This window comes from the organism of the source record quoted next, unplaced genomic scaffold (assembly GCF_019419815.1).
Source record: "Pyrus x bretschneideri cultivar Hongxiangsu unplaced genomic scaffold, Pyrus_bretschneideri_v1 Contig49, whole genome shotgun sequence".
Lineage (NCBI taxonomy): Eukaryota > Viridiplantae > Streptophyta > Magnoliopsida > Rosales > Rosaceae > Pyrus > Pyrus x bretschneideri.
In genome coordinates this window covers 1,424,025-1,563,702 of record NW_025999786.1, presented here as the reverse complement: position 1 = coordinate 1,563,702, position 139,678 = coordinate 1,424,025, and the positions used below count along the sequence as shown (strand labels likewise).

Here is a 139,678-nt window from a genome sequence, read left to right as displayed (position 1 = left end):
GTCCTCGATCGAGCAAGGGCTCGTGTTAGTCTAGAACTTATGTGCTAAGTTAGGACTTTTGTCAATAGGCTTACTTGACTATAAAACTACACACATATTTACTTGTAATTGCTATTGTCACTCAATCATCTAATAGGATAGACTTAGAAATATAGTAGTGGCAATTCAAGGTGGATTTCATAAGAGAAATGAAATAGCTTGGTACAAATTCAAGGTATGATCACATGCACTACATTTCATGCATTTGCACTTGGGATTTTCATATATACTCCACTTGGGATTTTCATATGTCAAGAAACCCTAATTAGATGTAACTATAGTTTAACCCCAACAAGTGGTTGCAGGGAAAGGTGTGTCAAACCCTAAATAAAAATTACCATTTTGGCAGGTAAGTGAGCACTAATACCGCAAATTCATCCTATGAATGAGAGATTTTTCAGTGTATCCGGAATATGGGGCGTAATATCTTATGTCATTGTACAATTGGAGGACACTTAAAAAAATTACTTCCAATGATATAAAAACATGTAGTGTTAGTTTTCTGGGCACACTAAAACATCTCTCCCTATGCATCATGGTACTTACACACATGGGATGGCCTTTCATACATATTCCCTTTATTTTCCTCGCACCACGCACCATGCAAACCGCTTACTCTGTCTTTATCAATGATTGCAAATAGTTCAACCCCCACATGGCATTTTGAGTATGATCATTGTTCTAAAAATTGTGTTAGTCAGATAATGGGTAGGGATCTAGAGCTTGGGGACTAGGAGAGAGCTTAAGCAGGGGCCTAAACGGTTCTTTACTTAATTAAATTTATTATATAACATATAAAATAAGTGTTTGTTTGTACTTAAAAAAATACAATAATTGTATTGAGAAACATAAATTTAAAAATAGAATAATACATAAATTAAGTACTCCAATTTATTGAAACATAATGAATGTTTATCCAAGTATCCAAAGTATCCAACAAAAGTCTCACAATTTATTGAAAAATAAATGTAAAATGGAAATCATCTATTTTTTGTTGAGAGATAGAGTCGCGACCCTAAGTTATTTTCTAAAAAAAATAAAAGAAGTCACAAAAATGCCAAGCCCGTCTAGGTGTGCTTTTTTTATTTTTAAAGGTGTAGGGATTAATTGTCGCAGTGGCCAACTGTCTAGCGCCTAGGTAGGGCCTAGGCGGCCACCTTTTAGATCATTGTCCGAGTATGAAGATGTTAATGTATTCAAGGCGACTATCGAGCTGCCATTGATAAATCGAGTTATGGAGCAATATACAGGAAACATTAATATGAATTACTTGTAAAAGAGAAGGCCAAGGAACTCAATTGAGTTCGAGATTTAGAAGTCATCAAGTTTGTAGACATACATCACGCTAGCAGCACGTTGGGTTTCCGATCATATTATTGAGATTAATTTAATTTGAATAATTAAATACGTAGTGGATAATAACAAATAATATACAATACACTATCCAAATGGTTGGTTGTAATTGTTACAGAAACAAAGTAAGAACTTGTAGAGATTGACTTACTTGAAATCTCTAGCTACGTGCATGCCTCATGATTGGATCATCCCTTTGCTTGCAATCTTCATCTTCCTGGTTGATCACATGAAACTCCCGTTGAGCCTCTAAGAGCATCCACACTGATAAATCTAGCAACAGTGATAAAGTGATTGATTTAAATGTGCTAGCAATATCTCTCACTTTGATCAACATAGAAAGGGCGGCACTAAGGTGTTTTGGCTTCGGGTTTTTCTCTTTTTTTTTTTAGGGACAAAACTAAACAACTTTTGCATTGTCTTTATGAGAGAAACACAAGGATTATTTATAGACTCATTGCTACACCTCCCAGGCGACATGGGCTTTGTTTCATGCGCTTAGCTCAATCACTTACCCACTTTGGGTTTGTGACTTAAATCCCTTTTAATTAAATAAAGTCAATGCCTATTTAATTAAAACATGTCCAGAAAGTCCAAATAATTAATCCAGTATAATTAAAAATTAATTATATCAAATCATCATCCATATAACATTACTAGAACTTATCATATGTGTGCGACCTCTTAGTAACAAAAGCCGGCAGTGAAATTAATTAATGAATTAACCTAAGTGACACCTAGCAGTATATCATGGCTACATGGATTAGTACAAGTATATGTGAACTAATTATGATACTCTTTTGTACCTTTATAGTAGTTACAATGCAATTAGATTCTTCTATCATCCATATCCCGATCACAATTTATGTAATATGGAATTATGTCAAATCATATACAATTATCTATGATCACCATGATACATCTCATGTTAAAGCAGTTGTTACAAACATAGCTTAATTAACAGTTACTCTGGACAGAGATTTACGAGATGGATCTTCAAATGGCTTCGAGGGATATATCCTTCTATTGAACAATTATACCAAAATGTGATAGATTCCTTATTGCACATTCATGTACCTCCATACTTATACATGTGAACCCGAATATCACACTATTGGCTTTGCAGTCTCATTGAGGGCTTTGAGGTGAAATCAAAGTTATCTACAAGTATAAGATAGCTATGATGCCTCAGGACTAAGAACTATTTGCATACTACAACCAGAAACCTTGTAATGTTTGATGCGTTAAAACTTCTTGGACAATCATTGTTCAGTGAACTTGTTCAACAAACAAGCACTTGTATATCCATCATGTATCCAACATGCGTAGCATGAAACCGTGCTAACCTTACTGCGATATACACCAGCCTATCTGGTTGATCACTGTCCAGTTGACTTTCCAAACAATAGCATTATTTTTCCATGTGATTGGATGTGGTTGTGGTTGAAATTTTATATTGTGTTTCTACTAGATTTGTAATCATGGAATTATATTTTGGGGTGATGATGTTTTTCCATGTGATCGGCTATTTCTTCGTTGTTTTCCATCGCAAAATTCTGTGAAATTGCCGGATCCACCATCTTGCAATAACGTAAAGGCTTATCAAATTGGGGAATTTTTTTGTATACCCACATCTGCATGTATTCCTTAATAAATTAATGCTCAATCACATTAATAAAGCCAATTTTACCAACGAAAGCAGCACATATTACTTGAAAACCGTACGAAAATCCTTTACAACCCCATCTAGACCACAACCCTCTTCGTTCCCCTAACTTCTTCTTTTTCTTCCTCCTCATCTCCCTCACCATCTCCCTTAACTGTACCTCTACCTCTTCATAAAGCATCAAACGAAAGGTTGCCATGAAATTGTTCGAAGAAGATGGAATCCCATGCAAAGCTGTTTAACCTATCTTTTTCTTTCACGAGGTAGAGGTAGTTTAGATTCACAGCAACGCTTCTTTTTGCCCCTATCAATACAGCAAAATAATATACCAAACCTAGCTTAAAGGCATTTTTCTTGTTCTTGCAATTCTTAAATGCCATTTCAAGCTCCCCATATTGGTGACTTTCTTGGTGGCAGATGTGGCTTTACCTTCCCCCTTTTCCTTCCTCCCCTTGCTACTTTCAGCTACCAAGCCTAATTTATTGGGAAAATACTCCCTTAGCAGACTAATCCTTTGTGGTTCAAGCTCTATGTCATGGGGTTCGTCACATCGAAGCCTGGTAATGAGGTAGAAGTCCTGCTTTGTGAACCGGGTCAATTTATAGCCTATTAAATAAGTCAGCCCCTCTAGGTCTTTAACCCCTTGATTTGCCACTCTATGGAATGACAACTCATGGACCAATTGCCTAATGATGACCAATTCATCCACACTCTGCAGGTGGCCAAAGTGTCCTAAAATCACAAAGTTGTGCCTCATTAAACTTCTCCCTAAACAATCCTAACACATAGGGGGCCTAGGATAGGTTGTTAACCCTTCCTTATACGCTTCTTCTTCTTGGGTTGCTAGTTGAACATCCTGGGTTGTTATATCCTGTACATATAACAATACACAAACAACAATCAACAACACATAACCTTACAACAACCTATCACGAAATTTCATAGTTATACATCTACTGTGAACAGAGTATCATTACTTAAGCAATTTCATATCCCACCACAAAATTAACAATAACAACAAATAACCTTACAACAACCTATCATCAAAGTTTCATAGTTATAAATTTTATTGTGAATAATGCTCATTACTTGAGAAATTTCAAGTCCCACCCATAAAATTAACAATCATTCAGATGAAAAAATCAATCTCTACCACCATAAAATTAGCAATAATTCAGATACAAAATCAATCCCTACCCAAAACTACAACTTTACAAAAACAACAGATAACGACCCAGCCTGTACAAAACCGATCAACATAGCTTCATAACTTCACAACGCACGCAAATTTCTCAGAAATTTCACATATATCCACAAAATTCAGCTAATTACATCAACAAACATGCATAATTAACCTTACACCTAACTTAAATTTATACTAACTAACAGAAATAACAAAATTAAATTCTAGGGTTCCATTTTCAAAACTCACCGAATTTGAAATTCATTGGGGAATCAAATATGACGTTGGTTATCGTTGAAGCACTTTGAACCCAACTCAAATAAAGCGAAAAGAACGTCTTATTTGTGGAACCGACAACACAGTCTCCAACCAAATTCCCCTAATTTTCTTCACTGTTGTCTGGAATTTCTATAAGGCCTAAGAACACAAGCACATAGTATAATTGGGTTTGGAACAAGAAGCAAATTTTCGAACAAAAATGATGTTTTCAATGACAAGGATGTTTGAGCAAATACAGGTGAGGGAGAGTTTTGGAGGAGGACAAGACTAATTAAAGCTGGCAAGTGTTGATGTTGGGGGAGTTTAAATCCCAAGAAATTTTTAAACTCATACCGGATACCATTTTCATTAAATAACGAGTCCCGATTTTACCCTAAACTCATTATGATAGATTCGTTTTCAGGGGTCAAATTTTCATCTAACGGCCTACAATCCTCCCGCATGCAAGGTCTGCACCTTAGAAATCGCGATCAAAGCAATTCCCAAATAAATAAGAAAGTGGAAATTGGCCGGCCCATTTTATAGTTTTTGGGTCGACTTGGACTTTATTTCATCTCCTCTCGTCTCGTCTTGTCTCTCTTCTCTCTGCAACGTTGGACTCATCAGACTAATAACAGCGACACTCTCAGCTTTGGATCTGAGAAGAAGAATTCAGAAAGAGGAGAGAAAGAGAGAGAGAGAGAGACTCGATCATTATTTATTCTTCCAGAAATTAAAAGAAGAAAGAAAAGAAGAAGGTAGAAGGTAGAAGAAGAAAGGAGCAGTGTGAGAGAGTGAGAAATGGAGCAGGTTCGGTCGGCAGTGGAGGAGCACCTGGATCAAATGGCAGATCTCGTCCAGAAAATATCCGCAGAGTTACGTTCTGGTCTTGCACCTGCTGTAAACACTTTCTTGGGCTTTTTCCACGCCATCGACTGGAAGGTACCTCCATTATCTCTCTCTCTCTCTCTCTCTCTCTCTCTCTCTCTCTCTCGCTGTTTGGTTTCCCAGAAAGTAACCAAATTTGAAAAGAAAATCTAATTTAATTTAATGGGTGATTGGCAGGAACCTTGGTTGATGGGTTTAATGGGGATGCATCTTGTGTTTCTGATAGTAGCCATTACCTCCAGGAGGAATCTCAACTTCCAAATGTTTCTGTTCCTTTCGGCATGTAAGTTCGTTTTATATTGCTTTCATATGAAATTTATATGATAGTTAGTGTTCTGTGTTGTTTGCGAGATCGCGTAATGTGTGATTGCGCCTTCAGTCAATCCGTGAAGGATTGTTCTACCCTTACAACAATATATAGAGTAGTTGTTTGATAATACATGTAATGAGTTATGGCTGAAATGCTTTCATTTAAGTTAGATTTATGCCTTGTCTTTAGTCCTTTTGTGGCTTGAGCAAAATCGCTTTTTTTTTCGCTTGTGGCTAGATCGTTGATGAAACATATAATGTGTGCTTTTGCTTTTGCATACTTTTAACATTAGAATGAGTTGATTCCAGAAGCAATTTTACTGCGAAATTTAAAAGCATAATTGAGAATGGTAATTGGGGCTGACCCCGACAAGATCTGAGCAGCTTGTTTATTGTCTTGGTTCAAAAGGGGGAAAATGCTTGTAATGAAACCTGGGGTTCTACTCTGGTTCTACTAAGTAAATTGGTTTGTTTATATGGTTCTAATGAAACCTTGTGATATGGTAGCAGAGATCCTCTTTTATTCGATTGGATTTTCAGCAAAAGAATTTGGATTTATGTGCTGCTAGATGCAGCCCAATTCATTTTCATCAAATGATTCTGATTGCCTCCAAGGAGATTGGTGAACTTGTGCTTTGATAGTTCGATGGAGACTTTCAAACATGGTTTGAGGATCTGGTTTGATGAGGGAACATAAAACCGAGGAACAAACTCGATCAAGCTATAACTTTTTTTCTTAGTTGTTAGGCAAGATTAGCCGACCCCACTTAGTGGGAAAAGGCTTTGTTGTTGTTGTTGTTGTTGTTGTTAGGCAAGATGCCCAAGCTTTATATCAAACTATAATCACTTTGTGCTTTTTTCACTTCCAAAATATAACCATTTATTTAATCACTTTGTGCTTTTTTATTTGAAGCTTTAAATATAAATAGATTTTTTGTATTTCGTATGCTGTGTGATTTCTCCAGAATGTGTATGAATCTCTTCTGTTTCGATTTCTGGTTATTTAGGATATCCATTGAAATATCTGATACCAGTCTCAAAGAAAGAACTGCAAAAAATACTACTATTTTGGTGGCCTTGTTTCTCTTTAGGGTTTGGATCATTTGTTCATTCTTTATCAGAAGATTGATGTTTTCAAAACATTATGCATGAATCGTACAACTAGTGTATCATGCTCCTCATACCTTTTGTAGAAGCTTGTTAATGGAGAATTGTAGTAATTTCCAGTTTTTGAGATTAGTTGGAAACTTTGCCAACTCAGCCACCAACCGGTACTTCTCACAAGGGGTTATAGAATTTTTATTTATGGCATCAGTGTTAAGTACTGATGTTCTTTTGTGTTGCTGTGAGTATGAAGGGGGTTTGCTTTCAGAACAAGGGTGGAACTGAGCATGTCAACTTACATTTGTTCCTTTTGCCTATCTAGATACTTATATGCGGAAATTGTTTTGCAGTGGCTGGAGTTTATCTTGCAGAGAGGCTGAATAGTTTCCTGCATGCGAACTGGAAGAGCTTTGCCAGTCAGGATTATTTTGATGAGGGTGGAGTTTTTCTCTCAACACTCTGGTCTGGGCCGCTTCTCGTCATTGCAATCATAATTTTGGTTAGTACGTGCGATTGATATTCAACTATTATCGTATCTTGTCTGATTCCGTATTTTCAATTCTTTGCTTTAACTTGAATCTAATTTCTTTCACAGGTAAACACACTCTTTTCCTTATGTCGCCTGATTGTTAAGTGGAAAAGAGCTGAGCTAAGACATCGTGCAAGGCTTTCTCAAAGCAAGCAGGATTGAGCTTCTCTCGTGCCGGATTGCCAGCCAAATGAATATGGGGTTTGCCCTTCTTGGCTTTTTATTTCAAAACTTTTTGTGTCTAGGTGATGCCATTGTTCCAAGTTAGATGTGAGTTGGGATAAGTTTTTCCCGTCCGAGTCATGAATTACTTAAAGGACTAACTAAAGCATTGTGCTCAAGGTTCCCATATCAGAATCTTTTTTATTGTAACATCAAATTTTGACCTATTTTTTCGTACGATAATTGATCTCAGTCCGCGTATGATAGTTTTGGCTGTTAATTTCTTGTGGATGGAATCCGGTACTATAAGTTAACGGCAATTCTTTGCTGTTGTTCGTAATGCCTATGGTTTCAAACTCTCGTTTGCTAAACTTGCGTCGCTTGCACCGCACTTATAATCTGTCTCGCTGAGGCCCCGTTTTTGTTCATCTGAGTTGTGAATGATCGGATTTTCTTGTTCATTCCGATGAGCCATTTAATGTTCTAGTTTCTACACACTCAAATGAACAAAGACAATGACTTGATTAGTCTGTCAAAGACAATCTAGTAACCTCCCCCCTGCACCCACTCACAGCATCCTCCAACTTAAAATTCCAAACCAGATGAGTTAAATGATGATGTACAAACCAAAAGAAGGTTCAAGGTCAAACCGAATACAAACCAATCAGATCGAACCAAAACCTAACTAAACTAGTTATTTTATTAGGTTCAATTGCAATTTTATGTATGAAAGTATGTCTGCCTTTGCATTTTTTGAAATTTTTAATGAAGCAAACCTTTATTTATTTATTTTTTTAAAAGGGAGAACACTGGTGGGAAGTCATGGTTATCCACCTCTTTTGGGGTCTGGGAAGATTCAAAGAGGCATTTCAGTCTCCCCTTAACTACAAGTCTGGTTTTTACACCAGCAGCGAGAAAACTCACAAAAGCAAACCTTTATTTATATGTTGAACATTTCTTTTCTTAAAATCTTCAGAATTTATAATTTAGTTTTAAAATCCGAAAATTTAGTCGGCCTTAAATAGCCGTTATATAATTGAAAAATCACAACGGTAGCCTTTTTGAAATAAAATCCCCCCACAACCTCCCACATATTTTCTCAAGGAATCACAACAATTCGTCTTCTCTCTCTCTCTCTCTCTCTCTCTCTCTAAAACCCAGTTTGCCCTACGCAAAATTCAAATCTTGAGCAAAGAACAGTCATGGCGAACGAGAAAGTGAACAGGAAACTGAACGGAGAAGAAAATGAAGAAGAAGAAGAGGAGCCGAAAATCCCCGTCTTCACAGTCCTCAAGAACGGAGCCATTCTCAAGAACATCTTTATCGTCAACAAATCCCCGCCGCCGCCGCACTCCAAACCCATCTCCGTAGTCCACCGGAAAACCCATGAAGAAATCTTGATCGTCGGCCGACACCCAGACTGCAACATCGTCTTGACTCACCCCAGCATCAGCAGATTCCACCTCCAAATCCTCTCCGACCCCTTTTCCCAAAAGCTCTCTCTCACCGATTTGTCTTCAGGTAACTATTTATTTGGCATTTCATTCAATTTTCTTTAATTAAATGAGAAAATCCCAAAATATATGGCTTGTTGGGTTAATTGGGGTTTTCGTTGCAGTACATGGGACTTGGGTTTCGGACAAGAAGATCGAGCCGGGAGTTCGAGTGGAGCTGAGCGAAGGGGACAGGCTCCAGCTTGGTGGTTCCAGCAGGGTCTACAGCCTGCACTGGATTCCTATGAGTCGGGCCTATGATTCTGAAACCCCCTTCCTGCCATTCATAGAGCACGAAGATGATGAAAGTGCAGAACAAGAAGTGGACCTGGTAAGAAATTATGTAGCTTGTTTATTTTGGACATGAATTTGAGGAATGCCTAAAAGATTGTTTGTTGAATTGTTCTTGATTATGTTCTTAATTTCATGCATCTTTGAATTATTACGAATTGAATTGAATGGTTAGTGTGGAATGCCCAAAAGAAAAGATTGTTTCTTGAATGGTTTTTCATTCTTTTGTTTGTTCAATCTGTTTCGTATTTTATCCGAATTCAGTTGAATTGAATTGAATAGGGATTTTCCAGTTGCCAATGACCTTTATTCAAATTTTCTTTTGCGTTTTCTATTTGGGTTCGTGCAGTGGGAGAATTCTTTGTCAGCTGAAAACAAAAAACCTGAATCTCCAGATTCAAATTCAGTGGGTATAGAATCGATGTTCTCCGATGAAATTGTGGGAGTAATTGGGAAGATGGAGGTCCCATCAGCACCTCCGCTGCCGGAAAATGCCATTTACTCAATCTCTGATCAAAGTGAAGAAGGTGGTGAGAACTTATCAAAAGGTAGCGGTGAAGAGAATGAAGTGTCAAGCTTCTGGGCATTTGGAACGGAATCGGTGAACCTGTTTATGAATATGGAAGAATCTAATCCTAGTCAAAAGGAAAACCAGCACCCACAGCCTCACTGTGTCACAGAAGAGGTTTCTGAAAGAGAGAACCCGGAGAATTCCTTTTTTACTGCAGAGGAAGGAGAAGCTTATCATGGAAAGAATGATCTTTCTATTCTTTCGACTTTGCCTCTTGTGAATGGAGAAATCCTCGAGGAGACTAAAATTCAGCTAGTTGAGAGAGAAAATCGGACGCCGGAATCAAAACCAAACTTGCCAGTCAACCTGAATGCTGAACATTCTACTGGTGAAAAGGAAGATGAGGCATATCCTGCTACTCAAGTACCTGAGGAATTTGAGAGCCAAAGCCCTTCGAGAAAATATCAGGGACAGATTGATAGTATATGTCTTTCCTCTGGACCTCGGGTGATGGAGAACTCATCCTTGCGGACTGGGGAAGTCCTTGACGAGGACAAAGATGAACAAATTCCAGAAGAAATCCTGACCCGAGGACCAAAACCGAACTTGCTGATAAGCCAAAAGTTCGAACATTTTGATGAAAGGGAAAAGGAAGCTTATGCTGCTGCTTCTGTACATGAGAAACTTGAGAACCAAAGCCCATTGGGAAAAGATAATGGACAGACTGATATTTCATGTCTTTTTTCTGGACCTCTTGTGATGGAGAACTTATCATTGCCAATCGGGGAAGTCCTCGGGGAGACCAAAGATCAGAAAGTTGTAGAAGAAAGCCTGACCCCAGAACCAAGATCCAACTTGCCCTTTAACCTGAATTTTGAACATTCTGATGAAAAAGAATGTCTAGTGGATGTGAGTTGTGGAGAATCAGAAAACAAAAGCGTGGCACCAGAAGATCATGAAAAGAGGGATACAAGCATTTCTTCTGCACCTCTTGTGACAGAATGTGGAAACTCATCTATGTCAGAGAAAATAGATGACAAAGAGAGCCAGACCCCACAATCTCTCTTTACTGCAGAAGGACAGCCTGAATCGGAATTCTGTGAAAGCCCTCCACTGAGATCAGAGAATAAATCAAGCACAAGGATGGGAAGCGTTTGGACAAGAAGAGGCAAACCTGCTAGTGCTGTAAAGCTTCAAACAGATACGAGCAGAGGAAAATCTACAGAGGCTGGTTATGATGATGATATTGAAGAGGACGAGGAGATCTTTACTCCAGACAAGGAAAATTTCACCCCAAATACTATTCGACTGAGGTCTTTGAAAAAGAAGGGTACGATAAAAGTTAAGCCTTCCAAATCAAGCACATCATCCTCATCGAAACTAAATCTAGTCTCCAATATCCATCAACAAGAGCTGATTGAATCCCCAGGAAAAGAGAACCAGATAATGAAGGAACTCCAGGAAACAAAATTAGCAGGAAATACGTCTGGAAATCAAGCAAGGGTGGGGAAAAAGTTGACAGTAACAAAATTAAGAAGAGAAAGGATTCCCTTTCAATCACTAAAAAGCTCCGGAGGCAAGAACATATCAGAAGACTCAGTCCCTAACACAGCAACAAAAAGCAGCATATCTTTCAGTTCTACTAAAAATAAGGAGGTTGCCAATGCACACTCTGTAAGTTGGTCAATACTCGGTTAAATTTTTCATAAATTTATTCCCACAGCTCTAACTTTCTTCCATGAATTTATTTTCATGGCTCTAACTAGCTTTATCGAGCATAGACATGTAACTCAAAGTTAATTTTCAGAATAAATCTGTTGGAGAAGGAAAGAGGAGCTGGACTATGGTTGCAGATGCTACTACTCTTCTCGACAAGGAATCAAGGAAGTCATTGCAGTTTCTACAAGGTCTTAATGGCACACAGTTAATCATTCCAAGAATGGGTAATGAAATTTGAATACGTGCATCAGTTTTCATGCCTGGTCATTCCATTTGCTAAGTAACATTGTTGCTGATGATTGTGAATGCACTCGCTTATTGTAAACAGTCATACAGGAACTGGATTGCTTGAAGCAACGTGGCAGCCTTTTCAGAAAGAAAACAGAGGCTGAATCGGTTCTGGAATGGATCGAAGAATGTATGGTTAAAACAAATTGGTGGATCCATGTCCAGAGCTCAAGGGAAGATGGAAGACTGATTGCTCCAACCCCTCCTGTTTCTCCGCTGTCTCTATTTAGTGAGAAGAGTTGGTGCTTTCCTTCTGGGACAACGGGCTCATTGACTTTTTCAAGGTGTGGGAGCACGATGGACCTTGTATCACCATCCCCTGAAGACCATATCCTAGATTGTGCTCTTCTACATAGAAGGATGAAGAGGAACGATGGACAACTTATCCTTCTCAGTAATGATGTTACCCTGAAGATCAAAGCCATGGCAGAGGTAATGATGCTACAACTATTACTTTAACAATTTTTTCCTTCCACCCTTGACGCATCCTTGCGCATAATGCAGGCGTTTTTTTTTAAACATGATTTTGGTTTTGTTTCAGGGTTTTCTTTGTGAGACAGCTCAAGAATTTCATGTGAGTCTGGTGAACCCACTTTCTGAGAGGTTTATGTGGCCAGACAGTTCTCCCTGTGGGCGTACATGGTCTTACTCCGGCAATGTAGCTTTGAGAGAAAAGTACAATAGCTGCGGCCCTCGGAAGAAGTTATCAAATGGTGAAGGTGCAAAGGGCTTGAAGCTCATTCTGCACCACAATTCTCATTACGGGCAGATCCGTTAGATGAACTGAAAAACAGCGTTCATTTCCGTTCTCAACTCAAGTTGTAATGGTGTTGTTTGTCGAGCAAAATGATGCCGAAGAAGTCGACTTATTTGTGCTTTATCAAGCACTTCAACTTCTTTTCAACTGATTTTATCAAGAACTCGAGGAATCAAATTGTCCCCATGTGTTGGTTTTTCTGAAAGTAATGTGCTATTGACTAAAGAAGGAACGAACTTGTATACATAAAGGATAAGGGTCGCCTCATCAAAACCCTACCGGGGATGTAAGGGATTAGATCAAGAACTTGAGGAATCGAAATCTGTTGTTATGCATCATTACATCATTCAAATAAAACGATGCTTTTAAGGAGCTCTGATTCTAATTCTTTACGAAATATACGCGTAATATGTTGAAGCCTTGAAAGAAAGTTCTAGATTTTTTTTTTATTTTTTATTTTTTGGTACATCGATATTTTTACGCTAAAGGTAGGGGGAGGTCGGCTAAGCCACACAATGAGCAGCGTAATTTGGTATCGTATTCGCCGTCCACGAGATTGGAACCTAAAACCTATCATTTCTGAGTGAAGAGGAATACCACTAGATCAATCGTAGTAAAGTGGCGAAAGTTCTTGTTTGTCGAGAGCAAGATACTTAAGACAAATTCAAATTATGTATGCATTATTATTCAGGATACATGGGATCACCTAAAACTTACAACAAGCTCCAAACTGGCAAAGAAAATCATTTATTTAAGCTCAAGAAATCATAAATATATGGGATCATCTAAACCTTACAATTCTTATAGGAAATCATACACTGGGGGGCGAGTAATCATTACTGTCGAGGAAGATTGTTGAAATTCGACTCACCTCCTCCAGTTTTGTGAGTGTAATTACATGACCCTGGCATAAGAAAAGAGAATGAACTCTCTGAATCCTCAAACGGGAGTCGAGGGAACTCTTGAAACCCATCAAAATTACAGGTTTCAAAATTCAATGGAGAGAAGTAACTGGTCGGATCATCAATACTTTCTTTCACGTCCATGAGATTTTGAGCTGCACCACCTCCGCCAGGAGCAGTGGAGCTAACACTGAAGTTTATGCTTCCAACTCTGTTTGATGCTTCATTGCCTTCCCCATGCTCTGCTGGCCCTAGAGTTCCTTTTGTTTCATCGAGGGGTATGGCAGGAGTGTGGCCTTGAAAAAGGGTAATGTGCCCAAAAAGCTTGTCTTTCCTCGAGAAGGTAGTGCCACAAGAACAAAGCCACTTGTCCATACCACAATGCTTCTCATGAGTTTTCAGATCTGCAATAACGGAGAACTTCTTGATATTGCATCTGCTGCAAGTGTAACTTTTGTCACAGTGGGTTCTCTTGTAGTGATTCTTGACGCACAAAATAGTCTTCAAAGGCTGAAACTTTTTGTGATCCTTGTTCCGCTTGCAGCCAGCATAAGGGCATGAATACCTTTTGATAAGCGTTGGTTCAGAGCTGGATTCTTTGTTGGGTTTAGCAAGTGCTGCTGCGGTTTTGTACTCGTCTCCATGACCTCTCATGTGCATCCTTAAATTTGCATCCCGCTTGAATCCCTTTCCGCAAATTGCACAGAAGTGAGTGTGAGGTGCAAGGATTTCTTCTTTCTCTAACTGTAAAATTTCATAGCTACCAGGCGGAAGGTTCTCACCTTCATCAGCATCCTCCTCATCTTTGGTTTCATGTTCTTCAACATGCTCAGTCCCATAATTACTTATTAGATCAGTCTGGTTGGCCTGATCAGCTAATTTTCTTGCGCTATTAATTTGCATCTTAACACCCGCATCATTTCCTGCTGCAGAAGGAATAAATGACCCATCAAGCTGCCCAAACTGTCCATTAGAAGGTAATGTGGTGGAAAGCGTATGCTTCACAGATGGTAGAAGACTACCTGCTGTAGAGATCAACTGAGCAATTATTGAAGTAAGATCCGCAGTTATGAGCTGCTGTTGCTGAGCCACAAGTTCATCTGGTCGTCCTAGAACTTGACCTCTCCGGCCAACAATCACATGCACTAAATCCTGAAGCTGATGGATCTTTTGTTCCAGGAATGTGAGATTGCTCAACGTCGTTCTAGCATCCCAGTCTTGGATTTTATTAGGCTGCTGCACCTCATGCATCTTACCACCTTCTCGATCTGGAATTTTTGACTCATTCTTGGAATTGCAAGTATGTGACATTTGCAAATCAGAAGGCTGGTGGAACTTCTGGAAGGACGGTTCCATCCTCATTTCATAATCTAAAACAGAGGGACTTTCCCACTCGCGTTGATGCAGCCGCGATTTGAAATTGCTAAAAGATGGATGATCTGAGGAAATCGTATTTGTCACATCATTCCCAGTGGAAGGATTCTCCCAGGTGTCCCATTGCCTTTCTTTAGGATCCATTTCTCAACTTATATGCTCACCTGATGTATCAAAATCCAACACCAATCCAACTTAATATACGAGACAAGAGAATCGTCATTGTAAATCAAAGCAACCGCAAACAGAAATGAATCATCCAATTAAGATACAGCTGCACGACAAGCAACCGAAAATCTGAACAAATTGAACACCCAGTTTCCCCTCTGATGCTACTTTTAAGAAAACTATCATCTTCCTCACCAAATTATTCATGAAATGATTCAAAAAATAAAATAACTTTCAGCATAAACTGTAAATATCCTCATAGGGTAACAATTCTAAGAGTTAAATCATTAATCCCTACCTATTTCCCATCCAGAATTCAACTTAGTTTTCCAAAAACAATTTATATCGATCGATTAGGAGCTTTATGTGCATATTAAATAACTTTAAAGACACACTTATTGCTAATTAACAATTAAGAAACCAAAATCTCAATTCAAGATAGTTCAAGCCGAATTATTTTCACTAAACCCAAGTAAGAAACCCAAAATCCCATCAAACATCATTCATAATTCCCAAAAGCAGCACAATCCATTTCATTTAAACAAAACAGATTACATAAGATCCTACCACATACAAAAAATAAAATCAAAAAATCAAAAATCAAAAATCAAATATATATATATATATATGAGAACCCTAGAAAGGGAGGTAAGAAAATCACCAGATTGTCGAGTGCTTGTACTTATATGCTCTTTTGCCTCCTCTCCTTCTTCTCCACTCAGTTGGCTGTCAAATTTATATACTCGTTTGACACAGAAGTTGAGCTCAGCTGCATCTATATATATATATATACATATACATATCCATTTAGATATATATCAGCAATCTCTGTGTGTGTTTGTTTTTTTCCAAATATCAGCAATCTCTGCTTTACAATTTACAGTCTAACACAGTGGGGCCAAGAGCTAGTAGTCAACCCCATCAATCAGACCGTTCATGGGCCGCGATCAGATCTTTGATTAGTTTTGTACGGTCGAGATTTCTCACCGAAAGAGACGAAGTCTGGAGTCTGATTGGAGATGCGATGGGCCCCAGAACTAGGAACGACTCTTTCCGTGTGTAATTAATTCTTTAGAATTTGTGGGCACGCAATTTCAATTCGACTTGGTTTGGTTTAGTGTGCGTTATTTGACTCGTATCATTAAAAAATTAAAAATAATAAATCCTCATCGAACTTATTATTTACAAAAAATACATTTGAAATTATTATTAAATCGTAATTCTGGGCAAGAAAATTACATTTGTTCAAATGTTAAGAGTTATGGTTTATTTAGCGTTGGAGCATTTTAAATGGGAAACGCAAAATGTTTTGAAATGAAAAGTTTACATGGTGGTTGAAAAACAGAATGTAAATTATCCATCTTTACTAGAAGATGTAAATAAAGATGTCTATTTACATTATTTTTTACGATTTTATGAGATGATCCGTTAGATTCCTAATCTACATATTTCTCAGAATAACTCATATTTATGTTTTCTAAAAAAGCTAATATGAGGCTGTTACATCTCAAATCTGCATTGCATCTTAAACATAGACCGTGTTATAAAATAAGAAAAGGAGGAATAAAATATGCGATTAGAAAGGGTGAAGTGGTGGAGGTTTACTACGAAGTAAAGTAACGGAGGAGGAATGTGCGCCAACGTTTCTTCTCGGAAGGGGAAGGTGCCTTGGTTACTTCTAGGAACATGGTCAGCATGTACAGCTCTCCAATCCCATGAGATATGACCTGACTCGGACATGTATTGCCTGTCCAGATGACTACTCCAATTTACCATTTGTTAAACGGTTTGATTTGATTCGGTTTTAATGCCACTCCATGGACCTCATCTAAACGCATTATCTTGCCTTAATGGTGTTTTTTTTTTATGAGAGATTTTGTAGTGCCAGAGTTAATAAAGTGCACTACATGAGTATTATAAAGTCACTAAATAAAGTAGAGAAATGCCGACACTTAGTACTATAATATAGTGATATTTCTTTTCACTTGTAAGTAAGATGTCTTAGATTCGATTCTCGGGTAAAGATGAATTTAATCCACATTATTGTGGCTGACCTATTGTGAGGCTTGACCCACACCCACATCCCCTTAGTATAGATAATATCGTTTGTTAAAAAAAAAGTAGAGTAATGCTAAGGAGACTCTCAAAAGTGGGACTCTCTATAAACTCTCTGTCACCTCATGTTTTTGGCACAATGTTTTGTAATGTTAGCACGAGAATTAACATTAAACTGTAAGGTAGTAGATAATCTATTGAGGGTCCTACTTTTGAGAGAGTTTCTTTAGTATTTCTCAATAAAGTATTTTTCAAATAACTTATTTCTTCATTACAAATTCATGCATTGCATCTAGTCGCCTTAAATCTCTTTATCTAATTGTTATTGATGTAGAGACATTGAGAGGAGAGATTTAGACTAAGTGACACAATGTGACAGTCATAATTAGGCATCAAACTCTTTATTCGTATGAGACAATGGTAATACTCTCACTTAAAAATAAAAACAAATACTACTAGACCGCTCTATGAATGACTCAGTATCCAATGATTTATAGTGCATTTTTTACAATTTACTCATCCAAACATGATGTGGATGGGGCATACCCCAGCTACCCACCAAAACTAGTACAAAGTCCAGACCGTACCGTGCCCACTTTAAACGGGCCAGAGTTGGGCTTGATTCGGCCTGACCCGACCCATTTTACCGAAATTTCAATTCGGGCGGCATTTGCATTGTCGAATTTGATCGAATGTGCATTTCGACGCCGTTATCTTTTATCTGTGGGAGGAGGTAGAGGCCGCCGGAGCTATGCTGGCAGTTGCAGTGCCGGTCAGATTGAGATTTGGCGCGCATTTGCTTGGGATACACAAACCCCTGACGCTAATACCAACTTCTTCTTCCTCAACACGCTGCTTCTTCCTCTTTCCCTCTCCTCCTACTCGAAACGTTTCGCTGAGTCAGACTCCTCGTGACCTCTTCCGCCGAAACGCTTCCCAAATCCCTGCCCCTGCGGCCAGTGATTCCGTTTCCGTTTCTTTCCCGAAAGACTCTCCTCTCTTTGGTAAGTGCAGTGTTTCAAAATTTGTACTACACTTACATCCCATGATAATTCATGTGCTGCATTTATTTTCCAAGTCTGAATTACCTCAACTGTTTAGTTGCTGAGAAAATTTGAGGGGAATAACTAGACTATTATGCTATGCTATGATTTGTTTACTTGGGCTGAGAGAAAATCTGGGTTAAATTTTGTATTTTCTCAGGAACCAAACAGATAACTAGTGTGTCAACTGTGGTTGTGGAGTTGGGGTAAAATTGATAATTAAGACATTAAAGTGAAACCGAATTGGAATCAACTACTTATTAGAATGTGGACCATGATTCAGGATTGGAGGATCTACTAGTGAGCTTCATCTTGGGGAAGAAGAGGGCCACAGAAGTTTCCCACTTGTAAGAAATCAATCACTAGTTTCCCTAAATATGTCTGCATTTCGGGCATGTTTTTGTTTACTTATACCTACATTTGCATTGTTATGTTTGAGCGTACCATTAACCCACTTCTGGTTTTCAAGGCAAGCATCTCGAGCCTTTTGGTTTTGTATTGTGCACAATGACTGCACATTAATTGGTTTAACAAACATCTAAATTCGCGAGCTTTGAGTTTTATATGTAATTTTGTGCGGTATGTCTCATGAAATACATTATCATTCTTAGTTTTTCCTTTATTTTGTTATAGTATTGTTTAAACTCTGAATATCTTCTAGTTTCTTTTCTTAACAGGGTATGGAAAAATGTTGTCCAAAAAGGTGATACGGTCATTGATGCCACTTGTGGCAATGGTCATGATACCTTAGCGATGCTCAAGATGGTCACTGATGAATCGGGAAAGGGTTCTGTTTATGGACTTGACATTCAAGAAGCTGCTTTACAGAAAACTTCTTCTCTGCTGGAAGATTCGGTCACTCCAAATGAGGTACCTTTGACAAATTGTCTTCTTTCTGAGGAAGGAGAAAGTTTATGCATTTGTAATTCATGATTCCAAATTTTGTCTTCTGAGGAAATAAAAAGTTGGGAGTAGTTGTGTGAGACTTGAGAGGTCACTGTATCAACAAAACTTCATGCGAAGTAATAAAAGAATTGGGCAGCTCATTTTGGACCCGGTGGGGGAAGGAAATCGGTGGTCTTGATTCCAAAACGAGTGTGGATAAAAAAATTGTGTTCAGTCCATGAGTAATTTATTGTCTAATCATCACTGGTTGAACCTCCATTGCATATCATGTAGGACTAATTTTACAGGAAATATAGGCTTTGCCTTGATCTCCCGTTTATTCTTAGTTGCAGAGTCCATTGGAGTGGAGTCAGACCAGTATCTGATGTACTCATGTTTTCACCACTGTCTTTATGATTAGTTCTTCTAAATGCACCATATTTGACTGTTGAATAATAAAGAAAATGATTGTGATTGCTCATTAGATTTAAAAAAGAGGTTTTAACGGCACTTTATTACGGAGAATTCTGGCTTTCATTGTATTTCTATGTTTGTGCTTCTGTGTTATGCTTGACTTGTATACTCAAAGCCTTATCAACATACACAAGTTTGCCTTGATCGAGTTATTTATTAGTGTGATTGAAACCAACTATAATGATGTTTATCATGCTTTCATTCTGGACTGGTGGTTGGGACTGGACTGAACTATCTTGTGGTTTTACTTTTAGTTCTTTTTTTTTTTTTTTTTTTTTTTTTTTTCTGTGGTTAATATTGTGGACATATGAAAATTCTTCTTAGTTTCAATTATATGTAGAAGGGACTTGTTAAGCTGTTCTCCAAATGCCACAGTAAAATGCATGAAGTTCTACCAAGGAATACATCTGTTAGGTACTCACTTTAACTCAAGATTCTTGATGATCTCATCCCATTCTTTTGTGTATTGAGTCAGAGTGATAACGTGAAACCCTAATGGAATTTAATTTTATGCCAGTACCTTTGACCTCTATGTCTCTTTTACATCAGTTCTTCATTAACGAATGCAAAGAAAATCAGTTAAGAAAACAAGAATACATTCAGAAAGCTTACATGCCTGGTATTATGCAATTGCATTAGTCCAGCTTCGAAAAATAGTGTATTGTGGAGGTGTATAATGATTGTTTGTTAGCTAGTTGACAGTTTTGTGGTTATTAGTGTCTAAGCTTGGTCACTCTGTTTGCACCGTTCTTTAAATTCAATAAAAGCATTTTTTTTCCATTTTTTATGTAGGGAATTGTTATTGGCACTCCAAATTTCTCATTCTGCACTCCATTCATATTTAGAAACAAAAACACACTTGTGAGGAGTGTAGAATGAGATTTTTGGAGTGCCAATAACACTTCCCTTTATATATATAAAAAAAAGGGAATTGTTATTAGCACTCCAAAAATCTCATTCTACACTCCAAACTTTCTATATTTGGAAAGAAAAATACACTTATGAGGAGTGTAGCATGAGAATTTTGGAGTGCCAATAACACTTCCCAAAAATATATATATATATATATATATATATATATATGTATATAACAGAAGAAGAGAAAATTAAATAAGTGTTTTGGACAGCTGAAAACACACAATCTTTATTCATATAGACGGCAATATTGTTGACCACATTACTGCAATAGGAAGAACTTGCTTCCTGAGAACTTTTATTAAATGGGTGTTGCCAGGCTTGTCGCTTTCAACCTAGGCTATCTTCCATGGGGTGACAAAACACTCACCACGCAGTCAGACACAACATTAAAAGCATTGGAAGCTGCAAAAGGTATCCTGATGGACGGAGGGCTTATCAGCTTAGTGGTTTATGTGGGGCATCCTGGTGGATGGTAACACTTCTGCTCTAATATTTTCTTTTTCTTCACTTTGTATGCTAGTTTGTGCTTCCTGGGTTTTATTTCACCCATTGTGCAGTTTAAGCAAAACCATATTACAATTACAACTGACTGAGTAATTTTCTTCTTAAATACGGGAATAAACATATGAGATTGGATTGTTAGGAACAGCTTTGGTGAATACTGGTAACTCTTAGATGGAGTATTAGAATGAAAAAATCCATAGGGAAATATAAGATTAATTAAGTTCCTCCAAGCTCCATCTGAAATATATGGTTATTTATTAACAAAACAAAAAAAAAAGTTCTTTGGCAGCAGAATACTATGTAATGATATGGAAACAAAGTTTTAAACGATTGATATTAGTTGTCCCTTAATGATTTTAATTAAGTGGAAGCATGACTTGGAATTTATTGTGGAATGAAGAGTGAAAATTGGAAGCTTGATAGAGAATACAGGTTGAGTTGCGGAAAAAGTGAGGTTTGAGTTTGGGAAACAGATTTTTATACTAATGAGCCTCATCTCTTTAGACTGTCTTGATATCATGATTTTCCCATTGCTGGAATGTGTGCCAATCTGTCCTCCTTCCCTCTTAGTTGGGATTTTTGTGTGTCAGAGAAACCTTAATGAGTAGGAATGGAGAGGTCCAGTCTTTACTGACAGACCTTGAAACTGGGTGATTGGTTCCAAGTAGAGCTGAGCACATAAGAGAGTATGGACGTCAGAGGCTTCTCGAATATTTGCCTGCTTATCTTTTTCAGATCTGTTGAATAATTGTACCCTTGCTACTGTCACACCTTCCTTTGTAATATGGGAAGCTAAAGAACCTTCTAAGTTGCTAGTTTGGCTAATTGCTCTTGAGAAGATTAATATTTGTGAAATGGTTCAAAGAAGACGGGGGCTTCTACAAATATGGATCACTTATTGCTTCATTTCCCTGTGCGATATCCTTTGTGGTCGCGATTACTCAAGGTGACAGGCTTATGGTGGTCCATTCCAGTGTCATGTAATGCTTTGTTGTGTGAGAATTTAGTTTCTTTAGGGGTACGAAAGAAGGGTTTTATGGGCAGAACTGAATAGGAGGGTTTTTGGCAATGGGGTGTGCGATCCACACTCTTTTTTACTTCTCCCACACCCTTTTTTAATTTTTGTCCTTTGATCTTATTCAACTGATCCAATCGGACGGCCGAAAATTAGAAGAGTGTGTGAGAAGTAAAAAGAGGTGTGTGGATAGCACACCCCTTGATAATTTGGCTTATGAGGAGTTGGATTGTTTGTGGGATTCAGATTTTAGGCTTCTCTGTGGGCATCTGCTGCTTCAGATTTCAGAGAGTTGTTTGTTTTTTTTTCCTGTTATTTATGCTACTGAGGAGTATGTTATTTTTAGGATTGTTTATGATTTTGTTCGTATCTTGTTTAGCTTAATACTGGCAGTTGTGTTCTTCTCATCGACTCTCATGTTTTAGACTTCATGTTTTCCTTTTGGAAATTCAGGGAAGAACTGAAGACTGTCCAAGATTTCATCTCCAAATTACCGGTTGAGACGTGGATCTGCTCCGAGTTTCAGACAGTAAACCGATCATGGTCTCCAGTTCTTGTTTTCATATTCAAGAGATGTTGAATCGGCCAGTTGCTCCAATGTTCATGTCTTATTCAAAGGATAAAATCTTGTAGCACGAAAATCTCTGTTACTGCCAAGATAACAGCAAGAAATTCCTATACATATATCCTTTGTTAACGGTCAAGGTCATGCTTCTCGTGCTCAGTTATTGTCCGCGTAGACGCTTCTCTTCGCAGCATTGAAACCTGTTGCGAGTTCAAATTCTTTGTCCTCTTTGATTAAAAATAGAAAGAAAGAAAAATTTGTTTATTTTTGGGAAACAAAATAATTCTTCCCGTACAAACTACACGTAGTAGCTTGGGGCCCAATCTCCACACAAAAGACATTGTCCAGTTACCTAAATAACTTGTAACACCAAGTATCAAAGGAATAAGACCCTTCTAGACACAGGTAAGAAGAAATTCGACATCATAAGCATTCAAATGCACCCGTTGGGTGGAATTGGTACATTGGCGTATTTCGCTGAGATTTGCAGTCCCAAAACTTTCAGCACTCACTCATGCACTATAACCATCTTACCACATTGCAATCTACCGCTGCGAAGTTTCTCTTAGCCACCGTAGAACAAAATCTGAGATCCCAGAAACAGGAGGAGAAAAGCATATCAGAAGCAACAAAAATGGGAGAGGGAGGGAGGAAGAAGACAGGTAGTGAGAGCTTACGATAAATTCCGCAATCAGAAGCATAAAAGTATATCAGTCTGCACTCAGTTGTTCTTTGATTTCAGGACTTTTATATGGTAGCACATCCCAGTACATTAAATTTTGGTAAGCTCTCGGGTTAAAATAATATAGTTCTTCATACCACCCACTGTACAAATTTTAATGGAAAATAGTTCAGGGGGAAAAAATTATTTACATGATCATTCTGTATGTGCTAATCCTAGAACACTGGTCTATAAAAGTGAATTAATTCTTTATAAAAGCTTTCAGATGATATCAGTAATCTTAAGCTCAAAGGATTAAGATTTCAGAAGAAATACTTTGGCGATGAAAATTTTGGGGCCCATTTAATAACCATTTCAAGTTTAGTCTTTTATGTTTAATTTTTGGTAAGATACAGGAGAAGGAGAGATGAATTGAGGAGGAAGGATGGTGAGAGAGAAGTAGAAGAAATGTATATGGAATGGTACACAAAAGGAAACCAAAAACCAAAAACTAAAAACAAATTTAAGTTGTTTTCACCCCTCCTCCCACCCGTTCCAAGTGGTAATCCAAAAAGCGACATCATCTCTTATATTTTCCTTCATTTTTTTCTCCCTCCTCCCACCCTTTCAGAGTGGTAATCCAAAAAAACACATCAGCTCTTATATTTCTTAAACCTCTCTCTACTAAAATCCCAACATCTCACTCACACAACTAGAATTACCGTACTCTAAACATTAGATAGAGGGATTTGTAATCACTAGATGTAATGCACTTCGAGGGCTTTGTAAATGACTACTTGAAATAAGTCATTTGAGAATCCTTTGTTTAGTGGTATGTAGAACTCTATCAAGAAGACGTGTGACGAATATAAGTAATGAAGTAAACAATCTGAGTGCCAGGTGCATTGGAAAAATGAATAAGATTGTATCATGGTAATGCATATACGAGAAAAATCCAATATCCTGATGTAAAGAACGGATTATATTGAATAAAGGACATGTGTGTGTTAGACAATGACACTGTAAAAGTGAAATGTGTTGCTCATACATTAGTTATTTTTTCTCTCTATATGATATTTTATTGATAGAATGAACTGTTATGGTAGACTGCACTTTATAGTATTTCAAAATTTCAGAAATGTCATAGTTATGTAACGGACATGTAGAATGAAATGTATAAAATTTTAAACTTTGAGAAATGTACAGGCAAGACAAATCAGTAAATTAAAGACCTCATCCTCAACAAGTACCGCCCCACCTCTCCATACCCTCAATGGGAAACAAGGAACGGATCATGAACTTGTTCCTGTCATATGGAAAGGTACAAGCAATTACCTATCAGCTTAGCCATTTGAAACAGATGCTCTTTGACAAATGAAATTCCCGGTTTCTTCCAAGAATTTATAGAAGTTGGACAGAGTTGCTGAATCATTGCTTCTGTCTCGCGTAACCAACCACACCTCTCTAAGTTTAACATCAACATCCCTGCAGAAAAGTTTGACTGAGGAATATCAAGAACTATGGACTACTATAGAGCAAGGTAATAAGAAAACTCTGAATAACAAAATTATCCCTGGAATTTACTGATAAAAGAAAATTAGCACCGCAAGCATATTAATTACCTCCTAAGGGAAAGAATCTCGTGGTTCCTCCTTAGGTAATCAGCATGGTTTGTTAGAGCATCTTGAGCATACTGTCTGCCCACAGTTCTGACTGCAGCTGTGTTTAGTAGATTTTCCAATGAACCATGCTTTTTCAAGAGCTTTAGGGCAGTCTTCTGACCAAATCCAGGAGCTAGATGTTGGATTCCAGGAACACCATCAGTGTGATCACCCACAATGCACCCTCGGCATTAAGTTAACAGAATTACAAAACATGTTCTGGAAGTGAATGAATATTATATTAAGAGGGGTTTATCACACAGGAATGCGGCCTATTAAAACCACTCTGGGAGCTTAGAAGAAATGTAAACAAACTGACAAATTAAGAAGAAATGATCAGTCTCTGAAAGAACTCCAATTTAGTTTTTTGCTGCCTAAAAACTGTTAACTGTATGGCAGATAACTCTTATTTAAACCCATTATGTGTGTGTTGGAATTTGATCAAATGCTTTACAAAACATTGCAGCACAGTTACTGTCCAAATTCTCATCCGTGAATAATTATCTAAATATGTCAGTGTTCACTCTATGACATCCTAGCTAAATTAATGAGTATTTTTAATTAAGCCCTAAAAACTATAGACTACATGAATCAATAAGTCTTATGTAACAGTGAACAGTCACAGATATAGCATTATGAAGAAAACTGTCTAGGATAAGATACATCAACATCATAACTGGCTCTGGAAACAAAACTAGAAAACATTTATCATAAAAAAATATGTCAAATTAGAGTCATATTGCCAGCACTAACATAATTAATTGAAATAAGAAACCATCACATTACAATTATACTTACTAAGGCTCAAATCACAGCATGGATCACAGTTATACTGAGCTAAGAGTGTAAAACGACCAGCGTTCTAACTCGTCCAGGGGCATAACAAGCTGGACATCTTCCGAAAGCAATTCCTTGAAATCTTTATCAGGAGAGGCAATCACCACCCGATATCCTGTTTGAATAACTTGCCCCACAAGTGTAGCTATAACATCATCAGCTTCATGACCTTCTACTTGAATGACCTGCACCACTTTATGTTCAAAATAACGCAAAAGCAGAAAACCAAAATTTTGAATTTTATCATCTACACGCCTTTATGAGAGATTTCATGTTTTAAGCTTCAATTCCACTAGCTTCAGGCATGGCTTAAAGAATCCAATATATTAGGAAGTATCCAGACTAATAAAAAATTATGTATAAATTCAAAACTTATAAGGATACAATTTTTAAATAGAGAGCAAACTGGTTATTGAATTTTTATTTCAAACAAGTAGATCCTTGCCTGTTCATAAATACAGGTAATCATGTTTATATTGGAATGATAAATTTCGAATACCAAAGCAGCAGCAGTAAAATAGGAAAGAAACAGATCTCCCATACTATCAAACGCTCATTGCTATTTTGACATATTATAGCTGTTTTATTGTTTCTACTCCTTCCCAGGTCTTTTAGAAAATAAAAATAAGAAACAAAAGGTAGAGGGGTTCAACCTGGAGAGTCTATCAAATAGATGTCGGTCTTTGGTGCACAGGATATAAAAGCATATCTAATGCATGAAAAGTAGCCTTGAAAAAAAGGTTATTTAGCCTCAAATGACACTTCTAATGGGACAATCTAGCCTAGGCTAAAATAGCCCAGGTCTCTTCAAGGGGCTAGTTTATCCCCGGCTCTTGCCCAAGGCTCTTGAAGGGTCAACTTACGAAGAAATTGGTAGCCAATGAAAACTAGCCACCTAACACCTTTTTGCCCCTAACCTAAAAATTTTGAGAGTGCCCTTGGCCCTTTCCACTAAACTTTCTCTAATTGACCAAATATGATAGGATAGGATAGGATTAGATCCTGTATCTTGTATTATGTGTAGCATCAGATACAAGCTCCAAGTAGGAATGGGTTTGACAAAAGATAAATAACAGTTTATTTACCAAAAAAAAAAAAATTATTATTTAGACTTCATTGAAAATATGATTATGATAAAGGAAAGAATGGATGTTGCAAGAATATAATAAGTTGGTAGTTGTGGTAAGTGGTGGCAAGTGGCAACAGAAGCAACAATGATCACATAACCATAGTGGTGATAGTGGGGAAAACACCATCAGTGTAGGTGGTGTGCTAATTCCTTGGTCGTGCTAATGTCTTGGCGGCAGCAATAAATAACAAGGTGATAACTGTAGTGTGTTGACAATGAAAATGATGATAACAACGGTTGGTAGTATTGCCAATGACAGTGCTAGTAACAATGTAGTTCGTATGGTCCATTTCTTTCTTTACTCCGTTCGAATTTTTGTGTTGCTTCATTATAAACATCATGTTAATGTTTGTGTACTCGGTAGTTGCCTCTCAATGTTCTATTAACAAATTATTACTTATTAAAAAATTAATTTTGATTAATGCTTCTAGCTCTAAAATCAGATTCATATTTGCTCTAAAGATAATATTACAACCTCATGTGATGATACCAAAATAGAGGCTAACTCACAGGCACATTGCATTTTCGAAGGACATTGGTGATGACCCCATGTGACCTTCCAACATGCCCCCTTGAAAACTGTCTTGTGAATTTCCACCTATATGCTTTATAAGTTGGTAATAACTGTCTGCGGTGCTCACTTCCTCCTTCCCCATCAACAACCTGCGAGTGCAGAATTTAGAAAAAGTAGATATATTTACCGCTACCAAGATTAACCATCATGATACAACATTAGTTAATTGTAATTTCAAAGTCAAGATGATCAAATTCCGAGAATCATGGAAGAATAATTAGCTTTGTAGGGAGTCTACAAGGTCCAATGACTTATCACACATCCCTTCATAAAAATACATAGCTTTGTGCATAACGGATATTATGTTTCTGCTTGGGCTATCGAGTTAAACAATGGCGGGCCACTAACCACGTAGAAATCATAAACTGCTTCTTAACCCTTCAATAGGGTAATCAAACTTCCCTATAAGCATCACAAAAAATGCTCAGGTGTGGAGCTACATAGTGGCTCCTGTCAAATATATTTTGCCAAGCTAGCTATCTATCTTTCCCTAACCAATTTAATTTGTGGAACCTTTGAGCTAAGATTAAACATTATGTCAAGAGAAAGAGGAAAAACCCAGTGAAGCATTTCATCGAACACATGGTGCCAAAATGGGTAAAGTGGACTTACAGCAATAACAGGGTCGGATAGGCTAACTTGATTGAGAAATAAGGAGACCCAATGAGCAAAAGCGTGTAAGCTGGGACTGCTTCCTGCATAACAGAGAGGATTGACGTCTAAAAAGAAGACCCTTTTCTTGCTTGCCTTGTTTGGCAACACTATTTGTCCATCATCAACCGGTAGTTTATACCCACAAGTACTAGTGGAAGAAGAGGAAGAAGAAGACGAAGAAGAAGAAGCTGCAACTCCACGAATCTTGCATGCTTTTGTATTTGTTGACACTATATTACGACGAATTGGAAGATGTGGGCTTACAGAAAGAAGGGGTCTGATATGAACGCGGGTGGGAACTGCAACTTCTACCATTTCCAATAAATTTGATGTTGCAGCTCGTCTTTAGAAGCCGGATATTACTCCAGATACAACAAATTAAACTAAATTATGTTATAAACCACCACGTCGTATTTCATACGGCACACTGTGGATTCTATTCATCCGAGTTATTGTGTTTGTTTGACTGTAGTCACGAGCAGGTGAAATCCTCTATAGTCTTTTCAGGTTCGAAAGAGGTGAATAATGTGGTTTGTCACCAATTGTTCTCCTAAAAAAAATAAAAATAAAGGTGAGAGTGAACGGAAATGCACTCATCAAACATATAAGATAGTCTTACAAAGTGAGAGGAAGAATGGATTCAAATTCTGTTGTGTTCCCCCTTTACATTTCCCCATATTGTTTGTTTAATTAAACTTCGAGCTGCTGAGTCTGTTTGACTATGGTCACGGTCAGGGTGAAATTCCTTATAGTTTCTTCAGGCCTGGAAATGATGAATAACCGTAGTTTATCACCAGTTGTCCCCTTTTAAAGAAAAGAAATTGAAAATTTGGATCTTGAATGGTGGTAAGACTATATGAAACAAGTTCTTATGCTAGGTTTTCTTATTGATGGTTGAGGTCCATCATGGTGGAGTTGGTGGTAGTAAGATGGTTTCACAATTTTCTCCAATGGTGGTTAGGGGTGGGCACGGTGCGGTTCCACCCCTAAATTAGAACCGAAACCGAAATATATTAACGGTTCGATTCGGTGCGGTTCCACTTAAATTTATTACTAGAACATTACGGTTCGGTCTACACCGGTTCCGATTCGGTTCTTGCCGGTTTACGGTTCCTAATAATAAATTATTTGAACACCAAATCATTATGCATTCAAATACATCTTCTAAAACTAATTACATAAAGTTGCATACAACCATCTTTTTTAATGCAAATGTCTTTGGTAGTGGCACCAAGTCAACAAAAAGAGACAACTAAAATACATATGCACTGGTCAATCAGTCAACAAACAAAAAAATGATGAAGCAAATTGCAGGTTTTCAGACTTCAGAGAGCAAGCAAGAAGCAGCAGCTCCTGTACACAATTTTTCAACCTATTATACCATGACATGTGTGTGTATATATAATTTATTTATTTATTATTAATAAAACGGTTCGGTTCGGTTCGGCCGGTTCTTGGTCATTCAAAACCGGAACCTGAATCGGTTTGAACGGTTCGGTTCGGTTTTTCACTCAAAGTTGACTTTTCCGATCAACACGGTTTTTTTTGGTTTTTTTTCTTACGGTTCGATGCGGTTTTGCGGTTTGGCGGTTTTTATGCCCACCCCTAATGGTGGTAGATAAATTAGTGAAGGAGAGATTATCGTGGTTTGCGGTTGGCCGTGGTGCTGATCCGGCCTTGGTGGTGAGGGAGAGGCTTGATGGTGGTTAGTTGGGTTCATGGATTTGATCGTTACCGATCACTCACTTACTAGCATTTAATAATTTAACTCATTAACATTATCATTTGTTATATTCGTTTTCATATTTTAGTATTTTTTGGAACTAAACTTAACCTGATTCTTTTAGCTCGATTCTGTTTAGCAGGAGACTGATTTTGTTGACTATAGATGACCTATAGTTTTTGGGTAGAGATGAACTTAGTTATCATAAATAATTGAGAAAATTTAAACGAAATAACCAAATTGATGTACGGAACTAAATTTCAAAATGACATTGTCCATTTTGAATTTGAAGTTCAAAAATTAGGATTTTGATGAATTTCGAGGCCCAGTGATGTAAAAACATTAACGTTTATAGAAGGGAAGCAAACCAAAAGCACATCACCACCATCGACACTGGTAAAGTAGTTGGAAGTTGGAACGACCGCCATCGTTTCGATGCACTCGAGAAACACACACACCCAAATGCGATGAAGATATCAACTCGAAATCGAAATAAACCCACAAAACAAAACCTACCGATCGAATCCACAGACCCTCTGGATTCTCATCCTTCCTTCCTTCCTTCTTCTACACAAACCCCCTCATTCTCTCTCTCTCACTGACCGCCCACTCCAATGGCTCACCTTCTCAACACCTCCTTCATCCCCACCTCCCAAACACTCCGCCGTAACCCCACCTCCTCTGCGCCGGCACTTATTTCCGGGCGCCGGGGCAGGGCCCAAGTCCAGGCCAAGATCCGGGAGATCTTCATGCCGGCTCTCAGCTCCACCATGACTGAGGGCAAGATCGTCTCCTGGGTCAAGTCCGAGGGCGACAAGCTCTCCAAGGGCGAAAGCGTCGTCGTTGTTGAGTCTGATAAGGCTGACATGGACGTCGAGACTTTCTACGACGGTTACTTGGCTTCGATTATGGTCGAGGAGGGCGGCGTCGCAGCCGTCGGTTCGGCTATTGCTCTATTGGCCGAAACCGAGGACGAGATAGCCGAGGCCAAGGCCAAGGCCAGTTCTTCATCAGCAGCTCCAGCGGCACCAGCACCGGCCGCAGCTGCTCCGGAGCCACAACCAGCGAAAATTCCGGATAATGTGGGTCCTGCGGTGGTCCCTAAGGTGGCGGCAACCGTGGCTTCAACCCACCCGGCGTCAGAGGGAGGGAAGAGAATCGTGGCATCGCCATATGCAAAGAAGCTTGCTAAGGACTTGAAGGTGGACTTGGGGTCAGTGGTGGGAAGTGGACCACTGGGGAGGATTGTGGCTAAGGATGTTGAAGCTTTTGCTGCTCAGCCTACGGTGGCGGTGGCGGCTGAACCGAGTGTTGGAAAGTCAGCTGCTGCTGTGGCGGCGGAGGCAGGAATTGAGTTGGGATCGGTGGTGCCTTTTACAACAATGCAGGGGGCTGTGAGTAGGAACATGCTTGAGAGTCTCTCTGTGCCCACTTTCAGAGTAGGATACACTATCACCACTGACGCGCTGGATGCCCTGTACAAAAAGGTAACTTCAAATTTTCGAGAAACATGCTTTCGGTATCATTTCACATTTTGCAAGAACAACGCTGAATTCTTATTTATTATCAAATTCAAATTCATTATTCATTTATGCGCAGCACCGAAAAGTTGTTTTTTAGGTAATTTCAATTCAATAATTTGGGTTGCGTAACATGAGAATCCATAGTTTGTGTCATCAAAATTGAGTCTCTAACTTGATAATTTGACATTGTCCTAAAATCATAATACGATTTCTTTTTCCATTTAAATGAAGAGTATTGTAGTCTATAGTATGCGCTTGCTTCGTTAATAAGGTAGCATTTTATTCCCCATGTGAATGTGGCTTACTGGTCGAGAATTCTGAATCTGGACAGTAGATTCATTAAGTCAATTTTACCATGTTATTTTGTTGTAACGAGTAGATGTTATGATTTATTTTTTCTAGATCAAGTCGAAGGGAGTTACCATGACAGCATTGCTTGCAAAGGCTACTGCACTTGCATTGGTCAAACATCCTGTTGTGAACTCTGGCTGTAGAGATGGTAAGAGCTTTACATACAACAGCAGCATTAACATAGCGGTTGCTGTGGCAATCGATGGTGGATTGATTACACCAGTGCTTCAGGATGCGGACAAGGTTTGTGCCTGTTCGTTTTCCGTGCTTTATAGTAGTGGTTTCTTTTGTTTTGGGAAGGTGGTTGGTGGTTCTAAGGCTCGAAGTTTTGTGGTTCAGGTTGACATATATACATTGTCAAGAAAGTGGAAGGAGTTAGTTGATAAGGCCAGGGCCAAGCAGCTACAACCTCATGAGTATAATACAGGTACTATTATTACTTGCCTAAATGCTTAGTAACTACACAACATGTTGAGCAGAGAAGGCATGAGAGAGTTTGGTATATTTTCTATTACATTGTCATGCAGAATGAAATGTGATAATAAACAACCTTTGCATGTGAAGTTTTTAAAACTTGTATAAAATGCTTCAAAATTCATGATTATTTTTATCAAATTTAGTAACTACTTTTTCTATCAATAGGAAAAAAAGTATGTTACTAAATTTGAACGAAATAATCATGTTGATCCAAATGTAATTAACAATTTTTTCGATCCATAAGAAAAAAGTATGATCATTTTGAGAAAAACAAGGATTTAAGTGCACTGACATTCACTTTGAACTTTTAATTATTTAGCTAAAGTATGACATGGAATAGTTCAATTTATGCTTTATTGTTGTATGAAATTAAACACCAAAGCTGAATAATTAGAATGAGAACAATGTGATCATTGTTCATGCAGTCAGTGTCTGTTTGCCTCAAGCATCAATGCCTAAATAATTTGGTTGCCTATGCTCAGATTCTCATGTTCTCCAAAACATGTACATAATTAAGTTGTCTGTTAGGTTCATTTTGTTTCAAATTAGTACTTGGATTTGAAAGCGTTATCTGGGCCAATATTTCAAAAGGCGGCTAAGGCTTCTCTTCTATAACTGTGGAAAAGGCTGTGCCTAAATTCTTTTTTGTAATTGTAAATTGAGCGACCTTCCCTCTTCTGCCTTCTGTTAAACTTGGTTTTTATTGACACCAATAACAAAAGATTACAACTTTCTGTACTGTGTGTAAAGTGCTTTACGAACAGCAAATGCTGGTTTGCTAAGTCTATTTGTTTCAATGCTTCAACTCAATCTCGGCTCTTTGAGGTCACAACTTTGGCCGTGCCATTAGAATTTTGTGCCTCGTTGTCTTTCCTTTTTACTCAGATCACCAATACAGTCAGAGTGCAAATTAGAGGAACAGCGTCTAGAAATTTTTTAATGATGCAGTTTACAATGCCTGTTCTCTGTCACCTTTTGATTGTGGCGTGTTAGGAGGGTCTGGCCCTTATTGTTTAGCCTGCCTTATTATTAGACTCACAGAACCTTACTGTGGTTGAGTACCTCAGTAGTATCTGTCTCTATTGATATGCAATTCAGGGTTTAGGCCATTGTTATGTCTGATTTAAATGACGACTCTTTACTGTTTTTGTAGGTACTTTCACTGTTTCTAATCTTGGGATGTTTGGTGTTGATCGGTTTGATGCTATTCTGCCACCCGGAACTGTAAGTGTTTATTTGTCATGCTTTATTTTCTGTTAGAGAGTGAAGATGAATGTTCTATGCTGGTGGTTATTAATATTTGTGCGTTTCTGATTTCAATTTCGATAGGGAGCAATTATGGCTGTTGGATCATCTCAGCCTACTGTTGTGGCTACTAAGGATGGCCGGATTGGTAGGAAGAACCAAATGCAGGTAAGAAATTCGAAGGCTATACTTAGTCGTATGATACATAGAATGCAACTACAAATTCTAATTCTTGGAACATAAAATTCTTTACAGGTAAATGTTACTGCTGACCATCGCATAATTTATGGTGCTGATCTTGCTTCATTCTTGCAAACCTTGGCCAAGATTATTGAGGACCCCAAAGATCTTACCTTCTAGTCTCTGGATACCTTGTCCCCAATTGATTCCTGCTTGGCTTTCGGAATGTCTGGGATTTTCCTCATTTTATCTCGTCAGGCATGCTTCTACTGTTGCTTAACATTTAGGTTGACGGGAATTATATGAAGAATAGGAAAATAATTTTGAATATAAATGCATAATGAGTTTTAGTTCTAGTTCGTCAAAGGTTCTGTCATAAAATCTTGCTGGCCGTTGTTTTTTTTTTATTTAGGGTTGGCTATTGCAAGAAACTCGTTGTTGAGGTTGTAGCATACGGGTTGAATGAAATCAAATTTGTAACTTTAAGCGTGTTCATGATACAGAAGTATTGCAACTGAAATCCATTTCGAAAATGTTTTAGGAATTCATACGTAACATGTCTATTTTCAATAAATATTGCACTTGGCGCTCTGTCGGAAGCAGTAGTACAAGCTTTGGCTATCTTGTGTAAGTGGTAAAGCTCAAATATAATCTAGTTCAGTATGTATACTTTCTACATTTTACATTACTTCTTATAGTTGCCCTATCTTCTATGGCAAGATACGCTTTAACTACACAAACATATTCTAGTCGTAGGAACTGACCAAAACTTGGGGTTTCATCCCATCTTATGCGTGGAACTGGTTTTTTACATCGAGTTTGAATCATGCCGTGTTACTTTATCTTGCATTGAGGAGCATCCTAAGCACACTCTTCATTCTTGGCCTTGCTTCGGGTGATACACTAACACAAGCGAGAGCAATTTTCAGGACTGCAAGCATCTGGCTTCGGACGGCAATTGATGTTCTGCTGATACTATAATCAAGAATGTGATCCCTGTTATCTTGCTGCGCTGAGTTACTCAAGACCCACTTGGCCAACTCAATGCCCTCGCTAACTGCTTGCTTTCCCGTCAGCAACTCCAGCAGAATGACCCCGAAGCTATAGATATTGCCGGCCATTGTTACCCTCATAGTGTATGCATACTCTGCCACAAAACAGAGACAAGATTTAGACATAAGTGCTTTAAATCCAGCAAGTTACTGAAGAAATCACAGAATTGCTTACCTGGAGGAATGTAGCCAACAGAACCAGCAATAGTAGAAAGGTTACCGGTGCTCTTTGACGGATCAGTCACCTTCAAGAGCTCAACTTCTCCAATCAAAGGCTCCTTGAGGGACTTGAGCAAAATGCTTCGGTTTGACAGGTCAAGAAGGAGTATTGGACTTGGAGTGCACCCATGAAGAAAAGAAAGACCCTGCGCTACTCCGACTGCAATACCATATCTGCTCCCCCAATCCATGTCATCACCCGAGATACCATGAAGAGCATCAAAAAGGGTTCCTTTTGGAGCAAATTCATAGAACAGATAAGCACTGTCAATAGTCAAGACATAGGCCAGCGGATTCATGACATTGGAATTGCTTAGTTTCCCAAAGACCTCTAAATCTTTGGCGAACCTCTCGTGGCTGCCCAGTTGGAATATCTTGTCACTCAAGTTGAGCTTCTTGACAAAGTAGATTGCTCCAGATGGCATGATGGCTTTGTAGTAAGTTGAAAACCTAGTCTTCAGCACAATGTTTGATCGGTCAGAAACTACTTCCATCGCTCTAGTGAAAACGATGTTTGATCTATGAATACCATTTGCAGTTAAGAGATTTCCCTGGAGGACCTCAGGCACAGCAAGTTCTTCCCCTGTTTGAACTCGTTCATCATTAACCCTGTCATTCTGTCTCAATAGTGATAAGGCAACAGTGGTGACTGCTCCAAAAGCAACCACCGCTGCTACAACTGCAAGAACAATTGTCACTGCATATGAATTTTTCTTCTCCGTTTGGGTTGGAGTGCTTCTTGTTGTTCTGTTAGTCAAACCCTTGTTCCCACTTGTGTCGACCATGACCCAAGAAGCGAAATCCGGAATTTCTCCAGAGAGCTCATTGTTAGATAGTAACAACTGTGTCAAGGCTCCCATTCCAGTAAAAAAATCAGGTATCTTTCCTGAGAATTTGTTATTTGAGAGATCCACAATTTCTAATCCACTGAGCATCGAAAGAGTTTCCGGAATAGGTCCTTGAAAAAGATTGCTGCTGAGATTCAAAGCAATCTGTAAATTCGCCGGCATTCTTGGAATGTCACCACTTAATTGATTTTCTCCAAGTTGGAGTTCCATCAGAGAATTCATGGAGGCAATACCGACGGGAATGGAACCGCTGAGCTTGTTGCCTTGTAAGTTCATGTTAATAAGACTCCGCATGTGTGAAACTGAAGGTGGTATTGAGCCGTTGAGAGAATTCCAGCTGATATTCAGAACGGACAACTTGGGTAGTTGTGTAATTTGAATTGGAATTCCACCACTCAAATTGTTCGATTCAAGTCTCAAGACCTCAAGACTGCCAAGGTTACCCAAATCTGCTGGTAAAGCCCCGGACAGGTGATTGTGAGCCAAATTCAGCAGCGCCAAATTCCGGCAATCACCCAATTCAGGAGAAATTAATCCAGTCAAGTTATTGTTTTCCAGCTCCAAGTAGGTCAACTTTTGATGTGTTGCACTTGCTGTAGAAGGTATCTTCCCATCAAGCGAATTGTTTCCTAGTCTCAACCTGACCAAGCTCGGAGATTGAATTTCCGGTATCTGTCCCTCCAATCTATTATTCGACAAATCCAGAGTATGCAGATTCAACGAGGACAAGAGGTCCGATGGAATCGACCCACTCAAGCTATTATAACTGAGGTCCAAGTTTTTCAGATGCTTTGCAATGCCATCAGGTATTGAACCATTGAAATTGTTAGAATTTGCTGCAAATCTCCAGAGGCTGGTGATATTGGAAATGCTTTGTGGGATTCTGCCGGATAATCTATTAGCCGAAAGAATCAAAACCTCCAACTTGGCGAGCTCTCTGATTCCATCAGGAACACTCCCGGAAAGCCGATTTCCGCTAAGATCAATCAGAGTCAAATTCTGGTATCCCACAAGTTCAGCAGGGATAGGACCATCAAACGTATTCATAGAAAGCTCAAGCTCCTCCAAAACCTTGAACTTTCCGAGACGTGTCGGAACAAACCCAATAAAATGGTTGAAGCTGAGGTTCAAGCTTCTGAGCCTGACCAACCCGTCCAACTCGGAGTCAATGCTTCCATCCAAGTTATTCGCAGCAAAGTCCAAAGCCTCCAACCCCGAAAACCCGGCAAAATCGGGAAGACGAGCCTTCAAATTGTTCCAACTAAAATTGAGCAGCTTTAACCCGCCTAGCTTTCCACAATCCGAGATAAACGGAGGTGGGATTGTGGTCAGAAGGTTGCGGGACACATCGAGAATCTGCAGAGACTGAATCCGGCAAACGAGTGGCAGAAAGTCCGAGGAAGATAGAGAATAGCCGGCCAGTGAAATCTGGATGACGGATGAATTGGTCGGGGGATTGCAACGAACTCCCGTCCACAAACATGGGTTTGGTTCTTTGTTGACGTCCCATGAAACAACTCTAGTAGGAGTGTTGAGGTTGTTGGAGAGATTGATCATGGCGGTTTTCTGGTTTGAGGAGAGTTGAGAGAAGACCATAGGAAGAGGAAGGTAGCAGAACAAGGACAAGAAGAAATGGAAGTTGAAATACAGGACAAGCGAGGTGGTTTGGCGGCCATACCTGCTCATTTTTGGGCTACAAGGGTTATTGTGTTTGCACTTGTGTTTGGTCTTTTATAATTTATAAATATGAAGGGAGAGTTTTATAAATAGTTTATGTGGTTTTCAGGTGGGAGGAGGGGGTCAGAGAGAGAGAGAGAGTTGCTGAGAGATGTCTGGTTGTGTTTGTGTTTGGGTTTGGGTTATTGGCGTTTTTGAGGAGTGGAAATGTTGTGGGAACGGGAAGAAGAGAAAGTGTTCGGCGTGTTGGTTGGGAAGTGGAGTTGACTGGACTCTTGACTAATGGCGTTCTTGCAAAGGCACTTTTTTTTTTTTTCTTTTTTTTTTCTTTTTTTAATAAAAAAATATTATCTACACTAAGAAGGAGGGGTAGGCTTAGTCTCATAATGGACTATCAATAATGTGATTCAAATTCGCTTTTGGCAAAAATTGAACCTAAAACCTCACTTACATGTGAAGAGTAATACCACTAGACCGTAGTATTAAGTAGCCTTGCAGAGACACTTTTAGACTTCAAGGTAAATAAATGAGTGGTATGTTCTCTAGCGTGAAACTCCAAGTCGTCGGTAGACTTAGTAAATTACGGATTAACAACAAAGGTGGTTGCTGTTAAATAAACAAGTGATCTCTTTACGAGTGATTTTTGAGTAGGGGTTCTTGTTATGGGTACCAATGTTGTTAGTAAATTACGGAATAATTATAGTATGTGAAAAACACGTAAGTTTATATTGAGCAACTTTGCTACAATAATATTTAGACAATTCAACATCCGGTATGTCAAATTTAATTATTATTTATTACATTATATACTTTTCATAATTTGTTGTCAAATTTGACAGCAACCACTTTTGCTGTCAAATTTGACAGCATCATGGCGCATAGAAATTGACATTTTGGTTGGAAAACATTAATGTTGTCTTTTTTTTTCTTTGTCATTGCTGATGTGGACATTTTGACTCATTTGGAGATACTCTTAGAAATTGTGCAAACTAAACTTTGAGATGTACGAAAAACGAGTACATCTGTAGGTGTTTAGTCCTCAATTTTACCAACCATTACACTCTAAGACACATAAAAGGAGAAACTCCCGTTGGCATTTTGGGGGACGCGAATGCAAGAGTCCTTTTTGTATGTTTCGCGAGTGTACACGTGACGTGACAAGAAAGTGGAGACTTAAGAATTTCTCAGTTCATAAAACCCTACAAAAGTTTCTACCATGTGGACTGTGGAGTCATGCTTGACCTAGAAAAACAAAGGTTGTTCAAAAACGCGTAAATGAAGACAAACAGAACAAGTTAGAAATACAGATGAGTATATGGGAAGGTGAGAATAAGATTCCACTAAAAATCGTTTGTTTGCGGAGAATGTGATGAGGTTTTGATTCGATTGGTTTTGAGAGTCGTCGCCACTATATTATCAGTGCTTATGCCGTGAATCTTCCGCCGGCCCTTTTTCTGGGATTTTATGCTTTGAACCGGGACTGCATTGACCAAGACCAATCATTGCGGTTGATATTTTTGTTCCCTTTTTTTTTTTTTTTTTTTTTTTTCTATTTACTTGGATTTACTTGGTACACCTTTGACTTTCTATTCGAAACCTTTGATTCCCAAGTCTTCTTATGTGAACAAGAAATATTTGTAGCTAAAGTTGCACTCGAGGTTTCGAGTTCAATTCTCTATTTTTTATAAATAATTTGGGCTAGTGGTCTTTAAACTATTATCGAACCGTAATTTTGGCTCTTGAACTCTATTTTTTATAAATAATTTGGGCTAGTCGTCTTTAAACTATTATCGAAATATTGTTTCAATAAATTTTGGAAATACGCCTTCTCTCTCTCTCCCCCCTTGTTTCTCTCTCTAGAAGCCCAGATCTAGAGCCTCTTCTCCGGCTTCAACTTTCAGTCACCGCCCCTTGCTCTTGCTCGGGGTAGGTGGCAACCTGCTACTTCCTCCTCTTTTCAGTCTCATCCTTGCAAATATATATATTTTACCCTATTCTTAGTATAATTTGGTATTTGTTTTGGTAGAATTTTGATACTTTACTTTATATTTTCAACATTGAACATTCGACTTCCTCTGGAGCAAAATGTGACCAAATGGACGAATTTTGGAATAATTCAAATTGGAGGACGTTTGTGTGTTCCTTAGCTTGTTCGTAGCAAAATTTCAACGATTTCTACCAAATGGTTATTTTCTGGCAATTAAATAAAGAAGCAGTGCACGGTGCTGGAAAGTGACCTTTTTTTTGCTTAGTTGTGATTTTTGGAGTCCAAGATGACCTCTGATAGGTTCATGGCCTTCTGAAGAAGTGTTTAGAATAGTCCAAGCTTTAAATCCAGCTATTTTGGGCCGGTTTTGGAGTAGATATGGGTCCAAAACGTGGCTGTTCAGTTTTGGGCTGATTATCATAGTCCATTTAGGATTATGTTTCCTAATTTATTTGGTTTCCTAGTTTTATTCTAAATCATTTTCTAGGAAGGATTGGATTTTGAGTATTTATCAAATATAGTCAAATATTAGCCCTTAATTTCAAAAAATGTCAGTTTTTATAAAAACTTGCAAATGTATCCAAAATCTCACTTACATTGACACAAATACCCTACAACTTTAAAACCAAATAAACTAAAAAACCAAAACCCTATTAGATGAAGAATTTCGGATGTCAAAACCTAAAAAATGGTGGAGAAATAGTGAAGGCATCGATTGCTCGTGGAAACTTATGCAACCCTAAACGACGATGAGTGTAGATGGTTATTTTTTGTATTTTTCCTCGTCTACATTTTTTTTTTCTTTTTTTAAATTTCCTTCCATGTTTCAGTCGGTATTTTTATTTTTCGGTCTTTCGTTTCGCTAATTTTTGGGAAAGCTGGAGAAATAGATGTGTATCTGTCTACAGTATTACATTGTGTTCTTTCATCTACTGCTTGATATGCCAATTTTTCTTTGTTTGTGTTTTTATTCTTCTTATCTTGGTTTGGGAATTGTCAATAAATTGTATTAATAATATGGGCAGTATTAAATCAAATATTTTGCTTATGTAGCTTATAATTGCTTCTGTAGTTTTTAATCAAATTGCCTTTGTAGTTATGCAACAGTTGTAGTAGTTCTGACTGAACCAGTATCCGCTTCTCCTACAAATCATTATTTGCAAATTGCTTTGTAGTTTTTTTGCGGATTTTTATTGTTGTTCACTTCTTGTTTTGTTCTAGTAATATATATATCACAACTTATAGTATAAAGAATCTTTTAATCAACAAATGATTATTCGCATAAATTAAGTGTATTTCTGTCTATATTAAGTGGGATTTTGAATAAAAATCAAAGTTTTTATAAAAATAGACATTTTTAAATTTAAGAGCTAATTTTTGGCTATTATTGACAAAGTCCCTTGGATTTTCTAGGTAGTATAAATAAGCCATTGTGGCCGGCCCTATCTTCTTATTCTTTATGCAATATTGGAGAGAGGAATTTGGCAAAAGCTCAGAGATTTTCTGCTGTGAACTCACACTAGAACTTCTCAGTGGATCACCCATCCTAGGATTGCTCTCACGCAAACTCGCTTAACTTTGGAGTTCTGATGAACTTCAAAGTCAGTGATCTCCCAAAAGGCCTTATGCTATATGGAGGTGGGCATGTACATATAAGGTATAGAGGATCCTCTCCCCTGGTCGATGTGGGATCTAACAATCCAGCCCTCTTAGGGACTCGACGTCCTCGTCGGCACACTTCTGGTCAGAGATTGGCTCTGATACCAAATTGTCACATCCTGATCTGAGCTCCACCACATCCGGGGCTCAACTCCGCCGTAGTACGATATTATCCGCTTTGGGCCCCGACCACGCCCTCACGGTTTTGTTTCTGAGAACTCACACAAAAACTTCCTAGCGGGTCACTCATCCTGGGATTGCTTTCGCGAGAACTCGCTTAACTTTGGAGTTCCAATGAACTCTAAAGCCAGTGAGCTCCCAAAAGGCCTTGTGCTATATGGAGGTGGGCATGTACATATAAGGTATAGAGGATCCTCTTCCCTAGGCAATGTGGGATCTAACATTTTCAGACTTTATTCTACAGGGTGTTTTCACTCTTTTTCTAGTTTAATAAAACTCCTTTGATTTTAATTATGACTATACATAACTAACTTTCTTTTGCTAGGGGGAGGCCATGAGCCTTAGCATGAATATATAGTTTTTATTTAATTGCTTATGATATTATGCATTGGATGCAATTTATGTTGGAATAATGTCACCCTGTAATGCTTCTTGTGGTTAATAATTGTAAGTTCACTTAGGGCGAATGTTACGTCTTAAGGGTTGCATAGTTTTTCAAAAGGTTTTCACAAAACATAATGAGTCATGCAAGTTTATATTTAATCTAAATGTCATAGATGGATTGCATGTTTGATATGTTCTATCTTGAACGCCACAAGTAAAATATATATTAGGAGAACCTAATCTTCAAAGTTGCATAGGTAATTCATAAAGTCATTAGTAAATCTACATAAGATTGTTAAGGGAACGGTGGAACCCTAGTGTTTTTCCAAATTTATTTCTCAAAACCTTTTCTTTTTAATTTGATTTCTTCTGAATTGGTTACTAGTTGTTTTTCTCAAATTATTTTTATTAAATTCGTTTTTATTATATTTAAATTCAAAAGCAACCCTTCCCATTCTTTGTTTCAAATAATTAACTAATATTTTGGATTTGAATAAATTGTTTTAAATAATCCCTATGGGAACAACCTTGCATGAGCATTTTTACTGCAACTACCTTGTTCTCTTGCAAGTACCAAGTGTAATTTTAACCCTCTTTGCACAAGTACTAAAAATCCTATCAAGAAATTGGCGTCGTTGCCAGGAATCGAACTTGGGTCATGCGCATGACAGGCGGGAATACTCCGCGTGACATGGTGAAGGTTAATTCCACGGTAGAGTATTTTCTATTTATCGTTACTAAGACACTAATTCATGAGTTATATTTTGAAAACTTTCACATTCCCATCCACATAGTTTGTGGGGAGTGAGATTGAAACACTTAATTTTAGTCTGAGTTAATTTTTAATTTTTGTTCTTCATAAAGTAAAGTTTAGTTCTTATCATAAATAAAGTAATAATTGTTCCACCCAAGGCTTTGCTTAGTAACCGGGCTAGTCATGCCTAATCAGCAGTGATTCTCGCGTAAAATGGTAATGTTTTGGCATGGGGTAGAGTGGTTAGTTGGTTTCGTAGCCTTTTCAGCTCGAATTAGTAAGTCCTTAGGGGTGTTCTACACCTAGTGCCCTAAAACCCTTGTGTTATTAAGTTTGGCATCTGATTTGAACAAAATGTGAAACAATAAGTCCTTCATACTAAAACTGTAAGTGAGAGGTCATAGGTTCGAATCTCGAGGATGGCGAATTCGATACCAAAGGCCTTGGTATTAGTTGAAGTGGGGTTAGGATATTTAAACTCTCATTTCTCAAAGATATGGTCTATGTGGGAGATTTCAACACCATTATGTGGCTTAGCCGAACTCATTCCTCCTCTTAGTATAAAATATATCGTTGTACTAAAAAAACATTGTTAGGCTTTGCGTCAACCAAAGGACATGGGACCACAATTACGCTATGGAGAGCCAAGCATGTTCAAATAATAATAATAATAATAATAAATATTTTTAGAAATAAAACATTAATATTTAAAAATTTAAAATGGATGTAGAACAAATGGCTGAGTGGATTGAAGACGTAGTGGAGTGAAAGAAGACAAAAAGACAAAGCGGAAATTTATAAATTTGGCATCCGAGCTCTTTTTTGGGCGCATAATACCTTTCTAAAAAGAGCGAGATGTTCAGATTCAAACATAAGGCTTTGTCATGATATATTTTGCCATCCAAGAGACTTCCAAAGCACATTTTAAATTTTGTAATACGAATCGGGCTCTTCAAATTTCGTCTGATTTATTTCATGGTTGATTTTAAGTCTATTTAAGCCTTTTGGCTCCCAATTTAATGCATCATTCAGGAATTATTCAAATAAACATTTTCATTTTCTTTTAAAATCTGGTGGATTCCAGAACATTGTTCTTCAAGGGCTTACATTGGTATCCTTTCTACGCTCGTGTTGCGTCAATACATAATTGAAAACTAAAAAAGAAAAAAACCCAAGCAACTTTTAACAATGAAGTAGAGAAGAATTTAGCAGAGCAATAATCTTGAATTCTTATGCCATAGAAAGGCTTTGAGATTCAAAGGTATTGAGAGATAACAGTAGGAGCCGTTGAGGGAGATAAAAGTTGATAGTTTGTTGCGAGTTTGATTGTTGTAGTTTCGTGTGTATTCTTCTTTCTCCAAAACCCTTTTATTTATACCAATTGACTCAACCTTAAAATCTTCCTAGGATCTTACTTCCTCTGCTTGCAATCCAAGAACATAAGGTTTTACATTCAATTCCAATTTTTAGCCACAAGAATTCCTTTCTTCACGCAGAATAACTGCATCGCCTTTCGCCACAATCGAGCTTAGAGCAAGGCAAGGTTCATCTGCACATCATTTTAGTTAAATCTCAACTACTTACTCGTGATAAAATGTGCATGAGAGAATTTCCAATCAAGCTAATTAGGTTTTTTGAGCTTCGCCAATTAAATAATGGTTAAACATTTAATGTCCAAACCCATTACTTAATTTTGAATTTAACATTAATATTTTGGCCCAAATAAAAAATAGGCCCAACAAAAATATTGTAATTGATGGAAAAATCTAACACAAGGCATCAACTAATAATTTTGTGAAAGTAGTCATTTACTATAGTAGTAGAAATGTGTCTAGCCCTTACATGATGGTGTGTGTTCAAATTCTGTCGATGACTAATCTAACATCTAATCTAACAAATTTTATCGTTTAACCAAAAAAAAAAAAAATCAACGAATAATTTTGTACCGTCCTAAAAAGGACGTAACAGAAAAGAAAAAAAAACTAGTGCTAAACAATTGGTTTACTTGTCATTGACACTATACTTGGCCGATGTGCTACTGCATGGCATCTCAAAATCACTATTACTTACATCATCAAGTGGCTCTTTCTCAAGTTTGACGATCTCATGACGATATAGTTTTAGAAAGACAAATTTCTAAGCGGATGCAATTACTAATGTGATCATTTTATTGACGGGCTCTATTTATAGGGATAGAACTATACCGTCGTCTGCTAGGAATACTCTTATATTTGACCCATTAAGCCCTTACATGATGGTGTGTGTTCAAATTCTGTCGATGACTAATCTAACAAATTTTATCGTTTAACCAAAAAAAAAAAAAAAAATCAACTAATAATTTTGTACCGTCCTAAAAAGGACGTAACAGAAAAGAAAAAAAAAACTAGTGCTAAACAATTGGTTTACTTGTCATTGACACTATACTTGGCCGATGTGCTACTGCATGGCATCTCAAAATCACTATTACTTACATCATCAAGTGGCTTTTTCTCAAGTTTGACGATCTCATGACGATATAGTTTTAGAAAGACAAATTTCTAAGCGGATGCAATTACTAATGTGGCCATTTTATTGACGGGCTCTATTTATAGGGATAGAACTATACCGTCGTCTGCTAGGAATACTCTTATATTTGACCCATCACGATTTGGTTGTAACGGAGATTTTAAACATTTTTTTTTCTTCTAAACAAACGATATTATCTACACTAAAATTTTAATTCATTAAACCTTTGTTATTTTATCCATTGTAAAAAACAATTGGTTCACTTGGTTGCTAGGCAGGACATAAGTGGCAAAGCAAATCCTTTTCACAGCTTCAAAGTCAACAGCTTTGTTGTTTTGATTTGAAAGGGGAGGTGTTTCCTCCTTCCAATCCGCCGATAGATGAGATGTCCCTATTGCTCCTTTCTGATTCAACAAGTCTTGCAAGAAACTATATTTTCCAACACAATTTGGAACGTATATTGCTAATTAATAATTCAGCAATCATAAAGGTTTTATTTTTGTCGTACCGCCCTTAGCCCCAGATTGGATTACCCATTTTTGTTTCTTAGCACATATCATCTTTAAATTCGACTAGTATTTCGATTCACGATCCCCTTCTTCACTTATAAATAAGAGATTTTAACTTTAATTCTCGTAAATCGTGAGTTTGAATCAAATTATTATAACTGACCAATTATATGTTTTAATATCACTAATCTTCCACCCCTTAACGTAAATAACCCGACAAAAGCCTTTCTCGTGTTTAAGCCACGTGTTTTGGGTTCACTTGAGATAAAAATATATAAATCTGCCTTGAAAATGTAACTACGTGGTGGGCCCTGACACCCTTAACCTATATTTCTTCAAATAAAAATGAAATGGTGACCCGCAGGAAGCAGTTGAACTAAAACTTTTTGAGAACAACCAGCTGCAACATTGTCAACCACCACCAAACCTCCTCCAGGCCAACGGACTAATCCTGTGCGAGTATCTCATCATTTTAATTAACGTTGTGCGACCAACTATTTGATTCCCAGTAGATCAACCACTTCATGGACACAGACGAATTCAGCTTCCCCACACACAATTTCCCTTTAACTCCTATCGACTCACCCCCGTTGTGGTGCTTATCTCCTGCGGCAGAAGAAGATCGTAATCATGGAGAAGACATCACGGATGCTGTAAATTGTAGTTATCAAAGAAGAAAGAGCGTTTCACATATCGAGCGTGGCGGCCGGAAAATGAGAGAGAAGGAAGAAGAGGAGACTAAGACGATGGACATGCTTTGGGAAGATTTCAACGAAGAACTACCAATGTCAAGAACTGCAGCAAGATCAGACTACTCTGGTAGGTTTTCACAAGAGATATTAAAACAATTGGGCTGCGTTCAATCTTTCAAGTTTTCGAAAACCAACAGTACTACTACGACTGCTGTCGGCGTTGCGGGGATTATGAAGGTCATAAAAAGGTTGTTCTTCCTCCACAACCCTAATCACAAACTCAAGAAACCTGCATGGCCATGATCAAATTGCCTACCTCTCCCCTTTCTTGTGTTCTTGGTTTTTTTTCTTTTTCTTTTTTTTTAATGGGGTTATCATATACTAGTGCTGAGTGTAAATAATTTGATCATATATAGTTTGATTAATAAAAAGAAGGTACAGAGGGCACGTCTCATGACCAAGTCATGTCTATGTATGAATGTATTTCAGTTTCTCTATCCATTTGACTATTTGTTAAAGCATCTTATGATTTCAGTTTTTTTTTTAAATATAATAGAGAGCTCTTTGTTGCACAATAAAGAAAAGTAAGAATAAAATTGACTTCTTGAAGCTAATAAAGAAGCCAAGAAGCCCAATCTTCACAGAGACATTCTCCTCTCTATCAGAATCTCAATGCTCAAATTAACAATGGGTTTTCAGTTCAGAAAAGAGTGTATATTCTAGGGGTGGGCAAACGGATGTAGGAACCGCAGGTCAGGGCGAGTATGGGTCAGTTCCAATTTTTTAAGAGGAAAAACAGGGTGGGGCGATGCCATTTTAGGGTCGGGCCAAGTCCATATATAGAAAAACGAGGCCCCGGACTGGCCCGTTAGTAAATGTAATGGACATACGAGATTTGAAGAGTAATATACATCCAATCTTATCCGTTAGTTTTTACCCTAGGTCTCAATCAAACCCGAGTCTCTCTGGTTCCAGACTCCACTCTTTATTGCATCCCTTCCCTTGCTCCCCCACTCTCCGTCAATCATCTTCTTACCACCAAGGACGGATCCACATAGGGACCAGGGAGGTCCCAGGACCCGTCGACAATTCTAAATCATTGCTATAAATTTTCCGAGGACCCCTCGTACTCAATCATGAGGTCTGTGTAGGTTGCAGTGGCTGTCTTCTTCTTGGAGAAGATGACCGCGCAAGGGGAAGAAAGAAATAGGGACCCTTCCTGCCTCTCTCCTCCTTGCTTCTGCCATGGTCTCATTCATCGGTGCCACCCACTTCTCCTCCAACCTTTCTGTGTTGTCTGGTGAGGGCAGTACATAAGCCCAAACTTTCCCAAATTATTTCAACCATCTTAGTAATTTTTCTTATGGGTGAAGTTTCCTTCATAAGGTTAGTAAGATGGATATGATCTGTCATGGGTTGGTGAAATTTGGTGGTGGAGCTACCATGGCTTCGGGAGAATGGGGAGGGAGGCGGTTAGTGGAGGTATGACAGCTTTGTTCTTAGTGAGAGAGAAGGTGGATGTTTGGAAACTAGTAAAAGAGAAAAATGGTGTGTTTGGTTAGAAAGATAGTGGGAGTTTAGGGAGAGTTTTATTTGACCGGTGTTTTAATTTGCTATCCACACACCCCTTTTTACTTCATACACACCCTCTTAATTTGCGGCCGTCGGATCGACTGAATTAAAAAAGATCAAATGACAGAAATAAATAAAAGGTGTGTGAGACGCAAAAAGGGGTGTGTGAATAGCACACCCCTTTAAATTTAGTGGTTCATATTAGATAATCAATAACTTAGGTACTCCCTAGTAACTTATGAAACCTCGTAATTGACGCTTGAATTATGATTTTATAATTTGTAATATTGTTTTGCATATGATTTTTAAATGAAATATATTATATTTAAATTTTCAATGTTATTTTTGTCTATAAATTTTTTGACCTTTATAATTGGAACCCTCCGAGTTTAAAATCCTGGATCCGCCACTGCTTACCACCCAAAACATAACCACTGTAGCGAGTCTCCTCCCAGTCTCCCTCCCTCCCGAATCCCACAGTACCGACACTCATCTCATCTTTCCCACTCCTCTTTATCTCCCTTGACGATATCACCAAAAGCCCAGAAGACAAATCCATCGTCAACCCATCGCCGCCGCAGCGACGACCACCACCCCATCACTAGCATCGAGATCTCTAGTTTAGGCGTTATCTCCTCCTCGACGGCATAACTCATTCCTCGTTCTCTTCTCCCTCCACCGTCAAATCGATTGCATCGATTGCTTTGAGATCTATACTGAACCGATATGGATGGAGCCTCCTACCATCGTCGATCTAAGTCAGATTGGAGCCTCGCGCCATCGTCGTCGACCAGAGTCGAGAGATAGAGACCTTGATTTGGGATTGGGAGAGATGAGCAAGGGAGACAGGGACAAAGGAGAGAGCTCGATCAGGATATGGATGCGCGTTCTCCCATGGTTGATCCCCTCCTGTGTGCTGAGGAATACGATCTCAACAAGGTCGTCCCTGACCAAAAGAAAAATGTGAAATTGGACCCGTAATAACCTGTTTCAAATGTGTCGGGTTAGGTTAGGTTCTTAACTCATAAATCCCATTACCCGGCTCGACTTGCCTCGTTACTATTTACAATGGGTAGGGTCCAGTTCTTGTAAATTTGTGCCCGGCCCGGTGTGTGCCCACCCCTAGTATATCTTGTGAGAGCAAAGACCATTATACAACCATACAATTCTTGCCAAACCCAATAAGGATTAGCCCCTTTTCTAGTAAGCCGTTCTTATTCAAATTGGACTGCAACAACAAGCTCTAACTTTCCAGTCTCATGCTCACATTCTAACATTCTCCCACGTAAGCATGAGGCCACTTTTTTAAGCATCACCTTTCCAATTATTAAAAAGTGATCACTACGTCTTTTCAAAAATTTATCATCACAACCGATGTTCCATTCATTTCAAAATATAAAAACAAAGAACTTTCGACTACAAACCAAGATGCAATATTAATTCTTCCAAGCGTACATATAGTCAATTTGCATATATAACGTGATTTGTTGGTGGACACAATTCCCCTTGCGAGTGTTTGAAACTCTTGTCAGTTTAAAATGCATCAAACTCTTTAAAATGAGTCATTTGTTGTATCAGGCGTGCCACTGTTGGCTAATACCAACAGAAAAGTTGAATAATGTTGTTTATTGGAATGTAAGTTTGCACGAGAAATAAACTGAGCTTCTAGTCAGGAGAATGTCATGGATGGTGTAAAATCTATCTTTCATTCTTTTCCATGCCTTATTTTGTAAAGGACTTCAAATATTTTTTTATATATGCCAAATGATAACCACAAACTGATTGGACGCTTTATAATTCTCATATACATATAATCATATAAATGCATGCAGGCTATATGGAAATGAAAGGACATGAAAGAAATGATGTTATACATATCAAATTTCCTTCAACAAAGTGATATCTTGAAAGAAATACAAATTTCCTCAACCAAACAGATCTTTGACAAACAGCAGATTAGAGTTGGGTGGTTTTGGAGAGAAAATTGGAAAGGATGATAGGAGGGGAAGCAACCATCTTGTTGAGATCATCACAAAATAAATATTTCGCAAGCACGAAATTACTTTCACAAGCAATTCCATGCCTGCAGCGCTCAAGAGCTTAACCCCGGATTTGGATCCTCCCCTAAGCCCAAGGAGAGGATCCTCCTGACCAAGAAGTGTGGGCCATTGGATTTTCATCTAACGGCTATAACTAACAGAGGATCCCTTTAAAGTTATAATAATTATAACCGTTGGATGAAAATCCAACGGCCCACACTTCTTGGTCAGGAGGATCCTCTCTTTGGGCTCAAGAAAGGATCCAAATCCCTTGACCCCCTCCAACTTTGTAACCTCTTCCACAGTCTCTCTTTAATGAAGCTACTAAAGTAAAATGTGAGGGCAAAATGGCTCAACAAGGTCAATTCAGGGAAATGAATGATCGGTCAAATTGTATTTGCCTAAAAGAATATACATATGCATATAGTACATGCTTTTGAATAAGCAATTACAGAAACAATATAACAGCAAAACATCCATTTGGTGTAAAATACATGAATGGACCTATGATTTGGATACAGTGTCAGTTGCCATAAGCGTATTGCTACTTGCCTCCGAATCCAGATGTGGAGCAACGAATGAAAAAATGGGAGGAATAACAACCAAGAAGCGTTACGTATCTTTTCTAAAGAGCTCGCTCAGCGGTAAAAGCGACCGCAGAAGTGCTAACTTCACCCCCACAAGAACTCTCTGGAAAAAAGAAAAGTTCATCATCGTTATAGTCTTCTCATATTAATAGTGCAAAAATTCCGTGTACCATGTAGTCAGTCGGTGTGCGGCCAAACACCAATCGTATAAAGCAGGTTTCAGAAAAGCCAAGGAAGTTCTACTCCGTTGCTTTTTTCCGAATACTCTGCTTCTGTTATGACCTGTGGCGAAACAACTTAGCTATGGCTCTCCTCTCGCAATCCTGCAACATTGACAGAATCAGATTAAAATGCTTGGCTCTCCTCTCGCAATCCTATTGAGAAAAATGCTTGGCTTTTTATGCACAAGGAGTATTCCTCCTTGCAAGGTTGACTCGTGAACTGGGATTTACCCGCCTAAGCTTGTAAGAAGAATAACTTTTTAGTCCTTATCCATAAGGCATCCAAGTATTGTTATTCTTACTATTCATTTATTCACCCATGTTGGTTGTGTTGAGGAGAGGTAATTCTTACAGTTGTTGAATCGAATCCAAATTATTCGCGCAGTTTACATTCAGTTTGGCTATAACCAATAATCTGCATAAATTTTTACCTTGAACATATTAAGATGGAGAGGTTTTTCCGGATTCATCCTTCTTAACTTCTGGTATGTATATGCAAAACTTAGCTGATCACGAGGGGTAAACCGCTCAACCTCATTGAACCATAGACAGGAAAACAAGTTTGACATCGGAGTGTGTGCCCGGATGATAAAAGACCCTTCTGGTACATCTGCAGATGTGATTAAACAAATTATGTCATGGATTTGTAAAAGAAAATGCATTGCAGTCAAAATATTTTAATGAAAGCACTCTTTTTCTCATTGAACAAATCATACTGCTGGGAAGAAGCCTTTTGGGATCCAAGGCATTAAATTTTGTTAGGCCATCAGCTTGGTAGTAGGCAAATTGTTGATCGATGACGGTATGGTTATACTTATTCAATCTCTTATTCTGTGCAACTTCTTCCCATACACAGTGTCGGTCGTAGTGATTGGAAATTGCATACTCATAACCTTTTCGCCACAAAAAGTATTCCAATATGAGTAAGGGGTCAAGTTGGAGGCGCAATTTACTGTCCAACCAGATTGAATACCTGAAAATTTATGTAAGGGTTTTAGACGAGCCAAGGAAAAGCACCACCCACCAAATAAACAAATCCAACGAGCAAAGCATACAAAAGCACTAGTTTTATTGTAGTAATATGCAGTTGCTTACATTCTTTGTACAGTGGTCCTCAATTGCTAGCTTAATCTCACACCTCCTAATGTTCTTAAAGATGCATATCATTTTTTGGTAAGATTTAATGACTGATACCTGAAATTTGAGTAGTGATTCAAGTTTAATAACTGATTTTCATAACTCTCATGGACACATAGACACACATGCACAATCTAATCTATACAACTAACGTGCATACACACACAAGTTAGCATCGATGTTACAACCTTTAAAGGTAACTGCTAAGTATGATTAACCAACTAGAAGATGACAATCAATCCATATTACTAGTCAAATTCTCACCTCGCAGAAGGAAAAAGCCGATGAGGCAAAAGTTTGGGTATTTTCCCCACTCGCCGCATATCAGTGTACGGTAGGTTCTTCACCACCACAATCCTCCATAAACCAATAAAACCCATCCTATCTGGTGTTTTCCCTTCAGCAATCAGGGTTTGCAAAGTAACTTCATCAATAAACATAACAAAGCACACATTCTTCCTTGACAAACGAGAGACCTGAAATCAAGAGAGTTTCACTTGAGTCGCTGTTCTTGTTTATTCTGTTTTTCTTTTCCCTTTATTGGCTATGGCAGTTATTGCAACTTTATGTCTAAATCAAAGAATTTTCCTTTTTTTGAAACCCAAAAAGGATAAAACAGAACATTAATAAACTAAAAATTGCATTGTGATCGGAAATTTCCAGTGGATAAGTCTAAGTCCATTATAGAAGACCAGAACAAGCATAAGATTCATCTAAACAAATGCATGAATTAACTGGAACATGGAACAAAAGAAAAATCACAATTCTGAAATATTAGGAAATAAAATCCTACCGAGCAAGCTCAATCCCAAAGTTACATTTGAAGCAAGCTCCATCGCAAAGTTACATTTGATATGTTGGTCTACATTGCACATCATTGAATTTTAACTTAAAGAGTGTTGCAAGGTTAAACTGCCTGAATTAGATGATAAAAGAGTCCATGTTCCACTCAAATCAAGGTACAAAGCAGACACTATAGCCCAAACATTCATGATAGGAACTAGACAAGCCTTGGAAATTGGGACTTGACTTTTTTTTCTTATGAGAAATGCACTGGAATTTGCTCTATCATGTGAGAGTTCAACAACCATGTAATAAGAAAAAGGGCCAAAACATTGTTATTTAGAGTATTGGCAGGTGTAAAAGTTATTGTAAAAGTTGTGACATGGTGTAAAAGTCATGAGATGGTATAAAATTTATAACTTATACCGTTAATCCAATGAGTTATAGTTCCATACTTCATTTACATAGTGATTTACATATGAGTTATAGTCCATATTCCAATTAGTTTTCATTCATTCAATCCAGCTTAACATGTCATGGCATAAAACTTCAATTTACGCCTGTGTCAATGTATGTTAAAAGCACAATGGTTGACAAAGACGATATGAAGCTTTAATTTTCATTTTTTTTTCCTTGACAAGAAGATAATACGGAGAATATAAAACAAATGCCATATCCTTAAGAGAACAGTAGAAAATTGTTCCCCCATTAAAGAGAACCCCCTTACCGTTTTACCATAAGGTATCCTCAAGTGATCTGAATTTCCAAAGATACAAGAGATAACAGCGATGTGGCATCTAGTGATGTAATTTGTGTCATCTTCTGCCAAGTCAAATCCAGTGCTTGGGGATCCTTTAGGACCTTTAACAAAGCCACACTTTATGTTTTGATCATGTGCCAAAAAGGAATTTTCCCGTTCTTGCAAAGACTGATGCCCCGCAAATCTCGGCTCCCATTGCTCATCTGCTTCAGGCTTGTCCTCTACTTCAGTATACTGCAAGCTGAATCTTGCAAACTTTGAACTTTCTAAAGGCTCTATAAGATGTGCAGTAGAGTTTAAAAACTTCATCTCACAATAGGAACCTGAAGAATTTCAATACAACATGTCAAAAACACAACATCAGCGATAAGGAGCATCCCCTAAAGCAGCTAGATTGAAGGTAACTCCTGTCATGAAGTTGCATTCAACTATATGCATAAAACAATCTTTCAAAAAACCAAGCAAGAAAAAAACAAGTATAATGGCTCTTCCAACCAGTCATGGTCTTATTCACAGCATTTACTCCTCACAACCCCAATTTCTAGATCTAATAATCTATAGAAATATCTCACTTTAAATAAAACACCTGAAATTTGTTACTCCAAGAGGATGCTCAAGAAAATATCATGATTTCACAGAACCAGTTCTTATACATAAAGAGCAGCATCAAACAATCATTACCAAGCTCAAGTTCTTCCCAGTGCCTCCTAGTGCATGTAGGACTGGCAATAGGTATAAGTTTGAGGCCAAAAATATGTTTGATACAGAACAGTAAAAATTCATTAACAAAACCAAGATAGGTTCCTTTGAGGTTAATGAAGTTTAAGGACTCAGCACTACATGATTTTATAGGACTACTGACAACTTGAGAACACTGTAGCAATCACCATGTCGAAGTTATGTGCTCGCAGCTTCCTTTTCCTTTTTTTGTTTTTCTTTCTAAGTAATGGAAATAAATTAAGGAAATATAGTATGGGAAGCAGATGAAAAGTCACTTCCACAATATACTGAAATTATGCAGTTATCTAGTTGCAAAAAGAATTAACTGTTCTGTTCTGTCTGCACTCTATAGCACTTCTATGATTTGCAAAAGAACTATCTCTTTTGTCTGTACTAAGGAGTCCCTCTCTGAGTTTCATAAAAATTCTAATTTATAACCAATGGCATGCTGAGATCACGGGATCAAATGTGAAAATGAATTAAAGATCCAGAAGCAGAAGCCAAGATATATTTCACTCATGCAAGCTGAGTACAATATCAATAAATGAAAAGATAAATGTAATTCGACATGGTTCTCACACACCAATTTAAAAGAAGAAACAGATAATTTACCAGAAGATTTGCGGCGCTTAGTTTTCCTTTTTGTAGTGGACCGTGACTTTCTTGAAGATTGACCTGAAATTACACTGACATGCCTGGAATTTCTGTTAACTTCATCCAGGTTTCGAGTGTGCTGAGCAGAGTCATTTTCAAATGGACTGGCGAAGACTTTATCAACCTTCTCAGCAACGTTATGATCATGAATTTCGATATCAGGAACATCAAGGGACTCTCTACCATCTTCATCATGTGATTTTTCTTCACCAAAATGGTCATCATTCTGATGTCTTGTATCATCATAAAAATCAATCCCGTCATCATACTCGTCATCAACATGAATTACATCCTTTTGCTTATCCAAATCTTCATCCCTATACTGTTGACTATTCTTTAGAGAGGCCTCATACTCTGCTTCATAAACTTTCAACTCATTGCGCCCAGCTTCGTTGTACAATCCCCCTTTCCTATTGGAACGTTTAGTTAAGTTGTCATTTGAGGACTTCTTTTTGCTGCTTTTAACACTCACAGGAACATCATCCTCATATGTGGATTCATCCCTAACACCTGCACTACTATGCTCCACCTCATCCCCGTTGTAATCTTCATCCCTTCTCCTATCATCTTTATCCCAATACCTAGAATCTCGGCCATGAACTACAGAACCCCTCCCAAACCTAAGGACTTTAGAAGTCTCTGTCCGTGTCACATTTGTAAGAAAGTCAGAATCATTCTTTAAGTCGTCTTCCTCAGCATGAGAACTATTTATTTCTGCACCAACACGAGAAAGCAATCATTTAATGCAAAGCTAGAATCCATATACTTCCATAACCAGATACTGTTGAATTAATTATAGCAAAAATATGAAAGCGTTTTGTAACATTTCTTAAACAACAATGGAGAAGGAAATCAAACAATTAGTCGGGTTGATCCTTTTCCTATACCCATCAATAATCAAGCAAAGACATTAAATACTCCGAATGTTTCGCAATCTCTATGTAACAAACAAGACCCAATGCTTAGCTAAAACCTGCATACTTCCATAATCAGAAACTTCAAATGAACAAAAACACAGATCTTTCATTGCAGAAGCACTTAGTTCTCTCCAAAACCGAAATGTGAAATCAAATACGAAGTATTGTAAAACGTGATCCTTCTTTCTATATTTTCTCAGCAGCCAAACAAGGCAGTCGCCACCAGACATTCAAAGTGCATAAGATTGACAAGTAACTAATTAACTCCCTTTTCCTTTCCTACATTTTCCCGGAAATCAAAAGAAAGTTACTGAAGAAAATTGAGAAGCAAAACATACATACCTCTATTGCTGCGGGAGAGGTAATAGTAGGCGAAGAGAGTAACGAGGACTAGGAAGAGGAGGAGGAGGAGGACGGCGCCAATGGAGATTCTTAGTGGGCCCTTGTCGGATCGACCCGATCGGCGGGTCCGAAGGGGCTTGTGGGGAGCGGAGCGGATCCCTATGGCGAGGTGATCTGGTGGTCCTCCGCCGTTGGAATGGTGGGGATCGTGGCCGCGTAATCCCAACCGCTCCAGCCCTGACTGCCTCTGCTGAGCCATTCTTGCATAGTGAATCTCACTCCTCTCTCGCGCTCGAGTCCTCCCACAAATTACATATGAGTCTACTTTTTCTGTTTTTTTGTTTTTTTTGTTTAAATTTTTCAATGTTTAATCTGTGAATATTAAAAGAAGGAAAAACACATCCGGGAAGAGTGTGAAGGAAGCGAGCGAGCGCGCGAGCGAGAGATGGATCGATGTTTGAGTGATTAAAACACATATTAACTCTCTGTCTTAACTCTGTTTTAAAAACACTTACAGTTCTACGTATATTTTTGAAAATCTAAGCATGTCATAGTAACTAAAAAGCTTGGACATACATATATTGAGCTGTTACTTATGGGGGGCATAGCATACAATAGCTAGTGTAAGCTGGATGTTATAATCATGTTATTACTGAGTAGTCTTAAAGTAATGACAATGTGAGGGTATAAATGTATAATCATGTAATTACTCAATATCTCGAATTATGATAAGTTGAGAGTGTAACTATATAATCATGTCATTACTGAGTAGTCTTAAAAGTAATGACAAGTTGATAGTATAACTGTATAATCATGTCATTACTGAGTAATCTCGAAATAATGACAAGTTGGGTGTGTAACTGTATAACCATGTCATTGTTGAGTAGTCTCTAAGTCATCACAAGCTGAGAGTATAATCATATAACCATATCAATACTAAGTAGTTTCGAAGTAATGACAAGTTGAGAGTATAACTGTATAATCATATTATTACTGAGTAGTCTTAAAGTAATGACAAGTTGATAGTATAACTGTATAATCATGTCATTACTGAGTAATCCCGAAATAATGACAAGTAACAGAACTGTATAACCATGTCATTACTAAGTAGTCTCTAAGTCATCACAAGCTGAGAGTATAACCATATAACCATGTCAATACTAAGTAGTTTCAAAGTTATGACAAGTTGAGAGTATAACTGTATAATCATGTCATTACTGAGTAATCTCGAAGTAATGACAAGTTGAGCTGTATAATCATATCATTACTAAGTAGTCTCGAATTAATGACAAGCTGAGAATATAACTGTATAATCATACCATTATTGAGTAATCTTGAAGTAGTGACAATCTAAATATATATCATACATGTGTAAGCTGAATGTCATGTCCGTAGAATGGGCAAACTGAATATTACAGCCGATGGTTCTCATGCTTGCGTAGCAGAGAGTGCAACACGCTTTAGTCTGGGTGAAGTACATATCTGTCTAAAGCTCCAATCAATCATCCGTCACTTTCTGTTAGTTGCTAGACATGATTTGTTATGCCAAAGGCTGATTATTTGTGTACTGTTTAGACAAAAGGAAGAACTTTTGAGGGTCCTGGGACTGCAAGAGGAACAAGGAAGCTCGCTGCAATTCCTGGGACACGCAGTTGAGTCGGATAATTCTCAGATGTAATCAAGGCATGGGTTGTAAATCATCATTTTATTTCATTTTTGGTTGAATTGATTCACCCACATAGGTAATCTAGTGTGTAGAAAATGTAACTAGTAAGATAAATTCTTTAGCCCAAATATTATTTAGAATTTTGAGGTAATAAAGGTCCTTTATTTTTGTATCCAAGCGGTATAGGGGGAGCACGCCGGTGTAGCTAACTTGGCTCGAAACATAAACGATATGAAGATTTTCCTTTCGTTTATCTCCAATTTGTTTAACAAGACGTTTTACATTCCCTTGAATGACTAGGAAGTGCCAACCAAAATCATGCTATGGCAATCGTGTGTATGAATGACTAGTGGTATACATTTTATACAGCCAAAGCTACCAAAACGAGCTCGGGTTTTTAACATCAATTGACTGGGATTACTTGTCATCATAAGCAGAGAAATCGGGTTCAGTAGGCTTCTGCAGCTTCAATAACTGCTCCCTTCCACTGCGGATCCTATGACCACGAAGAGCATTTGCTGCAAACCTGGATGCATAGATGGCAGAACGAAGCATGCTTGTACCAGAACCGCCTTTAAAATCACCACCACCACCACCATCATCATCTCCTTCACTGTAGTCAAAGCCTTCTTCCTCTTCTCTACGCTGTTTTTCCGCCAATTTTCTCCTGTAGTGGCGCCATGCGGCTTGGATAAAGCACGCTGCCCAAGTCCTCCACTGCTGGGAGTAGAAACGGAAGGTGTACTGAACCTGTCTGCTGTGCAGGTGCCGAAACTGACTGGCAACAAATTTCAACTCCTCTGCTTCTAAAGCAAAAGCCTCAACCTCAGTTAAAGCCTTCACAGTTCGAGTTGATGATGGCAAGTTAGAACCAGCTTTAGGATCCAGTGCCCATGTTAGGAGCTCTTCTCCGCAAAAGTCCCCTTCTTTCAGTACACCGCTGTTGAAAAATCCACTTCTACCGCCATCTGTAGTTACACTTTCTAGGCGACCACGTATGATGAACAGCATCTCAATAACCGGATCCCCTTCCCGGACAATGTAGGTATTATCCGTGCATAAACTTGGTTTCAGACGCTCACAAATGGCGTCAAGTAACCGCTCATCCATATTGGCGAAAAGAGGCACCTGCATAAATCACTCATGACCATGTGAAATTAACCGTCTTCAAAATACATAGCGCAAATATAAGAAGACGATAACATATGCCTTGTAAACATACATCTGCAATAACATAGCGGCATTCGCGATTAAGAACGAACAATAACAAAGGTGAAAGTGGATGCTTACCCTTCTAACCAAATTCAAGCAGAGATGACGTTTAATGTCCCTTCTTAGATCTTTTGGAAGACTCTGGACAATGTTCTCCTCGTCCACACCCCGAGTCTCCAACCACTTGTATTGATCATAGCGCCGCACCCTTTCCCTAAGTTCTTGCGGAAGCCAGCGGTGGTGCATCCACTGCTCAGAGTCGCGCTTTTTAATCCTCATCTCCTCAAGGCGTATTGTTAGGGACTGAAGGTACGTCTGTTGATATTTCATTAAACATCAAATTAGCCACAGTTCAAAGAACATAAAGCCACTAACTAACTAATTGCAGTTTGCTAACTCTCAACGTATCAGTTATTTGTGCCTTAAAAATTCGGAACACGTACATATATCCATAAAGCATTCACAGGATTCATTTGCATCTCACCTGGATATTTCCAATCAGAAGGGCAAAGAGGATGAGGCCGAAAATGCCTATCCCGATGGAGAATAGAACCTCTAGAGGGTAGGTGCTAGTTTCGAGCCCCTGGCCGAGTGTACTGCAGAAAGTCAAAGAACAATGTACTGAAAATTAGTAAGACTTTCAGAACCCAAATCAGAACATTAGCGTACTTAATACAGAAGTTTCACCGAATTTTGAACAAGACGATCATTGATGAGCGAGTTACACTTACACACCTTAAATTTTTCAGTCCCCACCACAAGCAGAACAATAATTTGGACATAAATTCGGCTGATGCAATGACATCTGAAGATATAGCCTCTGCGAAGATTCCAAAATTAAATGGCGGATTTTCCCCTTCAGCGGTGCAGCTTTTCTTTAGAAGATCCACTCTGATTTTTTGCCATTCTTTGAATCCAGGGGCATTCGCATCGATGCCACAGTACAGGTATTCTATCCTACATTTTCCACTATTTCTACAAGCTCCCCGCCAGCATCCATCATAGCGCTCCACAGCTAATAAGTACCACGCAGCCCCGGTGACCTGTAAATTTATCCAAGAGTGACCAAATCAATTCAATAGAAAGGTAATACTTCCTACAAGGTGCTTCAGCTAAAGGTAGTATTCAGAAACTATGGAGAAGGCAGGAGAAGATAAAAACTTTTACTTGAGCGGCAAGCATAAACCAAAGCAAATAGTAGGCAGCCCCGGCCCAAGCACTTTCGGCAAAAGCACCTGCACTCCTTTTCAGGTCTGAGTTCAAAGCTAATAAGCGGACAAATCTCGGTAGTAACTGGAGCCAGACAATAAACAGCAATGCCTGTTTCGTAGCCAAAACCTCTGACTCTCTTCCATGCAAGAATCTCCAAACCACAATCTGTAGTCATGAGCAAACAAGATAAATCCAAAAACCATCGTTTCTATATTCCAAATTTGATTGCTATGAATATTAGCGTAAAAAATTTATCGCCTTGTAGCGGTGTCAATGGTAGAAATTGAGCATGTTGCATGCAGACCTGGGGTAAGGGGAGCACAGAAGCCAAGTCAACTAAGAAATAACGGTGTAGATAACGCTTTGCTATCTGCGGAGGATCTATCACAAGTTCACCTCTTCCGAAAACCCGAGATGATGGAGCAATATAAGCTGTACGAAACTGTAAAGCCATGCGAATAAGGTAGAAAGCATCTACTAATGACCGTATAGTTATAGTTGTCGTTCCTAATCTTCGATCGATAGAGAGGCAATCCTCATCATTGTCGAAGATTGGAAGATAGAAGAACAAAGGGTCAATGGATATTGCAAAGATGCAAGTTATGACGAAAAGCCTGTTCCATAACAGGAGGGATTTGTCTTGGGGGTCAAATATCTTTTTATCAGACACTTTAAGATCTTCTGGGAACACTGCACGGGTGACGCCAGTTCTTAATGATCTACCAAATGTCTTTAGTCCATCTGTTCCCTGTTGAATTCCATACCTGAATGATTGTGATGGTGCTCTCTTTGGTTTTCCGCCAGTAAAAGGGAATGACTCTATACTAAATCCACATTTATTCATTTTACCGGTATCAGAACTCATGGAATACGTAGAACCCAAGTCATCCAACCTACAAGTAGCATATGCCAAGTCATACTAGAGAATAAGAATTCATAACCATAAAATTCTGCGGAAAACTGCATAACTATGCTTTTGCATCGTCAAAGTTCTACCGGCAACTCAATTTGACTCGTCAAAGAAGACATGGACTACAAGTTCAAATCTTCAAAGAACATGAATTAGAATTCATTTGGCTTATTGAAAAGTACACATGCTAAGAGAAATCCAGCACAAAAGAATGAGAAATACATTCTGAGGCTTTCGGTTACAAACCACTGGAAAGACGCAGATAAGATCCATATGTCAACGACAGTTATAGCCTCCGGAAGAAAGAAAAGGAAAACAGAAGGCAGAAGGCAAAGAATAATGTACAATGCATACCGTACAAATTTCTCCTTTTGGCCACCAATATACTGTGATTTGCGAGTGCAATCGAACATTTTGTATCAGCCGTTACATAGATGCAAGACGAGAATGTGAGAATTCACAGCATGCCCCAAATCAAGTCACTGGGTGGCAAAGAAATGCAGAAAATTCAATCAGTACAACAATATACTCCATAAAAACAATCAGGTACGACGCTGTCATGGTATACATTGGAGAAAAAACATTAAAAACTGCACTCAAGATTCGGAGTTTTGAGCATAGAGATGATCATTGTTCATCAAAACAGAGAAAAAACAATCGAAAGAATACGATGCTGTTACTCATCTATGATCTTAACATAACATCATGGTAGTCATTTACATGTTTAATTCAATTATTGGTTCTTATACTTTCTTTTAGGGAGGATAGTTTGATCTCGTGACGCAATGGGTTGAACATGAGAATCCTAACGACCAGAGCAATCCACCGCTTGCAAGAAAATAACAAATTGTATCTCCTAATTATCTATTACGAGCTCAATGTAACGTACCCCATTTATGATCCGAGTATTTGGCATTGTTAAGGATTGCATGGTGATCTATATCATCTAAACATATATTAATTAAAAAGGTAAAAATATTCACCCCTAACAGAAAAAAAATTCAACTTTCTTCCCTATAATTTAACGTTTGAAATCAGAATTAAGAAGGAAAGAAGAAGCATGTGTAACAAAAGGATGAACTTACATGGATCATGTCCAGCTATTGATTCTGTAATCTCTAAATCTCCAATATTATTATTAATAAATAATAATAATAATGAATGTTTTGGAAGATGTTGGAAACATTAGGGTTTGAGGAGGAGAAAGAAGGTGGGTGATTTAGAGAGAGAAAGACGGATGATATGATAGGGAAGGCTGGTATTGAGGAGGGTGGGGGAGAGCTAGGCCGTTAGAACGGTTATGTAAACAAGTTACAATCTAAAACATGGAGCATGGTTACCATTTGGTTTTTAATTTTTACTTTCTATCAAAACTAAAAATAGCCAATTTAAGTTTTCAATCTTTTCTTAAAATAATCTTCAATTTTGATTTAAAATAGACCTTGTGTTTCCCCACATTTTGTGAAGAACATATCTTCATCGTATGAACTTCAGATTTGAAATTGTTCAATTTCTCAATCTTTATTTGAAGACCATCTCTATGACAATTAATCAAATCGGAGATCGTTTAGTAATCAAGTGTATCTACTTAATGGACGATTCATCATGAACATGTTATTTGGTGCTCACATTATTGATTTGTTTCATACATATGGAGGACTAGACGATCTTTTATATGAATGACTTTTGTAAAGATGATCTTCAAATGAACATTAAGAAGTTCAACGGTTTTGATTATGAAATTTATACAACGAATACACGTTATTCGCAAAAGGTGAGATATTTGCATTCTCACATGGGGGAATGCAAGACCTCGAGAGTTGGAGAAATTTTTTTGAGAGAGTACCCCATGTGTGAAACGTAAGTGGAGAGACACGAAAAAAATAGATCAATTTCTCCACTTGTATTATGACATGTGAAGTATTGCTTGAGTACCCAATACTTGGAAAAGTCTCTCCCAAAGTTGGACACCACTACCAGCTATTGGTGATCCGGTCCGAGCTTGGGGACCCTAGGACCGGCCTCAAAACCCACTTGAAGAGACCCGGTCAATTAGATACTCAACTATCTCAAACGCATAACCCAGATGCGTATCAGTATAACTCATCATGGACCAATCTATAATCAATAATGTTCGATTTCGCCTTTCAGAAACATCATTCAATTGTGGCTTGCAGCAGGTTTCCATTGCAACAATATCCCAGTCTTTCAAGCAAGTTGTGAGCACTTAAGTATTCACCTCCACGATCTGATTTGAGAGTCTCTCTACTTTTTTCAGTATGCAGTTTCACCTGGGTTTTAAGTTCTTTAAACTTTTCAAAGGCTTCAAATTTGTGTTTCATAAGATACACATATTCATACCTTGACATGTTGTCAGTACAGGTGATGAAGTAGCTATAGCCACCTCTTGCAACAATGCTCATCGGACCAAACACGTCGCTATGTATTAACTCGCAAATCTCATTAGCTCTTTGGTTAACTCCATCAAAAGGAGCTTGAGCCTTCTTATTGATGAGATGGCCTTATGCCCTCAAGTTTGAGACTGCTTTGGTTTTTTTTTTTTTTTTAACTGCTGCTATGTTTTAAGAATAATCAGTTGCAAAGTAAAGTGGATGAACATTTAATAAACTGTATTCTTGAAAGTGGTGTGAGTATGAAAAAAAATATAAAATAGTTTAGTAAACATTAATGTAAGTGATATAATTGTGAATTCTCCAACTAAAGTATGACTTAATTTATGAAAATTTTTTGTTCGTCTGATTTCAATTTTTTTTAGAATGTAGAAGATGAGTATTTGTGTTTCAAACTTTTCTGCTTCGTCAATCCGAGCTAGTTTGTCCTCCAATACAAACAAAACCCTTTCACTTCAACTTTATTTTACATTTGTTGCCGTTCTGATTGACATTTGTTCTCAACTTCATTTTACATTTGTTGCCGTTCTGATTGACATTTGTTCTCCTTCTAATTAATTGTTTGGGGTAGTGTATGTTAGTGAGTGCCCGTTAGATAAATTTCTTTCATCAAATAAAATTAAATAATTGCAGCAAAAAACACAAATACAAACACCAAAGCACAAATAAACCAAAAACAGCAGCCATGGAAAATGTTATAATGTTGTACGCAGCTCCAGTAGAAATTTTGAAACTTTACCAAAAAAATCAAATAAGATATAGTGAAGCAAAAAAATGCATACAAAAATTTGAAAAACAAAAAGCTCTGTTTCTAAAGAGCTCAAGGTGGGAGAGGAGACAAAGGACTCAAATGATTTTTGCCTTTCAAGTTTTTTTGAGATTTTATTATATAACGAGTGCAAAGATAAATATACATTTTCATTGAGTTTGGGAGGGTACTTTAGGTACTAAATTTGGATTTAAAGAGGTACTAATTCTTTAATTAAAAATAATATGGGTTTAGAGAGTAAGTTTGGTGTATAAAGAGGTTAGATGAGTTCAAATAAAATTTTCCTTAATGAAACTTTCATATTGACAATCCTACCTCCATCGCTGCTGCTTTTTTTTTTTTTTTTTTTTTTTTTTTTGCTAAAATCACTTTTAGCACTATAGTTTACCAAACACTTGCTTCTTTTTTTCACAATTATTTATTCTCATAGCATAACAGAAGTAGTTTTGGGGAAAAAAAAATTGTGACATTCACACATCCCATTTTACTTTTCACACACCCTTTTAATTTTCGGTCGTCAGATCGGATGAATCAAAAAAAATCAACGAATATAAATTAACAAGGAATGTGTAAAAAGTAAAATAGCACATCAAAAAAAAAAAAAAAAAAAAAAAAAAAGCATGACTGATCCCAGACTAACCCTTAATCACTCTAATTAAAATTAAATTGCTAGTGGCATTTATGTAATTGTATTGGAAAACGAAAGGAAACCAAAGCCAAGGCCAAGGACTGGCAGCGGAGTTGACCACCTGAACCTGATCGCTCCCCCAAAATTTGTGGCGCGCGTAGTTGGAGTGGAACCCACCGTCTCTCCCGGCAGAACGCCCTTTCTAATCTCTCTATCTCTCCGTGCAATCTCCCTTGGAAGGAACTGGTGTGGTGGCCAAGTCGACACCGACTAATAAATCGCCGGTATTTTTCATTTCCATTTTCACCTTAATTTCTGTCTTTTCGTGCTTGTCAGTCATTGTAGAACAATCAGATGACGATTTCAGGCAGCTAGGGAAAGACGTTTCTTGTTATACATATATACATATATATATATATATATATATATATCTACTGATGTGGTGCTGGAGTGAAATCTTTTAAGAAAATAGATGCTTAGTTGATTGAGGAAGCACCTCCTTTGTTCTTTTTTGGTTTGTTCATCTTCTTCTGAATAAATATAGCATGCTCGACTCGAGTTGTTGAAAAGAATATTAATCTAGTACTACTGTCAATGTAAGGGGAAATTGTTGACTGCTTTTATCATTTGATTGTAACTTTGGCAGCTTAATATCATTGCACGGATTGGGAAAGGTTAGATTAATTTCGTCTTTTGACGGGTGAGAAATTGTTAGATGCATGCTCTGCTCTCTGCTCATTTGATAACCATTTCGTTTTTAGATTTTAGTTTTCACTTTTGGTTGGAAGGAAATACAAGGAACAAAGGAGGCATGAATATAGAGGAAGGGTGGTGGGAGGAATGTGGAATAAATGCACATAGAAATGATACACAACACATAAACCAAAAACCGAAAAACTGAAAACAATTTTCAAATCGTTTTTTTTTTCTTTCAAGTTTTTTGTTTTCATTTTGTATGTCATTCCATACAGCCGACTCCACTTGTTTTCATTTTGTATGTCAAGACTTTAAGAAAAGATAGAGTATTTGGAGCTAACGGAAGACTTAGCGCAAAACCGAGCGCAATGACGTTCTAGGATTCATACAGTTGATCCCACTTAGTGGGATAAGGCTTTGTTGTTGTTTTTTGTTGTATGTCATTCCATGTGCATTTCTCCATTCTCCCTCCTACCACACTCTCTCCACATTCTTGATCCACCATCCACTGTCTCTCTATATCTAGTAATAAGAAATGGAAAACAAAAACTAAAAACAAAACGGTTATCAAATGGGCCTGAATGATACAGTTTATAATGTTGGTTCACTACGCTAAATTTCATGATTACAACAACAAAATACTCTCATGTCTCTGTTCCCTTTTTGGTTCCACGTTTATCATTAACCATGAGTCAGCCGTTTTATTTTTCTAACCCTGTTGACTTTTTATTTGACTATTGTTCTAATTTTTTTACAGTGCCGGGATGCTAGGAAAATCATTAGCTTCCCCATTGCTAACCCATGATTGTGCAACACGCTTTTGCTTTTCTACTGTGAGTACCATTTTCTGGAAACTTTTAAAATGCTAGATCGTATGACTCTATTTGTATAACCCCATTGATTATTGATGCTATATGTTGACCTCAGTATAAAAACTTGAATGCTTTTAAAGTGGTGAGTTTGATACACTTGTCATAGCTAGTTTTTGGGTCCCTTCTTCCTTACTTCCAAGTGGGTTGCAATCGCAGTTTCCCTAGAGACTTGAAAGGTTTTGAATTGTGAGTTTCAAACACTTGTCGTCACAGCTAGTTTTCGTTCCCTCTTTGGTTTGAATGTTAGATTGGCATAGCTAGTTTTTGGGTTCCTTCTTCCTTTCAAGTTGGTTGTAATCTCAATTTCCGTAGAAACTTGAATCTTTTGAAGTTGGTTAGTTATCTACTCTATGCTCTTCGGTTAAAAAAATTTCATGATATATTCGTTGAGGTTAGAAGATAGGTACTGAAAATTTTAATCCTCTAGCAGTTTTTCTCATTCTATTGTCAAACTCGGTGTATTGATTTAGATTCTTGCCCTTGGAAGAGTAACTACCCTTGACGCTATTCAAAGGAAAATTGTAATTTTAGCTTATCATCTCCTTGGTATACCATGTCTCCAGAGGCAGCTGGTCATCCTTTCCTTCACTGTCTTATTGCTTTCAGATTGTGGAATTTGTTTTCTGAAGCACGGTTGAATTTGGTGATATCATCTTCCCATGAATTTTTATTTACTAAGGGACATTATGCTTTCTTTAGAATGATAAAGGCCTTTTTTTCTTTTGTTGGAATTTCAGTGTGTTTTGTAGTTTTCCTAGGGCGGAAAAGACTGAATTTTTTAGGGAAAAGGTGTAGGAAGTAGATTTCTTGGGGTAGGAAGTTAGATTTTTGGCAGTTGTCGGCTTCAGTTTGTTGCGAATTTAAGCACTTCCTCTCTTAATTGCCATCCTAGTGCTTTTGGTCCATTCAAAAGTATGTGTCTGTTTTTTCGGCTGAGTGGTATAATGTAAATTCCATGATGTTCGCTTTTCCAAAATTTTCACTAGAATGTAAGTTGACTTGATGTTAAACTGGCCAGTAAGAGCATTCTGTGTAGAAAGTAGAGACAAAATAATAAAAAGAACTCAAAAGAATAAGTGCAAACAAAATCAATTATAATGACGACACAACCTCAAAAAGCATGATATGTATTGAGAGACATGAGACAAAAATTATGGCTGAACAAGTATCGACTGTAGATTTGTTCTTTACCTGTTTGGTGATGGATATATCTTCGTATTGTAACTTTTTCTATGCTTTGCCTTTTCCATTATTATTTATTCTGTTTGATGTTCAATTTTTATACTTATGGTCTGCAAGGGAGCGTTGCTTCCAATTTTAGGGGTGAACGGTTGAAATTTTTTCCGTTTTCCCTTTCAAGTTTGCAGTATGACATAATATTATGATAACTCTTGCTGCAGCCTGATGTTGTAAATACAGCACCGAATATCAGATTGCGCAATTTCTCACAAAATCCAAACAGAGGAGCTTGCTCACCAGGTTTGTCTACCAAGAAATGGGTATTACACTCAACTGCAGAGATTGAAAATACAACTTTGAAAGATGAAGACAGGAAGGCATGGGAAACATGCCGGGAAGCTCTATCTGCATTTAGTATCAGCAATGAAGAGGGAGAGAAGATACTTGGAAAAGCATTTGGCCTGGTTCATTCACCTTACTGGGGTGAAAAACGGAAAACGGAAGTACCAAAATTTGAGATTGTAAGCGAAACACTGGACTATCTTCGGAGTTTAAACCTTTCTGACGATGACCTGTGTAAGTTGCTAAAAAAGTTTCCAGAGGTTCTTGGATGTGATCTTGAACAGGAGGTGAAAATCAATGTGCAGATCTTGGAAAAGGAGTGGGGAATAAAAGGGAAATCTCTCCGAAACCTCCTTCTTCGAAATCCAAGAGTATTGGGTTTCAATGTTGATTGCAAGGGAGATTGTATGGCACAGTGCACGCGATGCTGGGTTCGGTTTTAGAATTGCTTTTGAAGGAGTTTAATTTTCGCGTAGCCAATTGAATTTGTAAATCTATTGCAAAGAAACGTCACAATCTGTATGAGGTAAACGTTTCTGTATAATTCAGTTGGGGGGGAAATGTTATCCGACTCCTGGGGTGATTCATTTTTCAAAGCATAAATCACAATTTGACACGTGTGTGTGGAGCCAAAAATAATCAAGAAAATTATGAAGGTGATACGTGAACTTTTGGGTAAAAAGATAAAATTACCCTTAAGGCACACCGGGATTCTCACGTGCATGCAACAGACAATAATGGCTCAATCGATGTCAAAGGTGATTAAAATGGTATTTATTCAAAACCCTCTGATCACGTCTCATCAAATCTTCATCCAAAGGTAACTTTTAATTATTCTTTTCAAATTGGGATTAATTACCAAATTAATTGCAAGATATTATTTGACATAATATTTTGCAATTAGAGCAAGAATTGGTCCCTATTTCTCCAAATAGGGCCGGCCACACCCCTATATATAGCCTCACATTTCTTCAAAAACCTAAGTTCATTATTCTCCTAAAATTCTCTAAACACTTTCTCTCTCAAATTCTAACTTTGGCATTGAAGACTCTTCGGCCAAAACCCTCCCCATTCATCGTGGACCCGTGAGACTCTTGGCATTGATCTTAAGTGTTAATTGTTTTGCAGGTGCATTTTCATCTAAGAATAATAAGGCAGAAATTTGCATCCACAAATTGGTGCTTTCATTGAGAGTCTTGATTCACACGCTTGAAGAACTCTCGCATTCAAAGTTTCTCATTTCTTGTTCATTTGTAGATTTTCGTACATTCTTATTCTTATATTTTTTTTTTATATATATAAATTCTTTGATAAAACATAAAAGAAAAGTACAATGGCTGGAAATTCGGAAACCACAACGAACAGAACTTCCTACGTTCAAGGATTTGGACCATGACGATCCACGAGGCTCAACACGACGATGAGTGGAGTGGCACCACCCCCACGAGGCACCACCGTGGCAGCCACCGTGGTAGCAACCACGACAGCGACCCTCGGCGAGCCCACTATCCACTATGAGCAGGCCACCTCGCAACAACCGGCCCAAGGCCAGCGTGAGCCCAGTGTGCTCCAAAGCTGAGCCCAAGACCAGCAGGCCTAAGGCACGTCATTCCAGCCTACACAAGACTAAGCCTAAGGTGAGCAGGCCCTAGTTGTGACCCAACGCGAGCCCAGCGCGATCCCGAGCCGAGCCCAGGCCCAGCACCCACATGCGCTGTATGCGGAGCAGCCCACTCCCATGGCCTTCCAAGCAGCCCAAACTGGTCCAAGACTGGTTCAACCATCCTTGCTTTAGATTTTTGGGCCGACAATTGAACAGGGGGTATTTTCACCCTATTTCTTTGCAAATTTAACATATCCCAACTCAAATCTCGCGCCCAGAGTCCATTACAGTTCCATTACTCAAAGAGATGCATACCTTCCAAGCTCTTCCAACCCAAATGGTGAATAAGCGCCCCCACACAACAGACGACCTTGGTGAATCAGCTCTTGTAGCGCACCGAGATGCAACGTGCCCCAGACAAGGTGTCCCGAAGTAGGACAAGGGCAAACGAAGAACCTCTCCAGCAGCGTCCCAACAAGCAGCCACTCAACTAGTCATGAACCGAGTGTTTTGGTAGTGTACACTTCCGACTGGGCCCCCGAGATAGCGTATACTCTCGTCTTAGTGCGCGGATGAGCGTGCACTCTCAGTTAGGCCCACAAATGAGCATACATTCACTTTTGGGGCCACACTTCGATAATCAACATGAGCAACCTTCCAGGCGAAGTGTTTATTCACGGCTAGGCCCACAAAGAGCATCCTCCACCTCACATCGGAGTAAGTAGTATGTGGATGGAAAGAAGCAGTCACTCGATCCGACTCAAGTTCAACTGCTAACCTACGTGAAATTCGTTCGCCTACTATGAACGTACCACATGTATAGCAGTTACGGCATAGACCAGTCGGACACATAGAAGGGCAGCCTAGACCAATAGGTCACGACTGGGGGCAGCCGAGAGCTTCGCTACCCCAACAAAGATAAATTCAGGAAGAAGTAAAGAGGCTCCTGACTGAGCGATTGCACGATTTCCAACGCAACGAAGTCACTGATGAGGCACTATGATGAGACATGACCAACATAAGTAGGTCACCCTTCACAGACGAGATCGAGCAGGCAAAGCCTCCATGCAAATTTAGCATGCCACATTTCACATCCTTCAAATGAGATGGAAACCCGGAGGGGCACCTAAAGCACTACTAAAGCGCAATGATCCTCTATTGGAACAGTGACGCTCTCATGTGCAAAATATTCTCCACCACTTTACAAGACGAAGTGCAAGATTGGTTCCACACCCTGCTCCCACAATCCATCCGAAGTTTCCATGAACTTTCTTTGGTTTTCACCAAAGAATATTCATCCTATAACTCCATCAAGAAGAAGTCCGACCATTTGTTCAACTTCAAGAAGAACCCAAAGAAGTCGCTTCACGACTATGTGAAGAGGTTCAAAGTAAAGAAGGCAAAGATAGTCGGATGCAACAACTCGATATCTAGAGCATCCTTCCAAAAAGGACTGTAGTATTCGAGTGAGTTTTGCGCAATTGTCGTACTAAAACTAGCATAATGTGAGATACAAAACCAGATTACATTTTGAGTTGGTTTACTATGAGTTTGCATACTTCGTTGTTGCTATATGCTCTTTTTGTGTGTATTAAGCTGCATCTCTTGTGGAACAGGTGTGGAGCTAAACAATCTGGGAATCTTGGTAGATCTCTCGCGGCAGTTGATGGGATAGTTGGTTTTGGACATGCCAATTCATCTGTGATCTAGCAGTTATCTTCTTCCGGAAAGGTGAAAAAGGAATTCGTGCATTGCTTGTATAACGTGAAAGGTGGTGGAATCTGGGCCATTAGGGAAGTGGTGGAACCAAAAGTGAAAAACACAACTCCGGTAATACCAAATTCGTATGTCACACAATCTCAGAATCCTTGGTAACACTTTTAACTCAATTGAAAAATACGCTGTAATCGCCATCTGCTATTAATATTTGAGCCTCATTGACGAGTCAATAGGGTAATTCTAGCACATTTTGTTGAGAGCTGTACAGAGGCAACCATGGCCAAATACTCAGATACTGCAAAAACCAAAAACACAACATTAATATTTAAAAGCAAATAATCACATATGAAAATTACAAATAATCTCCCTCATCACAAAGAAACCCTAAAAACAAAAACCAAAAGCATCATACCGATATCTGGATCTCATCACAAAAAAATATATACAGTAAAAAATGGCAAATCATCTTACATCTCGAGTCAGCGCCCCCGACTAGCGCATCGTTCAAAACGATTAATGCATTTGTGGTTCCGAATCCTTTTTTAGTTTAGGTTTGATCTCTCCAAACAGGGAGGAACCGATTATTAGATGCTGCTTCACATGCCTAACCCTCCAACAGATTAGAAAATCAGCTAGAGTTGTATACCACCAAGTTAACAATGCAACTTCAAAACACTAACAATGCAAAATTTGACAAATTGGAAACAAAACATCCATAAACACTAACAATGCACTATTATTGTATTTAAATCTTTTCAATTCAAAATTACAAGAATATCCAGCTAAAAAAAGGATTAAAAGTAGCAAACAGAAAGAATCTGGAAATTATGAGGTCACGATCGAGTTGACCAACCCGAAAAGTTACCGAGCCGTTTGGAAACTGAGGCGGCGACGGTGAGGAGTGACTCTGTCGGAGTTGTCGTCGGGAAACGGACGTCCATTTGGGAATGCTAAGACGCTGCGGCGTTAACCTCAGTTCTTCTTTCACTAAAGATTCAGCCTTTGTACCCAAATGTCATGCAGATTACTTCCTCTGCGCACTTCACATGCCATTACTTAATTGCAAGATGCATCCGGACCCTTGGTTTTATACACGGGGAAATCCAACCGATGAGATTTTACCCAACCAACATCCTGCCAATCAGAAACCAGTGTTGTTTCCGTACAGGTCCTTCCCCCCGCCTTTGGTCAAATTTGGTCAAAATTGGTCTTAAGACATAAAGACAGATAAAGCCTGATTTATTATTATTATTTTAATAATGAAACAAACACCCCCCGGGGGGGCGGGGGTGTGAAATAAATGCCACATTTTCATTTTTTATTTTGAAACTACAAAGATAAATCAAATCATTATGCATTTTTGTTCAGGTCAGCTCTACTTATACGGTCACTTAGTATGCTTTGTTTTTAAGTAACGAGATCTTATGTTCGATTATCTAACAAGAATAACGGCGAATGAGTTATTTCATTTTCTTGATGCAAAAGTAAGATGATTTGCTATTTTTTATTGTATATTTTTTTTTCCTACTGTATATTGTATCCCGAACCAGAAATGCATTAATTCTACTATTTTATCTGTGCAGTTCAACTTTAGGTTCATAAACTTGTAGAAATACCTGAAGTTGAAGTTGGAGAAATTTCCACTACACCTCTAGGAAGGACAACATTAGGGGTGGGCACAGGCCGGGCCCAATTTTGAAGGAACCAGACTAGACCTGTTCTAAAATGTAACGGGGCAGGGGTGGGCCGGGTATAAGAATTATGAATTTAGGATCCGTTTTAAAATGTAACGGTTCGGAACGGTTCAAAGTGTCCAATCACTATGTTTCTTTTTTGTTATAACAAATTACTGGAAACCAAATTTGAAACTCAAAACACCAGATTAAGGGGGTGGCAAATTCAAAACTCATAGTCACACACCAAAAATCTTAACCAATATCCCATCTCTACAGCATATAATAATAGGAACCAAGAACTATTAATTTAATCACAATCAGTACTAGTTTTAGGGTTAAAAACTTTGAAGTTAAAAACCACAACGAAATTACTTTAATCACAAGCAATTTGAAAATACAACCACAAAGAAATTTTTGAGTTAAAAACTTCAAATTTCACCATGTTTGCAAATTTACACAAACATAAATTCTGGATTCAAACACCCAATTCAAACATTTAAGAAATGCCCAATAAGATCAGAGATTGCAAAAACCCTAAATTCCTAAATCTAAAAAATTAAAATGAGAGAATTAGGAATTGCAGATAACCCTATGTCCCTAAAACCAGAAAATTAACCATAGTTAACAATTAAGAGTTCAGAAATTATATTACCTTAAATTGGGAGGAGATGAGATGGTGTTTGCCGATTTTGATCGCAGGATGATGGTGTTGTTCTTGACGACGGTGATGGGTGGTCGATATTGGGAGAGACGATGGTGATGACTACAAATGTACTTTGAAAACCTTCCTCGCAATATCCATTGGTTGCTGTTGCTACCGTGTATGTAGTAACATCTAACGTAAGTAAATTGTATTATTATAAAATTTTAGAATATGGCACATTAATTCTTTCAGAGAATGACTAATGATTTTCTTTAATGATATATTTTTAATAGACACTAGAAGCATATTTTGTCTACGTACAAATGCAACATAATTCCGAATGTAAATTACTCAGTTGAAATAATTGTCCGTGTTGTCCAACCCGTTTACATGGGTTTACAATACTGAAACCCGAGATATATATGTACATGCTCTAGGAAGTGGATTAAAACAAGCAATTGAGTATTTTGTTAGAGCATTTGGAATAGATCGTAAGAGGAGGATTAGCTCAGACAAAATCATTGGTTATAAAATTGAGGATTTGGAGTTAACGACTAGTGAGGATGAGATAAAAAAACGAGTTTGGTTTAGCTTTGAAGGCCTCTGCTTTATCCGTTAAATTTATTGCAACTCCATTCAGAGGTTAGTCTAGTCATTTTTTATTTTTTATTTTTACTGTACTTTGAATTAATTGAGACATAATTTCTAAGTATATTTGGAAATTTTCTTGTATCTGTTTGCACTATTAAAACGGATGGAAAACACTCAATTAAAGGGTGTAGTTTTATTAGACTCCACTTTCAATTTTACCCCGACCAAGATGACGAACGATCAATTTATCTAGTATATCCAAGAATCCTCGTGCGGAAAGATCACGTCCACCATGTCGTCAAAACATTGTAAGTTAAATTTTTTTTTATTTTTAATGAGGCTTATGTTAGCATATTCTTTTCTTTTTTTTTTTTTGGAATTTTAACGAAAAACTCGCGGTACTGTTCACTTTAACGAAAATTCATATTTTTACATTAAAAAGTCAAACGTGGTACTATTCACTTTACTATTTATTTTGTCCTTATCATTAAAACTCAAAGTTTTCAAAACCTTTTCATTAATCTTTTTTTTTTTTTTTTTTTTCAAACTTTGTGACCTAAACATTGTGTAATTTGTTTGTCGGCATTGCAGGTTTGGAAAAGTATAACTTACAATGTTTTGACAATGTGGTGGCCATGATCTTTCCGCGCGAGGATCTTCGGATATACTAGATAAACTGATCGCTCGTCATATTGGTCGAGGTAAAACTAAAAGTGGAGTCTAATAAAACTACACCCTTCAATTGAATGTTTTTCATCCATTTTAATAGTGCAAACTGATACAAGAAAATTTTCAAATATACTCAGAAATTATGTCTCAATTGATTCAAAGTTAAGTCAAAAAATAAAATAAGAAATAACTAGACTAGCCTCTGAATGGAGTTGCAGTAAACTTATCGGATAAAGCAGAGCCTTCAAAGTCAAACCAAACTCGTGTTTTTACCTCATTCACACTAGTCGTTAACTCCAAATCCTCAATTTTATAACCAATGATATCGTATGAGATAATCCTCTTACTATCTATTCCAATGCTCTAACAAAATACTCAATTACCTGTTTCGATCCACTTCCTAGAGCATATATATATATATATATCCCGGGCTTCCGTTTTCTAAACCCATGTAAACGGGTTGGACAAGAAGGACAATTATGCCAATTGAGTAATTTACATTCGGGCTTATGTTGTATTTGTATGTAGACACGATATGCTTCCAGTGTTTGTTAAACATATATCAATAAAGAAAATCATGATTCATTCTCTGAAAAGAATTAATGTGTATTCTAAAATTTTAAAATAATACAGTTTACTTACGTCAGATTTAAGACTGCAAAAGTATTTTAAAAACCTTCCTCGCAGTATCCATTGGCTGCATATTCACTTGCGGCAGAAAGTCTTCACAATATCCCTTGGGTTTGATGAGGACTTTTGAGGATTTAATTTGATATTGGCAGAGATGAAGAAAGAAACGGCGCTTAGGTTTTGAAGTGGGAGAAATGAGCATCTGAGCCGCTCAATGTTGGATTAGCTCAGCAATTGAGTATTATGTAACTTACTATCCTATGATAATTTCGACCCTATGAAGTTTAAAGAAAATAAAAAGTTTCTAAATATATCCCAAATAACTTTTAACTATTATTTATCTTCTTCAATTATCAAAACTTTTTTCTCCCTCCACTCCATTGTTGAATAAAATTCTAACTATAAAAACATTGATTGAGAAAAAAATTAACGAATCGAACACGATATCAATATTTCAGAAACTTCACATGAGGTAAAATTTCATATTTGTTTTTGTTTTAAGGGAAATTTAACAAAAAGCTCCCGGTACTGTTCACTTTAACGAAAAACCATATTTTTACACTATAGATTCAATCATAGTACTATTTATTTTACCTTTTATTTTGTCTTTATCGTTAAAACTCAAAGTTTTTAAACCATTTTCATTAGTTTTTTTTTGTTTTAATTATTCAACGACATTGTTAATTATTTAAGCCTGCTTTTGCTTTCCATACTACCCAATTTCATAGAAGGCCAACCCAAAAACGCCTTTTGCTCTTAGTCGTTCACTCTCTTCGACAGCACAGCGAGAAAACTCCATTTCCTCCTCCTTTATGTTCCTCCTCGACTCCAATTCGAACCAAAAAAAAAATCCCCAGCAAGTCCGCCGGCCTGCACACCCCATCCAACCCCAGAAATCATTTCTATTTTTTTGCGCATCCGGAGGGCTCCTCCTTATTTCTCCTTGCTCTTTGCTACCCCCAACCCTGCAATCGCTATGGTGGTATTAATTTTCCTTTTTAGATGGCTTTATCCGGTTTATTCTTTCATTTTCATGTATAATTAGTCACCAATGATTTTACTTTCTGTGTTCTGTTAATTTTTTGTCATGGGTTATTATTATTTTTTATTTACAAGGAAATGCTTGAGTTTGCAATTCAACCCTTAGATTTAAGTTGTAACAAGAAATGGTGCTCGTGCGATGCTATGAGTTTTAAAACCATATAAAATATGCAGGAGGGACTAAACTCCTACGATAAGCAACATTATTTACATACATATGAAAATCTATTTACAACCACATTTACAATGATATTTATTCAAAACCCTCTTGTGACATCCCGTCCCAAAATCTCGAAAACTCTCGTGTGAAATTACTATTTTGCCCTTAGTTCGTTCTTTTACGTTTATTGGTTGTTTTTGGTGTTGTGCTGGCATGACCTTGGGCCACACACACACCCCCATACCTGCACCACCTTCTGTCACTCTCTCTCTCTCTCTCTCCCGTGCTCCCTTTCCCCTTCCTTTTCACCATATACGTACGGACCACACCCAAAACCCCTCAAACCTTTGCAGATCGAGGGAACCAAGTACACCATCAAGCTCGTGAGGCTGTGAGGAGCACAGTCGTACCATTTTCAGGTAAGGTTGTAACTGTTTTCACGTCGATTCGACGATGGCAGTTTTGAGCACTATTCATGCAATATTAATCTAGCACATTTTTGGGATTTTGAAGCTCGTAGGTGTCTTAGTGGGGTTCCAAGGAGCCTCGGAGTGCTTCGTTGGTCGAATTTGGACGTCGGGAACGCCCTGTTCGAACTTGGCCGGTTTTGGAGCTTGGTGACAGGTGAAATTTAGTAGGTTTTAGCTCTTAAAAGTTGTTTGAACGTGTTCTACTAGTCTTAAGCTTTAATTTGGTGCAAGAATCGTGAAAAATGGTTGAAAAACGAAAGAGAAATCAAAGTTTGAAATTTTCCCGGTTTTCCGGCGCCGGCGACGACGCTGGTGTCTCGCCGGAGAAGGTGACGGAATATTCCTGACGCCGTTAACGGAATCTGTCAAAACTAACGGAATATTCCTAACGGCGTCAGTTGACGCCATCCGTGTGCACCGCACGTGCGGCGGTGGAAAATTTTTCTAAAAATATGGTTGTGATCCTGAGGTTGTGTAGAGCACGTTGGTATATTCAATTGTCCATTTTGAGCAATGTATGAGAAGTTATTTTGAACGGAAGGTTATGTGCTTTAAAATTAACGTTTCTATAGTATTTTCGCATATAGGTGATACGTATTCCGAGGACGAACGTGCTCACTCGAGGCAGGGGGGCTACGACCCTTCCACATACCTGTGAGTGGCCTTTTGTTTTCCATATATACCTATATACATATAATTCCCAGAAATTTATATAAATGCTTATTCGTTATATGTCATTCTTTTTATATTATTGGTGGTTATGCATGACTAGTTGCATATACGTTTATTTATATATTCAATTAGATTTATATATATGTATATAATGGTGCTGTGGAGGCACAGGTAAGTGCCAGGTAAGCGTTATTTAACAATTGCATTAAATAGGGGTTAGAGATGATTAGAGAGCTCATAACCTGCACCCCCGGTGTTAGTGCTCCCGCCCAGAGTAGGGCACAGTCCTTCACGTGTCGTTCACCTCCCGCACCACACGCTCAGCTTGGATCCAAGTTAGGTGCACAGTCTTGTCGTACAGACCACTTTAGGTGGTTCTGACTCGTAGGTGACCCGCGATTATTCGCACAGCCTTCACGTGATCGTAGCACTAGAGCGTTTATATGTATTACACCCAGGCCTGTCGTACAGACCACTGTAGGTGGTTCCGACTCGTGGGCAGGTTTAGTGATTGAGATTGAGATTTGAGCTCTAGATTCAGCCGTAGAGGTCACTTAGGGGACTCCGGCTGCCAGTGATGTGTTATTGATACGATTTATACCTGAGCACTTACATTTCAGCATGAGATTTGGTATGGCATATCTTTGAGCATGATTGGCATATTTATTGTATACGTACATATGTTTATTTTTCTGGGAATTATACAGGTTTTACGGCGAGGGGTTAGAATGTATTTTACTAAATGGTTTTCAAAGAGCTTTGTTTTTGCCCACTCACGCTTTTGTTTTGCGCCCCTCCAGGTTCTAGTTGCTTAGCAGGTTCGGTGGTTTCCCCAGAAGGCTTCCAGGCATTTCTGACAGACACTCACCAATGTAGGGTCACCTTCGGGTGTACTGTTGTCACATCATTTTAATTTGGACTGCTGTAGACTTATTGCTCTGAACTTAGCGTCTCACTTACGCTAGCACACTTACTTTGACCTTGTATGCTAGTTTTTAATTACTCGTACTTTTATATTGTTACTTTACTAGCTTCTGCACTGTGCACATGGCTACGTCACTTCCACGTGACGGCCAGCACGCCTTGATCTCGGTCGGGGTGTGTCAGTTTGGTATCAGAGCTTAGGTTTGGCAGTCCTGTGCCTTTTGTGAGTATTCTAATGGTTTTGGTGCCTTCTGTCAGAACTATGCCGCCTCGTCGGGAACCACGTCGCTCTGATGAGCCTAGTTTCCCCGATATTGCTCAGTTGGGGGAAGCTATTGCTACCGCCATTCAGTCGGCGATTCGCCCTCCCCAGAGGACTCCTCTAGAGACTATGTACAATCTGAAACTAGATAAGTTCCAGGGTAATGAGGGGCACGAGGGCGCAGAGCGTTGGTTAGAGCACATCGAGAAGACTTTTCGTGTTCTGAATAATCAAGGGAATCTTCCAGTCGAGAGATAGGTTGAGACGACCTCATGGTTTCTTGGTACGGAGTCTGCAGCCTGGTGGGAGTAGGAACTTCGTCGTTTGACTCCAGCTCAGAAGACGGATTGGAATGTTTTCATTGCTTTGTTTAAGAGAAGGTTTGTGCCCCCTGAGTACATCGATCGTAAGAAGCAGGAATTCACTGAGTTGAAACAGAGGAAGATGATAGCGAATGAGTATTATCGGAAGTTCACTGATTTGTCTCGCTACCATCCGGAGATTGCTGGTAATCCGGCGGAGATGCTTCGTCGTTTCCGCTTAGGTACAAGGAAGAAATGACGTTCTATGGCGACTACTACTCATTGTGATACTTATCAGGATTTCTACGAGGTTCTTCTGAAAGTTGAGGATTCTGAGAACTAGACGAACGAGAGTGATGAAGAAGAGAATAACGGAAATCAAAAGAAAGATGTTAAGGGTAAAGGTCAAACGTCGCTCGGGCCTCGTCAGACCCAGAATTTCAAGAGGGGTGGTACTAGTTCTAGTTCTTCTAGCGGTGGTTTCAGCGCCACTGGTCAGGGACGTGGAGGTAGGTTTGCTGGCGGTGCTCGAGGCCAGAGACAGGGTGATGGTGGCCGAGGTAGGGCCCCACTTTGCTGTAGGTGTAATAGTCGGCACTTTGGTGAGTGTAGGCGTGGCAGCAGTGGTTGTTTTACTTGTGGGCAGATGGGACATCGAGCCGCGCAATGCCCCCAGAGTCAGCAGCAGAAGCCGCAGCAGACTTTCCTGCCGCCACCTGCACCTATCCAGCAGATTCAGGGTCCTAGTAGGTATGGGCAGGCAGGTCGAGGTGGTGCCTATCACTATCAGGGTGATGCTGTTCCGTATGCCCCGGGACAGTATCAGTATCCCCAGGACCCCTATTCCCAGGGTGGTTATCCTCAGTACTCTAGCGGCTATATGCCGTATCCTCCAGCTCCAGTGGGCGGTTCTCAGTGGTTTCAGGGAGGACAGTTTCACCAGGGAGAGATTGGTTCGAGTAGTGCGGGGTCTTCGAGGCAGTCTGGCCAGCCTAGTCAGGGGCGTGGTACTCAAAGTCATGGTGGTCAGACGAGCAGAGGTCGCGGTGGACGACAGCAGACCCAGGGGCGTATTCACAACATTTCTCTGCAGGATGCTCAGAACAACCCGGATCTGATCATGGGTACGTTAAACATTCTTGGTTATTTTGCTAGAGTATTAATTGATTGTGGAGCTACTCATTCAGTGATTTCTCATACATTTGCTCAAGTGACGCAACCTCGCCCCACACCTCTAGGATACGATTTAGAGTTCGCTATGCCTAGAGGAGAGAGATGTATTGTAGATCGGGTGTACCTGGGGTGTCCAGTGATAGTTGAGGGTATTGTTATGCCAGCTGATCTTATCCCGTTAGATATTGTTGATTTTGATGTGATTTTGGGCGCGGATTGGTTGCACCCCAACCGTGCCAATATTGATTGCTACAGGAAAATAGTTACGTTTTGTTGTCTTGGACTACTCGTGGTTACTTTTGTGGGTGAGCAGAGTGGGGTGAGACATGGCGTTATCTCTGCTGTGAGAGCTAAAAGGTTGTTGTCTAAAGGTTGTCAGGGGTACCTAGCTCATGTGGTGTTAGATGAGGCAGTTCCTAGTAGTGTTGAGGACGTGAGGGTAGTCCGACACTTTCCAGATGTTTTCCCCGAGGACTTGCCTGGGTTACCACCAGATCGAGATTTGGAGTTCACTATTGAGTTGCTTCCAGGTACTAATCCTATTTCTTTGACTCCTTATCGTATGGCGCCTGCTGAATTAAGGGAATTGATGGTGCAGCTGCAGGAATTAGTGGATAAGGGTTTCATTCAGCCTAGTACTTCTCCGTGGGGAGCTCTAGTATTGTTTGTGAGAAAGAAAGACGGAACTTTGAGGCTGTGTATTGATTACAGGCAATTGAATCGGGTGACGATTAAAAACCGTTATCCGTTGCCACGTATCGATGATTTGTTTGATCAGCTTCGAGGTGCTTGCGTGTTCTCTAAGATTGACTTGAGATCTGGATACTATCAGTTGAAGATTAATAGGGATGACGTTCCTAAGACGGCGTTCAGGACTCGTTATGGTCATTACGAGTTTCTGGTTATGCCATTTGGGTTGACGAATGCACCAGCTGCTTTCATGGATTTGATGAACCGTGTATTCCAGCCATATTTGGATAGGTTTGTTATTGTTTTCATCGGCGATATTCTGGTGTATTCGAAGTCGAAAGTGGAGCACGTTCGACATCTTACTTTGGTGTTAAAGAGGTTGAGGGAACACCAATTATATGCTAAGTTTAACAAGTGCCAGTTTTGGTTAGATCAAGTTGCATTTTTGTGGCACGTTATTTCTGCTTAGGGTATTCTGGTTGACCCTCAGAAAGTCGCAGCTGTGGAGAATTGGGAGCAACCGCGAACCGTCACCGAGGTGAGAAGTTTCCTTGGTTTGGCGGGGTATTATCGGCGATTTGTTAAGGATTTCTCCGTGATTGCATTACCACTGACGAGATTGATGAGGAAGGATGTTAAATTTGAGTGGGATGATAAGTGTGAGCAGAGTTTCCAGCAATTGAAGCATTATCTCACTCATGCACCTGTTTTGGCACTCCCAGACGATAGTGGTGATTTCGAGGTTTATAGCGATGCTTCCTTGAATGGTCTGGGATGTGTGTTGATGCAGTAGGGTAGGGTGATCGCTTATGCTTCACGTCAGTTGAAACCTCATGAGTTGAATTACCCTACACATGATTTGAAGTTGGCTGCTATTATCTTTGCGTTGAAGTTGTGGAGACACTACCTTTATGGAGAGAAATGTAGGATCTTTACAGATCACAAGAGTCTCCAGTATCTTTTTACTCAGAAGGAACTAAATCTTCGTCAACGGAGGTGGATGGAGTTGCTCAGCGATTATGATTGTACGATTGATTATCACCCTGGTCGTGCAAATGTAGTTGCTGATGCACTTAGCAGGAAGTCTCAGGGTCGCATTAATGCGTTGTATGCGAGTCGTATTCCTCTTTTGGCGGACTTGCGTTCTACAGGAGTGAGATTGGAAGCAGAAGATCGAGATGTGGCTTTACTTGCTAATTTCCAAGTTAGGCCCATCTTAGTCGATCGGGTGCTTGCAGCTCAAGTAGCTGATGAGCAGACTCAAGAACTAATCCAAGCCCGAGAACAAGGAAGGAGGAGAGACCTCAAAGTTCGTGAATCAGATGGCATGTTAATGCAAGAGGGAAGAATGTTTGTGCCAAATAATCTGGATTTAAAGAAAGAAATTCTCGATGAAGCACATATTTCGGCTTACGCCATGCATCCAGGAGCTACAAAAATGTATCATACCATTCGACCATTCTATTATTGGCCGGGCATGAAGAGGGAGATAGCTGAGTACGTGAGTAGATGTGCTGTTTGTCAGCAGGTCAAAGCGGAAAGGAAGAAGCCGTTTGGGTTGTTGCAGCCGCTTCCCGTTCCAGAGTGGAAATGGGAAAATATTACCATGGATTTCGTGTACAAGCTTCCGCGTACACATAATGGTTTTGATGGTATTTGGGTGATCGTTGATCGGCTCACTAAGTCGGCACATTTTATTCCAGTGAGAGAGAAGTATTCCTTGAGCCGATTAGCGGAGTTGTTCATTTTGAAGATTGTGAAATATCACGGTGTCCCGGTGAGTATTGTCTCGGATCGTGATCCACGATTTACATCTAAGTTTTGGGTGGCTTTTCAGGAAGCTTTGGGTACGAGACTACTCTACAGCACGGCGTACCATCCTCAGACAGACGGACAGTCAGAGAGAACTATTCAGACTTTAGAAGATATGTTGCGAGTTTCGGTGTTGCAGTTTGGTGATGCTTGGCACCAGCGGTTGGATTTGATGGAATTCGCCTACAATAATAGTTTTCATTCGAGTATTGGCATGGCGCCATTTGAGGCATTATATGGTAGGGCTTGTCGTACACCGTTATGTTGGTCAGAGGTTGGAGAAAGAGTCTTAGTGGGTCCGGAGATTATTGATGAGACTACTCAGAACGTTCAGGTAATTAAGTCTAACCTGAAAGCAGCCCAGGACAGGCAGAAAAGCTTAGCAGATCGGCATGCTACGGACAAAATGTATGAGGTCGGAGATTGGGTATTTCTGAAGCTTTCACCGTGGAGAGGTGTAGTGAGATTTGGGAAGAAAGGCAAGTTGAGTCCCAGGTACATCGGACCATACATGGTCACGGAGCGAGTTGGTGAGGTAGCTTACAGGTTGGAGTTGCCTCCGGAGCTAGCCAAAGTGCATAACGTGTTTCACGTGTCTATGCTTCGACATTATGTTGCTGATCCGTCTCATGTGATACCTCCTCAACCGTTAGAGATTAACCCAGATTTGACGTATGATGAGGAAACGGTGACGATCATTGATTGGAAGGAAAAGGTTCTGAGGAACAAGACGGTGAACTTAGTGAAAGTTTTGTGGAGGAATCATTCAGTCGAGGAAGCTACGTGGGAGACGGAGGATAGGATAAGGGACTTGTATCCTAGATTGTTCTTTGGTCACTAGGGGTTGTATTTGGTTGTTTTGAATTTCGGGACGAAATTCTATTAAGGTGGGTAGGTTGTGACATCCCGTCCCAAAATCTCGAAAACTCTCGTGTGAAATTACTATTTTGCCCCTAGTTCGTTCTTTTACGTTTATTGGTTGTTTTTGGTGTTGTGCTGGCATGACCTTGGGCCACACACACACATCCATACCTGCACCACCTTCTATCACTCTCTCTCTCTCTCTCCCGTGCTCCCTTTCCCCTTCCTTTTCACCATATATGTACGGACCACACCCAAAACCCCTCAAACCTTTGCAGATCGAGGGAACCAAGTACACCATCAAGCTCGTGAGGCTGTAAGGAGCACAGTCGTACCATTTTCAGGTAAGGTTGTACCTGTTTTCACGTCGATTCGACGATGGCAGTTTTGAGCACTATTCATGCAATATTAATCTAGCACATTTTTGGGATTTTGAAGCTCGTAGGTGTCTTAGTGGGGTTCCAAGGAGCCTTGGAGTGCTTCGTTGGTCGAATTTGGACGTCGAGAACGCCCTGTTCGAACTTGGCCGGTTTTGGAGCTTGGTGACAGGTGAAATTTAGTAGGTTTTAGCTCTTAAAAGTTGTTTGAACGTGTTCTACTAGTCTTAAGCTTTAATTTGGTGCAAGAATCGTGAAAAATGGTTGAAAAACGAAAGAGAAATCAAAGTTTGAAATTTTCTAGGTTTTCCGACGCCGGCGACGGCGCCGGTGTCTCGCTGGAGAAGGTGACGGAATATTCCGTCAATTCTGACAGAATATTCCTGACGCCGTTAACGGAATCTGTCAAAACTGACGGAATATTCCTAACGGCGTCAGTTGACGCCGTCCGTGTGCACCGCACGTGCCTGCGCGTGGCGGCGCGTGCAGCGGTGGAAAATTTTTCTAAAAATATGGTTGTGATCCTGAGGTTGTGTAGAGCACGTTGGTATATTCAATTGTTCATTTTGAGCAATGTATGAGAAGTTATTTTGAACGGAAGGTTATGTGCTTTAAAATTAACGTTTCTATAGTATTTTCGCATATAGGTGATACGTATCCCGAGGACGAACGTGCTCACTTGAGGCAGGGGGGCTACGACCCTTCCACATACCTGTGAGTGGGCTTTTGTTTTCCATATATACCTATATACATATAATTCCCAGAAATTTATATAAATGCTTATTCGTTATATGTCATTCTTTTTATATTATTGGTGGTTATGCATGACTAGTTGCATATACGTTTATTTATATATTCAATTAGATTTATATATATGTATATAATGGTGCTGTGGAGGCACAGGTAAGTGCCAGGTAAGCGTTATTTAACAATTGCATTAAATAGGGGTTAGAGATGATTAGAGAGCTCATAACCTGCACCCCCGGTGTTAGTGCTCCCGCCCAGAGTAGGGCACAGTCCTTCATGTGTCGTTCACCTCCCGCACCACACGCTCAGCTTGGATCCAAGTTAGGTGCAGTCTTGTCGTACTGACCACTTTAGGTGGTTCCGACTCGTAGGTGACCCGTGATTATTCGCACAGCCTTCACGTGATCGTAGCACTAGAGCGTTTATATGTATTACACCCAGGCCTGTCGTACAGACCACTATAGGTGGTTCCGACTCGTGGGCAGGTTTAGTGATTGAGATTGAGATTTGAGCTCTAGATTCAGCCGTACAGGTCACTTAGGGGACTCCGGCTGCCAGTGATGTGTTATTGATACGATTTATACTTGAGCACTTACATTTCAGCATGAGATTTGGTATGGCATATCCTTGAGCATGATTGACATATTTATTGTATACGTACATATGTTTATTTTTCTGGGAAGTATACAGGTTTTACGGCGAGGGGTTAGAATGTATTTTACTAAATGGTTTTCAAAGAGCTTTGTTTTTGCCCACTCACGCTTTTGTTTTGCGCCCCTCCAGGTTCTAGTTGCTTAGCAGGTTCGGTGGTTTCCCCAGAGGGCTTCCAGGCATTTCTGACAGACACTCACCAATGTAGGGTCACCTTCGGGTGTACTGTTGTCACATCATTTTAATTTGGACTGCTGTAGACTTATTGCTCTGAACTTAGCGTCTCACTTACGCTAGCACACTTACTTTGACCTTGTATGCTAGTTTTTAATTACTCGTACTTTTATATTGTTACTTTACTAGCTTCCGCACTGTGCACATGGCTACGTCACTTCCACGTGACGGCCAGCACGCCCTGATCTCGGTCGGGGTGTGTCACCTCTCATCGCTCCTCATCAAATCCTCACCCACAAGGTAACTTCCAATTATTCTTTTCAAATTGGGATTAATTACCAAATTAATTGCAAGATATTATTTGACATAATATCTTGCAATTAGAGCAAGTTCAACCATAAGTGGCCATTCCTTATTTCTCCAAATATGGCCGGCCACACCCCTATATATAGCCCCACATTTCTCAAAAAACCTAAGTTCATTCTTCTCCTACAATTCTCTAAACACTTTCTCGCTCAAATTCTAACTTTGGTATTGGAGACTCTTCGGGCAAAACCCCCCATTCATCATAGGTGTGTGTGGCTCTTTGCCTTGATCTTAAGTTTTAATTGTTTTGCAGGTGCATTTTCGTCTAAGAAGAAGAAGACAGAAATTTACATCCACAGTGTGCATATGCTTTTTGAATTTTATAATTTTAACAGAGAGTTGTTACAAGAACTCAAAAAAGTTATCTAGCACTCATGGTGCGAAAATAAGGAGAAATTGTTTTTGGAGGAGTGCGGATTACTATTTGGGATTGGCGGTAACTATTCCCTTACAGTAATTAGTTTTATGGGTGTGTGGGTAAAGAACAAGTGCATTTGTGGTGACAAATGATTGTATTGTTGTATGTATTTCCAGAAATTATTTGACACGAATGTTTTACTCTTCCTTGAAAGTGGAAAGCAAATGAATTGAGTAGTGAACCTGTAGTAGAAAGGATGTACTAGAGGGAAATTCAAATCCATGTTCCTAAGGACAGATGAAGCGAATGGATAGCTTGTGGGATTGACCTGTGTATAAGGTAGCACCAAAATGCTGAGGTTGTCTTACATTAATCTGGGAGCACTCTCTTGGATGAAATAGTGAAGGCAAAAAGTTTAGCGTACGATATATTTTAGCGATCGGAACTTGTTTACTTATAAAGTTATTCTCCAAAGAAAGAAAGTGTCTCATAAAATAATAATTGGCATAATCTAATCTGAATCATCGGATATCTATCTTGCAACGGTTAACGGTTATGATTGAAATAGTGTATGTCTAGCAAAACTAACTAGGAGTACACGGAGCCGGCCCTTCCTGGATCTGCATTCTGCATTGCGCATGTCTACTTTCGTGCTTGCTTCAGGCTCAATACGACGCCGTCGCTGCTGGAATTCCCTTTCTTTCTTTTGAAACATTAACCGTTGACATTTTGCTATGCTAGCTTCCTCCGCTCATCAAATCCTCAAGTGGCATCTTGGTAATTTCCAATGCTTATAAACCCTGTCCTTTTTTAACCAGGACCGGCAAACTGGCAAACGGAAGAGGGAAACCAATTGTGGCTGCGCTGGGGTTCGGCGGCGGCGGAGGCGGCAGCAGCTACGCTATCGACAATATCGACGAGGTTTCGCAAATGTGGCTGAACCCTCACTCACTACCCTGAATCCTCCTCCTCCTACTCTTCCAATTAAATTAATAATACGGTAGTAATTATGCTTATTTCACTCAGAAATCTAGCCAAATCCAAGGCCAATACCAACTGCTCCCTCTGCTGCTCCTCCGCCGCCATCCTCGATGCCACTTTTCTCCTCACCACTACCGCCGCCGCTGCTGCCACCAGAACCAGCAGCATTAGCGGTTGTTGTTCCTTCAGTTTCGGCCCCAACGCTCCCCCTCCCCCCGCTCCTTTTTCAACCTCAGCTCGCTTGACTCCGGCAAGGGACGTGGTCCTCTCTTTCAAAGAATGGTTCAACACCCGCAACGACGCCTTATTCGACCGCATCTTCCTCATCCTCAAATCCTCCACCGACGACGACGTCTTGGCCCTCTCCCATCTCAGCGTCCGCCTCTCGGAGTCCTTCGTCCTCGAGGTCCTACGCTACGGCAGCAACGACCATGACGTCCTCTCCTGCCTCAAGTTCTTCGACTGGGCCGGCCGCCAGCCCGGCTTCCACCACACCCGCGCCACCTTCAACGCCATCTTCAAGATCCTTTCCAAGGCCAAGCTCATGTCCCTTATGCTCGACGTCCTCTCCACCTACAGCAAGCAGAGGTACGCCCACACTGTCCGATTTCACGACACGCTGGTCATGGGCTACGCTGTCGCCGGCAAGCCCGACATTGCTCTCCAACTGTTTGGTAAAATGCGCTTCCATGGTCTGGACCTCGATTCCTTTGCCTACCATGTCCTTTTGAATGCTTTGGTGGAGGAGAGTTGCTTTGATGCCGTTCAGGTCATTGCCAAGCAGATTTCTTTGAGGCGTTTTGAGAACGAAATCACCCATTCCATTATGCTCAAGTGGTTGTGTAAGCAGAAGTTGCTCGATCAAGCTGAAGCCTATTTGCGCCAATTGGTGTCTGACGGCAAGCCCGTCACCGGGCATGCAGTCAGTGTCCTTGTGGACGCCCTTTGTAAGCATAAGAAGTTCCAGCAGGCTGGTGAATTAGTCGAGGAGTTTCGGGACTTGGGGGTGGCTCTCATGGAGAGTGCTTATGGTGTGTGGATACGCGATCTTGTTCAGGCTGGGAGGTTGGATGGAGCATTGGAGTTTTTTCAGAAAAAGAAGTCTTTGGAAGGATATATGCCCGATGCTTTTAGGTACAATACTTTGATATGTAGCCTTCTGAAAGAGGATCGCCTCGAGGAGGTTTGTGATTTGCTGATGGAGATGAAGGAGAATAAGATATCCCCTGATAAGGTCACCATGAATGCTGCCTTGTGCTTCTTTTGCAAAGCGGGGATGGTGGATGTCGCACTTGAGTTATATAATTTGAGATCCGAGTTTCAGCTCACGCCTAATAGTATGGTTTACAACTGTTTGATCAATGTTTTCTGTGGGGAAGGTAGCATTGACGAAGCGTATCGAGTTATGAAGCATTCTGTGGAACAAGGTTATTTTACAGGAAGGAAAACGTTTTCTATTCTGGCAGACTCATTGTGCCGAGAGGGAAAGATCGAGAAGATGAAAGAGTTGGTTACTTTCGCCCTAGAGCGGAACTTTATGCCAAGTAACTCCACATATGATAAGTTCATTACAACTCTTTGCAGAACTAAGAGGGTAGAAGACGCGTATTTGATACATGGGGAACTCAATAGAATTAACAAGGGTTCTACAAAGAGTAGATACTTTAGCTTGATAAATGGTTTTAACGGGTTGAGCAAGGGGGATATTGCTGCCAGACTTCTGATTGAAATGCAAGAAAAGGGTCACTTACCGACTCGCAAGCTGTACAAAGATGTAATTTGTTGTCTATGTGATATGGAAAATCCAGATGAGCAATTTTTTAATTTGTTGGAGATGCAGTTGTCTTGTAGGGAACCCAGCTGTGATGTATACAACTTTTTCATCTACGGAGCTGGGTATGCCAAAAGGCCCGATCTGGCTAGACAAGTATATGAGATGATGCAGCGGAGTGGAATTCAGCCCAATTTGAGATCTGATGTTATTATGTTGCAGAGTTATTTGAAGGGTGAACGGATTTCGGATGCTTTGAACTTCTTCAATGATCTGCACGAGAGAAGAAAGGTGTTGGGGAGAAGGCTATACAGCGCCCTGATCGTTGGTCTATGCAAAGCCCAAAAGGCAGAAATTGCAGTTAACTTCTTGATGGAAATGAAAGAGAAGGGAGTGGTTCCAAGCGATGACTGTTACGAGTTTCTGATACAGTTGCTCTGCTGGAATAAAGAATTTGATATGGCAGTAAATCTCATAAATGACTTGGAGAAAGTTGGCCGCCATATTACATCCTTTACTGGTAACATACTTCTGTTGCATTCTCTGAAAACTCCAGAGCTCTACAATTCTTGGGTACGGCTGAGAGAGGAGCAGAATGAGATGTCTGGTTGTTCAATGCTTGGTCTGCTCATTGGTGCATTTTCTGGTCGTATTCAGGTGAGCCAAGATATTGGGAATTTGGAAGAAGTAATTGAAAAGTGCTTTCCCCTAGATGTGTTCACACACAATTTGTTGATTAGAAGACTAAGCCAGAGCAACATGGAGCATGCTTGTGCTTTGTTCGATAAGATGTGCCAGAAAGGTTACGAGCCTAATCGTTGGACTTATGACGCCATAGTACAAGGTTTTCTTAAACATGGGAGGACATCTGAGGCAAAGAGATGGGTAGAAGTGATGTACCGGAAAGGGTTTTATCCAACAAGGCGCACAAATCTACTCCTTTAATTGGATTTCATTAAAGTCACTAATGCTGCAATGTCTGGCATCTAATGGACATTACACAAGTTTTGCTGCATGATAATATATTTCATACCGTGGTAAGATTTTTTGTTCAGATGGAGTATTTAGATTTATGTGTAACTTCTAATTTACTGCTGAGGAAAGATATAATGATGTATGATTTATGTGTAATTTAATTTGAAATAAATTAATCTATATTCAATACTTACATCGGGTTTGGATGCAGAAATTTAATTTGGTTAAGAAAAGTCGTGATTCCAAGCATGCAAGATTTTAATTTCTTGCTTTGTATCAACAAGGAAATTCGAAAGTTATGGGTGGAAAGAATGTGGTATATATTGATATAAATAACTAGAGAGCAAGAAAAAGAAGGAAAATGAAGACGTCGACATTGGTGCTTTTCTGATGATTGCCGGTTAGTTTTTTTATTCCAGTGTACCTCTACTTTGAACACCTGAGATATATATCTGTCCTCTTCCAATGGAAGAAACAACATGCAATGGGATTCTGTTGTGTCTGCTTCTCTGGTTTGTTTTCACTTGCTGCTTTGTGCTCTTTTATTTTTACATTACCTGCTCTGCAGATTAACCTTGTGGTTTGAGATATTCGACATGAGACGGAGATATTTTAATGCAGAAGAAGACTCTGAAAATCCGTTTCTTAAAAAATCCATAAACCAGCTGGGTTCTCAAACCAGATGTAAAAAGATGAGCATTTTGATTTTAAAGTGAATGTGTCTGTATGCGTGTTTGTTTCTTGCATTTGAAGTCCTCAAAACCTAATGTGCTAGCTGCATAAATGCCTGTAAAAATTTTCATGTCGTCCACAAACTAGCTAGTTCTCATCAGCAATGCAACTTGAAGTCCAGGCCGAGCGAAAATAAGAAAACAGGATATATCTGTGTTTGTTATTAGGTAATACTTATAGCTGGATGATAGAGTTTCTCAGATTATAAACGAGAGAGTAAATGATTGAATCCACAAAACGCTAGAGTCTGATCAGTTGAAGTAATCTTAGTTGTTGATTGAGTTGTGGTCTTGTGTCTTATTGTCTGAGATTAAATCTTCATTTTGTTTGCCTTGCCTGTATAATGTTTACCTTCAACATTTCTCTCCTTCACCCCCCTTTTCTAGGCTTCGTCCCAAGTGTCTGATACTGCCAAAGTTCGCAGTTTATGGACATCTCGAAGAATATCCTCACTCAATGCACTGATTGTTGACACGGGTTCATTCATTAATATATGCATTGTGTGGACAATGAGGCCGTCTTATGCTTAGATAGGTGTAAACGTTGAAGTTAGCTGCACAAGCGTTTTCTTGGTCTAGTGAGATTCTCATTAAAACTGCTGATATGGCAAAAGAAATGAACAATTGAGCAAAGCAACGTTACACATCAAGCTCCCTCATGTGACGTTTTGCAAGTGCAGCCTCTGCTTCAGTTTCCTCGACATATGATATGAGAAGATTCGATTGGACGATGATTTCCATGCGTCATCTACATTTATTTTAACAAAAGAGGGTGTGGGAGGGGTACAAATCGCATTTCTTCTAGTGGCGGCAGGAGCCCTCGTCACTCTGTACCGATGTTCAAGCATCTCTGCAATAGAGAGGGAGATTCTCCTTAGCTTTGCTATTGCATCAGAGTCCTTGAAAAAAGCATTACACCTTTCCTTCCATATCTCCCAACAAATAACACCCACCATGATAGGTAAATGATCTTTAGTATCTCTTTGTATGTAAATGTTTATTTATTTATTTTTATTTGTTTGAACAAGCAATATTATCTGCAACCAAGTGGAAGATGGTTGGGTTTAGCCTCATAATAATGAGCTAGTAATGATTTGGTTCAAATTCGCCTTTGGTGAGAATCGAACCTAAAACTTCTCACTCACAAGTGAAGTGAAGAGGAATACCACTGAGCGTGGTACTAAGTGGCTTAGAAACTCAACATTATATTCACTAGCATATTGGATCACATAAATGTATTTTTATTTTTAAATATAAAAAATTTGGAGCAATAATAATTTTTTTGCGCAATAGTCGAATAGCTCTCGCGTCCATCAGGAGTTGCAGTTGATCTGAGTGAAGTTTCCAGAAGAAAAAGAAGCAACCTTATTAACAGAGAGTCTACCAAATTTTGAGAAGGAAGGCAAATCCAAATTTTAGATTGAATTGAAACCCTAGCTTAGCAAACTGAATAGCAATGGAGAAATCAGGGGCCTCATTGGCACCGTCGAGCTCCGATGGCTCTCGAGAGCTTCAGTGCTTCTGTTCAGTAATGAAAAATATGTTGCTGTTAGCTTGCATCTCTGGGATGTGTCACGACAGGTTGAAGTGGAGTACCAAAATTTTTGTCCTGTTCTTTTCCCTCCATTTCTTTTGTTTGCATAATAACTGTTTTCCTCGTTTTGTTTGTTTGTGTGTTTTTTTCCTTTTTATTAATCTTATTGGCAGGTTACACCATTAACTTGGCTTGAAGCCTGGCTTGACAATGTCATGGCAAGTGTGCCTGAGATGGCCATTTGTTATCATGAAAACGGTGTAGTGCAGGGATACGAGCTTTTGAAAACAGATGATATATTTCTACTAAAAGGGATCTCTGAGGAAGGCGCTCCTGCTTTTCATCCTGATGTGGTGCAGCAAAACGGCCTTTCTGTTTTGAGGTTCCTTCAAGAAAACTGCAAGCAAGATCCTGGAGCTTATTGGGTACTGATGTGATTTAATTTTATGTTAAACTAATTTTCCATTTGCCTTTTCTTTTTGCAGTTTTATTTTTGCAATTCCCATAATAATATTCATTATATCTTCAAAATTTCAGCTGTATAAAAATGTTGGGGAAGATGTCATTCAACTCTTCGATCTTTCTATTATTCCCAAGAACTGTTCTTCTAATGATTGTGATGATAGCTCAAGCTCCCTTCCTTCTCTATTGCATCGAGGAAGAAGTGATTCTCTGTATTCATTGGGGACTCTCTTGTATCGAAGTGCTCACAGGCTTTCACTATCAGTGGTATGGAAGAATTTTGACTACTTTATTCTGTACCTTCCTTTGTTCCCTTTTTAGTTATTACTAATCCATTTGGAATACCTGCAGGCTCCAAATAATATGGCAAAGTGTGCAAGGTTCTTCCAAAAATGTTTAGAATTCCTAGATGCGCCAGATCATCTGGTACTGTGTTATTAACTAATGTTTTTTGTTTTCTTTTTATTTGTTTGGTTACCAGTTCAGGATGTTTGTCAAAATCAATTGTCTCAGAAATGAAATGATAACCGTAATTGCTATACTGCTGAATAGGTTGTGCGTGCATCTGCACATGAACAATTTGCGAGGCTTATTTTGAACCACAATGAAGAGCTGGAATTAGCGTCTGATGACCTGCCTGTAGAATGCGAACTTACCGTTACTGATGCTGAAGAAGATTCTTTGGACTTTTTAAGTAGCATTTCTGAATCGACGGTCCATGAACAATCCCGCCTGGTGGGAGAGGAGAAATTGTATGATGATGGTCAAAATGTTGAAGATTTAGTAACTGAAGCTTCAGTAAAGATGACTTTAGAAGCAAATGCATATTCTCCAAGAAAATTGATAACAGAAGGTAGCATGGACTCCGGAGATTTGACAGAAGCTGTACCAAATTCCTCTGGTATTGAAAGCTCTGCAGTTTGCAAATTGCCTGCAACAAACGGACATGTAGTTCAAACTGTTGCTGAACCAATCTCTTCTAAGCTAGCTGCAATACATCATGTTTCTCAAGCTATTAAATCTCTCAGATGGATGCGCCAACTGCAAACTATTGAATCCAAGTTGATGGACCAGGAGAATGGCTTCCGACATCAACATTGGACCACAAGGTGCGGAAACTTGTTCTTTTGCTTGGAGAGTCGTATTTGGCACTTGGGCAAGCTTATAAGGAGGATGGTCAGTTGCATCAAGCATTGAAGGTTGTAGAATTGGCCTGTTCTGTATATGGATCAATGCCTCAGCATCTGGAAGACACAAAATTCATTTCTTCCATGAATAGTTTCTTTTCATCACCGATAAAATTCGATTATACAAATAAAAGGACTACATCATCTAATAGTGGTCAGGAAGATCTGAGCTCCAGCTCCACCCATGGTTGTCTTTCTTTCGAGCAGTTCTCATCCATCTACCTCTTCTGGGCCAAGGCATGGACACTGGTTGGAGATGTTTATGTTGAATTCCATTTGGCTAAGGATAGTACAATCTCTCCACCAGCGGAGAGAAAATATTCTATTAGAGAGTTGAAAGTATCATCTGAGGTTGTCAAAGAAGTTAAAAGGCTCAAGAAGAAGTTGGGGCAGTATACACAAAACTGCAGTTCATGTTCTCTAGTAAATTGTAGCTGCCAGAGTGATAGGGCAAGCAGTGGTAGCAGTGCAAGTAGTAGTAGTGGTGATATGGGCTCAGTAAGTTCTGGCAGGAAATACAGTAAAAGACCATATGCCAAGAGCAATGCCTTCCCCCTTTTAAGAGACCCAGAAGATGATAATCTTTGTTTAAAAATGGAGAGTGGAAAGGTTTCTGATTGCGGATATCTACACCAAAAGAGAAATGGCGAAACCATAGTACAATCTTCGAATACAGATCAGCTTGTAGTGAAACACATGGAATCTGGCAATTTAGGAGTGGATGACATGGGGCCACTACTGGCCTCCCAATCTAATGGTTCTCTGAGAGAAACAACGAAAGTGAAAAATGGAGGCATATTCAAGTACCTTGGTGGTCCTGCAGTTGCAGATGCTGAAAACAAACTTTCAGATGCCCTATGCTGTTATGAAGAAGCTTCAAAGGCATTAGGTGGTCTTCCATCCAGTTCTGCAGAACTACAATCTATAATGAAAAAGAAGGGGTGGGTATGCAATGAACTGGGTCGAAACAGGCTTGAAAGGAAAGAACTAAAAAAAGCTGAATTTGCTTTTGTAGATGCTATGAAAGCATTTAGAGAAGTCTCTGATCATACCAATATCATATTGATAAACTGTAACTTGGGGCATGGAAGACGGGCATTGGCAGAAGAGATGGTATCAAAGATTGATAGTCTCAAGTGGCATCCAATCTTTCATAACGCATACAACCATGCACTGGAGACTGCAAAGTTAGAATATAGTGAGTCACTTAAGTATTATGGGGCAGCAAAAGTAGAACTCAATGCTGTTGTTGAAGAGGTTGGCTCTGAATTAAACAAATTGAGGACTGAGGTATATACACAGTTTGCTCATACGTATCTGAGGCTTGGAATGCTCTTGGCAAGAGAAGATACAACTGTTGATGTCTATGAAACTGGAGTGATGGTAGATGTGCATGTTGGTTTCACTAGTCCTAGTGGCAGAAAATCAAGAAAACAATCACGAAAGCATGAGATTTCAGCTAATGATGCCATTAGGGAGGCACTGTCTGTTTATGAATCATTAGGTGAATTGCGGAAACAGGAGGCTGCATATTCCTACTTTCAGTTGGCTTGCTACCAAAGGGATTGTTGTTTGAAATTCTTAGAGCCAGATCATAAGAAAAACAACTTATCCAAAGGTGAAAACACAATTATCCAACGGGTCAAGCAATATGCATCCTTGGCGGAGAGGAACATGCAAAAGGCCATGGATTTTTATCGCCCAAAAACGCATCCTACCATGTACCTAACTATTCTTATAGAGAGAGCAGCTCTTTCACTGAGCCTTTCAAGCCGTTTACACTCAAATGCAGTAAGTTCTTGAACTTGCTTTACACATAATGCTTTGAATTTCAAATAATGCTTATACACATGCATGCATGAATTGCACCACATTTAGCTGTGTGCGAAATCAAAATATAATTAAGTATTTTAGATGAGAAAATTTAGATTTGTTAATTATTTGATGAAGGCATAATGCTCTTTTGCTCTTTTTCTTTGCAAATTGAGATTTTATGCTAATTTAGGAATTTTAAGGGGAATTGAATCCTAGTTCATCGATCTGCATTCCTTCATGTTGCCTTTTTATAGGCTTGGAAATCATGGTGTCTTGGCCATTTTGGTTGCTTTTTGTTTCCCATTGGTGTTGTTCTAGATTTCCGACTCTCTTTCCCTCTTCCTTTGCCTTTGTTTGTTCCATAAAAAGAAATTTTATTCTTGAATTTGTTCGTTTTTGGTGAACTCTTATGATCTTTGCAAAGAGGGGGAATGCTATACAACTAGCCATGAACAGATTATGTCTCTTGTAACTTCAGCTTATTTGATCTTATCCCTTTGTATTCCTGGCTGACGCATTTTTTATTCATCTTAACGACTCTCTGACGTGTACTGTTTATCATCATGGATCATGACATTAAGTTGGTTAGGAGTGCGATTTGATTAGGATCTGATCAAGGGATTTGATCTTGATTCTCGGACTGGCCCCATAAAAAATCGGACATGATGTACTCATACTAGTGGAAGTTGATCAAACTCCTCTTTTTTCTTGTCTATCTGTACTGCTGCATCTGTCTTCCTTAGTCTTCACATCAAGCAGTGACAATGTAGAGTCCATCTTTACATTTTTATTAGTTATACTGCAATTAATTAACGTATATTGGTTTGCATCTTTTCTTGGGGTTGAATCATTAAATAAATACATGTCATAGTTACGTTGCATAGTTAGTCTTGCTAAGTACACTGACTATACTGACTACATATTGAACGTTATGCTATTTTTTTATTTGGAGAGTTCATCATATTACGACTTTGTATGATTTTATTGAGATAGTTATAGACTCATAGTTTATATATTCTCGTCTTCCTGTTACTGTTTCTGTTATTAAAATACTCGGAAGAGCTGAAATGTTTCTTGTGTTCCAGATGTTGGAATCAGCTTTGTCTTGCTTGCTTGAAGGACGGTATGTGTCGGAAACAGACTTGGACTCTTCGAAAACCAACCACCTCGAGGTACATGCCAAGTTTTGGAATCAGTTGCAGATGCTTTTGAAGAAGATGCTGGGTATGGCGCTTTCCTCACGCGCAAGCAAATCTTCGGTTTCTCAGCCAGCTTCAGCATCCAACAGGTGTGTGGATACTGGCAAACTGAGGGAGCTTTACAAATTATCCCTCAAATCCACAAAGTTGAATCAATTGGATGCTATGCACTTCTTGTGGACATCATAATCTTATGGTTTGTTTGGATGTGCTTTTAAAATGACTGAAAGCGCTTTTAGAGAATGTTTTTGGGTTTCAAAAGCACTTTAAGTGCTTTCTACAAGAAACACCAATTATGTGCTTGCACTTTAAGTGTTTTTTCAGAATTTACTAACATTTTAACTAAGGATTTTTTCCAAAAATATTTTCATCAAAAGCTCTTTCAGTCATTTTAAAAGCACATCCAAACGAGTTCCTAATCTAGAACTTGTTTTTGCGCAACCACCCGATCGCACTTATATGTCGATAACAGACTAACAGAGTGGAGAGAGAGAGAGAGAGATAGAGCTTGGGTTTGTAATATTTTGTATTCTGCACTGGATATCATACCACCACAGCATTGCTTCAGGAATTGACATGCATTGTATGTATGTGTTGTATTGTATGCATGCACGCATGTATGTATTTATGTAAGTAATATGTATTGAGATAACTATACGCTCCTGTCTCAGAATCCTGGAAAAAAAAGGGAAAATTGCTAAAAGTTGGCTCAATTCGAGCCCTTTGATACTCTATTTGAGTTTTTAACTCCAAAGCTGTTTTCCACCTTTTTAGTGTGGGTGAGAAGAAAACTGAACGTCTGATCGTGCAATTTCAGCGAAATTTCTCCATTCAATGAATTTGAAGATTCTCTCTTAAAAGTGAGATTTTTCATGGACTCTTTGCCATTTCATGTTCTTGGCAGAATGTTTTATAATGTTGGCAAGAAAATCGATTTTAAATTGTGAGCTCGCAGAGAGTCCATAAGAAGTCTCACTTTTAAGAAAGTCGGCTTAGCATTTATCTTTATAATAGTGTTACTCTAGGGCATTTAAGAACATTTTCAATAAAGATGTTAAAAGATAAATGTCAAATGTTAATTTAAACGGTTGTGAGGCAACGTTAAATTTCTTTCTACTCCAACCCATATGTTTTTCACATTTAAAACTATAAACATATGACTTGGTCTAAAAAAGAAAAGATAAATGTCAAATGTTAATTTGAACAGTTGTGAGTCAACGTTAAATTTCTTTCTACTCCATCCCATATGTTACATTTAAAATTATAAACGCAGGACCTGGTTTAAAAAAGAAAATTAAAAGCAATATTCATAATCTGTCAAATTAGGTTATTGTTCAAAGATAATTCAAAGACTAAAAATTCCAGAATATAGGGTACTTTGAAGAACCATGAGTTCACATGTAGAGAAGAATTTAATGATCCAAAGCATGTAAAACTCATTTTGCTATTGCCCTGTTGCCATCGGATCATGTAAGGTACAACAATTCCAAGTGCAACAGAAGTCAATCATGCTTCATGTTTCAAAGGAGCATTCCCCAAGCAAAAATTCGACATACAAATACGATGAAAATAGCTCAGATCAAAAAACAAGATCCATTGAAATTGTACGTAACGCCATTTGCTCATTGCACGCTGCACCTATTATTGTGGAAATGGCGGGACTAGGGACATGTTTTTAAGCCAACGGGCATTTTTTCTCGAATTCCTCTTGCTCTTTGCGACATAAATCAAATTCATTTGTATTGTAATACATGCATCCAACATAACCATCCATCTCCTTCGTGCACCTCTGATGAAGATCTTTCAGCCTGCAAGGACAAAATGTCATAGTTAGAAATGTGACAAGGCATGATGCCTCTCCTTGCTCAATGAAAAAAGAAGCACGTGCTAACATGTATATCAGTCTGTTTGATGTGAGAACTGAAACATTTTATGCAAATTTCTTCATGAATTCTTTGGGAACTTTGATAGATTTTTCCAATACCATTATCGCTCAAGTTTTCATAGACATCATCGAATCAACTGGACAATCAAATCACTGAAAAAAACAACTCCAAATCTTAAGTAGTGCAGACATAAGAATGTGATGCAGCATTCAAAAACTTTGAAGAGAGAAAAAGGAATGATGATCCTTGAAAATTAGTCAAATTCAAAGGCTGTTAGTGAGTGTCTAGGAACCAGTGGGATTTTCCTTTTTCATTTGGGAAACACTCTCCTGAACTTGAAGTCAATGGAACCCAATTAAATGGGTACACTTTCTCTAGTGGTTCTAGGCCATTGCATAATTTGTGCACGTTGCTATTTGCTAATATGTAGGACAATGGCAACTTCAGGATGTCTACAAATATCACCGGACAATGAAATGTAAAGTGGGGGAAAAAATGAGCATAAAAGGTCCAGAATATAATAGAAAAACAACCAAGTATTTGACCAAAATGATACTATATCGTCATAAAACCCGGATTCAATGTGCTACCTGGGTTAGGCTTACTTTGTACACATTCACCATTAGTGTTCAATGAATAAGGGGTTATGTATCTTAAGTTTTAACTTATAAGAAACCTGGAGTAAGGACGCACTATTACATTCAACAAGGTGTGGACCAAGGATACCGAAAGCTGCAGCTCACAAACTTTATGAAGTAAAGTTGATATGTATGACAAGAAAAGAGTAATACTGATAGCTTCCATGTAAGTAGCACCAAGACTAATGGTTTAAAACATATATTGCATTTAACACAGGTTGTAACATGCATCTGTTAAAAGTCATTGGCGCTAACTACTAACTGAGTGTAATGAGGAGGATGAAAACATAAGAGCTAGACCATATGGCATTGCTCTAAACATTTGTTTGGATATATGGTCATGCAATGTAATAAACATTGGTGCATCACAATGTATTGGTCTCTAGCTCAACAAAAATTTGGGAATTCTCTAATACCCATGAGCCATATTGAGCTCACTTGAGCAATCGAAGTCTAGTTTTCTATAACCCATGAGCTACATTGAGCTCATTTGAGCAATTGATATAACCCATGAGCCACATTGAGCTCATTTTGAAATATCCAAGTCACAAATTGTAATTCTCTATAACCGATGAGCCACACTGAGTTCACTTGAGCAATCAAAGTCTAAGTTTTCATAACCTATGAGCTACATTGAGCTAATTTGAGCAATCGATACAACCCGTGAGCCAAATTGAGCTCATTTGAAATATCCAAGTCGTAAATTCTAATTCTCTACAACCGATGAGCCACGTTGAGCTCATTTGAGCAATCCAAGTCTCAAATTCTATAACCCATGAGCCACACTGAGCTCATTTGAACAATCCATATAACCCATGAGCCACATTGAGCTCATTTGAAATAGCTGAGTCGCAAATTCTAAATCTCTATAACCGATGAGCAACGTTGAACCATTTGAGCAATCCAAGTCTCAAATTTTATAACCCATGAGCTATATTGAGCTCATTTGAGTAATCCAAGTATCAAATTCTATACAAACCATGAGTTACATTGAGCTCATTTGAGCAATCCCCAATCCAAAAATTCTATACAACCCCATGAGTCACATTAGCTCATTTGAGTAATCCAACCCACAAATTGTATATAACCAATGAACCACATCGAGCTCATTTGAGCAATCCATGCTTCAAATTCTCTATAAATCATGACCCCAGTTAATCAAAATTTTCCAATTCCAAAGGGAAAGGGTCCAAAGCATACGAATCTCAGGGTGAAAACTTGAAATGGCTTACAGGGTAAGAACGCATCGAGTGACTTGGCGACCTTTGTCGAGACACTTCTCAGGGTTTGGGTCCTTCTTCTTGCACTTGAGAAAAGCCACGTTCTCCGCTTGGCAGTTGAACTGAATGTGCTTCGCCGCCGCCGTCAGGACAGCCGATGTTGGTATCGGATCTCCTGCTGGGTCCACTGCGCTCGCCATTTCCCACTTCCTCCGATCGTTTCTGATAAAATAAAAATTTAAAAATTGTAAATTTTGAGATATTAATTGGAAAAGAAAGCGCAGAATTGGTAAAGTTCGCACCTTTACGCCTCGTTTCTGTTGTGTTTCTGCGGTTGAATGAGTTCTCTCGGCCGAACATACACACCACCTGGACTGACTTGGCGCTGGAGGTAGGGGTGGGTTCGGTTCGGTTTTTTGCGAAAACCGGAAACCGAACCGAAATTACTGTTCGGTTCGGTTCGGTTAGGTTTTCTATCGGTTCGGTTTCGGCCCGGTTCGGTTTTTTTTTTTTTTTTTTTTTGTTTTTTTCCCCAAGTAGCTTAAAAAAAGTATATGAAAACAACTTGCATCCATTTTGTAATAAGTCCTATTTCAACATAATCGTCAAGACTCAAAATAAGCATTCCAAATTTCTAATATAATCATAGTCTCAACTCAAAGATAATGAAAATAAACATTCAATTCAAAGTTTAATTATAATCAAGTGTTCCAAAGTCCAAAGTTAAATAAACATCAAAGTTTAAATCTTCCAAAAGTCCAAACTTAAAATAAACATCAAAGTTTAAGTATTCCACATCTAAAAGACTAAAATAAACATTCCAAATTTCAACTTTCAAGTGCCCCATAATGAGAGTGATCCACGTACTTTTTCAACGACAATTTGCTTGCTAACGCTTGGGTGGCCTAGGGGGCAACATATCACCTTTTTTTGAACTTCCACTTGCCATTTCTACATAGAAATAATAAAAGAAAAGATACTAATTAAAATGTTATTTAAAATAATCTAACAAAATCAAATGCAATAAAGGTTTAAGGGTTTTGTTAAAAAGATTAAAAAATTAAAAATAAACTCACAAATCCTGGAGGCATGAGGGTTCGAACCCATGCCTCCAGCTTGTAAAGTTTCATTGAAACCAACTTGGCAACAGATTCTGTTTTGTTATGATTGTATGACTAAACTATTTATAAATATTCAAAAAAATTATATATATATATATCGGTTCGGTTCGGTTTCCGAGCCTCAAAAACCGAAACCGAACTGGTCAGATTCGGTTTGGTTCGGTTTGACAATTTCGGTTCGGTTTTTTTGCGGTTCGGTTTTTTTCGACCTCGATCCGGTTCGGTTGTCGATTTTTTTCGGTTTTCGATTTTTTGAACCCACCCCTAGCTGGAGGAGCAAACGAAAAGGATAAAATAGAAAATTTCAATTTTGGCCCATGTATTTTTCTCTATAGTTTGAATTGTGCCAATTAGTTTCTAATAATTGTTGCAATGTAAAGATAAATCCCAATTTGTAATTGATGAGTGAATAAGGCTTTTTTTGACCGATTTGGGATTTTTTTTTTAATAAATGATATTATCTACAGTATGGGTGGAAGAGTGAGTTAAGCCTCATAATGGGCTAACAATAATGTGATTCAAATTCGCATTTAGCGAGAATTGAATCTAAGACTTCTCACTTACAAGTGAAGAGAAATATCATTAGACCGTAGTACTAAGTGGCTTAACCGATTGCGATTTAGGTTCAAACTCTTCCTTTTTTTTTTGTGTAACTTAGTGATAGTGTTGTAAATTAGCCGGAAATAGTTCGAAATTTGATCAAGTTCAGCTTGTGTTTGGCTAGGCAAGGCTTGGCGTGTGAAACAACCAAGCCAAGCCTAATTTGACTCAATTAAGAAACAAACCAAGTTATTAGTATGTTTGGTTCTTAAAGCTCGTGAGCAACTTGAAGTTTTTTTATGAGATAGCTCTAGTTAGACTTGAGCTTCTCTTGGTCGTTCAAGTTTGAACGTAAGAGCGAAATACATGTCAAACCAATTCTTATTTTTAATTTTTTTTTTCTGATACAGATTCGAAGGCTCAAATCAAATCAAGGTAATCAACAAATAAAAAAGGGTTGTTTTATTAACATCCCACATTTTGTTGACCACACTCCACATACTGAAAACACCCCACATTTACTTTTTAAATTAAAAATTATTTTAATCCAGCCCATGTAAATTCCTACACTACCCTTACACCCCACAAGGAAATAATAAGGTTGTTGCTGCCTTGTTGGGAGATTTATCCAGTGTTAGAAAGAATTGCTTCTGTTTGTCGAATTCCAGGAAATAAAATGCGCCTAGCTTCTAGTGTACTGCTATCCGTATAATTTAGCTGTTTTTGTTTGGTTCTTGCTCTAGTCTCTGACTTGACCTCTTACATTTTTATCCTATTTTGCTGGGATTTCAAACTTCAACTAGCTTTTCTCTTCTTGAAGTCTCACATTTCAACCGAAAAAAGAGAAATGAAACTCTCTTTTCCAGACATTCTTAACTGCCAAATGGAGTCAGTTTCTGATTCATAATGAATGATTATGCATGTATCAACATCAATATATTTCCCTTACAAAACATCTCATGGGTTCCTTGCAACATTTGCGATTGCGATTGCGATTACACCCCCAGCTTATGAAAATTTTAAAAAAGTGATATCGGAATTTGCAGAAAGTGTTTTCAAATTTGAACTCTTAGACTACAACTCGAAAAAAAGAAAAATCGATCTCAACATATTCTTTGTGACATTCTACATCGCCCAGGAGAGTGATTCTTATATGTATATTCCCATCTCTACTTAGCACGAGGCATTTTGGGAGCTCACTGGCTTCGGGTTCTATAGGAACTCCGAAGTTAAGCGAGAAGGGGGCTAGAGCAATCCCATGATGGGTGACCTACTAGGAAGTTGCTCGTGAATTCCTAAAAACAAAACCGTGAGGGAATGGTAAGCCCAAAGTGGACAATATCGTGCTACAGTGCTGGAGCGGGTCCGGGAAGTGGTCCCCCCCCAGGGTCGGGATGTGACAATTTGGTATCAGAGCCTAACCCTAGTCGCGAGTGTGCCGACGAAGACGTCAGGCCGCTAAGGGGGGTGGATTGTGGCATCCCACATCGCCTAGGGGAGTGATCCTTATATGTATATTCCCATTTCTACCTAACACGAAGCCTTTTGGGAGCTCACTGGCTTCGGGTTCCATAGGAACTTCGAAGTTAAGCGAGAAGGGGGCTAGAGCAATATTGGGAAGTTGCTCGTGAGTTCCCAAAAACAAAACCGTGAGGGAATGGTAAGCCCAAAGCGGACAATATCGTGTTACGGTGATGGAGTGAGCCCGGTAAGTGATCCACCCTGGATCGGGATGTGACATTCTTGAATTGTTATTAGGTTTTGATGTTAAAAGAACGTACATAGTGTACTATTTAGGGCTTAAATAGTCATTTTATATCAAGATATATGAGTTATTTATTATTAAATTTTATGTGGTGTGTAGTCAACAAAATGTGGGTGTTAATAAAAAAACCCAATAAAAAACTTAAAACGGTATTTTAATAGTGTTTCTTCCTTTTTTGTGGAATTCGGTGGAAATAACCAAATAGGATTTCAAGTTGTCGCTCAAAAAACCCTAAATACTACAAATTTTGAAAAGCCAAAGTCCTTTAGCCGAACTGGCAAACATCTATTTGAAAACTTTCTAAAAGTAAGATATTGCTGTAAGTTTATGCTCTTATTTGTACAGTAGTGTATATAAAACCTTATATCTTCCGATTACTAAGTCTACAAGAAATGGCATGATCAATGATCAAACACTATATTCTATCATTCATGTACACTGCCAAGTTGTGAAAAAAATATTTACACAATTGAACCAACTTGCTACAAGACATGGCTCGAAAAGTTGGAGTTCGAGCTCGGCTCATTTTGGACATAAACAATCATAATAATTAATTAAATAACTTCATAAATGAGGGATGTCCCTGTGAGTGAGGTTGTATTTGTCCTGAATTTTCTATTTAATATTTTACTAGAAGATGTATGCATTTTAATTTGATTATAATCAATAAATTCTATTCTTGGAAAAAAAAAATTTATTTCCCAAACTATTTAATTTAATTATGACTTCTAAACCTTAATCTTAGAATCGGGGTGTGCGACCTTTTAGGTTCTTGTTGAGTGTGATCTTTTAGGTTCTTGTTGACAAAGTTGTGAGATGAATTAGACTCTTTTAATTCTTTGTCATATTTAAAACTTATCTTTTAACCCAACTCTTTGTGAAGACAACAATGATTGTCTTCGAGGATCTCATAGATCACAAGAGACGCCTAGTCGCATGTCATGGTCCCTAGTCAATGTACTATTTATGAGAGAACCTACATCGTTGCAATTACAATGAAATTTAAGGTCCTTCTAATACAATACTCTTGGTAACATTAGTTAGGCTATTTCATGTCAAGTGCCTAAGTGATCAACTCATTATTCAATTCAATAGGTTTGGAACTTCATTTCAAATCACGATGCTTGCCCAAATATTTTGAATCATGTTGATGAGCATTCTTCTTCAATTGTGAAGGTTAGAGATTCATTGTTGTACTTTCACTTGCTTCTATGATTAGATAGCTTAAGCCCAACGAAGTCGTGGACACCCTATCATACCGGAGTGTCTTTAACATAATCTAAGATTAAGGAACTAACAAGAAGACAATTGGGGTGCCTCTAGTTTGCATTACTATAACAACCAAGTTCTTATTGACATGAGTATGTATCAAGTACACACACATACGATCTTGAGGTGTTTGCGTCTAGTACACTACATCTTTATTAAGCACTTACACATTTGTCTTAGCGACTCCTGCTAATGGCTTGAGACTAACCATGCATTCTATCCTACAATTGTGCATACAGAGGATGTACCAGTCTTACTAGATTATAAGATATCCACTCAAATAATCCAACGACCAAAAGCAATGTTTAGGATAAACACATGTGAAGTTGGTTGCCTTAACATTATTTCATAAGTTACCTTTACATATATATAATTGTTATCCATGGACTCAGTAACAAGATTACATTGGTAATCTACCTATAGTGATCTTGCCCAATGATTAGATTATGGACTAATTCTTGTATTACCTTAAGCAATCAACTAATCTTGATTACTTTGAGGGCATGCATCCAACAAAAACATCATTTCAACTTGCACTAGTTGTAACATTCTCAAAATCTGGCCAAACCCTTGGGCTGTGTGATCCACCAACCCAAACTCGACCCATCATTTTTATCTCACTCCTGTGATTACCCCATCTCTTGAACACTCTCACTTTAACCTCTCTCACAACTCACCCTCACCATTTCTGCAAACATACCTTTAGCACCGAGAGCCTTAACTCTCACTATTTCTTGTTTCCCAGCTAATCAAACCTCAAACCTTTACATTTGAGTTCTCTGGGACACAAGAATTTGTTGGTGGTCTTGCATGCATCATCAATACACTTTGTAGTGCTCTACCATTAGCACCCAAGAATCTTGAGTTCTAATCGAAACTAGGTAAAATTCCCTAGTTTACTCTTCAAATATTTATTTGTTTCTAGCATTTGTGTTCTACAAATTCCCAGATTTTTCGACGACTCCCGACGTCTTTCAAGCCAATTTCAGGCCAACTCCGACCACGGTCAACCCTCAAATTGGTAATTTCTTGTTGTCCCTTCCTTAGATGTCATGTGGTTTAAAAATCACTGGATTTGGTCGAGTTTTGACCCCAGATCGGAGCCGGGGGAGTTTCTCGATGAAAACCCTTGGAATTCCAATCTTCTCTTTTGTTGGGTCTAGTGACCCGCAACCTCAATAGGGTCGACCCGATCCAACCCAACCCGTAACCCTAATCCAGCCTAAAAACTCATTCTGAGGTCGGCCAAGTTCTTTAGGCCATGTGACCCATTAACCCTATGCCTAAATTCATTAACCCAAGCCCAAAACCTTTAACCCATAACTAGGTCTAAATCCAATTTAATATTCGGCCCAACGTGGTAAAACCGGTCTAACCCATCAAACGCAAGCCCAGACCCGACCGTTAAGCTGACTCGTTGACCGTGGACTTTCTGTCAACGTTGACTGGTCACCATTGACTTTTGGGTTGACTTTTTTGGGTTTCGACTGGGACCCCTTTTAGACTAATTTCGATGTCCTGATTCCAAATTTATACTCTGTTTTCACAAATTCAATCATTTTGGTAGCATTTTATTAAATAGTCTCTATTTGTGTATAAGTGGATAAGTGGGAAGTGATCTAGTCTTCTTTAGTTCGAGCGGCTCCCCGAAAGCGGATTGTGGTTTATGAGAATGATTTGAGTTGGATAGATTTCATGGTTTTATATGATTTATGAGGCGAGGTTTTGATGCTTTTAAGCTCTAGTGTTTTGACATGATTTATGAGACATGTTTTCAGCGAATATTTAGTGGGTTATCATACAACACATCCACACAACACGGGTATGTAGACGTTTATGGCCATAGGACACAGTTGACGAGTAGTGAGATATTACCCCAACTTTACTGGAAAAACCAGTGTCAGATAGCTTCACTAGCCATGGCTAGTCTCGGTGTATGATGTTATGTGTTTATTCTCCAGCGTAACCCGAAGTCGTACAACTTTACCTTCGGGTGATGGGGCTTACCATATTTCTTCATTGGCATAACCCAGTGTTGTACAACTTCGCCTTTGGGCGATGGACATGTACTATCTTCGGGCGACTATGATACCCCTAGAGAGTACAATTTTGTTGGGATTTATGGTTTTGCCTTAGGGCGTTTCGAGGTCGTGTTTTAGAGATGATTTTATGGTTATGAACATTTTCTGCATGCTAAAGTTTTAGAAAAACCTATATGTAGTATTTATATGTTTTCAAAACAGGGGGTTATTATGTTCACAAAGAATTAGGGTTTTGAATATTATTAGTATAAATATAATTATGGTCCACTCATCTTTTCTGTTTTGCACCCCCTCATGACATAGTGACGAGGAGTATGACCCGAGCGTCGAGGCATTTCCTTACTAGTGACCTTGCGATCTTCCATTTGCGTATGATTCCTTTATGATGTTTTGTAATCTAAATTCTTATCTACTCTCGTACTTCTATGTAGAAGTGTGCTCTGGACATATTTGCGTATCTTTTGTTTGGATCTGTGATCATTGAACCTTCCATTGCACTCTTGTTTAATTCGAAATCTTATTTATTGTTTCTTAGCATTTGGTTATTCATAATTGTTGTTATTCGTTTATGACTTTTGATATACAGGTTCTAATACACTCTTGAGTATGTATGAATTTATAGCTTTCATCACTTCCAGTGTCGGCTAGCATGTGTCATCCAGGTATCATTAGGATATCTGGGTTGGGGTGTGTCACTAGTATTGCCACCCGACTACTGCCTAGTGAATTTTAGAGCATTGGTTACCTTCAGTTATTAAAAAACCAAGGGCAGAGCCAGGATTTTTTTTTTTTTTTTTTTTTGGGTGGGCTAGCTAAAAATAGTACCATAAAAATCATATGCTTACTTTTTTGTTTATATAAAATCATATAATAATCACTATAAAAGAACAACAATATAATATAAACCATTCTCAAAATCATAACCCTAACCAATAAATTCAAGGACCATATAAATAATTAACCTATACTAATTAAATCAAGAATAAGTAAATAAAAAGATCAAGAATGTACCAAAGGTGACATTCATTGGAAAATCGCAACTGAAAGTAAGGAATTAATTGCAGAGATAGTGATTTAATTGTGGATTTAAAAAAATTAATTTTCTTTTCTTGAGTAAGAAGCACATAGGCTAAATTAAATAGGGTAAATGATATTTTTTTAAAAGAACAGGATAAAGGGGGATTGGAGATAGAACTAATGTGAAATCCCGTTCTCGGATTTCATTGTTATAATCTACGTATTTGTATTATTGAGATTTTATATTATTTTTCGAGAATTTATATTGATTTATTTGAAATTAGATTTCAATTAAATTAGTTACAAAGTTTGAAGTTTGGAGATTAATTATTTAAAATCCGTAGACCTTTCGAGGTCACAATTTATATTGTTGAATAGATCTCGAACCCACGAATGCATAGGCGAAAGCCGTTTACGAGTCCAAATTATAACGGTATGGTTACGGATGTTTGAAGTTATGAACTATAGATTGTGGAAATTATTTAATTCCCACATGTGGGTTAAAGGTTAAGTGAAGGGGGACCAATCAGATTATTAGAGGATGAGAAAGGACCAATAGGGGGAGGTTGACATTTTCTTTCCCCCACTTTTTGAACCCGTGTACTCCACTAGCCATTTTTCAAACTGGCCAACTTTAGGCCAATTTCTACCATTTCTCAATTGATTTTCTTATCTCCTTCGCCTGCAACCCGCTCAACTACCTTCCTCCTTCTATCTCCACAAAAAAATAAGGGTTTTTAAGGTCTAATTCGGGTAAAACTCCACCGGAGAACCCATGGGTTCTCAACGGTGATTCGTCGTTCCGGTGAGTGTCACCATTCACCATCACCCTTGATCAACTTCTTTTGGACCCAGGAGCAAGACCCAATTAGTTGTAGGGGCATTGGAACACCAAGGAAGCCGAATTGAAGAACACCCACCTTAGGGTTCCGGCGGTTCGTGGCTAGTTAGGGGTGTTTTCCGGTCAAATTGGCCTTGGCCGCAAGTATAAAGTTTACTCTACTTGTTGAGATCTTCATTCTTATGAAATTTGAGAATTTTGGAAAAAGTCGAATTTTCCGATATGTAGCATTCAATTTATGAAATGCTGTTGGTTGAGTATATTTTCGATAAAGTCCGCCACTCGAATATTCTAACAATTGATGATCTTACCATTGAATTGACACCAAATTTTAGTATGCTACTGTAGATAGGGGTTACGAACCTTAGGGAATTACTAGTGAAACTCTAGTAGGCTTATATTGGTTTGTTAGCAACTTGAATATATGAAATATGATTATTATCCTCATTTCTTATATTAGTATCATTTGTGATATATTTAGCCATAGACCTATGCTAATTAACTATGAATTGGCTTGTGTATTGATGATGTTTGTGATATATATGTGTTAGATTAACTTTTTAATAATGTGAATGATAATTATGATGAATTTTATGACAATTATGGGAGCAAATTATTGTTTGATAATTATTTGGATATGCTTGCCAACTGAATACTTATTTGAACTTGGCACTATTACCTAGCATGAGATGGAGATGGAAGTCAGGAGATGAGTTAGGTATTTTATTAGATTGTTAGTAGGAATAGTAATTAAGGGAATTCCTTGTGTTGTGCTCCATCTGACTTGATGCTAGTTGATAGGTGGAATCGATAGCATGTATGCGTATAAATATGTTTAATGTGTGATGATGAGATTGCACCACATAGTTGTGGTACATGGATGGGTCTTGCTTGGTATATTCGCGATGGGGGGACCATATGTATTTAGGGGTGATCATACTTGGTATATCCGCGATAGGTGATACTACCTACACGATGAGTTTATGCCTATGGTCCTGCTTAGTATATCCGCGATGGGGGACCACACGCATTCTAGAGGTGATGATGACTAGTTGTACATGGTACATTTTTAAGTGATCATATTTGGTTTGGTTCCGTTGAGTGGTCCGGAACCCGAGGTTGTTGAATTTCGTGGAGTGGCCTAAAATCCCATTGTTTTGAGAAGTAGGCTTGACCTAGCTGTGTCACTCTAGCCTTAGTTTATATATATATATATATATATTTGTGTCAATGGTTTCGAGAGTCTTGTGAATTGAGTTAGAAAAGATGTTGGACGTCTGAGCGACTCCTTCAGGAATTTCTATGATTTGATTATGATTTCATAAGGTGTGAATTTAGAAGATATGAGAATGTTATTACTTTGATAAAATTAATTAATTAATGCGGCTAGAGAATCGTTTTGTGTTTTGTCGGTTCTTAAATATGATGTGTGTTGTGAATTGCAATATCATGATGAGACATAATGATTTATATGTTGGATGGGAGAGGAATCATGTTTTCATGGGGATTGGTTATGTAGCCTGAGTCCAAGAATTACATGTTGTCAGATTATATTGAATGATTGAGAAATACTAGTGCCTTTCTGCTTGAACTTAGTGGAATAAACGTCTAATTTTGTGATAGTGAACTAAGAATGGCTTGATCCCTATTGAGGGTACATAAGCAGTCTAATGACGAGGTTAGATGCAGCCATAAAGTAAACGAAAAATTTCTTGCAATTTGATTCTCGAATTGTGATTGCCACATTCCTGAGATGGGATATGTGAGATAAACGAGTATTTGGGAGACATCACGTGTCGATCCTGGGCTTATGTCGGGATCGGGACGTGACAACTAATTTGTAATTTTTAGCATAAAATGTATTATTTACTACCTATCCTCTACTAAATATACATTACATAATAATCTGTCCTGAAATTGAGTAGGCTATAAGCATGAGTTTACAAAAGAATAGCTACTATTCACAACCCATTTTTACCTTCAACACAACCTTATTAATTTTTTGTCAGTGATCATCTTCAATTTGTTTGATTTGAACAACCGAAAATTGAGAGGGTGTGTGAGAAGTAAAAATGAGTGCATGGATAACACTACCTTTACAGAAAACCTCCCTAGGCTATAGCCCACCTTGGCCTTGTGGAAGGTTATGCCATTGAAAAAAACGTACGTTTAAGTTACACATCAGAATAAGCGTCGTTAGATCAAATAATCAAATAGGATCTAATGACTCTTGTTTAACTTATGCCATCTTCAACCGAAGGAGGCCTAGAGGGCTCCCTTTAGTCCTATAGCCCTCCAACAAATTATATTTTAATGACAGTGCCATGCCATATTTTATACCATCTCCAACCGAGGGGGCCAAAGGGCCATAGGCCAAACATAGCCCTGTGACAAAAAAACCATCTCCAACCGAGGGGGCCAAAGGGCCATAAGTCAAACATAATTTATTATTTTAATTGAATCAATATGATTACTTAAATTAAAAATTACCATACTTCATTTTAAAACCTAATTACCATACTTCATTTTAAAACCTACATCTTAAATTTAAAGACTACAACTTCAATTTAAAGACTACAACAACTTAAATTTAAAAACTACAACTTAAAGATTAAAGACTACAACAACTTCAATTTAAAGACTATAATCATCATCTTCATCCGCCATTGTAGGAGTATTGTCGGATGTAAACAACTCTCGTCAGGCCATAATTTCCCTCTTTTTCCTATCAAAATATGCCTTACTCATTTGAGTGTAATCCGAAGTGTTCATTTGCATGTTCCTATCATCCATCTCTTCTTGTATTTGTTTTGCCAGTTCTTCATGCCTACAGTTCCTTTCTTCCACGGCAAGGGCATTTTGCTCTGCCATTATTTGCAATGAGGACACCATTTCCTGTTGAAAGGCTAAATCATCCTTTGCCTTGCTCTTTTCCTTCAACTTTCGGGCCTTGTTTTGTCCCGTAGCCCTCGGTATGGAAGATTCACCTAGAGACCGATTTTCTACCCTTATTTCATTGAATGGTAGGAGATCCTTGTTCATTCCCAACTACATTTGAGGAAACATTTCCGAACAATAGTGTATGACCAAATCTTTCTTGAGGTGGATCTTGAAATAACACTCACCCTTTACAAATTTTCCAACAACCGTGATGACTAAATGGTTTCGAGTTGTCCTCCATATATAATTCCTCCACTTGGCGTACCTAGAAAATATAATTACAAAATTAAAGGAAATTAATTTATGAAATTAAATGTAATATAATTAAATATTTAAAATAACTTGTGAAAACACTTACTTCGTCATAGTAATTGGCTCCGTTTTTATGTTTGCTTCCGGGCTTTACCACTGCTTGATGCCATTTATTCAAACTTGGATCAAGATGGTTTTTCCATGTTGAAGAACAACTCTCGTGGTTTCGGAAATTTGGTGGAGTGGTGCCTTCGTATAACTCATAATACTTTTTGAACGTACAAGTCCAAACACCTTCACTTGTTTGAGGACTCCCCTTCACACTATCTTCCGAGCCCCATCCATAAGCCCTGCAAAGAGCTTTATCTTCTTTTCGGGTCTAAGCCCAACATTTCAGTGCAGATGTGGCCGTTTGAAAATTATTGAAAAAATTTGGAGGAAAGATTATTGGAAGAGATAAGAGAATAGAATGTGAATAATTGAAATAAAATGAGGTTAGATAATATGGAATGATGAAAATTATGTGAGAAATGGTGTAGGAATAACTTAGGTATTTATAGGAAAAAAATTAATTTTTTTTTAATTTGTCTGAAAAGAAAAAATTCAAATGCAGTGGTAACCAGGGGTCAGCATGACGCTAGCTAGCCATTGCATTCAAACAATTGGGCCGGCCCGGGGCTGGCTGGTTGCTCTTGGCTAGCCTGTTGGCTTGTTTTTCCATTTTTGGCCTGATGGGGCCCATGAGCCGTTTGACTTAGTCTTCGGTTGAAGACGGTTTTCGTATTATTTCGAGCTATTTTTAACACTAAAATCTTTTGACCAGATCGGTTGGAGATAACCTTAGATGTGTAATTTTGAAGTGCATTGGAGAAAACTCAAGCAAAGGAAATAAAATAGAAAGTAAACAAAAAAAAGGGAAAGAAAGGATAAGGAAGAAGGTTCCATTTCCAACTTCCAAGGTGCAGGCCAAAGAGGCAAAGACAACTAGGCAAGGCAGAAAAGCCAAAGAAAGAGACGGAGTTACCAAACACACGCGGATATCTTAGCAGCTAAGTCATATCCTAAATTGCCATAAGGAATTTTGCCAAATTGAAATTGTGATTTAATTGTATAAAAAGGAATGATAAGCTCCAAGGCTTTCCTGTCTTCAATTTTGCTTCTGAATCTCATCATCTCTCTGTATTCGCTATGGCCGACGAATCTGCTCCCAAATCCGTCGCTGCTGCTTCTTCCGAAACAGCGGTCCACATCATTTACACCGAGCGCCCTCTCGAAAATGAGGAGCCTGAGTCCTACCACATCCGAACCCTAGCCACCGTCCTCGGCAGGTTTCTCTCTCAATCCTTTATCTACTGTTTGTTTCCTGGGAAAACCAAAGAAAAATGAATTTGTGTGAATTTGTGATATGCATACATTTATACATACAGTGAGGAGGCAGCGAGGGAGGCTCTTGTATACAGTTACAAGACGGCTGCCAGTGGATTCTCCGCTAAGCTCACTCCTCAGCAGGTCGACCAAATTTCAAGTTAGTTCTCTCTCTCTCTCTCTCCCCTTTTTTTTTGTAGTGTTGATGATGAAGGTTTTCCTGGCAAATGTTGTTTATTTATCCCATCCCTTGTACTCCTCTTTCACATGGTTACTATGAATGTTTCAAGCTTAAGGAGTCGATTTTTAAAGTTGATCTCTCAGTTCCCGGTAGCGTATCGATTCTTTCTACTGGGGAATTGGGCGTGTGGTGATTGATAGGTTAGCCTCTGTGGGTTTCTTTCAGCTTTGTTTTGGACCCCCGACCGCATCTGTTTCTACAGTAGTGGGTATTCTTTGCTTGTTTATTGTTATCACTTTCTGGCATGTTCAGAATGCTTAGGACTAATTTGGTATAGGAGATTGGAATCGAAAACCCTCTAATCCTACCGTTTTGGGGAGGATTGGGACCGATAAGTTTTCTTCTTGAGTAATCCCTCTGCTACGTTTAAGTTGGTCACTATTTTTTCATTTCTTCCTTCAATATACTTTGAAAAGAATTTCTTATTCATTCCAATTCAATGCTCTATACCAAACAAGGCATTAAGTTTCAGTTTTGCTCACACTACTAGGTCCTTATTCCATGTGGACTTTAACCCTATGTTTAGACCAAAGTCCCAAGGAACATTGACTAAATTCTTAAAAATGCACTACGAGAACACTACTAGTGAACTAGTCAAACACCACAAAGCTACTACTAAAACACTACAAATGCGCTACAAAGACACTTAACAGGGGCTTTCAAAATGACCTTTCATGGAGTCATTTGAGCAATCTCTCAAATGTATTGATTATATCTAGTCATCTTTTAGTCCCTCCTCTAAGTTTTGTTGTGCAGTTCCTGACAAATTTAGCCTAGGTTCCATGAAACTTCAAAGTCCCTCACACACTCCAAAGTTTCACGCCCGTGAAATTCATAATATGCTAAATTTGGCATACCCGAACTTGAGGAAATAAAATAAATAAAACCTCAAATCATGTTTTTACTGTTTGTCATTGGTTATATAATCTCTATAATCCTCTTATCCTGTTGTTGATTAAGAGTCTTTGTGGTTCTAACTTCTAAACGATTCAAAGTTAGCTTATGTAATTTTTTATATGTTATCTTTATAAAAGAAGTTTTATACTACTATTGTTTCCCCTACGAGTATCCAATTGGTAAAACACCTGCTGTTTCCTTGTTGATTCACATTATTAGAGTTTACTTTTGCTTAACTTAGGCTGTACAATGCTTCTTGGTCATGCTCAGTACTGATGGCTGGCACTGTATCCCTTTTCTTGTTGTTGTTATTGTTTTTTGTTGTGTATTATTACCATTAAACACATGACAAATGTTGCATAGGCTTTCATATGGTAAAGTGTCATGGCATTTTGTTTATATCTCTAGGCTGGCATTGATATGAATTCGCTTTTCACATTTTAGGTCAAATTTGGTATTTCATCTATTTACTATGGCAGATGATGAATGTATATGAGTAATTTGTTGATTAATGCTAGGAAAACTTTAAGGCTTGTGCATTGCAAAAGTGAGTTGAAGTCGTTTCTCCTTCAAAAAATAAACAGAAAACAAAAGAGAAAAAACCTATTTTTTTTGAACAAACGATATTATCTACACTAAGGGGGTAATGGAGTGGGCTAAGCCTCACAATGGGCTAGCAATAATGTGGTTCAAATTCGTCCTTCGGCGAGAATCGACCCTAAGACCTCTCACTTACAATTGAAGAGGAAAACCATTTTAGACAAAGCCATTTCTCAATTATGCACACTTTTTGGCATTTTACTGATTATTGAATTACAGCAATAGATATTTTATGCAAGTTATGAGTCCGGTAAACTAGCCAGTTTCGGATTATTAGAAATAAATACTCAATTGTTTTGTTGTCTACTCGATATTGGCAGAGCTACCTGGGGTCCTTCAGGTTGTACCAAGCAGGACACTCCAGCTACATTCAGGACCGGGAAAGCTGCAGTAGAGGAACTGTACTCCATACATAAGAACATGTTTTAAACTCCAGTATCCACCTTGGTGTATAAGACAATAAACTTGTTTACTCTTGGCATGCCGTGAATCTTTGCGTAATAAGGTTCATAATAAAAGTTTAAGATTGCCGTACTTACTGTAACTTTGATATGTTGTATATATAGATTTCGTAGGATTACTTAATTCCCAGTTAAGTTGCAGAGGTAGTAATTTGAGCGTATGTTTGGTTCCTTAGGAAAATATGAGATGGATGACTATGCTTATGTTCCAAAGATGATTTGTAAGGTTGCAGTGCGGATTACAAACATCAGGCCCTGGCTCTAAGTTTTTAGTTTAATTTGAGAAGGCTTTGGGTCAATCGTCGTGGGGGCAGGGTAGGATTCAGATGAAGTGATGGAAAAATATCAAAGTAGACGAAAAGCAGCTGTGGTATTGTGTTATTGAACTGGATGCCAGGTGTAGCCGGTCCATCTAAGTTGCTCTCAATTTATTCGGACGAGGTTTAGCCTAGGTGATGATGTCATTATTCAACACCAAGATGCCAATGTGTCATTATTCAATGGAAAGAAGCTCAACCAAACCCTAACCCAACATTTCTAATTCGGGTTTGGGTTGAGTTCGGATTCATGTGAGTTTATTTAGGTTCAGGTTTAAATTGAGTTCAAGCTTACTCGGTTTTTAGATTTGCTCATATAAAGGTCAATCTTGTAAAACATTATTGTATAAGATAAATTTCAAATTCTGAACCAAATAATATCAAAATGACTTAAAATTCAATTTTACACATCATCATCCATACAAAAGATAAACCAAATAGCGTGTGATGTCATTGTAAAGTTGAAATTAAGTTACAAGACAATACCAAATTTTCAACCAAAAGAAATGTAAAAGCAACACTATCATTTATTGTTCAAATGAAAATCAAACAGCAAACTTCAAGTATAGCCCTCCCAAACTTGCACCTAACTTATATATTATGAAGTGGGATGAGTAATATATGCATGAGCAATTCGGACTAGAAACCAGGTTGAGTTTGGTTCATTAGTGGGCAGAGCATCACCCAACTCAACCTAATAGTAATCGGGTTGAGGTTGGGTTGGGTTTAAACGAGTTTTTACTTTATTTTAATCGGCCTGATTGATTATGAAATCAGATTGGACATGGATGAATTCGGGTTGACCCAACTCAAATTGCACCCGTACTTGGCATGCCACACTGTTTAATAAAAAATTGAATGAAGGTAAAAATTGGCAAATTGGCTAAAGAATTAGTTGAGGAGTAAACTGATAATTTGGTGATAGTTTAGAGGGTAAACAACAATTACTCCTTTTTAATTTACTCAAAAGAAAGTGTAATGTTTATTGGTATCACTGTGTAGTGACAATTCCTCATCACTTGTAAATGAAATATTGGACTTAAAGCTTGTGTACTTAGTATAAATAGGTTCAAGAAGAAATCAAAGAACTTACAAATAGGGAAGTAAGGAAAAAGAATCATGTCAATTGGCCTCCAAGTTGTCATGAAGTTTAGGTACTCGTTTATGTCAAGGAAAATATTATAGTTTTCCGATTTCACATGTGTTGTGGATATAAATTTTTGTTCAAAACATATTGACAAGAAAACTTACCAAAAAGATAACATAGAAAGATCAATGGACTAAACAGAGGTTTCAGAGAAAAGGAAACATGAGTTCATAATTTAGTTCTCGGTTACCTGTTTCCTTCAACGACTATTGATAAGGAAGAAGTCCATTTGTCATCTACTAGGCTAGGGTACGCATGCCGACGAGTGCAGTAGTCGTCCTATTGGCGGAAGAGTGTTCCTTTGGGGATGCCTGATAAGATGTATGAAGGTTCGGGTCTGATCCTAAACTCGGGTACGTAATAGCTAGTCTTAAAACATGAAGTCAGGTACGAAAGCATGTTCTCTTATTTGGGTCTCTAAGGAACCTCCATGTATGCTCGTGTGCTTTGGGGCAAAGTTGTGGTGGGGTAGTTGACCAATACTTCTAAAAGGGAAATGGTGATATCATGTGAAATTATCAGAGAGACGGGTCGAAGATTCACTTCTAACAATACTGATATTGTCTCTAACTTGGTAATTACTACCTGCATAATCCGTTAGGTGTAGAGTTTTATCACAAAAGGTCTTGGTATTAGTTGAAGTGGGGTTAGAATATTTAAACTCTTCTTTTCCGAGAGATTCGATTGTGAGATATTTCAATACGCTCCCCTTCGTGGGTCACATATGAGAGATCTACATATTGACAATCACGTGGAGCCAAAGAGACTTACCCTACACACGGGGTCAAGGGACCCACCATCATCGCATGGGCCCAAGTGGATCCACCCATCATGTGGCAATACGGGCCTGTTCCCTAACTCTGATACCATGTGAAATTATCAGAAAACGGGCGGAAGGCTTGCTTCCAACAATACCGATATTGTCCCCAACTTGGTAATTATCGCCTGCACAATCCGTCAGGTGTGAGGTTTTATCACAAAATATCTCGACATTAGTTGAAGTGAGGTTAGGATATTTAAAATCTTATTTTCTCATAGATACTACCGATGTTGAAATGTGATCTAAATAATCTGCTAGAGAGCTTGGCAAATGATTTAGGCCTTGGTGCTTGATAATTGTGAGTTCTCGCCATTCTTTAGTGGGCTAGATTGCTTGACCATTAGGATTGAGATTGTGGTTTGCTCATACCATCAGGGGTAACTTTGTTATATTAAGCTCTTAATCCACGTGACATGCTCTGATTGGTTATGGTTAATTTATGTCTCCGCATTAGTAAATACACAAGAAAGTGAAGAGTGAAATGTTTCTTATACATTGGATAATAATATATCATGTTGATAAATTGCACAACTTAATTATAAAATATCGTCATTGTTAAAAGCCTCTCTTCTCCTACAAAAGTGGCTTGAGCCATCGTTTGCAGAAATACGTTAAAGCAATTTCTATCCAACTTAAAGGGAAATGTTAATTGGTTCATTGAACAATTAGGCGCATGAAACCTATACATAGGTTCATTGACTCTTCTACATTAGGTTCTTATATGAAAGAGTAAATAGTATGTATTTGTATTTACTATATATTGTACATTTAGGGATGAACGAAAGTTAAGTTGAGCCAAATACATTTTTTAACATGGTATTAGAGCAGGTTGTAAAATTCTAGCTCTATTTTCTTTTTTTTGTTTCCTGTTGTGTTCCTTTAACATGGAAGCCATGGCTGTCTACTCTTTCACAGTCGCACTCTGAACAATGACAACGGTTGTCCTCCTTCCACAAATCAAATCAAAGTTGTCTCCTCAAAATGTCTGGAGGTGATATGTATTGGGGGTAGTGGTGGGTCCGGAGGTGATATGAAAATTGGTGGGTTTCAAGTGATGTTGGGAGGGTCGGTCATGAGGTATTTGGAGTGATTTGAGGAATGGAGGTATTGGTGGATGGTTCAGAAGGTGAGGCAAGAAAAGTAAAGGTGTCCTTAAGGAAGGTGACATCTCGACTAGTGTCTTATGGGTTTTAAGGTCGTAAAGTTTGTAAGCCTTTTGATCAATGGGGTAACCTATGAAAAGGCATTTGTGTGCGCGGGAATTTGGATGTTGGATAAATGGATGTGGCATAAGCGAGACAACCAAAAACTTGCATGTAGTGGTAGGAAGGTGGCTTTTTGTAGACGACTTCAAAAGGAGGTTGTTTGTGGAGTAAGGGTGTAGGGATACAATTTATAAGCTAAGCGACTGTAAGAACACATTCTCCAAAATTTAAGTGGTAGATTGGATTGAAAACAGAGGGCTCTAGCTACCTCAAGAAGATGGCGATGTTTTCCTTTTACAACACCATTTTGTTGTGGTGTGTAGATACACGTGTGTTGGTAAACGACACATGAGCGGGAAAGAAATCCCACATAGAAAATAATTTTTTCCATTATCGACTCGTATTTGTTGGACTTTTGTTTGGAATTGTGTTTCAAAGTAAGTAAAAAAATCCAACTAAATCGAAAAAATCAACTTTTGTTTGGCAAAGAAATCCCACATAGAAAATAATTCTCCCTGTTATTTTGTGTTTCATGTTTATAATGCATAAGAAAAACCCAACTAAATAAAAAAAAAATCATCAACTACGGATAAAAAAAAATAATAAGCCTCAATAAGAGAGGGATGTTTATTAGGACCCTAAATGTCATAATGCAAAAGGAAAAAAGAACTCGATGCTGAAATAGAACTAGTACCAAAAGATTGGCGAGTTTGTTTCGCTAACAGTCAAACTTCACGAATTAGACCCGAATCAAAAGAACAATTTAAAAATGTGCTAGCTAATATTTCTAGATGGGTAGAAGAAGAGTGACCTAGGCATCGTTGCCAAAGTTCAGCTGAGGTGGTGAGGAGATGGCAGACAAAATTTCAGGAATGGGCAGTGGTTGTGGAGCAAAAAATAATCACGAAATCCTGAATACGACATGTGGACTTTTTTCCAAAGAAGACAAGAATGCCTTATTATATGGCAAGAGACGCAAATGTTCCCACGCCCAGTTCAACATCTGTGGAGGCTCGAACAACTACCTATGACACCATCAAGCTCTTTTGCTTGTGGCATGGAAAAATTAAAAGTATTAAAGATTGGGTTAATCACCAAATCCCATCTTTAATATATTCTTGATTGGAGAACAACTCAAACAAATAAGAATCTTCATGATAATCAATCAAGGATACTTACTTGATAATTCCAAGATATTATCTCCTAATTAATATTTTAGAATTATTCCTTCCTCATCCATCTGGTTGACTCACCTTGGCCACTCGGAAGCTGCCATGTGTAGGGCAAACCTTACACCCATATCTGACGACCTCCTATAAATACCTCATCTCCACCATTTACTGGTAAGCTTTATGCCAAGCATACAAGCCCTAAACTTTCAATCTTTTCAGAGTTACTGACTTAGGCATCGGAGATCCATTGGCCAAACCCCTCCCCACCACGTGGGGGTGAGGTTTTGATTTTCGATCGAAGGTGTTAATTGTTTTGTAGGTACAAATTCATAAAGGCTAAAGATGGCGGATTCTTGCTACCACAATGGTGGAGGAGACCAATGCAACAAGGTAGTAAAGGTCACCACGGTGCTTCCCAACACCAATCGTCGCCTTCGAACCCAAGTCATTTTACACCAAGAGTAAAAAAGGTGACGAAACAATTCAATCCATCTGTAATTTTACCAACGAATAAAAGATCGACTTTAAAACTAGGCACATACGAAACATCTTTCAATTGTATATTTGAGTTTAACGAAACATTGCCCGTTGAAGCTTGGAGCCTTTTTCTTTTGCAAAAGCAAGTACTAATCCTCACTGGCGCTAGGCCATGTGTCTGAACTTGATGCTCTTGCTGCCAACAACACCTGGACTCTCATCACTTTGATCCTTGGCAAGACTCTGATTGATTGCAAATGGGTGTTCAAAATTAAACATCGAGCAAATGGTTTCATCGAACGGTACAAAGCCCGTCTTGTCGCCAAAGGTTTTACTCAAATTGAAGTCATTGACTATCATGACAGTCACCGTACACTGCCTTATTGCCGTTGCTGCTAGTCAAAATTGGTCTCTTCAACAACTTGATGTCAACAATGCTTTCTTCCATGACAACTTAGATGAAGAAATTTACATGTCCCTTCCTCTTGGTATTTGGCGACAGGGGAAGAATCTTGTGTGTTGCCTCAACAAGTCACTTTACGGTTTAAAACAAGCTTAAAGGCAATGGTTCGCCAAATTCATCGAAGCCATTATTGCCGTTGGCTTCAACCAATTCAAGGCTGATTTTTAACTTTTCACTTGCAGTTCAGGAAAGTCTTTCACAGCCTTATTGACATATTTTGACGATGTTGTAATTACAAGTAATGATGTTCGTGCAATCAGGTCTCTCAAAAATTTCCTTCATACTTGTTTTCGTAGTAAAGATTTGGAAATTTGAAATATCTCGTGGGCATTGAAGTTTCTCTTTCCAAAAGCGGCATCTATATTTCACAATGCAAATATGCACTTTAAGTACTCAAAAATCAAGGTTTTCTGGGAGCTAGACTAGTGGAGTTCCCAATGGAAGATGTCAAACTTTCAGAGAAAGGCGAATTGCACAAGGATCTTGCCAAAGATCAATGTTTAGCGGGCCGACTAATTTGTCTCACTATCACTTGTTCGGATATACTTATTTCGTACTTGTTCTTATCCGTTTTATGCATGAACCATGACAACCTCACATGGATCTGCTAATTAACTAAATTCAGTTGCTTTTTGTGATTTAGATTGGGCTGGTTATCCCATGACTTGTCGTTCCACCACTGGGTATTGTGTGTGTGTGTGTTTTTTTTTTTTTTTTTTTTTTTTTGTGGTAATGTTTTCATCTTTTGGTGCACAAAGAAACAGAAGACCGTTTCCTTATCCTCTACCGAGGTTGAGTATAAGGCAATGGCAGACACTTTGTTATGAGGTCACATAATTGAGATTTTTATTGGAAGATTTACAGTTGACTTATTCAGGAGTTTCACGTTTATATTGTGGTAATCAAGCTGCTTTACATATAGCGGCAAATCTAGTTTTTAAAAAGAGGACACAACATAGTGAGATGGATTGCCATTTTATTCGAGACAAGATAATTGATGGCACGATTGCTACTCGACATAAAGCATCTTCGCAATAGCTAGGAGATGTTTTTACAAAGCCTTTGGCAAGGAGAAGTTCCTGGTTATGGTACGCAAATTTGGAGTTCTCTACCTTCATTCTCCAACTTGAGATGAAGTGTTAAAAGCCTCTCCATTCTCCTACAAAAGTAGCTTGAATCAGCTTTCACAGAAATATGTTAAAGCAATTTCTATCCAACTTGAATGAGAGTGTTAATTAGGTTCATTGAACAATTAGGCTCATTAATTGTTTTACATAGATTTATTGACTCTTCTACATTAAGTTCATTATATAAAGGACTAAACGATACGTATTTATATTATTGTACATTTGAGGATGAATGAAAGTTAAGTCGCGCCAAATACGTTTTTCTACAGTCGGATGTCAAGTTAATGGAGGAATTTTCTTCCTTTGTCGTATTTATGAATTGCTAACGTGGAGGGAACGTATGTGGGTTGAGGAGAGGAGAGGAGAGAGAGAGAAGGCGCGCGCAACAAAGCTGAAGCTGAATACGGTTTGTTACACCACAAAACAAACAAATTTAACAAACAGAAATAACAGTTTCAGAGGCGAAGGAGAAGCATGGAAAACGATCGAATCACAAATCAAAAATAAAAATAAAAAAACTAAAAAAATCAGAAGAAATTCATCGTCATCGGAGAATCGAATCGAAAGAATGAAGAAAGGATCGCATTCAGTATTGCCGTACGAAACGCCGCGGCTGAGAGACCATTACCTGATGGGCAAGAAATTGGGCCAAGGACAATTCGGCACCACCTACCTCTGCACCCACAAGCCCACCGGCGCCCACTACGCCTGCAAGTCCATCCCCAAGCGCAAGCTCCTCTGCCAGGAGGACTACGACGACGTCTGGAGGGAGATTCAGATCATGCACCACCTCTCCGAGCACCCCAGCGTCGTCCAGATCAAGGGCACCTACGAGGACTCCGTCTTCGTGCACCTCGTCATGGAGCTCTGCGCCGGCGGCGAGCTGTTTGATAGGATCGTCAAGAAGGGGCATTACAGCGAGAGGGAGGCGGCCAAGCTCATCAAGACCATCGTTGGGGTGGTGGAGGGCTGCCACTCCCTCGGCGTCATGCACCGAGATCTCAAGCCGGAGAATTTCTTGTTTGACACGCCTTCCGATGATGCCACGCTCAAAGCCACCGATTTCGGCTTGTCTGTCTTCTATAAGCCAGGTTCAGCTTCCTTCCTTTCATTTCCAGATCAGATCCACTTTTACCTGTTCTTTCTTTTTATTAGAATTGGAATTGGAAATGTTGGTCTGCCATCAATTTTGAGAATGTTTCTGTTTCTCGTGCCTTGTTGCGTACTCAATCTTTAGGGTTGCTTGATTTATACATCCATACTTTTATTGGTTATGGATTGTTTCTCTCCTTAGTCATGGATATGTTGAACAAACATAAACCCCGCTGCTCCGCCAACAAGGGAGAAGACAGGAGCTATTTCCCCGATATTGTATTTTTCTCTATGCCATATTTGGAGGTTGCTAGATTTATTTAGAAATTTCTTTCCTTTCAAGCCTGATTCTATATTGCATCGCTAGATTCAACAGTTTTAATGTCTTTTTGGTTCGAGATGGATGGCTCAACTGTCATGGTATTGATACCATAAGAAGGTATCTACGTTTTATTCAGTATACCAATTAATTCGGTCATTCCCGTGAGCGAAATTACTCATCAATCTCTATGTCTAAGACAGTCCGTTTACATAAACACAATTTCGAATGTATTACTTTGCCAGAATAATGCTTTGTTTTTTCGTTTTGGTTTTCAAACCGGTATACAATTGATGCCATCACTATCCTATATCAAATGCGGTTCTACCTTGTGTTCTTCTCTTTCCCCCCGTTGAAGCTTGAATGGTGTTTTTACCATGCATAAAGAAGGTTGGTTACATGCTCTGCTCTACCTTTTCTTGTTTCAGGACAATATTTCTATGACACAGTTGGGAGTCCCTATTATGTTGCACCTGAGGTGTTGTCCAAGATTTATGGACCCGAAGTGGATGTATGGAGTGCTGGTGTGATACTTTACATCCTCCTAAGCGGGGTTCCTCCTTTTTGGGCAGGTAGTGATTCTCTACAGTTACAATCTCTCACACTCTGGACTATCCCACCATTATCAGTGAGGCATACCTTTACTATTACGTTTGATTGTTTTGCTATATCGTGAGTTGATTAATTTTTCAATATGTATCTGCAGAAACTGAATCAGGCATCTTCAGACAGATTTTACATGGCAAAATAGATTTTGAATCTGAGCCGTGGCCTAATATTTCAGAAAGTGCAAAAGATCTCATGTATAAGATGCTTGAGAGGCACCCGAAGAAAAGAATTTCTGCCCATGAAGTCCTATGTGAGTGGTTTAATACCTACTATACAATGCCAATTAAGTTTTATGTGATAGTTGCATAGATAAGGTTATATCCAAAATGCTAGCTGCGTTGAACTCTAAAATGGATCGTTTCAGGTCACCCCTGGATTGTAGACGACAGAGTTGCCCCAGATAAACCACTAGATTCTGCGGTTCTGTCCCGCCTCAAGCAGTTCTCAGCAATGAATAAGCTTAAGAAGATGGCACTCCGTGTATGTCTTGCAAATGTTTAACCATTATCACCTTTTTATAGATCGATCATTCTATTTCATTTTACGCAGCACCCTGGCAGTAATTGGTAAATTCATTTATCATCCAATATGAGAGTTACACTCCAATCTCTTTCAAGGCTATTTCTGAGATAACAAATAATTACATAACTTTAGTAACCAGTAGTTTTTAAAATGGAAGTAATACGATACGGGATGGAACTTGGGAGTTCATTTCACCTTGAAAACGTTGTCTGTAACCAAGAAACACAGTTTTTATAGTTTCCAGATCGAAACTCCATTTATGCATTGCATTCATCTTTGAATGGAGTTGAAAAATCTATAGTATACCAAATTTTACTGCAGAATAATTCTTAAATGTTTGTATGCAGTGTACATTGTATTATATAACGGTTGGTCTAAGCAGAAATATCACTTTTGATTTGTTCAAAACTTGTCACTCTCCTTGTAATACACATGTTTTTATCATATATTTTTCTTATCAACTTCACAAGATGAGTGTATGCTGTGACTTGTGAGAGTATTTGTTGTTGTGATAAAGGTTTTGAGACGTGAGAGTGAGGGAAGACCTCTCATTTACTGTTCAATTCTCTAACCACTAAATATGCAACTTCTGGCCATAGTGAAGTTGGCAGACACTAACGATTTATATATCTCAATCAGTTATGGTTAAGGTAAAGTTCTAACCAGAACGTCTGGAGTTTTCACTCAATTATCTCTGATATTTCTGATGACAGCGATTTGTTTCTTCTTCTACTGTGCCCACTTTTTTGTTTTGGTGATGGTGTAATGTGTATCACTGTGACATTCTTGTTTTCTTTGCGCAGGTGATAGCGGAAAGACTGTCAGAAGAAGAGATTGGTGGTTTAAAAGAGCTGTTCAAAATGATTGACACAGATAGCAGCGGGACAATAACATTTGAGGAACTTAAAGAAGGATTGAAGAAAGTGGGCTCGGAGCTAATGGAGTCTGAAATCAAGTCTCTTATGGAAGCAGTTAATAGATTGATCCCCATAAACTGTGGCTGCATATTATGAAGTTTTAATATCCTCCCATTTAAGTTTTTATTAGATCTCCAACGCTATTAACACGAATGACCCTCACAAAATCATTTTTGCTTCGGCAATGTTGGCAGGCTGATATAGACAACAGCGGAACAATAGACTATGGTGAATTTCTTGCTGCTACCTTGCACTTAAACAAGATGGAAAGAGAGGAGAATTTGATTGCAGCCTTTTCCTTTTTTGACAAAGATGGTAGTGGATATATTACCGTCGACGAGCTTCAACAGGCTTGCAAGGAGTTTGGTCTAGGTGACGTTCATCTGGATGAAATTGTCAAAGAGATTGATGAAGACAATGTAAGTGTTTCGTTTCATTTTTTATTTCGATGAGAATTAATATTGTTCAAGTTTCGGAAGCCTAAATGCATAAGTTTGGCAGGATGGGCGTATCGATTATGGGGAGTTTGCTGCAATGATGAGGAAGGGGGGTGATGGAGGAATTGGGAGGAGCAGAACCATGAGAAACAATTTGAACTTTAATTTGGGTGACGCTTTTGGAATAAAAGATCAGTCTACGTCTTCGTCTGCTGGAGAATGAGATAGTAACAGAGAAATGCAATTTCTTGTAAGCATTCAATTTGTAAAAGGAACTGATGAATAGCTTACGTTTCTTAATCTTGTGCTGCCTGATTAATTCCAAGGCTTTTGCTTTATATGTATACAAAGTGGCCTTGTTAGAGCTTAATACGTGGTAATCTCATTGCAAATTGTCCTTTGGAGAGAAAAATTTGACTTGTTTTAGTTTTTTTCTCTTTAAAAAGGGGGACAACTGGTGGCAAGCCACAGTTATCCACCCCTTCCGGGGGCCGGGAAAACTCACAAAGGCATTTCAACCTCCCCTGGCCACAATGAACCTAATGTAGAAGAGTCAACAAATCTATGTATAGGATTTAATGAGCCTAATTGTTCAATGAACCTAATTAACTCCCCCCCTCAAGTTGCTTTAACAGCTTTCTGTGAAAGATGGCTCAAGCCGCTTTTGTAGGAGAATCATTAACATAGAGTTCTGGGAAAGATTGCTCAAGCAACTTTTGTAGAAGAATGTTTTAACGCTATTTTCTGAAGATTGATGTTTTGTGAAGTTTTTAAACCCAAAATGTTCTTTCATCTTTAAACGCTGTTATTTGAACCGCAGACGACCTTTCCAACATTGGTGACTTGGGCAGGAGGTCAACAATGTCCGATGCTAAATAATTAGCCAACGATCCAAAGCAATCCTGGCAAGTACGTATGAGGAAACTCGTCCCACTGCTGTATACAAAAATTTCTCCAATCCCATTTGAATCACAATTTCCTTAATATTTAACCATTTCAATTTCCACATATCATCCTTATTGCATTCAGTTACAACTTAAAAACGTATAAATCAACACTTTTTCAAACTTCCACTGGACCTGAAATGGTTAACCATATAGAAAAGTATAGCAGTTCCAACTAACAAAAAGGGCAACCGCATTGGAAAAAAAAATATAAGATTTGCTATATAATTGTAAACCATGTTACACGGACTATCAATGTTACATGAGCCTAAAGCAATGATAAATTCATAAATATTTTCGCACAGCAACTTTCGAAACATCATTTTTAACTCTGTAACAATACATTACCTAGTAAAGAATGCTTTGAAGAGCCTATATCGAAAAACAGACACTCCCTTCTGGGTCCTGGAAAAATTAAGCTTCACCGTATTGTAACATTTGCACTATTTAGCTGTCAGACTACATGAGCCGCCTTCTGGACAGAAGTATGGAATGGAGTCCTCAACACCTGAACTTTCATTCATAGATTCGCTTCCTCTTCAAAACGGTTGGAAGTATAATCACAGAACCAATGAGGAAAAGCACAAACAGAGTTTTAAAATCATAGAGATCCTTGACGGACTTGAGATCTCCCAGAGCAAGGCCAGCCTGGAAAAACAAAATGAGCAGCTATCGATTACTACAACGAAAACATTTCACGAAAAGAAGCTGTCATGTGTTAAATTGAAAAACAGATTTCTGACAGTCCAAGATGTTAAGTTGTAACCAAACAGTTAAACTATGACCTGCATTAATTAGGATCTCAACTACACTATAAACCAATGGGATCAGATGTTCCGTTTATGTGTATCTTGATTTGGTCACAATTGTGATGCCTTTTCTATGTGCAACAAAGCTCTATTTTATTATTATAATAAACGCAGCAAACAAAGTGACCATACAACAAGGTACACAAGTTAGCATGATGAAAATCAATTTAATCCGTCATATTTTTATTTGGACAGGGACAACACATAAATACATGTAAGAAAGCAATTCTAAGTAGATATATACTTGATGTTTATCTAAAAGCTCTCTTCAAACATATTGACAATATTGTTAGTGAAGTTATTAAATTCTATAGCTGTTGGGCGAAAAAACACAAATGATAGGTCCAACAGAAACATCCGTTGCAATCCAACTGAATAAGGTTTAATAATCATGGCCTATCTCACATGGAGTACGAGTAGCATATATCCAAGCTATAAAGGATATGTATGATGGAGTAAGGACTGCCATAAGAACTCATGAAGGACAAACCGAAAGCTTTCCCATAACAGTAGGGTTATGTCAAGGCTCATCTTTAAGTCTTATCTTTTTGCATTGGTTATGGATGAGTTAACGGGACATATTCCAAATGATATTCCTTGGTGTATGCTTTTCGCAGACGATATAGTGTTGATGGATGAAACTCAAGAAGGAGTAAATGCAAAGCTTAACCTTTGGAGAGAAGTGTTGAAATCTAAAGGTCTTCGCCTAAGTTGGTCAAAGACAGAGTATATGGAGTGCAAGTTCAGTGCAAACGGAGGCTCAAATGAGTTAGGGGTGAGGATTGGAGATCAGGAACTACCAAAGAGCGACTGCGTTCGCTACCTAGGATCTATTTTGCAAAAGAACGAAGAGTTGGATGGAGACCTCAACCATAGAATACAAGTTGGATGGATGAAGTAGAAGAGTGCATCCAGCGTGTTGTGTGACTGTCATATGCCACTGAAGCTCAAGGATAAATTTTATAGGACGGCAATAAGGCCAGCAATGCTTTATGGCATGAAATGTTGGGCGGTGAAGCATCAACACATACATAAAATGGGTGTAGCAGAGATATAAAATGGGTGTAGTAGAGATGAGAATGCTTCGTTGGATGTATGGGCACACGAGAAAGGATAAGATTAGGAATGAGGACATCCGAGGTAAAGTAGGCGTAGCCAAAATTGAAGGAAAGATGAGAGAAAATTGTTTACAGTGGTTTGGACATGTGAAATGAAGGCCTACTGACGCTCTAGTTAGAAGATGTGATTACGGGACAAAGGTTCAGGGCCAAAGGGGTAGTGGAAGACCTAGAAGGACTTTGGAAGAGACTTTAAGAAGAGACTTAAGAGTACTTGGATCTAACGGATGAAATGACACAGAACCGAGCGCAGTGGTGTTCTAGGATTCATATAGCTGACCCCATTTAGTGGAAAAAGGCTTTGTTGTTGTTGCCTATCTCACATGGACAAATCAACCTCCAAACATAGCAAGTCCTGCATCTAATTATACAGCACGGGGAACATGACAATAGCAACTTTACTGATACCCATTAATTCATCCCAACGATATAAAAATTTCTATTCACTTTATGTTTACTGTAAATTAGTCAATTTGTTATCTTTATGATTTATTGCATTCAAAAATAAAATTTTTGACACCATGAGATAGGTCTAGAACTTTTCCAACCAAAAGAAAAGGCCTATAAAATTTGCAAATTTCATGAAAGACTTAGATTCAGATTTAGGTATTCATTGACGACATCATGAGCATCTGCAAGAAGCTTGAAGGCCTTGATCAATATAACATCAAATTATTGCAAGAGCTTGCTAATAGGAGAGTTTACCACACTATAAGCTTAGACTGGCTAGATAGCCTAGTACTTTGACTAAAACTAGTTCACTTATATCTTGGACCCTAGGAGTAAGGGGGCCTCCCAAGTAAATGGGAGTTGGACAAGACACGTTGTCAAAAGAGAAGAACCAAAACCAGAACATTTCTGGAATGGAGGTCAACCAACATAGTTGGTTGATTTCTTCAGTGGCTCAATCACCTGACCTCCCAGCAGGCTACCTTAGCCAGCAGTTGGCTGAAGACCTTACAATTTAATAATCCCACACGACTGTGAATCACACTTCAGATTAAAGATAAGACAACAAAACACATATCTACTAAGTTTCTTCTGCAATCCACTGGTGTTACCCTGTGTTTTCCGGACTCCAAAATCTGAGAAATAGAATTTTATTAAAAAGCTAAAATTGCTGCAAAACTTAGTAAACCAGAGGTCCACCCATTATATGATACAACCCTGAAACCAAATCCATAAATACAACTCTAGCATTGCAATACAACTCTAAAAACGATCCTATAGCAGCTCCCCCTTCTAATAAAATTAAAGAATATGCAAGATCTCTAAAGGTTGGAGAAAGCAAGAAACCACAGTACAGATACTACAAGGAAGCTAGGCTCATATGATTACCCAAGAAAGCAATAATACATAGAACACCCAAAACTTAACCTTTTTTTCCCCAAGGATTCTATTGTAGATCCCCATTATACTCCCTAAAGAAGCCACAGCCAAACTCCACACATGTTCTTATATTTCTGTCCAACCACATTACCCAAGAGATAGTTAAAAGATGGACATTCCACAGAATTCTGTCCCTTTACCGCCAAAAGACATACTTTTGACAAAAAATGTTTGAACGTAACTCAAAAATAATAACCCAATCGACCCATGCTTCTCTGACCAATCCCCACCACAGCGTCGATGATTATGGATTATTGCCTCTAAATATGACATACTTCAAGGCCTTCAAGTCCAAAACCTCCTAAAGCATAACAAAACAATGAAGTAAAATGCTGCCCAGAACTAATCTAAGCAGTGTGGACTGTTTAACTATTTTATTGGACAAATTCGTTACTAAAAAGTATAGCAAGCCCCATATACAGACACCAAAACAACCAGATAGTAAGATGAGAAAGTTCCATTTATTCTACAGAAAATAGAATTTCGTCATTTGATGGGTAGAAAGAACTTACCCTGACTGTGATATAAGATGCTGGAATAAGACCAACAAAAGTCGCCAAAAAGAAAATATGAAATGGTATATCAACAATTGGAGATGCCAAGTTGATGAAAAGGTTCGGCAAGGTTGGAGTTATCCTAAGAAAAAGCATGTAATTTAGCAGCTTTTCCCTACGCTTTGCAATCTGGGTGCACAAAATTTAAGGTTAAAGTAGTGGAAGAACGATAGCAGAATTGACCAAATTTAACAAAGTAATAAGAAGTACCTCTGCCTGAAAAAATCTCAACCTTTCTGGCCACAACCAACTAACTAAAGGCCTTCCAATTAACTTAGACAAAAAGAAGCAGGATGATGCTCCAGCTGTAGCGTTGCAGACAACCAAGATAAGGCCTCTGATTACACCAAAAAGAGCTCCAGCTAGCAATGACATAAAAATTGTCCCAGGAATCATAAAAGTCTGCATGAAGATGTAAGTAGAGCAGTAACCCAGAATAAATTGTGCTGGATAATCATTGGCATATGTTGCCAGATTGTCTCTGCAAAAGATTATAAAAAAATATTAAAAAATAAAAACAAGCATTCAGGGGAAGTGACTAATGTTAAATGGGGACCATAGAGGCCACAGTACTGGATAAAATAGACAGACAAAAGTGAAAACATGACATCACTTCAAGGCATAGGCCAAAACTGTGTCAGTCTCTCTGATGCTGTGTCATGTGAAAAAATGATGTGGAATATAGGTATCATTAGCAGATGCATCCCCCAGTTGCTTCTAGGATTTGGAAGCAGCTGTTTGAAATGAATGACTTCCCTTCAGTTCTCCTCCAAATGTTGGAAACTTAAGTCACGAGATACGGTCTTAGTAAGTGAGCATGAACATTTTGGAAATGTGTTCTCTTGGTCACACATAGGGTTCTCTACGAATGGAAAGAAAGCCGAGGTTGTTCTAAAGGAGACAATGGACAGATAAGATTTGAGATACTATTGACTTTCGGTTCAGGCTTCCATATCGCAATAGTTTGAAGAGAACATATTTTTCCTTTTTCTTTTTGTAGTTGTGGTCATTGGGTTTTTATGTTCCTAAAGAACAGTCTTACACTGGTACCCTTATGATTGATGCTCCATTTATGATTTCTTTCCTTTTGTTTAATTTGAGGACAGCTCATCATCTATGTACTTCACCTTTTCTATTAGGGAAAATTTGCATAAAAACTTGCAGAAATCAAAATTTCAGCTTATGGATGAATTACTTATAACTTCAGGAGTTATAATAGGGAAGTTCAGGGCGGACATCTCACACCAAGCTTAAACTTTCTTTACAGAAACATTCACGTAAAACTTTCCATATTGAGTTATCGGGGGTAAGATAAATTCTTTCTGTAAAGTCTAAAATACAAAATGGCAGTCTAAATGAAAGTTCTTTCTATATTCTCATTCTACCAAAGTCTTCAAGTATGCATGTGAAACAACATCCTAAACCGTGCGGAGGTGAATTAGATGACATAGTGACTAAAAATAAGCCCTACCGACGTTTGAATTCTACTTGTTTCATAATTTTTTTTCGAATTCCAAATCAACTGAACATATGTGACACTATCTTATGCAAATCAGATAAAGAGAAAAGCAACTCAGATGTTAATCCAAAGGTACAATAACAAGCAGCCCACATAATCATATCTTCCGCAATTATCAAATTAATCTTAACAAAATCTCAATAACCCATCACAACACAACTAGATTATCATATATTTTCAAAAATATGAACAAATCCAAATGAGAATTTGATTGAATCGTGAAATGAGGGACGTACTTGAGCAAGCGAAGATCGGCGACGGAGCGCGGCAGCTTGAGTTTACCGTACTCGGCGGCAGGCATGGTCAAGTAGACGCAGCAGAGACCGGTAGAGAAGACCAAGAAAACGCCGAGTGCCGCTGCGAATTCCCACCGCGACAGCGGAAACCTATCGGACTTGGGCCTCTTGCCGGTGGACCAATCGTCCTCCTTGGGATTCTCCTCGTCCATAGGCAGCCTCCCGGCGTCCCCCGCCAGATTTCTCGGAGCCGCCATGTACGGATTGCACCAGCACCGACAGGAAGATGATAAGGGGCCACTTCAATAATAACACTCATTCATCGACAAATTTTGCGTCTTCGTTTCGTCGTCAAGAAGGTCGAACTGAGTTTTTAGAATGCGACCCACATCAATCAAATCCGAGACAGACTCATGTTGCGGATCAAATTCTTCGATTCAAATTTGGGAATTGAATTTGGTTTTGAAGATGGAGATTCAATTCTTCTGTATTGGTCTTCAAAAATCAGATTCAGTTTAGGTTGACAAGCAACTAAAAAAATGGTAAGGGAATGAAAAATGAAATTGGCATTTGGTGATGGGTTATTGCACCTTTAGAATATTAACGATTTGATATTTTATTTCTTTTCTTCGAGCCAAATATCCTACAACTAGACATTTGGTGATGGGTTATTGCACCTTTAGAATTCTCTGATTTCATATTAAAAAAAGTAAGAAAAAAAAACAATACAACAATAATATGTCTACGACAATTGTACAACAAAAAGCTCATAAAGCTCTCTAGAGTAACATGCCCATAGGCACCAAACATATAGTTCTCGAAATAATATAAGAAAAGATATAGGGATAACCTAATCACTTTAAGCTAACTCACTTCTGACTACAACCCCAAAAGCTCTTCGTATCTACACAGACTTGTCTCCTGCATGATTGCCCCTACACTGTAAAAGTGGTGCACCTGGCAAGGCAACAACCTGGATAAGATGCGAAGCTTGGGTGACAATAATTCAAGGTATATGACAATCATAAAACATGTCTACCGATCATAGTTTAAAAACATCATTATTCATGAAATCATATTTTATAACATCATAAATAATTTGCTCGAAATTCCGAAAGAATCACTCAAACATGCATCGACTTTTCTAAATCAAACCACAAAGGTTCTCAAATCTCTAGTTCATAAATACTTGGAAAACTCAAGCTAGAGTGACATAGTTCAGCTGAAGCCTACAACTTCACAAGTTCCATATTCTAAACCAACTCAAAGAAACTGAAATGAAGTGGGACCCTTGAACCAACTTAACGGAAACCAACGAATGCAAGGTTTTAGACCAACTCAATGAAAGTAAACAAGAGATAGGATTCCAGACCACTCAAAAAACTCCAACATAGATAGGTTCCAAACCACTCAACAGAACCAAGTAGGAAATACGATGCCGGACCACTCAACGAAATCTAAGCGGATGAGGGTTCTAGACCACTTAACGAAACCAAATAGGAAGAGAAATTTTAGACCAATCAATGAAATCTAAACTGAACACAATTCCGGACCACTCAACAAAACCGCGTAAAAGAAGGATTCTAGACCGCTCAATGAAATCCAGATGAAGGCAGAGTTCTGGACAATTCAACGAATCTGCTTCCAGAGCACTCAACAAAACTGAGTAGAATTCTAAAACTTAGTTTAGAATGGCTTAAGAAACGAGCCCTGACATACTTTCGATGTGACAACTCCCCATGACAATGGGTTAATGGTCCTCTACTAGCCTTCATGTTTCACAAACATTTCAATTATGCATGTCAAATCACATTTCATAAAAATAAATTGATGACTGAATTTAAAAGCAATAATTTAGTATAAAACACATTCTGTAAGGCAATGTCATATCCATTAAGTATATAAGTATGGCAATTTTCAAGGAAATAACCATACTACATATATTAAAGTCACTCACTTGGAGTCTGCGATAAAACACCCTAGAACAACGATCAAGGTGCTCACGTACTATTGCCACCTCAAACAAAGCACAAGTCATGTCTTATAATTCTAGTGATAAAACACAAAATTCTAGCTTGTACACGTCCTCTACAACAATCTAGATGATTCGGGATAGGTTGACCAAAAGTCAACCTTTGGTCAAAGGTAAATGGTAGAGTCAACAACTCTACGTCATTCAATTCGGAAGATTTGCATATCATATTTCCTATCTATAACTTCCTAGGGGTCTCCTTAAGCTTCCACAACAACATACTAACAATTCATGACAATCTGATGGTCAGAACCACCCCAATTGCAAGTTTTGTGCCGACCAACTAAGAAACTAGATTAAAATTGTGGAATTAATGGATGCCAAAAATGGAATATTTCGCTAAAAATTAACGGAAAACTAACTCCAGACCTGTTGGCATTCTAGAATATTTTTTTACTGTTAACGGAATATTCTTCTTCTCATCCTTCCTTAGGTTGCTAGCACCCGAAAAATGGGAATTTTCGCTGGAATTTATGGAAAAAACTTTATATAGCGATAACTTGTTCAATTCTTAATCAAATTCAATGATCCTTTTGTCAAAATGAAGCTAGAGAAGAGGAGAACAAGTTTATACCTATTTAGAATCCGAAAGATGGCCGGAAATGGCCTGAAATTCATCTAGAAGTCTCAGCCTAAAACCAATGTCCTGGGTTTCCTTCGAAACTAAGTAGGGCCGAGTTCAGGTTGCTTGAACTTGAGTCTAAGGAGAATGGGTAGTCCTCTAATGGCTTAGGACCATCCAAAAGGACGAGATGTGCTTGAAAAACTAGTCATAAAACCTTGTCTCGTCAGAGCGCTTAGGACATCAGCTCGTAGTCTTTTTCTCATGATCTGAAGCTTATCTTTGAGCTCGTGAAGAGAAGGATATTTTTTTGGTCATGGTTTGGTGATCAATTCACTGAAAGATTAGAAGTGATGGTGGTGTGGCTCATGGTACAAAGAAGATGAAGAAAAAGTGAGAGAAACTTAGGAGGAAGAGAGAGAGAGAGAGAGAGAGAGAGAGAGAGAGAGAGAGAAGGGTCCCGTGTGGTCCCACTGGTCACAAAATAAGGCTAGAAAACAACAAGGAAAATGTGCCCAATTAATGGTAAAAGCCTTGTAGAATCTTCGTTTTAACTCTAGATTTTGTTATGTTTTCGCTTATATGTTTGTATCACATGTACTATCCAAATATGCAAAGAAATGAGGGAACACATGAAAGGAGCTTAAATGCCCACATAGAACTCCGCTTAGCCCAATAGGGGCTTTTTGTCTTTTTGTAAAATAAAAATAAATAAATGCTGAAACTAGGAAGGAGTCGTATTAACTACAAATATGAAATTTAAATAGTAAAATTTGGGAATGGAATTTCACATCCTTCTCCCCTTAAAAGAGTTTGGTCCCCTAAACTCAACATACTTGTGCTTGCATCAAGCTTCGCCTCAACCTCCAAGGCGAAAAGTGTGCTAACTCTGGTCACTAACTGGAACCTCCATGTGATGTCCCAGCTTCACTACTCTGAGCACCTACTCCCTACTGACCTCTTTCAGGCTGTTTACTTTTTTGCTGGTCTAGTCCTATACTGAAGTTTGAAGGTGCTCTAAATGACCCACTATGACATGGAGGTGCATTTGAGGAACTTTTTGATCACCTCTTTAATGTGGGTAAAAAGCCCAACAAGTTATCAAGAAATTGTCTTATTAGTCTTCTTCACGAAGGAATACTCATCCTATCGAGTTATCAAGAAATTATCTGATCACCTCTTTAGTATGGTCAAGAAGCCCAATGAGTCTATCATGGGGTATATTGAATGCTTCAAGATTGAGAAAGCCAATATTGTCAACTGCGACATAATGATCGCGTGGATAACTTTCATACGAGGGCCAGCAAATCACCCACTCAGCAAAGACATCACCATGAACCTAAAATAGGGCATCCAAGGTGCCAAATTCTACCAAGAAGCAGGAGCCTCCAAGAAAATGCCAGGTAATAAATGATCTAACAAGGCAAGCGTAGTCAGTTTAGCAGATGACGCTAGGAAGACTCCCGATGACCCCAAATAGCAATTACTGCTTGAAGACCAAGCAAATAGCTTCAAATCTGACTTTTTGATAGAAGAAGAATGGTGGAAGCAAGAAGATACCATACTTGTCATGCTTGGTCCTGATCCCTCCTTAAGAAGGCTGCGACTTGTGGAATCAAATTAAAATAAACTTTGGATTTTAATTAAAAAGTGTCCAAGTTATAAGCTCAAGTGGGCAAGTGGAAAAGGGTAGATGCATGGGACAAGGCCTATGGTGTCAATGCCCATAGAGGTGCGACAAGAGGATGCATAATTCACAAGTGTTTTCTCATATATGCCTAATCAAATGCTAAGATTTGTCCCCTAGGAGAGAAAACCCTAGTTGAAAATTCTATAGTGTGCCACCCTAAATATTGTTTTAAGTTAGTGATCTTGCTAGCACAATCGAATCTCTCACTTCATCACCCATCGTTGGTGTATTAGTGTGGATACTTTTGGAGACTCAACATTGAAGAGCTTCTTGTGATGAATCATGAAGAGGAAGAACACAAGTACATGGATGATTTCTACAAAGCAATGCACACATGCTAAGGATTCATCTAAGTTAATCGCTTCGCCATCATTTTGTTGCTTCCTTGATTACAAGTAACCATATATAGAATTTGAATTACATATAACATGCTTATTTATTATTTCAACTCCGTATTTAATTATTCAACTTAAATAAATTCCAATTATATGGCCGAAAACCCAACACCATGTCTTCATAGTAGAAATACCATAAGTCAAGCTATTAGTTACATGGAGTTTTAACTATAGAGACAAAACTTCAGCCATACCCTAATAGACTTGTTACTTAACCAAGCCAAAACTACAAATTGACATCATTTATAAAAAAAAAAACTTTAAACCGATTTTAGATCCTTAAAAATTAATTTCTGCAAGTTTATTTTGACAATTCATACACTTTACAAGATTAGTTTTAAAATGTTATGCACTTCTACAAGATCAATTTTGAAAATCCAGCATTTCAGCAAGATCAATTTCAATACACAATTGTTAAAAAAAAAAAAAAAAATCCAATTGTTGCATGGCATATCAATATATAAATTAGGCTTCACACTTTTTTTATTTGTTTTTATCTGGATTCGTTTTTCTCAAAAAACACTAGCACCTAATTATTAAAAATCCAATTGTTACCTGGCATATCAAATGAACTTTTTTTTATTGCTACCAGCTCTTAAGCACACCCGTTCTCTGCCTTTTCTTACCATGATGAAGTATAACACGCATTTCTTTAGGACCACGAATACATTTGACTACCATTTGAATACCAAAAAGAAATCTGATACCTAGAATAGAGAAAAAGCCATGTAAAGCCTACATTCACCTATTAAACAAACAATTACAAAAGGGATTAAATATACTTACAATACTTTGGACGATTCCCTTTGTTTCGCACCTCCTAGGGGTGGAAAAAATTCCTGAAAATCCCGAACCGAACCGAAAAAATCCCGATCCCAAACCAAAAATTTCCCAAACCGAAATTCCCGAAATTTTCGGGATGCTATCCCGAACCAATCCCAAAATTTCGGTATGGATTCGGGATTGACTTTTCGATATTTCGGGAATCCCATACCAAACCGAAAATATATAATATTAATTATTATATATATTTATACATATATATATATATTATTCTTTTATAATTGATGCTAGTAGTTTCTAATTCATGCTCAGCAACCTAGAATGCCCTACACCTTGCATATTTTTCATGTTCTGTTTGATATTCATGTGGATTTTATTATTGCTGCTGCCATGGCTGATGATTTCAAAAGGCTTGATTCTTTTGTCTCTCAACAGATTGCAAAAAGAGTTTAATTAATTTGAATTTTGACTATGATAAAAAGAGTCAAGCATGCCAGTGTTCAATTAAATGGTAGTGTGAATGAAATGAAATTCCTAGTTCATAAATGTGTTCTTGAATTATATATTTGAAGAACAATTCATAATTTCATATTTCAATTTGGGATTCCCGATTTGTCCCAAAATCCCGAAAATATTTCGGGATTCCCGAAATTTGGAATTCCCGAAAATTTGGTTTGGGATTGGTCTTCAAATTCCCGTCCCGAAAATTTTCGGTTTGGGATTCGGGATACTAGTTTCGGTATGGTATCCCATACCGAACCACCCCTAGCACCTCCAGATGCATCTTCAACTCCCAAATCTTTTTATAATCTCACTGATTTTGTCGAATTTGCCATCAACTAACTATGAAATTGATAAAGGCAATGTCATTTTCCCCCAAGTTTCAATGAAGGCCCACCTTGCAAATCATGTGAAAACCCTAGACTTCTAAACGACCACTTTGCAATTCTGCGACTGCGCATGGTATATTGTGTGAAGGTCTTGCTTAATCACGTTTATGCTCTCAAAGGATTGTCACATGTTATACACATGCTTCCATTTAACAAAAATTTGGATGGAATGTATGAAAAACTAACTATAAGGAGAAATTAGCTAAAAAAATTAATTCAAGTCCTTGATTTTTCAATAGAAAAGTTTAG

The 139,678-nt window shown here is 38.5% G+C and overlaps 16 protein-coding genes and 1 long non-coding RNA gene across 26 annotated transcripts; 9 read left to right on the top strand and 8 right to left on the bottom strand.

Moving 5' to 3' along the window:
* Positions 1–5,038: 5,038 nt before the first annotated feature.
* LOC125470124 (transmembrane protein 18-like) lies at positions 5,039–7,771 on the top strand. Its single transcript, XM_048568625.1, has 4 exons — positions 5,039–5,441; positions 5,565–5,670; positions 7,151–7,299; positions 7,396–7,771. Exons 1-4 carry the CDS (start codon positions 5,301–5,303, stop codon positions 7,489–7,491), a joined length of 492 nt encoding a protein of 163 aa, XP_048424582.1. The 5' UTR covers positions 5,039–5,300; the 3' UTR covers positions 7,492–7,771.
* Positions 7,772–8,356: 585 nt separating this feature from the next.
* LOC125470123 (FHA domain-containing protein PS1-like) lies at positions 8,357–12,922 on the top strand. Its single transcript, XM_048568623.1, has 6 exons — positions 8,357–9,012; positions 9,110–9,315; positions 9,625–11,460; positions 11,594–11,729; positions 11,834–12,225; positions 12,335–12,922. Exons 1-6 carry the CDS (start codon positions 8,694–8,696, stop codon positions 12,569–12,571), a joined length of 3,126 nt encoding a protein of 1,041 aa, XP_048424580.1. The 5' UTR covers positions 8,357–8,693; the 3' UTR covers positions 12,572–12,922.
* A 281-nt stretch (positions 12,923–13,203) lies between these two features.
* Positions 13,204–15,813, bottom strand: LOC103937733 (protein SENSITIVE TO PROTON RHIZOTOXICITY 1). The gene is made up of 2 exons (XM_048568624.1): positions 15,656–15,813; positions 13,204–14,990 (listed from the first exon to the last, which is right to left on the bottom strand). Exon 2 carries the CDS (start codon positions 14,968–14,970, stop codon positions 13,387–13,389), a length of 1,584 nt encoding a protein of 527 aa, XP_048424581.1. The 5' UTR covers positions 14,971–14,990; positions 15,656–15,813; the 3' UTR covers positions 13,204–13,386.
* A 1,915-nt stretch (positions 15,814–17,728) lies between these two features.
* LOC125470171 (putative rRNA methylase YtqB) lies at positions 17,729–22,592 on the top strand. Its single transcript, XM_048568772.1, has 6 exons — positions 17,729–18,053; positions 18,376–18,439; positions 18,770–18,962; positions 19,792–19,865; positions 20,686–20,841; positions 22,342–22,592. Exons 1-6 carry the CDS (start codon positions 17,801–17,803, stop codon positions 22,466–22,468), a joined length of 867 nt encoding a protein of 288 aa, XP_048424729.1. The 5' UTR covers positions 17,729–17,800; the 3' UTR covers positions 22,469–22,592.
* Positions 22,593–23,744: 1,152 nt separating this feature from the next.
* Positions 23,745–28,425, bottom strand: LOC125470170 (DNA polymerase I-like). Its single transcript, XM_048568771.1, is given in 6 exon segments — positions 23,745–24,599; positions 24,737–24,959; positions 25,574–25,617; positions 25,619–25,797; positions 27,252–27,404; positions 27,928–28,425. Coding segments are annotated over 6 exon segments (1,098 nt in total). The 5' UTR covers positions 28,285–28,425; the 3' UTR covers positions 23,745–24,457.
* Positions 28,426–30,062: 1,637 nt separating this feature from the next.
* Positions 30,063–34,059, top strand: LOC103937730 (dihydrolipoyllysine-residue acetyltransferase component 5 of pyruvate dehydrogenase complex, chloroplastic). Its single transcript, XM_048568675.1, has 6 exons — positions 30,063–31,179; positions 31,618–31,809; positions 31,906–31,993; positions 33,197–33,267; positions 33,373–33,456; positions 33,544–34,059. The coding sequence occupies exons 1-6, from the start codon at positions 30,307–30,309 to the stop codon at positions 33,646–33,648; spliced, it is 1,413 nt and encodes a 470-aa protein (XP_048424632.1). The 5' UTR covers positions 30,063–30,306; the 3' UTR covers positions 33,649–34,059.
* LOC103937729 (leucine-rich repeat receptor-like tyrosine-protein kinase PXC3) lies at positions 33,876–37,483 on the bottom strand. Its single transcript, XM_009347676.3, has 2 exons — positions 34,696–37,483; positions 33,876–34,615 (listed from the first exon to the last, which is right to left on the bottom strand). Exons 1-2 carry the CDS (start codon positions 37,271–37,273, stop codon positions 34,308–34,310), a joined length of 2,886 nt encoding a protein of 961 aa, XP_009345951.2. The 5' UTR covers positions 37,274–37,483; the 3' UTR covers positions 33,876–34,307.
* Positions 37,484–49,910: 12,427 nt separating this feature from the next.
* LOC103937725 lies at positions 49,911–56,109 on the bottom strand. Of its 2 annotated transcripts, XR_007252424.1 has the most exons (8): positions 55,667–56,109; positions 54,366–55,121; positions 53,001–53,356; positions 51,755–51,966; positions 51,070–51,326; positions 50,785–50,963; positions 50,303–50,455; positions 49,911–50,235 (listed from the first exon to the last, which is right to left on the bottom strand). XR_007252424.1 is itself a non-coding variant. In XM_009347673.3 (7 exons), the coding sequence occupies exons 1-7, from the start codon at positions 55,923–55,925 to the stop codon at positions 50,408–50,410; spliced, it is 2,067 nt and encodes a 688-aa protein (XP_009345948.2). In that variant the 5' UTR covers positions 55,926–56,109; the 3' UTR covers positions 49,911–50,407. The 2 variants fall into 2 exon arrangements, 1 of the variants encoding a protein (XP_009345948.2); XM_009347673.3 differs by having other exon boundaries at positions 49,911–50,455.
* Positions 56,110–57,733: 1,624 nt separating this feature from the next.
* On the bottom strand, positions 57,734–61,119 carry LOC125470181 (putative cyclic nucleotide-gated ion channel 8). Of its 2 annotated transcripts, XM_048568821.1 has the most exons (8): positions 61,021–61,119; positions 60,061–60,649; positions 59,712–59,921; positions 59,280–59,587; positions 59,029–59,140; positions 58,623–58,859; positions 57,959–58,460; positions 57,734–57,904 (listed from the first exon to the last, which is right to left on the bottom strand). In XM_048568821.1, the coding sequence occupies exons 1-8, from the start codon at positions 61,077–61,079 to the stop codon at positions 57,750–57,752; spliced, it is 2,172 nt and encodes a 723-aa protein (XP_048424778.1). In that variant the 5' UTR covers positions 61,080–61,119; the 3' UTR covers positions 57,734–57,749. The 2 variants fall into 2 exon arrangements, with proteins under 2 accessions (XP_048424778.1, XP_048424777.1); XM_048568820.1 differs by having other exon boundaries at positions 57,734–58,460.
* A 3,438-nt stretch (positions 61,120–64,557) lies between these two features.
* LOC125470133 lies at positions 64,558–68,134 on the top strand. Of its 3 annotated transcripts, none has more exons than XM_048568657.1 (4): positions 64,558–64,758; positions 65,121–65,148; positions 65,928–66,003; positions 67,443–68,134. In XM_048568657.1, exons 3-4 carry the CDS (start codon positions 65,935–65,937, stop codon positions 68,004–68,006), a joined length of 633 nt encoding a protein of 210 aa, XP_048424614.1. In that variant the 5' UTR covers positions 64,558–64,758; positions 65,121–65,148; positions 65,928–65,934; the 3' UTR covers positions 68,007–68,134. The 3 variants fall into 3 exon arrangements, with proteins under 3 accessions (XP_048424614.1, XP_048424613.1, XP_048424612.1); XM_048568656.1 differs by having other exon boundaries at positions 64,559–64,758; positions 65,121–65,174; XM_048568655.1 differs by lacking the exon at positions 65,121–65,148 and having other exon boundaries at positions 64,562–64,758.
* A 2,847-nt stretch (positions 68,135–70,981) lies between these two features.
* LOC125470174 lies at positions 70,982–73,480 on the bottom strand. Of its 4 annotated transcripts, none has more exons than XR_007252414.1 (3): positions 73,214–73,480; positions 71,739–72,019; positions 70,982–71,489 (listed from the first exon to the last, which is right to left on the bottom strand). It is a non-coding gene; the product is annotated as an uncharacterized LOC125470174 (long non-coding RNA). The 4 variants fall into 4 exon arrangements; XR_007252416.1 differs by having other exon boundaries at positions 71,751–72,019; XR_007252415.1 differs by having other exon boundaries at positions 70,982–71,180; positions 71,357–72,019; positions 73,214–73,461.
* Positions 73,481–86,739: 13,259 nt separating this feature from the next.
* Positions 86,740–92,043, top strand: LOC103937723 (pentatricopeptide repeat-containing protein At1g71210, mitochondrial-like). Of its 3 annotated transcripts, none has more exons than XM_048568645.1 (4): positions 86,740–89,923; positions 90,146–90,261; positions 90,980–91,553; positions 91,886–92,043. In XM_048568645.1, exon 1 carries the CDS (start codon positions 87,144–87,146, stop codon positions 89,829–89,831), a length of 2,688 nt encoding a protein of 895 aa, XP_048424602.1. In that variant the 5' UTR covers positions 86,740–87,143; the 3' UTR covers positions 89,832–89,923; positions 90,146–90,261; positions 90,980–91,553; positions 91,886–92,043. The 3 variants fall into 3 exon arrangements, with proteins under 3 accessions (XP_048424602.1, XP_048424601.1, XP_048424600.1); XM_048568644.1 differs by having other exon boundaries at positions 90,073–90,261; positions 91,018–91,553; XM_048568643.1 differs by having other exon boundaries at positions 90,073–90,261.
* LOC125470155 lies at positions 90,341–97,441 on the top strand. The gene is given in 8 exon segments (XM_048568697.1): positions 90,341–90,373; positions 92,030–92,173; positions 92,300–92,551; positions 92,664–92,855; positions 92,940–93,014; positions 93,141–93,644; positions 93,647–95,566; positions 96,676–97,441. Coding segments are annotated over 8 exon segments (3,423 nt in total). The 3' UTR covers positions 96,979–97,441.
* Positions 97,442–98,148: 707 nt separating this feature from the next.
* On the bottom strand, positions 98,149–100,980 carry LOC103937718 (NADH dehydrogenase [ubiquinone] 1 alpha subcomplex subunit 8-B). The gene is made up of 3 exons (XM_048568662.1): positions 100,836–100,980; positions 100,546–100,755; positions 98,149–98,597 (listed from the first exon to the last, which is right to left on the bottom strand). The coding sequence occupies exons 2-3, from the start codon at positions 100,731–100,733 to the stop codon at positions 98,465–98,467; spliced, it is 321 nt and encodes a 106-aa protein (XP_048424619.1). The 5' UTR covers positions 100,734–100,755; positions 100,836–100,980; the 3' UTR covers positions 98,149–98,464.
* Positions 100,981–113,273: 12,293 nt separating this feature from the next.
* On the top strand, positions 113,274–115,957 carry LOC125470183 (subtilisin-like protease SBT3.11). The gene is made up of 3 exons (XM_048568823.1): positions 113,274–113,648; positions 113,748–113,845; positions 115,744–115,957. Exons 1-3 carry the CDS (start codon positions 113,509–113,511, stop codon positions 115,815–115,817), a joined length of 312 nt encoding a protein of 103 aa, XP_048424780.1. The 5' UTR covers positions 113,274–113,508; the 3' UTR covers positions 115,818–115,957.
* A 6,991-nt stretch (positions 115,958–122,948) lies between these two features.
* LOC103937716 (calcium-dependent protein kinase 11) lies at positions 122,949–126,878 on the top strand. Its single transcript, XM_009347662.3, has 7 exons — positions 122,949–123,703; positions 124,452–124,595; positions 124,730–124,882; positions 124,997–125,112; positions 125,958–126,125; positions 126,266–126,490; positions 126,573–126,878. The coding sequence occupies exons 1-7, from the start codon at positions 122,953–122,955 to the stop codon at positions 126,729–126,731; spliced, it is 1,716 nt and encodes a 571-aa protein (XP_009345937.2). The 5' UTR covers positions 122,949–122,952; the 3' UTR covers positions 126,732–126,878.
* Positions 126,879–127,648: 770 nt separating this feature from the next.
* Positions 127,649–133,681, bottom strand: LOC103937715 (uncharacterized membrane protein At4g09580-like). Its single transcript, XM_048568793.1, has 4 exons — positions 133,078–133,681; positions 131,533–131,803; positions 131,281–131,451; positions 127,649–128,100 (listed from the first exon to the last, which is right to left on the bottom strand). The coding sequence occupies exons 1-4, from the start codon at positions 133,332–133,334 to the stop codon at positions 127,969–127,971; spliced, it is 831 nt and encodes a 276-aa protein (XP_048424750.1). The 5' UTR covers positions 133,335–133,681; the 3' UTR covers positions 127,649–127,968.
* Between the last annotated feature and the right edge of the window lie 5,997 nt (positions 133,682–139,678).

Coding starts and splice junctions, on each gene's coding strand:
- LOC125470124 (XM_048568625.1), top strand. CDS start 5,301: ATGGAGCAGGTTCGGTCGGCAGTGGAGGAGCACCTGGATCAAATGGCA. Junction 5,442..5,564: donor TCCACGCCATCGACTGGAAG/GTACCTCCATTA, acceptor GGTGATTGGCAG/GAACCTTGGTTGATGGGTTT. Junction 5,671..7,150: donor GTTTCTGTTCCTTTCGGCAT/GTAAGTTCGTTT, acceptor ATTGTTTTGCAG/TGGCTGGAGTTTATCTTGCA.
- LOC125470123 (XM_048568623.1), top strand. CDS start 8,694: ATGGCGAACGAGAAAGTGAACAGGAAACTGAACGGAGAAGAAAATGAA. Junction 11,730..11,833: donor GTTAATCATTCCAAGAATGG/GTAATGAAATTT, acceptor TATTGTAAACAG/TCATACAGGAACTGGATTGC. Junction 12,226..12,334: donor AGATCAAAGCCATGGCAGAG/GTAATGATGCTA, acceptor GTTTTGTTTCAG/GGTTTTCTTTGTGAGACAGC.
- LOC103937733 (XM_048568624.1), bottom strand. CDS start 14,970: ATGGATCCTAAAGAAAGGCAATGGGACACCTGGGAGAATCCTTCCACT.
- LOC125470171 (XM_048568772.1), top strand. CDS start 17,801: ATGCTGGCAGTTGCAGTGCCGGTCAGATTGAGATTTGGCGCGCATTTG. Junction 18,440..18,769: donor GCCACAGAAGTTTCCCACTT/GTAAGAAATCAA, acceptor TTTTCTTAACAG/GGTATGGAAAAATGTTGTCC. Junction 18,963..19,791: donor ATTCGGTCACTCCAAATGAG/GTACCTTTGACA, acceptor AATTATATGTAG/AAGGGACTTGTTAAGCTGTT.
- LOC103937730 (XM_048568675.1), top strand. CDS start 30,307: ATGGCTCACCTTCTCAACACCTCCTTCATCCCCACCTCCCAAACACTC. Junction 31,180..31,617: donor TGGATGCCCTGTACAAAAAG/GTAACTTCAAAT, acceptor TATTTTTTCTAG/ATCAAGTCGAAGGGAGTTAC. Junction 33,457..33,543: donor GTAGGAAGAACCAAATGCAG/GTAAGAAATTCG, acceptor AATTCTTTACAG/GTAAATGTTACTGCTGACCA.
- LOC103937729 (XM_009347676.3), bottom strand. CDS start 37,273: ATGAGCAGGTATGGCCGCCAAACCACCTCGCTTGTCCTGTATTTCAAC. Junction 34,616..34,695: donor TGTTGGCTACATTCCTCCAG/GTAAGCAATTCT, acceptor GTTTTGTGGCAG/AGTATGCATACACTATGAGG.
- LOC103937725 (XM_009347673.3), bottom strand. CDS start 55,925: ATGGCTCAGCAGAGGCAGTCAGGGCTGGAGCGGTTGGGATTACGCGGC. Junction 51,967..53,000: donor GGATACCTTATGGTAAAACG/GTAAGGGGGTTC, acceptor TCTTGATTTCAG/GTCTCTCGTTTGTCAAGGAA. Junction 50,456..50,784: donor TCCATCTTAATATGTTCAAG/GTAAAAATTTAT, acceptor TCAATGTTGCAG/GATTGCGAGAGGAGAGCCAT.
- LOC125470181 (XM_048568820.1), bottom strand. CDS start 61,079: ATGTTCGATTGCACTCGCAAATCACAGTATATTGGTGGCCAAAAGGAG. Junction 59,141..59,279: donor TGGGGACTGAAAAATTTAAG/GTGTGTAAGTGT, acceptor GACTTTCTGCAG/TACACTCGGCCAGGGGCTCG. Junction 58,461..58,622: donor GCTTGAATTTGGTTAGAAGG/GTAAGCATCCAC, acceptor TGATTTATGCAG/GTGCCTCTTTTCGCCAATAT.
- LOC125470133 (XM_048568657.1), top strand. CDS start 65,935: ATGCTAGGAAAATCATTAGCTTCCCCATTGCTAACCCATGATTGTGCA. Junction 66,004..67,442: donor CACGCTTTTGCTTTTCTACT/GTGAGTACCATT, acceptor CTCTTGCTGCAG/CCTGATGTTGTAAATACAGC.
- LOC103937723 (XM_048568645.1), top strand. CDS start 87,144: ATGCTTATTTCACTCAGAAATCTAGCCAAATCCAAGGCCAATACCAAC.
- LOC103937718 (XM_048568662.1), bottom strand. CDS start 100,733: ATGGCGAGCGCAGTGGACCCAGCAGGAGATCCGATACCAACATCGGCT. Junction 98,598..100,545: donor ACTCGATGCGTTCTTACCCT/GTAAGCCATTTC, acceptor TTGTCCTTGCAG/GCTGAAAGATCTTCATCAGA.
- LOC125470183 (XM_048568823.1), top strand. CDS start 113,509: ATGGCCGACGAATCTGCTCCCAAATCCGTCGCTGCTGCTTCTTCCGAA. Junction 113,649..113,747: donor CTAGCCACCGTCCTCGGCAG/GTTTCTCTCTCA, acceptor TTATACATACAG/TGAGGAGGCAGCGAGGGAGG. Junction 113,846..115,743: donor GCAGGTCGACCAAATTTCAA/GTTAGTTCTCTC, acceptor CGATATTGGCAG/AGCTACCTGGGGTCCTTCAG.
- LOC103937716 (XM_009347662.3), top strand. CDS start 122,953: ATGTGGGTTGAGGAGAGGAGAGGAGAGAGAGAGAAGGCGCGCGCAACA. Junction 123,704..124,451: donor GTCTGTCTTCTATAAGCCAG/GTTCAGCTTCCT, acceptor TTCTTGTTTCAG/GACAATATTTCTATGACACA. Junction 124,596..124,729: donor GGTTCCTCCTTTTTGGGCAG/GTAGTGATTCTC, acceptor ATGTATCTGCAG/AAACTGAATCAGGCATCTTC.
- LOC103937715 (XM_048568793.1), bottom strand. CDS start 133,334: ATGGCGGCTCCGAGAAATCTGGCGGGGGACGCCGGGAGGCTGCCTATG. Junction 131,804..133,077: donor GCCGATCTTCGCTTGCTCAA/GTACGTCCCTCA, acceptor AATCTTTTGCAG/AGACAATCTGGCAACATATG. Junction 128,101..131,280: donor CATCTTATATCACAGTCAGG/GTAAGTTCTTTC, acceptor TTGTTTTTCCAG/GCTGGCCTTGCTCTGGGAGA.